Below are 144,179 nucleotides of genomic sequence, written 5' to 3'. Positions count from 1 at the left end.
GATGTTTTTCCGACAGCCACAAAATAAAATATGTCCCTTCAAATCTATTGTTTGTATCCCTCTCTATCTCTCTTATCTCACCCCAAAACCCTTGGAACCAATAGAGGTTGAATGGAGATGACCTCACATTTCCGGGACCAATAAGTCAATTGGAGACGGACCCATGGATTCAGAACATGGAAGATCACATGAAGAATAACACTATAGCCAGAAAGGATATGGCCTAGCATGCTCTTCAGTGCTTTGAAAGAGGTGCTGCTACTTGGTGGAGGATGTACCAAACCATCAATGGATGGCAAAGAGTAACCACCTGGGAAGAATTTAAGTTGACTATGCTAAAGTCTTGGCTTGTGTCCCAGAAATTGAAGCCTTATGGAAATGATATGAAGAAACCTTGTGCATGCAAGCTCTGTGGAGAAATAGGACACAACCATAAAGAACACAAGGATGAATACCCTCATTGTGAAGAAATCATCCAGCTGAAGAATGCCCAACTAGGCAGGTCACTTGTTTCTAGTGTGAAGGGACTACCCACTACCCTGCTCAGTGTCACATTTACCCCATGGTACAAAGAACCATCCAGCAGAAGAAAAAAGCAATGAAAGGAGCCCTCATGGAAATTTTAGAAGAACCAGTGATGAAGGAAGAGGTGGAGGACACACCCAAAGAAGACCCAATTAAACCTTGCACCAAGTCATGCTACTCATGTGGAGAAGAAGGACACATCTCCCAGAATTGTCTGAAGGGGGATCTAGTAGCATTTCAGATAGTGAAAGTAGAGTGTGACCCATAGGAAATAGAAGCCCTGATTGGCACGGAAAATCCAGGAAGAGAAATAGATTGGACTCCAGGAACAACCCAATTTCTACAAAGAAGGACCTGAGTCATATCACATATTTCAGGTGTAGAGATTCAGGGCACTACTTCAGCAGTTGCCCAAAAAGGAAGCCAAGGACCCAAGGAGGCTATGTAATCACAAGGAAACCTCGAGACTGGTCAGAAGTAATGTGTTTACGTTGTAATGAAGCAGGGCACCTTGCTAGAGATTGTCCCAATCAGAAGGAGACTTCTGCTGAATAGTTGAGCTGAAAAAGAAATATAGTAGTAGTAGTGGGAACATTTCTTTTATATTGAGGTGTTGAGTTGAGGCATGAAATGGAAATGTAGGAGATTTTCATAATTTCAGAATCAATAAAGCTAGCATCATTGGTACTGGTTTTGAATTTTATGAGTTGTTACTCTATGAAGAAAGATTTTAACCATTTTCGAGGATATGAGAAATATGGTCTATGGAAAAATTTGTGCATTTCAATGGTGGTAGTACCCTGTGAGGACACTTGGCCCCTGGAAAAGATAATGATATTCCACGGAATGGAATTTGGAGAAAATAAGTACGAGTTTTATCTCGATATGTGAGATACCACAAAAATATGAAGGGATGCGGTACTATTGGATATAAAGGAGGCATAATGTTGGTAATATGGAGCAATTATAACCCCAGGATGAGTTGAAGCTATAAATGTGATGAGGTGAGCCCATAACCCACAGGCCCCAAGACCTGCCAAGAAGCAACCACACTCTTGTTGAAGGAAAAACCCTGGAAGAGGATATGCCTTTATCAACAGACAATCTTATAGGAGTTACGAAAAACCTAAGAGTTGTGAAGGAACGGTAGATGTTTGTTTGGCTTGCAGAATCCATGGATTTATCTGAATTTAGTTCATCGAAAAGAGAATTCTGCAATGCTTGTGAAGATGACCGAGTGTTAGAATCCGAGATTCACTAAACCATATATAAGGTAATGATTTGGGTGCGGAATGGATTGATCACCATGCCGACTTACTCTTATTATTCGCCTCTGTTATATGGGTTGGTAAATCTGAGTGACTTACCCATAGTAGAGAGACAATAATATCAAAACCTTGTTTAAACCTTAGAATGGTATGACAATTTTCCCTTGTACACGGTAGCTGTTGCCAACCGTAGGTCATATGGTAAGGTTCAACCCAGACCCATTTCCTACAGGAGAAACAATAAATTTTTGTCCACCATGAGATACCGATTGTTGTTTAGTATTGGCGCTAGACCTATTAGCTAAGAAGACCCAGTCTCGGAAGAACCTTACCAAGATGAAAGGACACAGAAATTGAGGAAAAGGTTATGCCACTACCGGAAGAGGCCAGAGTAGGAATTCTCCCGAGGATCCGAGACGACTGACCCTGTCAACAATAAGGATGGAGTATATGAGTTTTGATGGAACCGTAACCATGTTTCTAAGGGTGGTAGCACCCCAGACCTTCGTGTCGATCGATGGATTTTGAGAAGAACCAGAACCTAAAATATTTCTTGCTAGCCTGTTCAAATCTCGAGGGCGAGATTCATTTTAAGGGTGGTAGGTTTGTAACATCCCAAAATTCTAAATTTTGTACTGTTATATTAATTAAGTAATATTGATTGCTTCTTTGATTTGTAGTGTGAAATTGAGTGGAAATTTGAAACTTTTGAAAGTTGAATGAGAGGGAATAAAATGACGTCCCCAAAACTTTCACCTTGCATTTATGATGTCCATGAATTCAACTTCATTTCATGACAAAACACTGGAGTGAATATGATATGACTTCTCCCATTTAAATAAATGAAAATGGTTTGAAAAGATTTGAATTCCATTTGGAACTATTTCAAATTCGGAAACTTTATGCAACTCAATGAGTTTCATGAGAGAAGATAAAATGACTTCTTCAAATGCCTAGAAAAGAGAGTTGGCAGTTTCAAAGAATCAAATTGAAAGTCCTTTGAAGTTATTTTGAAACTCAATTTTCAATTTGGAGATATTTGGTTCTTATTCAAATTATTTTTCTCCAAAAATAAAATATATGGAAAATAGATGATTCCCTACAGTAGAAAATTGGATAAAAATGAGTTTGAAATTATTTTGGTATTTTCAAATATTTTTATTTGCTTTTTAAATGAGCCAGCAGTATTATTTGCTTTATTTATTTTTTTGCGGAATTTATTTCCACTGAAAATATGTTCATCTTTAGGAAACAAAATTCTGATTATTTTTATGTATAATATGCCTATATAATATTTTATTTTATTTTCGTTATTCAGTTTTCCTTTCTGTTTCTATTTAAAAAAATGTATGTGTGGCTCATAATTATTTGTCGCCCACATGCGCAGCATAGTGGACAGGCCTGCCCGTATTTTTCCCTTTTCATTTTCGTTAAGGTTTACAATTTTATTTTATGTTTATTTATTTATTAGGAAATAAATTAAAATTTTAGGAAAAAATATATTAAAAAAACTGCCACGCAGTGTACGCGTACGGCCGGGCCAAACTCTTAGCCATGCACATGATCTTCAATTTCATCTGCGTATGTATATGTTTAGTCCCACATTGCCTACTCTTTGACTCCTAAGCCTCTTTTCCACCTATAAATATAGATCCATAAAACCTCCAATAATCATCCGATTCGGGTTAGATCAATATTTTGGTTTGACTAGATTCACTAAAGAAAAATATATTTCTTCCCTCCGGCGGGACTTCTCGAAGTTGTCTCCTATCTTCGAAGTCGTCTTTTCTCTACCGTATAAAGGTATCTTTCTTCGTATTTTTTATATACTCCCATAGCTTATTATTTCTAGACTAGTACGATAGAATAATTAGTTTATTAATTAGTCTCTGCATTTACACTTTAGACGTAGAAATCTTTTAGCAATAACTCTTTTTCTTCCGTAAAACAGCTTGGCCCTGATTTTTTAATTAGTCATAACTATTTACTCGTTCATCCAAATTAGATAAAACCAACGCCTACATTTTCGTCTTGATTCCACCTATCTATTGAATCTATCAAATGAACTTTTTGCAACTTTCAAGTTTCGAAATTTGTTCAGATTCATATTCAAACTTCTTTTGATCATATCTTTTTTATCCGTAGCTCCGTTTCCGATGAACCCAACTGCATCAGATTCGTATCGAAGTAATTTTTTACATTCGCACAATTAGTATTATCTTTCCAACATATAATTTTGTTCCTAGCCAGTTACTCTACTAGTCCACCAAAGAGTTGTTACACAACATTCTAAGCAGATTCAATGCTATGTTGAATTACTTGATCCGTTATTTTCAATCTAGTGATTCTTTTTCCTACATATTCATATTGACTTCCTACATCCAGTAGCATCATTAGTTTCAATTTTTGAACTTTTCAAATTTGAACGATTCAAAATTTGAACTCGAAGCTTCACTTGATCATATCTTGTAAACTGTATCATTTTTTTCAATTGATTACTTTTTTTCAAATTGAATCCCTAGGCGTAATCTAACATCTTGAGCCATCACCACACTTTTTCACCGAAATTATGATCTGATCTTGCAAAATAATTTGATTTTGTTCTTTTGGAGTTTTTTCAATGTTTCTTTGCCTTTTCTTTTGGATCTTTGAGTGATTGCTTATGTGTGGTTACAATTGTTTCCTTACGATAGATTGATTGGAGTGTGATGAGTAGAACTGTTAGGAATTATGAGTGCGAAGAATCTTCATCAACAATACAAGGCAAATTCACACTTTGATCATACTTTTCCTATACCCAGTTTAACTTGCATTAGATACACCCCTCATATATTGCATGAGTATGTTTGGGAACATGTGGTTATTGCTATGTAGATGATGAGGTAGGAACCTAGTACCTTTGATCACCCCGAGAATATACGTTATGCTCATATTGCTTAGCCATGCTCGTGGACGGGGATTGGTATGTGAGAATCATGCAAGTTGTGACAAATAATAACTAAGGAAATTTAAGGTGGGTACTTTAATACACATCTGGGTGGATTGGTTGCATGCACCTGGGGAATCCAGTGTTGTCCTAGGAGATCTTAGAGTACCTGTGTGATCATCCTATGAAATGCCACCCAGGCTCAAAGGGATCATAAGATTATTCATGCACAGAAACTTCCGTGTGCAGCCACAAGCCATTATGGGCTCTGGCATAGTTAAGTAAGTTGTGGGAAACCTTTCCATGATGGGCTACCAGATGTAGGGGAATTGTAGGTGTATGGGCCTATATATCGGTTAAGGGGACCTTTCGGAAAGACTATTTCTCGATCAGCCGGTTCTCAAACATGAGGCAGTGCGAGGAATTCAATGGAGGAGATCAAGTCTTGTGGGGAAAATTGCACAAACCTTTGCAGAGTGTACAAACTGATCATGATTAGCCGTGTCCCTGGTTATGGACAACTTTGAGTATCTGGAAATGAATTACTGTGTGATCTCATCACTCTATTTAATGATATTGTTGGGTTATTAATGATTTGGTGATTTTCGGGATTGAGTTAGGGTTACCTTCTCAATATGAGTAATTCAACTTGGTAGTAAATAAAATTTATTCCTTTGTTGTAGAATTTTTTTTTAGATTTATGCAAAATTAAACTTAGAGCCTCCAACAGTCAAATATGCATATATAGTTAGACATTTTCATTATTATTCTATGGTGTGAAATTGCAAGGGCTGCAACGTCTCATGTTGCAGGAATCATACGACGAGTAAGTGATACGTTAGGGTTACGATGTCTACACTCAACTTTGTCGTTGGTGTTATTGGGACTCCACAACTTTGTTGTCACTTCCGCTGTGTTATTTGAGGTAATAGTATTTTCATTATTTTATACATGTGATTTACCTCTGTTATAAATCCTCGAGTACTGTGTGTGTCATCATACCGATCCAGGGATGACACTTAAACACACAGACTTTGATCCATTCGGGTCGGGTCGCTACACTAATAATAGGATATTCCAATTGATACTTTCCGAACAATAATAATTTTTCTTAACTAATACACTATCCTTAAATAAATGGGATATTATCCCTTATTTGATAGGAATGGATTGTGGCGGCTTCCCCTCATCCTAATACCAAATAGAAGTGTGTGATCTGACACTTTTCCAAACATTCATGTGGCGACATGTGGTAGAAAAGGATAAATGCTCTAAGTCTAAGCTACTTATAGTTGAGTGCATATGACAATAAAAACAAATAGAAAAAACAGGAACATCCATCATTAGAACATTTTCATAGACGAGGACGAAACCATACAAATTATTGTTGTTAACAGGTCATAATATTTGAGGTTTATTTTCTGCAACCATTTTAGAGCGTGCATGTGATCCTAATGCGTCCTAGTATTGTAGATTTGGATACTTTCAAACTGTAATTTAGATTACCTCTGTTGGAAAGACATCTTGGAGCATATTTTCACGTTTAGATTGCTCCTGTGTTTTGTTCTTCTCCACTTGAATGCCTAAAGTAGATTATATCAGAACAAAAATAAGGAACAATGTGATCATTAAAATCTAAATACAAAGTACAATGACTAACCTGATTTTAGGATTTTAGTTTCTCCACTTGTTGCTACGGCTGCAACATTCCGATTTATTGACTTACTCACGGGTTTCGGAAGTTCCACCTCAATAACATGTTTTATTGTGGGGATCTCACTATACAAACCCTCTGCGTAGGCATCGGCTGCAGCCATGGAGGCTTCAGATTTTCTTTTGCTGCTTTTCTTATGCTTGTTGGCACCAATTTCTTGTTTGCTTTGCTTCGAAGTTGACAGTTTTATAATTCATTTTTGCAACTTAGACGTGATATTGTCATCTTGCTCTTCCTTATTTTCTTCTATTACGGAGTGCAATGAAATTTTTCCGTGTCAACGTGGTTGCTCGTTTAGTGAAGAATCAGAAGACCATTTCCTGAAATCCGTGAAGTGTCATATTTACCATGAGCCCAAAAAGTTATTGTGCTATTTCATGCATAAAAAATCACAACAAATCTTATGTTACATGTGGAGGATTATAGACAAAACTTCCTTGTATGGAAGAATGTGATAGTACTCTACTACAGATGTTGTTTTTGGAAATGGATCATTCACAAATAGTGGACCAGTCATACTATGAAAGAGAAAGCCAAAAAATGTCAGTATCCTTGAAAAAGGGTATCACTTTTCATTGGGATTTACCATACAATGGTCTTATTTAATAAACTGATTAGTGGTTGATCAAAAGAGATGTAACCTAAAATCATAAAACAATCTAGTAGGTAAAGTCTTAGGCTAGAGCAAATGCGGAATAAAACTAGTGTTTAATTTGTCAAGCACAAAACTAAAACAACTAGGCTCATCTATGTGCACCAACAACTTATGCTAAGAAAGATAAACAACTATGTGATAGCAAGATATAGAACATGAAACACTATGGCTATCACAAAGTAAAGTGCATGAGTAAAGGGCCCGTGTAAGAGATAACCGAGACACGCGGAGATGATGATGTATCCCGAAGTTCACATCCTTCCAGATGCTAATCTCCATTTGGATCAGTGTGGAGGCACAATGTTTCCTAAGAAGCCACGAGGGCCACCGTAATCTCCTCACAGCCTCGCACAATGCAAGATGTTGTGATTCCACAAAGGGACCCATGAGGATGCTCACCTAATCCATACAAATGGCAACCCTTGGGGTGGTCACCGGAACCCATACACTTTGGCAACCCATGGGGCGGTCATCGGAACCCATACAAATTGCTCGGGGCGATCTCCACAATCTAATTGGAGACCCCGACGCTAGCCCGAAGCTTTACACCATAAAAGATTGAGCTTCGAAAGCACCAACCATCTAGGGCACCAAAGCACCCAAGAGGAACAAGCTCTAGGGTGCCCAAACAACCAAGAGTAATAAGCTTCTAAACTTTTACTTCCACATATCACCGTGGAGAACTCAAACCGATGCATCAAATGCAATGGCAAGGGCACACAAAGTGCCCAATTCCTTCTCTCCCAAATCCCACCATAACAACTAATGCTATGGAGGAAAATGAGAGGAAGAACAAAGAAGAGAACACGTAGAACTCCAAGATCTAGATCCAAGGGGTTCCCCTCACATAGAGGAGAAATTTATTGGTGGAAACATAGATCTAGATCTCCTCTCTGTTTTCCCTCAAGAGCTAGAAAGAATCATTTGAGGGATTGAGATATGGAAAGCTCTAAGAATGTCAACAAATGGGGCAAAAAACGAGCTCAAAGGATAAAGTTCATTGGGAAGAAGGCCCCCTTTTATAGATGGGGACAAATCCAACCGTTATGCCCCCAGCCCGCATACAAGCGGTACTACCACCCAGAGGAGCGGTACTACCTCTTGGGGCAGTAGTTTGAGGTGTAGCACTAAGATACAACAAAAGTCCAGTCGTGGTGGTTCCGCCAGAGTGGTACTAACTTCCTCACAAGTGGTACTACCACTTAGTGTCTCAGGACACAGAGAACTAGCGGCAGTAGAGGGATGGTAGGATGGCAGTATCGCATGAAGCGGTACTACCACACCCTACTATTGCTCTACTACCTTGGACGTAGCGAGGGACTATATAAGCAAATCTATAGGCAGTAGTGTGATGGAAGTAGGTCGCTGAAGTACCGCGAAAGTGGTACTACCGTCCAAAATGGTACTACCATTCCCAACTGTCGTCCTACGGCCGCCGAAGCGAAAACGAGTCCAGAAGCCCAAACGCAAGAGGTAGTGCCCATGGCACTGGACCATGGAAGTACCGCGCAAGCTATGAAGCTTCAAAATAGCCCAAGCAAAACAAAAGGATAGAATAAAGCCTGAACTGCCAAAACTTCTGCAAATGAGCTCCACATTGAGTAAACTCAAGCTTGTTGGATAGATGATGACAACTACTATCCAACATCGACTTCTTGCCAAAACATTCCAAAAAAATACTTCTTTCCAAAATTGGCCACAGTTTCGACGGACGATTTGTACGTCACAAAGTGCAGCGGATGATTTGTCCACAATGAAAAGTGTGATACAACACTGTTTAACACATAAATTTTTGGAAACTTATGGCTCCCAGAAAAACATGTCCACAATATTTACCACAAAATCGTGACAGTTTTATAACATGATTTGTAAATGTAACCGTGTTTAAAATGTGGCAAGGGTAGAATACCACTGAAGAGTGTCTAGATGTCCAAGTCAGACTGAGCACTTCGTTCTGGAAGTATGCTTTCTTTGCGAAACTGAAACGAAGAGAGAATCGGGGAGTTCACATTAGATTCTCAACTAGAACAAATTAATAGGAAACATGCATCATTTTTTCCTGAAATAAGAGAAAACACATATAACATACAATTTCATCCCATATTTTATGAATTGATCACAGCAAATCATCTATCTGGTCATCAATGTTGTACTCAATGGTGCCGCTTTCAATGAAATTCAGAACACTAATTAAATAATTGGAGGACCAATGACTAATAATATGAAAAATAAACAGTCTTGGGTATGTTTATCCAACCTGGCTTTCCTGAAAAATCCATATTTTCACGTTCCAAAGCATGGTTCTTGACTAGATCAATATGCTATTCCTGATACAACAATTAGACCTTCAACTTACGGCAGAGAGAATGGATCACACGAAAATCTTGGCCTATTCACCACCTACTCATCTGAAACTTATTAATGAAAAGGCTAATTAAATACTTCTTTTGATTGATTAAGAGTGGGTGTGTCTCCTCTCTTTGTATGGGGATGATTTATTAGGGTGTGGCTCCTAATAATAGGATCTACCAATTTATACTTTCCAAACAATAATATTTTTTCTTAACTAATACACTATCCTTAACTGAATGGGATATTATCCCTTATTTGATAGGAATGGATTGTGGCCGGTTCCCCTCATCATAATACCAAACAGAAGTGCGTGATCTCACAGTTTTCCAAACATTCACGTGGCGACATGTGGTAGAAAGGAGAAATGCTCTAAGTCTATGCTACTTATAGTTGAGTGCATATGAGAGGAAAAAAAGAATAAAGAGCGGCATCCATCATTAGAACATTTTTCTAAACGAGGATGAAACCATACAAATTATTATTGTTAACATGTCATAATATTTGAGGTTTATTTTCTACAACCATTTCAGAGGGTTCATGTGATCCTAATGCATCCTATAGTATTGTAGTTTTCAATACTTTCAATCCGTAATTTAGCTTACATCTGTAGGAAAGACATCTTGGGGCATATTGTCACGTTTAGATTGCTCCAATGTTTTGTTCTTCTCCACTTGAACACCTAAAGTTGATTATATCAGAATGCAAATAAGGAACAATGTGATTAGTAAAATGTAAATACAGTTACAATGACTACCCTGATTGTAGGATTTTAGTTTCTCCAATTGCTACTACGGCTGCAACTTCTATATTTCTTGACTTACTCGAAAGTTTTGGAGGTTCCACATAACTAACATGCTTTATTGTGGGGATCTCACTATCCATACCCTCTGGACAGACATTAGCTACAGCCATGGAGGCTTCATATTTTCTTTTGTTGCTTTTCTTATGCTTGTTGGCACCAACTGCTTATTTGCTTTGCTTTGGAGTTGACACTTTTGTAATTCGCTTTCGTAGCTTAGACATGCTATTCTCATCTTGCTCTTCCACATTTTCATCTATTATGGAGTGCAATGAACCTTTTCCATGTCAACGTGGTTGCTCGCTTAGTGAAGAATCAGAAGACCATTTCCTGAAACACGCAAATTATCATATTTTCCACGAGCACAAAAAGTTATTGTCATACTTTCACGCATAAAAAATTAACAACAAATCTTATGTTACATGTGGAGGAGTATAGACAAAACTTCCTTGATTGGAGGAATGTGATAGTACACAACTACATGTGCCATTTTTGGAAATAGATCATTCACAAATAGTGGACCAGTCATACTGTGTAAGAGAAAGCTGAAAAATGTCAGTATCCTTTAAAAAGGGTATCCATTTTCATCAGGATGTACCACATAGTGGTCTTATTTAGTAAACTGATTAGTGGTTGATCAAAAGGGATGTAACCTAAAATCATAAAACTATCTAGTAGGTAAAGGCGTAGGCTAGAGAAAATGCAGAATAAAACTAGTGTTTAATTTGACAATCACAAAAGTAAAACAACTAGGCTCACCTATGTGCACCAAAAACTTATGCTAAGCAAGATAAACAACTATCTGATGGCAAGATATATGACATGAAACACTATGGCTATCACAAAGTAAAGAGCATGAGTAATGGGCCTGGGTAAGAGATAACCGAGGCACGCAGAGATGATGATGTGTCCTGAAGTTCACACTTTTGCGGATGCTAATCTCTGTTTGGAGCGGTGTATAGGCACAATGTTTCCCAAGAAGCCACTAGGGCCACCGTAATCTCCCCACGCCCTCCCACAATGGAACATGCCGTGATTCCACAAAGGGATCCATGAGGGCGGTCACCTAATCCGCACAAATGGCAACCCTTGGGGCGGTCACCAGAACCCGTACACTTTTCCAACCATTGGAGGCGGTCATCGGAACCCGTAAACATTGCTCAGGGAGATCATCAAAACCTAATTGGAGACCCCGACACTTGCCCGGAGCTTTACACCACAATGATTGAGCTCCGAATGCACCAACCGTCTAGGGCACCATAGCACCCAAGAGTAATAAGCTTCTCAACTTTTACTTCCACGCATCACCGTGGACAACTCAAACTGATGCATCAAATGCAATTGCAAGGGCGCACGAAGTGCCCAATTCCTTCTCTCCCAAATCCCACCATAAAAACTAATGCTATGGAGGAAATGAGAGGAATAACGAAGAAGATAACACAAAGAACTCCAAGATCTAGATCCAAGGGGTTCCCCTCACATGGAGAAAGTGATTGGTGGAAACGTAGATCTAGATCTCCTTTCTCTTTTCCCTTAATAGCTAGCAAGAATCATTGGAGGGATTGCGAGATGTAAAGCTCGAAGAAGGTCAACAAAGGGGAAAAACATGAGCTCAAAGTATAAAGTTCATTGGGGAAGAAGACCCCCTTTTAAAGGTGGGTACAAATCCAACGGTTAGGCCCAAAGCCCACACACAAGCGGTACTACCGCTGAGAGGAGCGGTACTACCACTTGGGGCGGTAGTTTCAGGTGTAGGACTAAGAGATAATGAAATTCCAGGCGCGGTAGTTCCACCAAAGCGGTACTAACGTACTGACAAGAGGTACTACCATTTAGTATCTCAGGACACTGAGAACCAGCGGCAGTAGAGGGACGGTAGGACGACAATACCGCACTAAGCGGTACTACCACACCCCGCTCTACTACCGTGGACGCAGTGATTGACTATAGAAGCAAAGTTATAGTCGGTAGTGTGACGTAAGTCAGTCGCAGAAGTACTGCGAGAGCGGTACTACCGCTAGGAAGGTGCAGTACTACCGTCCAAAATAGTACTACCATGCCCAACTGCCGTACTATTGCCGCCGAAGCGAAAACGAGTCCAGTAGCCCGAACACAAGAGGTAGTTCCAGCGGCACTGGACGACGGAAGCATCGCTTGCGCGGTACTATCACTACCCACAGCGGTACTTCCGCTACTGAGCTTCAAAATAGCCCAGCAAAACAGAAGGATACAATAAAGTTTGGACTGCCAAAACTGCTACAAATGAGTTCTGAATTGACCAAACTTAATCTTGTTGGATAGATGACGACAAATACTATCCAACAACGACTTCTTGCCAAAACATTAAAAAACAATCCAAAATAAACTTCTTGCCAAAATTGGTCATAATTTTGACGGACGATTTGTACGTCACAAAGTGCGGCGGACGACTTGTCCACAATGAAAAGTGTGATACACCACTATTTAAGATATAAATTTTGGAAACGTTTGGATCCCAGAAAAACAAGTCCACAATGTTGACTACAAAACTGTGACAGTTCTACAACGTGATTTGTAAATGTAACCATCACCGGTATGTGTCGGTTCTATACAAACGGGTTTTAACCCTTTCCGCGACGACATTTGGAACTGTCACCAAGTGAGTGTGGGCGATAGGAGGGTCCTTCCCACACGACCCAGAAATCGTCGGGGATAGGCCCTCCTGGGACACATGCTGGGGCCGTGTGTGATCGGGAAAGGCATCGAAACCCAATTATTTCTGTATGTATGTACATCCCACACGGTAATCCGAGAAAATATTTTCTGTAGGTATGTACATCGCACATGGTGAATCCCAAAAAAACATTTCTGTTCATAGGTATATCACACACAGTCAATCAAGGAATACATTTATGTTCACATGTACATCCCACACACTCAATCCAGGGAAACGTTTCCGTTCGTATGTACATCCCACATAGTTTTATGTGTAGGCTCGTGTGTGAAAGGTGTAACTATCACATACGGTCTGCCTTTTAACTGTTTGCTTTTATCAAATATATCACACACGATTTGATGAAGAAAACTGTGTGGCATTGGGCTATCTGTCGGGGGAAACGACACCTACAGGATCACAAGGAATCCCTTTTGCTATGGTTGGCCAGCGCGGGGTTGTGGAAAGAGCGGGATTGAGAGGTCAATGCAGGGGGATTATCCAGGTTCGGGCCGCAAGTGATACGTAATACCCTACTCCTGCTGGTTCATGTTTATCTGGTGTTCTTGGACTAGCTACAAAGCATGCAGGGTCCAAAAAATCCAAATCCTCTCTCAGTACGCCGCGGGTATCCTTTTATAGTCGAAGGGGCCGCCACAGTGGCATACAGGAGGTGGAAAGCTATACGGTGGTCGAGTCTATCTCCTAGCACCATAGGACAAACACATTTAATGCGCTATCGACATGCCCTTCTTGCTTTATCGAGGGCGGCAAGGAAGCTCGTCCCAGCTGTCGCCAGCTCGCCTAGCTTCGACGCATGTCCGAACTAACGAGGCATGTAGCGCCACGCTGGCTGGCTGGCTGCTGAGTTGTTGTGGTGGCAGAGTCTTCACGAAGATCAGCATGACACCATGCATGTGCTTGCTGAGTTGGCCTAGAGGCCGCACGTCGCCATGCAGGTGCTCGCCTAGCTGGTGGGCTGGCAGCTGCATGGGAATGGTGGTGGAGTCTTGGCAGATGTGGGCCTGGCTGCGGCCCCGCGGGTGTCTTCGAAAAGGGTCTTTCCGGGGCCTAGGAAAGGGTCTGGCCGTGGCGTCGTGGTCGTCCCCGGAAAGGGTCTTGCCGGGGGTCTCGTGGGTATCCTTGGCAAGGTTCTTGTTGAGGACCGTCGTCTTCTCGTTATCATATAGTCTTGTGTGCTTCTAGTCTCCACAAAGATCTGCATGCCACCATGGAGGTGCCTCCCGAGCCTCGGTTCCAAAGTGGTTGATGGTGTTGGAACTCTTCGGCTCAAGGGTGGCGGCTCTGCAGGTGTTGGGCAAGTTTCCCTGGCAAGGTTCTTGCAGGGGCTGTGGACGCCGCCCCGGCAAGGGCCTTGCCGGGGGAGTTCACCTCTCCCTTATGCTCTTCGTGTTTCTGGCTTGGTGTTGCTCTGGTTGTCTTGTGGCTTTGCTTCCTTCCTCTGCCCTGCTAGGTGTGGCCACAGGTGCAGCTCCAACTGCCCGCGCATAAGTAAAGGGGTACAAAATAGGACCCCGGGCCTGGGTCACACATAAGCGCGACGCGTTGTTGGGCTAGGCCCAAAATGGTGCGCGGGCATGCGGGGCCGAGTTGTACTGCTATAATTCCCTCGCCAGTTGCACTTCCCCACGAACCGAGTTGAATGCACGATGTGGGGGTTGTGCGTGACGTGGGGGTCATGCGTGGGGCGGTTGCTTCCCTGATGCGTCACATCTTGGTAAATGGTAAAGAGGCGGCCCACGCCTTCCCCATAAAAGGGAGGAAAACGCAGGGGTGCGGTTCATTTACTAGGTGGACTTGGGTCGCGGTCTTCAAGGTGCCCGCGCCCCATGGTCATGGGGTGGAGTGTGGTCACCTCAGTTATCCTCTTGATTCCGGTTTGCTTGCCACGTATCCTCCATGCCCCGAGGACGGTAGGTGGTGGATGCGGAGGGCACGGGCCATAATGTGGAGGCGGGAAACTGGCTCGTCGCTGATTGGAGCAGCGAGTCGGTCCCGATTCCCTATGCCCCTCGGCGACCAGATTGATTGAACGGGGTGGCCGAGCCTCGGCCCTGAGCCTTTATAAGAAGAAGGGGAGGGGGATGGCGTCCTTCGATCCCTCAACGCTCATCTCCTCCGCCTCGACTCCTTTCTTCCCTTCATCATGCCGAGAGGACGCGCTGGTGCTCTGATGGTGGCGACGAGGGCCTCCGCTCGATAGTGTGCCCTTCCTTCCCAAGAGCTCAAGGTGGCGGAGCCGGCCGCGATAGGAAGAGGGAGGGGCCGAGGCCGAGGCCGCCGTGGCGCTCGGGGAAGAGGAGGGCGAGGTGGCGCACCGGCTTGGCCTCTGCCAGTGGCCCCACCTCCAATGGAGGGCCATGTCGGAGACCAGCCCCGCGAGTTCTACGTCAGGCTGCGCGGGCCGGTGCGCGGCCGTCTTCGTCTCCACACTCCGTTTTCTCGGGAGATGGAGCTTGACCTGCCTTAGGCCTTGAGGCTGCATATGAGGGGCTGTGGGAATGGCAGCATGCGGGTCGACATCGACTTCTCCGCCCCTCATGTTATGTATCTCTGCCATGGATGGAAGACCTTCGCTCATGCCCATAGCCTCTTAGAGGAGCTCGTCCTCCCATTCAAATTGATGGAGAACGGCCTGCTCTCCGTCAAGGTCTTCGGGCTCTTGGGAACTCGCTTAAGGTGTTGCGTGGAGAGCTCCTCTGACGGCGAAACCTCCTCCTCGAGCGGGAGTGATGAGGAGGACAACAACAACGACGACAAGCACGTCAAGCGGGAGGACGCTGACTCCGACTGACCGCGCCGCCCCCCTCCCTCGGCTCCATGCCCTGCCGAGGGTCTTCCTCGTCAAGGTCTCCATCGGCAAGTTCCCCGCCGCTTACTTTTTGCCTTCACCTGCCGCAGCTGGGAGGAAAGGGGCAAGAACGAAGATCTCGGGGAACCTATATTTCTTTTTAAATTCTAGGCACTTGCCAAATCTTAATTTCTATATAATGTAATCTCTCGAGCCCATGCTTGTATCATGTAACCATTGTACTCACATCGGCATATTAATGAAAAAGTCTTGCCCTATCGGTAACTCGTGCACGTGTATGTTCAAGTGGAGGCGAAATGCCTCCTTGGTGTAAATAAACGAGCCCTTCCGGCAAGCCACCTTGTCGGCGCCCCTTGCGCCTACCAGAGAATCACATCTGCCGGGTTACAGTCAATGGGCCCAGCCCCCGTCCACCTCTTTTTGACATGGGGCACCACGACCACTCTGACCGAAGCAACGTTCGAGTCAGAAATGGGAGCCCCTGAGTCCTTAAAGAAGAGTGGCAAGGTTTTCTAATGCACGAGTCATAGGTTACGAATACGAATGGAAAAGAGGTAAACTTTATTTGTTTGGTTTGCCAGGGATCGCTGTGTCGGGCGGTCTTCTCAACTTCTTGCCGGAGCCGGGTCCATGGCGGGATCGCGCGTCCTTGCCGTGGCTGGAAAGAAGAGAGGGCAAAAGCACAGAACCTTGCTGGTTCACTAACATTTACTAGAATCAAAAAAGCAGTATAGTACCCTGGACAAGCATGCATATATGTATATATATAAACATGGAAATCGACAGGAAACTATACATACTAAGGGATTCCTTTTCCCTGACTGTGCATAGGGTCTGCGCCTGGCTCCGTACATAGGGTTACATGCCTTGGCGGCAAGGCTAGTACGAAACGGGGGTTGCCAGGGCTCCTAGTGAAGGGAATATGCCCTAGAGGCAATGATAAAGTTATTATTTATTTCCTTATATCATGATAAATGTTTATTATTCATGCTAGAATTGTATTAACCGGAAACATAATACATGTGTGAATACATAGACAAACAGAGTGTCACTAGTATGCCTCTACTTGACTAGCTCGTTGATCAAAGATGGTTATGTTTCCTAACCATAGACATGAGTTGTTATTTGATTAACAGGATCACATCATTAGCAGAATGATGTGATTGACTTGACCCATTCCGTTAGCTTAGCACTTGATCATTTAGTTTGTTGCTATTGCTTTCTTCATGACTTATACATGTTCCTATGACTATGAGATTATGCAACTCCCGTTTATCGAAGGAACACTTTGTGTGCCACCAAACGTCACAACATAACTGGGTGATTATAAAGGTGCTCTACAGGTGTCTCCGAAGGTACTTGTTGGGTTGGCGTATTTTGAGATTAGGATTTGTCACTCCGATTATCGGAGAGGTATCTCTGGGCCCACTCGGTAATGCACATCCCTATAAGCCTTGCAAGCATTGCAACTAATGAGTTAGTTGCGGGATGATGTGTTACGGAACGAGTAAATAGACTTTCCGGTAACGAGATTGAACTAGGTATTGAGATACCGACGATCAAATCTCGGGCAAGTAACATAACGATGACAAAGGGAACAACGTATGTTGTTATGCGGTCTGACCGATAAAGATCTTCGTAGAATATGTAGGAGCCAATATGAGCATCTAGGTTCCGCTATTGGTTATTGACCAGAGATGTGTCTCGGTCATGTCTACATAGTTCTCGAACCCGTAGGGTCCGCACGCTTAAAGTTCGGTGATGATCGTAATAAGAGTTTTTGTGTTTTGATGTACCGAAGGTTGTTCGGAGTCCCGTATGAGATCGGGGACATGAGGAGGAGTCTGGAAATGGTCGAGACGTAAAGATTCATATATTGGATGACTATGTTTGGACATCGGAAGGGTTCCGAGTGGTTCAGGCATTTTTCCGGAGTACCGGGAGGTTACCGGAACCCCCGGGGAGAAGTTATGGGCCTTATGGGCCATAAGAAGGAAGCACACAAGCCCACAAGGGGCTGGTGCGCACCCTTTGGGCAGGAGGCTGAATTGGAGAAGGTTTGAGGGGGTGCGCCCCCCCTTTCCTTCTCTCTTACTCCTCCTTCCCTTCCTCTCCTACTACAACTAGGGAAGGGAGGAATCCTACTCCCGGTGGGAGTAGGATTCCTCCAGGGCGCGCCATAGGAGCCAGCCCTCTCCCCCTCCTCCACTCCTTTATATACGGGGGTGGGGGGCACCCCATAGACACACAAGTTGATCTTCATGATCGTTCCTCAGCCGTGTGCGGTGCCCCCTTCCACTATATTCCACCTCGGTCATATCGTAGCGGTGCTTAGACGAAGCCCTGCGTCGGTAGAACATCATCACCGTCATCACGCTGTCGTGCTGACCAAACTCTCCCTCAACACTTTGCTGGATCGGAGCTCGAGGGACGTCACCGAGTTGAACGTGTGCAGAACTTGGAGGTGCCGTACGTTAGGTACTTGGATCGGTCGGATCGGGAAGACGTACGACTACTTCCTCTACGTTGTGTCAATGGTTCCGTTTTCGGTCTATGAGGGTACGTGGACAACACTCTCCCCTCTCGTTGCTATGCATCACCATGATCTTGTGTGTGCGTAGGAATTTTTTTGAAATTACTATGTTCTCCAACAGTGGCATCCGAGCCTAGGTTTTATGCGTTGATGTTATGCACGAGTAGAACACAAGTGAGTTGTGGGCGATATAAGTCATACTACTTACCAGCATGTCATACTTTGGTTCGGCGGTATTGATGGATGAAGCGGCCCGGACCGACATTACGCGTACGCTTATGCGAGACTGGTTCTACCGACGTGCTTTGCACAAAGGTGGCTGGCGGGTGTCAGTTTCTCCAACTTTAGTTGAACCAAGTGTGGCTACGCCCGGTCCTTGCGAAGGTTAAAACAACACCAACTTGACAAACTATCGTTGTGGTTTTGATGCATAGGTAAGAGCGGTTCTTGCTCAGCCCATAGCAGCCACGTAAAACTTGCAACAACAAAGTAGAGGACGTCTAACTTGTTTTTGCAGGGCATGTTGTGATGTGATATGGTCAAGACGTGATGAGATATAAGTTTTTGTATGAGATGATCATGTTTTGTTGAAGTTATCGGCAACCGGCAAAAGCCTTATGGTTATCTCTCTATTGCATAAGATGCAAGCGCCAAATAATTGCTTTACTTTATCGCTATGCGATAACAATAGTTGCAAGAGCAATTGTTGGCGAGACAACCATGTGACGACACATTGATATAGATCAAGATGATGGAGATCATGGTGTCATGCCGGTGATGATGGAGATCATGACGATGCTTTGGATATGGAGATCAAAGGCACAAGATGATGATGGTCATATCATGTCACATATTATGATTGCATGTGATGTTTATCTTTTATACATCTTATCTTGCTTTGATTGATGGTAGCATTATAAGATGATCCCTCACTAAATTATCAATGCATAAGTGTTCTCCCTGAGTATGCACCATTGCGAAAGTTCTTCGTGCTGAGACACCACGTGATGATCGGGTGTGATAGGCTCTACGTTCAAATACAACGGGTGCAAAATAGTTGCACACGTGGAATACTCAGGTTAAACTTGACGAGCCTAGCATATAACAGATATGGCCTCGGAACACGGAGACCGAAAGGTCGAGCTTGAATCATATAGTAGATATGATCAACATAGTGATGTTCACCGTTGAAACTACTCCATCTCACGTGATGATCGGACATGGTTTAGTTGATATGGATCACGTGATCACTTAGAGGATTAGAGGGATATCTATCTAAGTGGGAGTTCTTAAGTAATATGATTAATTGAACTTAAATTTATCATGAACTTAGTCCTGGTAGTATTAGCATATCTATGTTGTAGATCAATAGCTCGCGTTTAGCTCCGTTATTTTATTTTTGATATGTTCCTAGAGAAAATTTATGTTGAAAAATTTTAGTAGCAATGATGCGGATTGGATCCGTGATCTGAGGATTATCCTCATTGCTGCATAGAAGAATTATGTCCATAATGCACCGCTAGATGATAGGCCTATTGCAAGAGTAGAGGCAGACATTATGAACGTTTGGCTAGTTCAATATGATGACTACTTGATAGTTTAGTGCACTGTCGGTGTCAAAACCGGCGGATCTCGGGCAGGGGGTCCCAAACTGTGCGTCTAGGTGGATGTTAACAGGAGACAAGGGACACGATGTTTTTACCCAGGTTCGGGCCCTCTCGATGGAGGTAAAACCCTACTCCTGCTTGATTAATATTGATGATATGGGTAGTACAAGAGTAGATCTACCACGAGATCAAGGAGGCTAAACTCTAGAAGCTAGCCTATGGTATGATTGTTGTTCCTACGGACTAAAACCCTCCGGTTTATATAGACACCGGAGAGGGCTAGGGTTACACAGAGTCGGTTACAATGGTAGGAGATCTACATATCCGTACCGCCAAGCTTGCCTTCCACGCCAAGGAAAGTCCCTTTCGGACACGGGACGAAGTCTTCATTCTTGTATCTTCATAGTCCAGAAGTCCGGCCGAAGTTATAGTCCAGCTATCCGGACACCCCCTAATCCAGGACTCCCTCAGTAGCCCCCGAACCAGGCTTCAATGACGACGAGTCAGGCGCGCAAATTTTCTTCGGCATTGCAAGGCGGGTTCTCCTCCAAATTCGGTGTACCTGTTGAATAATGTCCGATTTCTTGTAAATGTAGCACTCCTTGGCTTCTACGCCCAATAATGGCCGTCTTCCACGTGTCAAACGAATAGGAAAAGTCAGGGTGTTTTTATATTTACACCCCTAGCCACGTGAATGAGCCGCCTGTTTAAGGGGACGAGGATTTAGATCCAAACCACACCTTCTCCCCTCCGCGAGTATTCATCAGAGCGTATCCGACAGAGGTCCATTCTATCATGGCCGGCTGCCGCAGCTCCTCCTCTCGCCCTTCCAGCCCTTAGCCTGGAGATTGGGAGAGATGCTCCATCCCGCACAGCGAGCTAGTGACGCTCCAGACCAAGGGATTTCTCCTCCCGGCCTATATGGTCCTGGTTCGAGCCGGACTTGCCACCTATAATGGCGGAGAGCAAGCGGAGAGCGCCCCCAATCCCTCCAAAGGAGAGCGGGTATGCCTTGTCCCTTACTTAATAAGAGGGCTCGGATTTCCAATTCATCCGTTTCTCCGGGGGCTCCTAGAGTTCTATGGCCTCCAGCTGCACAACCTCACGCCTGCCTCCATATTGCATATCGCGGGCTTCGTAGCCCTTTGTGAGCTGTTTTTGGGTTGCGAGGCTCATTTCGCGCTGTGGAAAAGGCTATTCTGCCTTGTGCCCCGTTCTCAGAAGGGGTCAATATATCAAGTGGGCGGAGCCCAAGTGTGGTGCATCGCCGAGACCGGATATCTATCCGGAACCCCAAAGAAGGCGTCCGAGGACTGGCCTTCGGAATGGTTTTATATAGAGGATGTCCCGCTGCAGGATCCTATCCGGATCGGCCTCCCTGAGTTCCACAGTGCTCCCCTAAAGAAGCGCCTAAGATGGCGTCCATGGAGCCCTCAGAGGGAAAGCGACAAGGACGTTCTTTACCTGATGGGCCGGATAAGATTGTTAGCTCATTCGGGACTGACCATGATCGGGGTCATGGCCGCATGCATCACGCGAGGGGTGCAGCCGCTCCAGTATAGAGGCCACCCCATGTGGGACTTCAACGGGGAGGACGACGCCACCCACCACGGCTGTAAGGGGCCAGATTCGGCTGCCGCTCTAATAAAGATCTTGTCCGCTTTGTACAAGGGAGAAGAGGAGGAATTTCTCCGCGTCAACCCACATGGTGGATTTTCTATGTACAATCCCCCAAGTTGGGTATGTGGACACTTTTACTTGCCCATCCGTTTTATATTCCCATCGTTAAATATTCAGTCTAACGACTTCAACGCAGGAACTACGCTAGGCTATTAAAGAAATAAATAGCCTTCCTCCACCACCCGAGGATCTGGGATGGTCCCTCGACCCGGCCTCTCAAGAGGATCCGGACTTATCTGTGGAGCTGATTGATGGGGGTGTTTCATCAATTGAGCAAGGACAACGCCTTGGTGGCCATTACGGCCGATTACCCAGGGCTACTCCCAGACTCACAGGTAACTGAGACTGAAGTCCCAGCACTTTGAAAAGGGATCTATCCTCGCATGTTTTCGATTGCCGTATGACAACCGTGTTTTGCAGGGGAGGTCCTTGAGACGGGAGGCCGAGCCTGCGGCGACTAGCCAACGAGGGGCGGCAAGGCCCCGCGGGCTGAAAAGAAGTGCGGTTCGGACTGAGACGCCGGCACAAAGGTATAGCGCGCCATCTTATTCCCATGTGTTATTCCTTCAAGGCATATTAACGCTCGTGCTCTCTTCAGGACGAAGAGACCTTGCCGGACTATATCCGGAGAGGTTGCCAATCGCGCCTCCACCAGCCAGGCTCCAAAGCCTGGTCCGAAAGCGGAGGCGAACACAAGGCGCGCACCGGACGCTCCCTCGACAGAGGATGCGGACAGGCTATCTGCCACCAATTCTGAGGTGGAGAGTGCCATGAACCACAGGCGTCGCCGGACAGTTCTTCGCGACGCTTGTTGTCGGTGTACAAAAAGAGGGGTACACTTTTTGTACACCTATAACTATGCACGGGCAGTCTGAGCCACGGGCACCACCACACTGAGCAAGGCAAGGGAGGTGAGCCAAGGTAAGGCCGAAGCTCAGGAGAAGCAGAACGACGCCAAGACCAAGACCATAAAGAGCAAAGGGGACGAAGCGGACCCCCCGGCAAGATCCTTGCCGGGAGGCGGTTTTAGCAAATCCGGCAAGACCCTTCCCGTGGCAGCTCACCCACACCTACGAAGTAACTCAGCCTTGAGTCCACTGCCCCCATGGGGCAAGGATTTAGGAGACATCCCCATGGTGGCATGCTTATCTTTGTGAAGACATTCAAGATTAGATACACCCTTTAGAAGATGATGATCCTCGGCGGGATCCCAGCCAAGGAGGACCACAAGGCCCCCTGGCAAAAGCCTTGCCAGGGATGACAGCAGGCGCCACGGCAAGACCCTTGCCGGGGCCCCGGCAAGGCCCTTGCCAAGAACACCCGTAGGGCCACCATTAGGCCCACGCTAGTCAAACCTCCACCGCCGTTCGCATGCAGCTGCCGACCCAACCAGCTGGGCAGGCGCCTGCGTGGCGGCATGCGGATCTTCATGGAGACACACCACTGCGCCACCTCAGATGCCTGCCTGCCTACATTGCACCGCGGGCGCCGTTGGCCAGGGCGCGTGTTGACATGAGAGGGAGCGGCGACGGACGAGACAGGGCTCTCCCCCGTCCCCGATAAAGCGAGGACACCTGGGCAAGACGAATTAAATGCGCCTTGTCATGTAATGCAAGGGATAACCTCACATCACTGTACCCTTTCCACCTCCTGTGTGCCACTGTGGCAACCCCTTTCCTATAAAAGGAGGCCCAAGGCGACTAGGAGGAGGATTCGGCTTTTTGGAGCTCCTCACGCCCCATAGCTAGCTCAAGAACACAGATATACAATCCACCAAAGCAAAAGTAGGGTTTTACGCATCCTCGCGGCCCGAACCTGGATAAACACACCGTGTGCTATCTGTTTGATCCGCTCTTCTCATGAGCCTGCACCCCGCAACCGTAGTAGGGATTCTTGTGATCCCATTGGTGTCGTTCCCACCGACATCTTTGGCGCGCCAGGTAGGGGGCGCAGTTGTGAGAATCGGCTCTAGCAATCAGCTCAGCATCCTTCGTCTTCGTGGCTCTTGGAGAAGGACGGAGGCCGGAAGATCAGCACTCGAGTGACTACAAACAGAAGCTAAGTTGCACTAAACCCTTATTTGTTCTATCCTTTTTATATGAGGTTATTCCCCCCGGAGATGTCACACCTTTGTATGAGAAACCTGCATGCCAGGGGGCTCTCCCACGATCGGCAACGCCCTTGCCCTGTTTCGAGTCCGCTCAACAGCTCAAGCGGCTGCGTCGAGAATGGCAGAGTAACCTTCCGCGACCAACAACGCTCTCGATTCTAACTCGAGTCAAGCTCGACAGTTCGAGCGGCCGCGTTCGGAACGGAAAGGTGGCTTGTCCGGCAACACGCGTACCCAGCAGGCCCATGGGGGTCCATCCCCAAAACGCCGCTCAGGGCTTCCGCGCCGGCGAGCCTACCCAATCAGCGTAGGGCGCGCATACAAAAAGGAATTGAACGGGAAATAACATGCATGAAATTAAAAATACTGCAAAGTTATATTACATCACATCATTGCTGCGGTTCTAACTAAAGATGAGATTTGTCTTGGTCGTTAACCCACAGCGGCGGTGAAGAACGGGATGCCTAATCCCGGCGCTGGCTTTCCACCCTCTTGATTTCGTCGATACTGCTGATGACGGGCTTGATGCGCTCCTTGAGCACCGTGAGGTCAACACCCTCCGGCAAGCTATCCATCACGGCACCGAAGTCGAGGTCGGGATTCCAGTACGCCATCTTGGTGAGGACCTGGGTCATGACCCCTCGGCAAAGTCGCCGAGCTTCCCCGGCCAACGTGGCCGCTCGGTTGGAGTGAAGATAAGCCAAGGCTCCGAGGACGCCCTCGAAGAACAGGGTCAACTTGGTGTTGACGGTCCCGCTGCGCTCAGGGGCATACCTCACGTTTGGCATTCCCATGGTGGCCAACTGCGAGGTGACCCTGCCGGCGACCTCCTCCAGACGGCTGATCCATCTGTTCTCGCCCACCACATAATCCTGGTGGGCGGTGGCCTCGTTCGCCCGCAGCTGCTTCTCCTCCTCCAGGCTCCTGGTCAAGGTCTCCTCCTGAGCCCTGCTCTCCGACATCATCTTCTCGAGATCCTCCAGCTTCAACTTGAGATCTCTGACGGAGTTTTGCACTTCGGAGAGCTCGCCAGCCCTGCTGATGACCGCTCCTTGCGCCTCCACCAAGGCACTGTTGAGCGTGCTCTTCTCGTTGGACAGCTTGAGGGCCTGCTCCTTCAGCTCGTCCTGCGCCACCTCCAACTCCCTTACCTTGCCGGCATGGGCCAGAGCCTGGGCATCGAGTGCCTCCTTGTGCCTCTGCTCCAGCTCGCGAGTCCGCCGCGCGACAAGGGCCTCGAGCTCCTCATCCTTGCCATGGAGCGTTGCAGCAAGCTTCGCCTCACGCGCGGTGAGGTCCTCTTCCTGGGAATCCAGTGCGGCTTGATGCTGGTTCAGGACGGCCTCGGCCGCGGCAGCCAAGTTCGCCGCCTGTTCCTGGGCCTTCTCGATGTCAGCCATCTTCATGATGAGCTCGACGTTGCGCTTGGCCAATTCCTCCTGAAGGGCCCTCTGCTCCTCGCGAGTCTGGTGGAACCAGGTCTGCGTCTCAGCAACGCGCGCCTTGAAATCCACCTCCGCCTTGTCCACCGTTGCCATCCTGGACATAACCTTGTCCAGACGGACACGGTAGAGCGCCTGGAGTTTTCGGAAGTTGGCCCCCATAGCGTGGAAAAGCTGCTCTTCCGGAGAACCGTCACTGCCAACGCCCGGCTCACCAACAACCTCAAGCCCGGTGGCGGCAAGCACCTCGCCGTCAAAGACTTCCCCTTCGGTGGGCGCCCGGGAACTTGACGCCCCTGGGAGGTGGACGAAAAGATCGTCGCCCACATTCAGATACCTGCCAGGGCCCGAGGTTGAGGAGGAGGGAGGATGATCATCAACCGCCTCTTCCTCGGCGGTGGCCTTGCCGGCTTCCCCGGCAGGCCCACCGTTGGCGCCCTCGGCAGAAGCCTCCCCGGTCGCCTTGGCGGCCCCCGCCGCGGTGTCCTCGGCAGCATCCTTGGCGGCCTCATCAGCAGCGACCTCGGCAGCGTCCTTGGCAGCCTCCTCATCAATGTTCCCAGCAACGGTATCCACGTCCTCCATACCTATTGCAGGAGGGTCTGGGTAGTAATGGGAGCATGGAAGCCAAGAAAAGGATAAGGCAAAAACAGAGACGGAGGACAGGCGACTCACTAGTGCTAGGCTATGAAGCAGAAGTCCCCTCCCCGCCAGCATCCGACGTCGTGGAAGAGTCACCAGCGCCCAGGTTCCCCTCTTCCTCCATGGGTGTGGGCTCCATGCTTGATGCCCTTACCAGGGATGCCCCTCGCGGCGGCGTAGTCGATGGGGGTGGTGTGTTGGGGGTAGCCCTCTGTGGCTCCTCCTTCTGCCGCTCCCCTCCTGCAAACCCGGCAAGGTCAACACCATAGCATCAGACGCCTACCACATGTCGAGTAAGAAGAGGGTGACGAACTTACGCTGGGGGCTGTGCCGGGGGCTGCGGTCCGGGCTGCTCAACACCACCAGTGGCGTCCTTGAAGCCCCAGCTGGGGGCTGACTGCTCGTCTAGGCCTTCGCCCTCTTCACCCTCTGGGCCAACGTCTCTGCATCCCTGCAAGAGCAAAAATGGATCAAGATGGGTGGCTTAATTCAGAGGAATGGAAATGACAGTAAGGAACGGAGTACTTACTCGTCATCCACCCCCTCCTCTTCCACCGCTTTCCTCTTCCTCTTCGGACTGAGAGGCCCGAGATCAAAAGTGACCCCCGCGTCAACATCTGAGTCGACATCTGCCGGAGGAGGTGAAGACGGCGGGGCTTGTACGCGCCCAGAAGACGGAGGGGCTGTTGTCTTCTTCTTTTCAGCGGCCTTCGTCAGCCTCTTGGCTGCCGTGGCCCTCGTCTGGCGCCCAGACCCCTCCAGGGTCAATTGAGGCCACGCAGCCCTGCCGGGCCGGATCGGCTCACCGGAGCCAGCCCGCCGCGGGACTCGCCCTCTTCCCCTGGTTGGTGTCGAGCCCGCCGCCACGTCCTCCTCCTCCTCCTCCGACTCGTCGGCCACGTCTTCGACGAGCGGAGATCCAGTGTCGGCGCTGCTGACCTCCCCGGAGGCCGCCGCCCACCGGGTGAGCTCCTCTTCCTCCGCCGCCGTTGCGGCCTTGTCCTCCATGCCCCCGGCGCTACCGGCCTCCATGGCAAGCTGTGCCTCCCTCGCCCTAGTGGCGATGTAGTCCAGCTCTGCCTGGGTGGTGTCCATGATAAGCCACCGCTCGGCGTCGGCATTGACGTACACCTCGATCAGGGTGTCGAAGAATTGCTGCACATCCTCTTCCTTTGGCTCCTCCTAGCTCGGGACAGGGCCGTGCGCATTACAGTTCGGCATCATGGCAATGATCTCGGACCGACGCGAATTGTTGCACAACGGGACCACCCCCGCTGGCAGCTTGAAAAATGGCCCCTTGAGGGCCTTGCCAACCTTTGCGGCAGCCCTCGCGGCCTTGCCAGTCCGCTCGACCTCGCCATCGCGACCCACATCAAGCTGGAAAAGCCGCTGGCAGAAGTGGGCATGCGCCAGCACTATGAAGTTGTAATCGAGGCCGGGGTGGAGTCGCATAATGTCAGCCGGGTTCATAAAGAGCCAAGCTGGCCTCCCCTTGCTGTGCAATGGGGCGATCCGGCGGCGAATGATGTCCGCCCCGATCATCTCAAGGGTGAGTCCGACCTGGGTGAGCCGGAGAATCCTGGTGGTGGCGACGGTGAGCCTCCCATCGGTGGCGTCGACATCGCTCCAATCGCTGCCATGGACCGGCGGCACTTGGCGGACCTTGCAGAATTCCTGTGGGTTTTCATCTTCAATCCAGCACCACCGGCCACGCCATTCCTCCCACCTCTCCTTCACGGCACCGTCCGGGTACGCCCCCTTGGATCTTGGGATCCAGGTGACGCAACCAGAGATGGCTCCTCCCGGCTAGATTCGAGGAAAGAAGTAATGGCGGAAGAGTGCCGTGTTGGGCTGCACCCCGGCAAAGCCTTTGCAAAGATGCACGAAGAAAGCCATGCACGCCACCGCATTCGGAGTAAAATCCAAGAGGCAAAAGCCGAAGGTGCACATAACGTCGCAGAAGAAATCGGAGAAAGAGGGGCATAACCCGCAAGAAAAGTAATCAACGAAGAAGGGGTACCGATTTGGGGCAGGATCAACGCAAGCGGCAGGAATGATGCGCGTCGCCGGGTGTCCCAAATCCTCTCCCCCCGTCTTCACTCCCCATAGGGGCTGGAAGAAGGCCCGGAGCTCTTGAACATCAACCGTCGAGGGGAAGAAGAAGGCGGACTTCGTCCGGTCCCCCGACAGCGCGCTCTCCGGCGGATCCACCGTCCCGGCGCCCTTAGCCACCCCCTTGCCCTTAGCGAATTTGGGAGCCATGGCGACCAAGAAGTTCAGAGGGCTGAGGAAGGGGGATGGCGAAGCAACGACGGTGGGCGACGGCGGAAGCTTAGGAAGGAAGGAAGAGAGGAAACGACGGCTCTGAGATTGGAAAATGCATGAGGAAAGAGGAGAAAGTGAGCAGCGCACCCGCGGTTATTCCTTTCTTATGGGGGAAAACAACGGGCCGCCTCCTTTCACATTAACTGTGATGTGACGCATGCCCGCGGGAAGCAACCCCACGCATGCCGCCCATGTCACACACGCCTCCCCACATCGCGCCACGCGCAGGAAGCGTGGGAAGCACAGCGCGCGAAGAAACTTACTGCGGTAAAAACCGCCCCTTCTACCCGCGCACCATTTTTGGGCCTAGCCCAACGACGCGATTGCGCTTACGTGTGGCCCAGGCCCGGGGGATCCTATCGGTGTACAAAAAGAGGGGTACACTTTTTGTACCCCTATAACTGTGCACGGGCAGTCTGAGCCACGGGCACCACCACACTGAGCAAGGCAAGGGAGGTGAGCCAAGGTAAGGCCGAAGCTCAGGAGAAGCAGAACGACGCCAAGACCAAGACCACAAAGAGCAAAGGGGACGAAGCAGACCCCCCCGGAAAGATCCTTGCCGGGAGGCGGTTTTAGCAAACCCGGCAAGACCCTTGCCGTGGCAGCTCGCCCCACACCTACGGAGTAAGTCACCCTTGAGTCCACTGCCCCCATGGGGCAAGGATTCGGGAGACATCCCCGTGGTGGCATGTGGATGTTTGTGAAGACATTCAAGATCAGATACACCCTTTAGAAGATGATGATCCTTGGCGGGATCCCAGCCAAGGAGGACCACAAGCCCCCGGCAAAAGCCTTGCCGGGGAAGACAACAGGCGCCACGGCAAGACCCTTGCCGGGGCCCCGGCAAGGCCCTTGCCAAGAACACCCGTAGGGCCACACCTCCACCGCCGTTCGCATGCAGCTGCCGACCCAACTAGCTGGGCAGGCACTTGCCTGGCGGCATGCGGATCTTCATGGAGACCCACCACTGCGCCACCTCAGCTGCCTGCCTGCCTACATGGCACCGCGAGCGCCGCTGGCCAGGACGCGTGTCGACACGAGAGGGAGCGGCGACGGACGAGACAGGGCTCTCCCTCGTCCCCGATAAAGCAAGGACACCTGGGCAAGATGCATTAAATGCGCCTTGTCATGTAATGCAAGGGATAACCTCACATCATTGTACCCTTTCCACCTCATGTGTGCCACTGTGGCAACCCCTTTCCTATAAAAGGAGGCCCAAGGCGACCATGAGGAGGATTCGGCTTTTTGGAGCTCCTCACGCCCCATAGCTAGCTCAAGAACACAGATATACAATCCACCAAAGCAGGAGTAGGGTTTTACGCATCCTCATGGCCCGAACCTGGATAAACGAACCGTGTGCTATCTGTTTGATCCGCTCTTCTCATGACCCCGCGCCCCGCAACCGTAGTAGGGATTCTTGTGATCCCATAGGTGTCGCTCCCACCGACACTTGTTTCTCCCAAGAGGCATTGGATGCCTTCAACTCGGGAGATGCGTACCTCCGTGCCGCTCAAAATGGTCTAGCCAGAGCCACGGAGCAATATGTAAAAGACATACGAGTAAGAAATTTTTGGTAATTATATATATACCAGCAGCACCCGAGACTTGAAACAGTTAGAATAACTGATTGAAGGATCATTTGCTATGCAGGTTCTTACAAAAAAGAATACCCTACTGTCCCAGGAGTTGGAAGAGTGCAAAGCCCAACTTGAGGCCGCACTAGCCGCGGCAGGGGAGCCCAAGGAGACCCCCTCTGGTAATATACACTTCGAAAGATAAGTATTTTGCGAAGTGCGGCGTGGGTGCAAATCCGACAATTCAAATTGCAGATGGCGCCGGATTAAATCCGGAACAGCAACAACTCCTACGCCAGCTGAAGGCTGGTGACAGTGTGTTGACAAAGGTGAGGCGGGACAAGAACGATCTCCAAGATGCCAACACCAAGCTGGGCGTTGAACTGAAAGATGTTCATGCCCAGCTGTTGGACTCCGTTAAGGAGAATCAGCGGCTTCGACGCGGCATATTTAGTAAGTGCTTAAACAAACTTTGAAAAAAGAGTTCGGCGAGGAAGTCGACTAACAGAGTAATGTCTGTAGGTATGCTAACAGGTCGTCCTGCAGAGGAAATGCCCGGTTCTACGGGTGACCTTCTTCCCGAGCTCTCACAACTACACGAGCGAGTTCGGCAGGTGATGCAAGGCGTCGCCCAGGCCTTGTGGCCATCCGTCTCCATGCCCGAAAGCCTTGGGGATCTTGTAGAGAAGCTGAAGGGAGCGCGCAGGCGCTTCCGATTGTGGAAGATGTCGGCCTGCCGTCAAGGCGCCAGGGAGGCCTGGGCCATGGTGAAGATGCGGTACACGAAGGCTGACCCAAACCACATGGCCGAGGTCGGACCCGTGGGGCCCGATGGGAAGGAGATCCCTGTGAGCTTAGTATACGGCCAAGTAGAATTGGCCGCAAAGTATTACCAACAGGACTGTAAGCTAGACAACCTGTTTGATGGTATTGAAGAGGAATACAGTCAGTCAGATTGACTATGTAATTTTAATTGACATGTGTAATGCCTTCTAGCCGGATTGTAGATCATTTGTCATGGCCGACCTTTTCGCTTCAACCTCAGGACCTGACGGTCCGGAGTGTGTCCGAATACCCTCGCGGTTATATAAGAACCGGGGTATGCATGGAGACCAGGCGTAGGGGTCATTAGTGCTTGAACAGACAAGTGCCCAACTAGTTATGTTATATTACATGGTTAGTAAGAAACATCTTCCAGGGAGAATAGTTCCGTTAGGGGTTCCTTTCCCTGGGAGGCATGCCCTAAAGTGCATGTCCATTCTGCGAAAAGAGATGCAGGAAAGACATCTGGGGGAGTATAGATAAATAAGTGAAAAGAATATCATCTTTAGTTCACCGACGAATATTCCCTTAAGAACGCTAGCTTTCGGCTTCACCCAGTCTGAGGTACACATCCGGCTGACCCGGCAGTAACAATCGCAGAGGTGCGCCCTTTACCACCTAGCCGAACAATCGGGAACGTAGGGGTAAGCACAGGAGCCAGGCAACCCAGCTTGGCCAAAACTTAAGTCATATCGATGCATATAATGGTGAATAAAAGGTACATGCGGAAGTGTGACACATGTGTTGGGCATGAAGCCCGTATAAATAAGCTTCTGTTTAAAGAAGCCCCCAGGTTTAATGAGCGCGGATAGGGCGCCACTTTATGAGCCTTTAAAGGCTATAAGAGAGAGAGAGAGAGATGTAAGACAGAAAGTATATAAAAAATGGACAAAACTGCCTCTGCGCCGGCCGTGCATTGTCCAAGGAATAGTACCTTCCTGCTGTTGATGGAATGCGGAACGGGCTTTTGCCACGTCACGCTCTTCCTCCAAGGCGTCCAAACTGTCCTGCCGATCGAGCTCGGCTTCTCTTTCTTCATACATGCGCACTCGAGGTGAGTCATGAATTATGTCGCAGGGCAAAACTGCCTCTGCGCCGTACACCATGAAGAATGGTGTGTATCCGGTGGTGCGATTCGGCGTGGTCTGCAGCCCCCAGAGTACGGAGTCAAGCACCTCTACCCAGTGCGTATTAGATTCCTTAAGGGACCGCACTAATCTGGGTTTGATGCCTCTCATGATAAGACCATTTGCACGTTCGACCTGGCCGTTGGTTTGTGGATGATAGACGGAAGCATAATCGAGCTTGATGCCCATGTTTTTGCACCAGAGTTTTACCTCATCAGCCATAAAGTTCTTGCCGTTATTAGTGATGATGTTGTGGGGGACGCCGTAACTGTGTACAACCCCGGATATAAAGTCTATCACCGGTCCGGATTCGGCCGTCTTAACAGGCTTGGCTTCTATCCATTTGGTGAACTTATCCACCATGACCAGTAAGTATTTTTTCTTGTGTGTTCCGCCTTTAAGGGGTCCAACCATGTCAAGCCCCCAGACCGCGAAGGGCCAAGTTATGGGGATAGTTTGGAGGGCGGTGGGTGGCATATGGCTTTGGTTTGCAAAAAGCTGGCAACCGACGCATCGTTGGACTAAGTCCTGGGCGTCTTCCCGTGCCGTCGGCCAATAAAAGCCTGTACGGAAGGCCTTGCTTACAAGGGACCGAGCTGCAGCGTGATGACCGCCGAGTCTGGCATGAATTTCAGCCAGGAGGTTCCGCCCTTCCTCTTCGGAGATGCACCTTTGAAGGACTCCGGTAGTGCTTTTCTTATAAAGTTCTCCCTCATGGACTTTATAGGCTTTAGATCGCCGCACTATGCACCGTGCCTCATTTTGGTCCTCGGGAAGTTCCTACCTAGTAAGGTAGGCGAGGAATGGTTTTGTCCACGGGGAGATGACGGCCATTATTACGTGGGCTGAAGGTGTTATTTCATTGGCACAGCCTCCAATTATGTCAGACTGTTCGGTGTCGGGCAGTGCGGTTGGGTCCGGGCTGTTATTGTCGGGTTCCTCTTCCCATACTACGAATGGCTTGAACAACCTTTCCAGGAAGATGTTGGGGGGACTACATCGCGTTTTGCGCCGATGCATGCCAGGACATCTGCCGCCTGATTATTTTCCCGGGCTATATGGTGAAATTCGAGCCCTTCCAACCGAGCTGACATTTTTAGGACGGCATTGCGATAAGCTGCCATTTTTGGATCCTTGGCATCAAAGTATCCATTTATTTGGGATATTGCGAGGTTCGAGTCCCCGTCCACCTCTAGGCGTTGAATGCCCATGGATACTGCCATCCGGAGACCATGTAAAAGGGCCTCATATTCGGCTGCATTGTTGGAGTCTGTGTACATTATATGGAGTACGTATTGAACTGTGTCTCCTCTGGGGGACGTCAAAACGACGCCAGCCCCTAGACCGGCCAACATTTTGGAGCCGTTGAAGTGCATGATCCAGTTTGAATATGTGTCGTACTCTTTAGGGAGTACGGCCTCGGTCCATTCTGCGACGAAGTCGGCAAAAACTTGCGACTTGATAGCTCGCCGTGGCTTGTAAGTTATGTCAAACGGGAGGGGCTCAATGGCCCATTTTGCAATCCGGCCCATCGTGTCGCGGTTGTTTATAATATCGTTAAGTGGCACTTCTGAGGCTACTGTTATTGAACACTCTTGAAAGTAGTGTCGCAGCTTCCGGTATGGCATAAATACCGCATACGCAATCTTTTGATAATGTGGGTACCGTGACTTATACGGAGTAAGGACAGTGGACACATAGTAGACTGGCTTTTGAAGGGGGAATTTGTGTCCGTGCGTTTCTCGTTCGACGATGAGCACTGCGCTTACGACCTGATGGGTTGCTGCAATGTATAATAGCATTGGTTCACCAATGTTTGGCGCGGCCAGGACAGGGTTTGTTGCCAAGATGGATTTTATTTCGTCGAGTCCGGCCATGGCTGCATCTGTCCACTCAAAGTGTTCGGTGCGCCGATGGAGGCGGTAAAGGGGTAGGGCCTTTTCTCCCAAGCGGGAGATAAAGCGGCTTAGAGCCGCCACGCATCCGGTTAATTTTTGTATTTCTTTGGGGTCCTTCGGGATATCCAATTGTGACAAAGCTCGGATCTTGGCTGGATTTGCTTCAATTCCTCTACCGGATACAATGAAGCCCAAGAGCTTTCTGCCTGGAATGCCAAAAACGCATTTTTCCGGGTTGAGCTTGATGTCGTATGTTCGGAGGTTATCGAATGTTAGCCTCAAGTCGTCTACTAGAGATTCGACATGTCTTGTTTTAACGACCACATCATCTACGTAAGCCTCCACTGTTTTGCCGATTTGGTTTGCTAGAAATGTCTGAATCATGCACTGATATGTTGCGCCGGCGTTTTTGAGCCCGAAGGGCATTGTGTTGAAGCAGGATGGCCCGTATGGTGTGATGAATGCCGTTGCGGCTTGGTCTGACTCTGCCATCTTTATTTGATGGTAGCCGGAGTATGCGTCGAGGAAACACAACGAATCGTGTCCTGCGGTAGCATCGATAATTTGATCGATGCGGGGAAGAGGGAAGGGATCCTTTGGGCAAGCCTTGTTAAGGTCTTTAAAATCAACGCATAGGCGCCAGGATTTGTCCTTCTTTGGTACCATCACCATGTTTGCTAGCCAGTCCGGGTGTTTTATATCTTTGATGAATCCGGCCTCCAATAGCTTGTCTAGTTCCTCTCCCATGGCCTGTCTCTTAGGTTCGGAAAAATGCCGAAGAGCCTGTTTGACTGGCTTGAATCCTTTTAGGATATTTATGCTGCGTTCGGCCAGCCTGCATGGGTTTCCTGGCATGTCTGAAGGGTGCCAGGCAAAAATGTCCCAGTTCTCTCGTAGGAATTCTCGCAGTGCGGCGTCTACATTAGGGTTTAACTGTGCCCCGATGGAAGCTGTTATATTGGGGTCTGTTGGATGGACCTGGAATTTGACTATTTCATACGCCGGTTTAAAGGAGGTGGACTTGGATCTTTTGTCGAGTATCACATCGTCCCTATTTACCATGGAGCGCAATGCAGTCAGTTCCTCAGCCGCTAGGGCTTCAGATAGCGCCTCGAGGGCCAGTGCGGCTGTCTTGTTTTCAGTGCGGAGTGCTATGTCCGGATCACTAGCGAGAGTGATGATTCCGTTAGGCCCGGGCATCTTGAGCTTCATGTACGCGTAATGGGGTATTGCTTGGAAGACTGTAAATGCTTCCCGCCCTAGCAGAGCGTGATATCCGCTACTGAACGGGGCCAGTTGGAACGTGACCTCTTCGGACCTGTAATTATCCGGCGTGCCGAACACCACATCTAGTGTGATTTTTCCTGTACAGCGCGCTTCCCGACTGGGGATTATTACTCTAAAGGTTGTGTGCTGCTTCGCTCAATGCGGTTCCAGTCTATTTCCATTTTTTGAAGGGTTTCCTCATAAATGATATTCAATCCGCTGCCGCCATCCATGAGTACCTTGGTAAGACGAAAGCCGTCCACTATTGTACTGAGGACCAATGCGGCTGGTGCTCGGGCTGTTCGGAATTTAGGTTCATCATTGGCGTTAAAAGTAATAGCCGTGTCACTCCATGGGTTTATTGTTGCTACTTGGTAGACTTCGGCAAGGTCGCGGAGTGTTCTTTTTCGCATATTATTTGATGCGAAAGTCTCGAAGACTGTTAATACCGTACTGGTGTCTCTAGGGTGGCTTTCTGTGGCTTCTGGAATTAGAAGATCTTCGCCAATTTTTGCCACCTGCCGGAGTATCCAACATGCTCTAAGGCTGTGAGTTGGTGTGGCGCCCTATGCACTGTGAATTTTAGAGGGTCCATTAAGCCATCCTTCCAGTACGGTTCCGTTCCCTGTAGAGGGCTTTTGCTTTTTGGTATTGAACCCAGGTATCTGGCGATGATGCACCCTTTTATTTCGGACTGGGTTTGTATTCACGGCCGTATTGTCCCAAAATTTTATTTTGGTTTTCTAGGCGCTTTCCATCGCATAGTACTTTCGTACTATCGACGCCTAGTCAGCGAAGCGTGTAATATTACGGCGACTTATGGCGTTAAGCATTCCCTTGTCCGTGCAATTATTGCAGAAGCATGAAATTGCGTCTTCCTCGCGGCAGTCCTTTATCCTGTTCATAACAAGGAGGAATCTGGCCCAGTAATGATGTACTGTTTCTTCGGGCTCTTGCCTAATTTGGGATAGATTGCTTATGTACGGGTGGGTGGGTGTAATCAAATCCGAAACCTCACCCAATCTGAGACCCAGGGGCCAAGGAGTTTCCGAACTCGGAAGTTTGGATTCTTGTATGCTGTCCAATGAATCTAGCCCGTCGCCTGACTTTAAGTTCAGGTCTTGAGTGATGTCCTCCCCTCCACCGGTATTCGGCTTGGAGGGATCGAGAATCTGGACATAGCTAGTCCGTAAGATAGATGAAGGGTCGCCGCACTGTCCCTCTACCACGACAACGTGATGGGTGACCCGGGGAGAGTTAATCTCTCTCCAATCGGGTTTAGGCCCAATCTGGTCGTAATCCGTAGTGACTCCCAGGGCGGCGACGCGATCCAAGAGCTCGTTTAGGGAAGAGAGCTCCATTGGATCTAGCTGCTCGGAAAATTCCGAGCTGACGTGAAGATTGCTTTCGATGACCCGAGAGGTCATCGTCGGCGTAGCAGCCAAACAGGCGATCATAAGGAAACCACCTAGCCGGAGCGTTTGGCCGACAGCCAAAGCTCCCTTAGCAACGATACCGTGTTTAAAGACGGGATGAGGCATCCTTCCTAATGGCGACGACATAGAGGAACTCTCAATGAAAGCACCAATGTCGGTGTCAAAACCGGCGGATCTCGGGTAGGGGGTGCCAAACTGTGCGTCTAGGCGGATAGTAACAGGAGACAAGGGACACGATGTTTTTACCCAGATTCGGGCCCTCTTGATGGAGGTAAAGCCCCACTCCTGCTTGATTAATATTGATGATATGGGTAGTACAAGAGTAGATCTACCACGAGATCAAGGAGGCTAAACCCTATAAGCTAGCCTATGGTATGATTGTTGTTCCTACGGACTAAAACCCTCCGGTTTATATAGACACTGGAGAGGGCTAGGGTTACACAGAGTCGGTTACAATGGTAGGAGATCTACATATCCGTACCGCCAAGCTTGCCTTCCACGCCAAGGAAAGTCCCTTCCGGACACGGGACGAAGTCTTCAATCTTGTATCTTCATAGTCCAGGAGTCCGGCCGAAGGTATAGTCCGGCTATCCGGACACCCCCTAATGCAGGACCCCCTCATGCACCATGCTTAAACGGCTTAGAATCGGGATTTCAAAGATGTTTTGAACGTCATGGACCATATGAGATGTTCCAGGAGTTGAAGTTAATATTTCAAGCAAATACCCGAGTTGAGAGATATGAAGTCTCCAACAAGTTCTATAGCTAAAAGATGGTGGAGAATAGCTCAAGCAGTGAGCATGTGCTCAGATTGTCTGGGTACTACAATCGCTTGAAACAAGTGGGATTTAATCTTCCAGATAAGATAGTGATTAACAGAATTCTCTAGTCACCATCACCAAGTTAGTAGAACTTCGTGATGAACTATGATATGCAAGGGATAACGCAAACGATTCCCAAGATCTTTGTAATGCTAAAATCAACAAAGGTAGAAATCAAGAAAAATATCAAGTGTTGGTGGTAGACAAGACCACTAGATTCAAGAAAAGGGCAAAGGGAAGAAGGGGAACTTCAAGAAGAACGGCAAGCAAGTTGCTGCTCAAGTGAAGAACCCCAACTCTGGTCCTAAGCCTGAGACTAAGTGCTTCTACTGCAAAGGGACTGGTCACTCGAAGCGGAACTGCCCCAAGTATTTGGCGGATAAGAAGGATGGCAAAGTGAACAAAAGTATATTTGATATACGAATTATTGATGTGTATTTTACTAGTGTTCGTAGCAACCCCCCGGTATTTGATACTAGTTCAGTTGCTAAGAGTAGTAACGCGAAACGGGATTTGCAGAATGAACAGAGACTAGTTAAGGGTGAAGTGACGATGTGTGTTGGAAGTGGTTCCATGATTTATATGATCATCATCACACACTCCCTATACTTTAGGGATTAGTGCTGAACCTAAATAAGTGTTATTTGGTGTTTGCATTAAGCATGAATATGATTTGATCATGTTTATTGCAATACGGTTATTCATTTAAGTAAGAGAATAAATTGTTGTTCTGTTTACATATATGGTTACACACCCAATGAAAATGGTTCGTTGGATCTCGATCATAGTGATACACATATTCATAACATTGAAACCAAAATATGCAAAGTTAATAATGATAGTGCAACTTATTTGTGGCACTGTCGTTTAAGTCATATTGGTGTAAAGCGGATGAAGAACTCTATGCTGATGGACTAATGGAATCACTTGATTATGAATCAGTTGATGCTTACGAACCATGCCTCATGGGCAAGATGACTAAGACTCCGTTCTGCGGAACAATGCAGCAAGCAACAGATTTGTTGGAAATCATGCATACTGATGTATGTGGTCCGATGAATATTGAAGCTCGCGGCAGGTATCATTATTTTCTGATCTTCATAGATGATTTGAGCAGATTTGAGTATATCTACTTGATGAAACACAAGTCTGAAACATTTGAAAAGTTCAAAGAATTTTAGAGTGAAGTGGAGAATCATCGTACCAAAATAAAAGTTTCTACGATATGATCGCAGAAGTAAAATATTTGAGTTACGAGTTTGGCCTTCAGTTAAAATAATGTGAAGTAGTTTCACTACTCACGCCACCTGGAACACCAAAGTGTAATTGTGTGTCCGAACGTCGTAACCGTGCTTTATTAGATATGGTGCGATCTATGACGTCTCTTACTGATTTACCGCTATCGTTTTGGGGTTATGCATTAGAGACAACTACATTCACGTTAAATAGGGCACCATCTAAATCCGTTGAGACGACACCGTATGAACTATGGTTTGGCAAGAAACCTAAGCTATCGTTTCTTAAAGTTTGAGGTTGCAATGCTTATGTGAAAAAGTTTCAACCTGATAAGCTCAAACCCAAATCGGAGAAGTGTGTCTTCATAGGATACCCAAAAGAAAATGTTGGGTACACCTTCTATCACAGATCCGAAGGCAAGATATTTGTTGCTGAGAATGGATCCTTTCTAGAGAAGGAGTTTCTCTCGAAAGAAGTGAGTGGGAGGAAACTAGAACTTGATGAGGTAACTGTACCTGCTCCCTTTTTGGAAAGTAGTTCATCACAGAAATATGTTCATGTGACTACTACACCAATTAGTGAGGAAGCTAATGATGATGATCATGTAACTTTAGATCAAGTTGCTACCGAACCTCGTAGGTAAACCAGAGTGAGATCTGCACCAGAGTGGTACGGTAATCCTGTTCTGGAGGCCATGTTACTTGACCATGACGAGCCTACGAACTATGAGGAAGCGATGATGAGCCCAGATTCCGCGAAATGTCTTGAGGCCATGAAATCTGAGATGAGATCCATGTATGAGAACAAAGTATGGACTTTGATTGACTTGCCCATTGATCGGTGAGCCATTGAGATTAAATGGATCTTCAAGAGGAAGACAAACGCTGATAGTAGTGTTACTATCTACAAAGCTAGAATTGTCGCAAAAAGGTTTTCGACAAGTTCAAGGTGTTGACTATGATGAGAGTTTCTCACTCGTATCTATGCTTAAGTCTGTCCAAATCATGTTAGCAATTGCCGCATTTTATGAAATCTGGCAAATGGATAAACAAAACTGCATTCCTTAATGGATTTATTAAAGAAGAGTTGTATATGATGCAACCAGAAGGTTTTGTCAATCCTAAAGCTACTAACAAAATATGCAAGCTCCAGCGATCCATCTATGGACTGGTGCAAGCATCTCGGAGTTGGAATATACGCTTTGATAAGTTGATCAAAGCATATAGTTTTATACAGACTTGCGGTGAAGCCTGTATTTACAAGAAAGTGAGTGGAAGCACCACAGCATTTCTGATAAGTATATGTGAATGACATATTGTTGATCAGAGATAATGTAGAATTATTCTGCAAAGCATAAAGGAATGTTTGAAAGGAGTTTTTCAAAGAAAGACCTCGGTGAAGCTGCTTAGATATTGAGCATCAAGATCTATAGAGATAGATCAAGACGCTTGATAAGTTTTTCAATGAGTACATACCTTGACAAGATTTTGAAGTAGTTCAAAATAGAACAGTCAAAGAAGGAGTTCTTGCTTGTGTTACAAGGTGTGAAGTTGAGTAAGACTCAAAACCTGACCACGGCAGAAGATAGAGAGAGAATGAAAGTCATTCCCTATGCCTAAGCATATGTTCTATAAAGTATGTCATGCTGTGTACCAGACCTATTGTATACCCTGCCCTGAGTTTGGCAAGGGAGTACAATAGTGATCTAGGAGTAGATCACTAGACATTGGTCAAAATTATCCTTAGTGGAATAAGGATATGTTTCTTGATTATGGAGGTGATAAAAGGTTCGTCGTAAAGGGTTATGTCAATGCAAGTTTTGACACTGATCCAGATGACTCAAAGTCTCAATCCGGATACATATTGAAAGTGGGAGCAATTAGCTAGAGTAGCTCCGTGCAGAGAATTGTTGACATAGAAATTTGCAAAATACATACAGATCTGAATGTAGCAGACCAATTGACTAAACTTCCCTCACAAGCAAAACATGATCACACCTTAGTACTCTTTGGGTATTAATCACATAGCGATGTGAACTAGATTATTGACTCTAGTAAACCCTTTGGGTGTTGATCACATGTCGATGTGAACTATGGGTGTTAATCACATGGTGATGTGAACTATTGGTATTAAATCACATGGCGATGTGAACTCGATTATTGACTCTAGTGCAAGTGGGAGACTGAAGGAAATATGCCCTAGAGGCAATAATAAAGTTATTATTTATTTCCTTATACCATGATAAATGTTTATTATTCATGCTAGAATTGTATTAACCGGAAACATAATACATGTGTGAATACATAGACAAACAGAGTGTCACTAGTATGCCTGTACTTGACTAGCTCGTAGATCATAGATGTTTATGTTTACTAACCATAGACATGAGTTGTCATTTGATTAACAGGATCACATCATTAGGAGAATGATGTGATTGACTTGACCCATTCCGTTAGCTTAGCACTTGATCGTTCAGTTTGGTGCTATTGCTTTCTTCATGACTTATACATGTTCCTATGACTATGAGATTATGCAACTCCCATTTACCAAAGGAACACTTGTGTGCTACCAAACGTCACAACGTAACTAGGTGATTATAAAGGTTCTCTACAGGTGTCTCCGAAGGTACTTGTTGTGTTGGCGTATTTCGAGATTAGGATTTGTCACTCCGATTGTCGGAGAGGTATCTCTGGGCCCTCTCGGTAATGCACATCACTTAAAGCCTTGGAAGCATTGCAACTAATGAGTTAGTTGTGGGATGATGTGTTACGGAACGAGTAAAGAGACATTCCGGTAATGAGATTGAACTAGGTATTGAGGTACCGACGATCGAATCTCGGGCAAGTAACATACCGATGACAAAGGGAACAACGTATGCTGTTATGCGGTTTGACTGATAAAGATCTTCGTAGAACATGTGGGAGCCAATATGAGCATCCAGGTTCCGCTATTGGTTATTGACCGGAGACGTGTCTCGGTCATGTCTACATTGTTCTCGAACCCGTAGGGTCCGCACGCTTAAGGTTTCGATGACAGTTATATTATGAGTTTATGAGTTTTGATGTACCGAAGGAGTTCGGAGTCCCGGCTGAGATCGGTGACATGACGAGGAGTCTCGAAATGGTCGAGACGTAAAGATCGATATATTGGACGACTATATTCGGACATCGGAAAGGTTCCGAGTGATTCGGGTATTTTTCGGAGTACCGGAGAGTTGCGGGAATTCGCCGGGGAGTATATGGGCCATATTGGGCCGTACGGGAATAGAGGAGAGAGGCCAAAAGGAAGGAGGCGCGCGCCCCCCCTCTGGTCCAAATTCGACAAGGGGTGCAGCCCCCTTTTCCTTGTTCCTCTCCCTCTCTTTCCTTCTCTCCTACTCCAACAAGGGAAAGGAGGAGTCCTACTCCCGGTGGGAGTAGGACTCCCCCCTTGGCGCGCCCTCCTCCTAGGCCGGCCGCCTCCCCCTTGCTCCTTTATATACGGGGGCAGGGGGGCACCCCATAGACACAACAATTGATCATTGATCTCTTAGCCGTGTGCGGTGCCCCCCTCCACCATAATCCTCGATAATATTGTAGCGGTGCTTAGGCGAAGCCCTGCGACGGTAGAACATCAAGATCGTCACCACGCCGTCATGCTGACGGAATTCTTCCCCAACATTCTGCTGGATCTGAGTCCGGGGATCGTCATCGAGCTGAATGTGTGCTAGAACTCGGAGGTGCCGTAGTTTCGGTGCTTGATCGGTCGGGTCGTGAAGACGTACGACTACATCAACCGCATTGTGCTAACGCTTCCGCTTTCGGTCTACGAGGGTACATAGACAACACTCTCCTCTCTCGTTGCTATGCATCACCATGATCTTGTGTGTACGTAGGAATTTTTTTGAAATTACTACGTTCCCCAACACTGGGATGTCGGATACTTGCCATGCAAGCACATCGACATTCGCCCGCAGGAAGGCGACGAGCGCGCTTTCCTATTTGCTGTCGAGGGGGAGTGGTTAAAGCCCCGCCTGTGCCGTCCTCCTTGACATACACCTTCTTGGTTTCTGGTGGTGCAGCCTTGCACTTCTTGCTCTTGCTGGTGGAGCTCTCTGGCACGTTCTCAACGGGAGCGCAGCACTCCGAAGAGGTGCGCTTGCCGGAGTGGGTGCAAGAGGTCTCGCCAAAAGAGATCTTGCCGGAAGGGATCTTGCCCACTTCTTCCTCCCTGGTGCTTCAGCGGCAGGGGCAAGTGTCTTCGCGGCAGTTGCTGCAACTGCCTCTCGGTAAAGTTGATCAGTGCAGATGAGCGCATCCTTCTTGTCGGAGGGGACGGTGATGATGGTCAGCGGACCCGGCATCTTTAACGTGTTATAGGCGTAGTGGGATGCCGCCATGAACTTGGCTAGCGCTGGGCAACCAAGGATCCCATTGTATGGCAAGGGGATCTCGGCGACATCGAAGACGATCTTCTCCGTCCTATAGTTCAGCTCGCCCCCAAATGTAACGGGCAGCGTGATTTTACCTTTAGGCTGGCTCCTTCCTGGGTTGACCCCTTGATACATGCCCATCTCTTCGAGGTCTCCATCAGGAATCTGCAGCTTCTTGATTACAGCGGGCGAGATCAAATTCAGCCGGCCCCACCGTCAACCAGCACTTTCGTCACCTTGAGGTTGCGTATTGTTGGTGAGGCCAACAATGGCAAACACCCGACCGCAGTTGTGCGATCAGGGTGATCCTCAGTGTCAAAAATGATGGGCATGCGAGACCACTTCAGGGGCTTCTGGGCATCGAACGACGGCTCTGCCGCAACGACGACACGCGCCCACTACTTCAGCTAGTGGTGTGAGGTCTGCAACGAGGCGCCACCATTGACGCACATGGCCTCTTTAGCCTTCTGGAACTCATGATCACCGGACTTGTCGTCCTCGTCGTGATCATCATCTTCCACTTTCTGGTCGCAGCCCTGAGCGGGCCTCTCTTGTTGGTTATCTTTGCCGCGGCGACCCCCTTGGCCGCCACGCTTCTTGCCGGATCCCACAGCACCATCCTGACCCTTCTCCTTGTCTCGCCTTTCATATTTAGCCTTCTGCTTTTCAGCAAGCAGCTCAACTTGTCGGCAGTTCTGGAGGTCATGGCCCTTGGTGCGGTGGATCTTGCAGTACTGCTTGTCGGAGCCTCCTGGCTTGCCGGCGGCCGCTAGGGCCAAGCAGGCGGCAGACCTGGCAACCTCCTTGTTGGTGTCTGATACGTCTCCGTCGTATCTACTTTTCCAAACACATTTGCCCTTGTTTTGGACTCTAACTTGCATGATTTGAATGGAACTAACCCGGACTAACGTTGTTTTCAGCAGAATTGCCATGGTGTTATTTTTGTGCAGAAATAAAAGTTCTCGGAATGACCTGAAAATCAATGGAGAATTATTTGGGAATATATAAAAAATACCGGAACAAAGATCCACGTCAGGGGGCCACCACCTATCCACGAGGGTGGGGCGCGCGCCCTCCTGCCTCATGGGCCTCCTGATGCTCCACTGACCTCAACCCTGACTCCATATATTCACTTTTGAGGAGAAAAAAATCAGAGAGAAGGATTCATCGCATTTTACAATACGGAGCCGCCGCCAAGACCTAAACACTCTTAGGAGGGCTGATCTGGAGTCCGTTCGTGGCTCCGGAGAGGGTAATCCGTCGCCATCGTCATCATCAACCTTCCTCCATCACCAATTTCATGATGCTCACCGTCGTGCGTGAGTAATTCCATCATAGGCTTGCTAGTCAGTGATGGGTTGGATGAGATTGATCATGTAATCGAGTTAGTTTTGTTAGGGTTTGATCCCTAGTATCCACTATGTTCTGAGATGATGTTGCTATGACTTTGCTATGCTCAATGCTTGTCACTAGGGTTCGAGTGCCATGATTTCAGAGCTGAACCTATTATGTTTTCATCAATATACGAGAGTTCTTGATCCTATCTTGCAAGTCTATGATACGTCCATTTTGCATCATGCTTTTATATCAATATTTATTGCATTATGGGTTGTTATTACACATTATGTCACAATACTTATGCCTATTCTCTCTTATTTTACAAGGTTTACATAAAGAGGGAGAATACCGGCAGCTGGGATTCTGGGCTGGAAAAGGAGCAAATATTAGAGACCTATTCTGCACAGCTCCAAAAGTCTTGAAACTTCACGGAAGATGTTTTCCACAATGGAAGAAACTCACCAGGGGGCCACACCATGCCCACGAGGGTGGGGGGCGCGCCCTACCCCCCTGGGCGCACCCCTACCTCGTGGACCCCCTGATGGCCATCTTCTGCTATATGGAGTCTTTCGATGGGAAAAAAATCATAAGCCATCTTCTCGAACGAAACTCCGCCGCCACGAGGCGAAACCTTGGCAGAATCAATCTAGGGCTCTGGCGGTGCTGTTCTGCCGGGGAAACTTCCCTCCCGGAGGGGGAAATCATCGCCATCGTCATCACCAACCCTCCTCTCATCGGGAGAGGGCAATCTCCATCAACATCTTCATCAGCACCATCTCATCTCAAAACCCTAGTTCATCTCTTGTATCCAATTCTTGTCTCCAAGTCCGAGATTGGTGCTAGTAGGTTGCTAGTAGTGTTAATTACTCCTTGTAGTTGATGCTAGTTGGTTTAATTGGTGGAAGATCATATGTTCAGATCCTATATGCATATTAATACCCCTCTGATTATGAACATGTTTATGCTTTGTGAGTAGTTACTTTTGTTCCTGAGGACATGGGAGAAGTCTTGCTATTAGTAGTCATGTGAATTTGGTATTCGTTCGATATTTTGATGAGATGTATGTTGTCTCTCCTATAGTGGTGTTATGTGAACATAGACTACATGAGACTTCACCATTATTTGGGCCTAGAGGAAGGCATTGGGAAGTAATAAGTAGATGATGGGTTGCTAGAGTGACAGAAGCTTAAACCCTAGTTTATGCGTTGCTTCGTAAGGGGCTGATTTGGATCCATATGTTTCATGCTATGATTAGGTTTACCTTAATACTTTTGTTGTATTTGCGGATGCTTGCAATAGAGGTTAATCATAAGTGGGATGTTTGTCCAAGTAAGGACAGCACCCAAGCACCGGTCCACCCGCATACCAAATTATCAAAGTACCGAACGTGAATCATATGAACGTGATGAAAACTAGCTTGACGATATTCCCATGTGTCCTCGGGAGCGCTTTATATAATATAAGAGTTTGTCCAGGCTTGTCCTTTGCTACAAAAGGATTGGGCCACCTTGCTGAACTTTATTTACTTTTGTTACTTGTTGCTCGTTACAAATTATCCTATCACAAAACTATCTGTTACCACTTATTTCAGTACTTGCAGAGAATACCTTACTGGAAACCACTTTTCATTTCCTTCTGCTCCTCGTTGGGTTCGACACTCTTACTTATAGAAAGGACTATGATAGATCCCCTATACTTGTGGGTCATCAAGACTCTTTTCTGGCGCCGTTGCCGGGGAGTGAAGCACCTTTGGTAGGTGGAATTTGGTAAGGAAAAATTTATATAGTGTGCTGAAATTTACCGTCACCTGTTACCATGGAAGGTAATCCTCTGAGGGGCTTGTTTGGGGTATCTTCACCCCGACCAGTAGAGCAAAGAGTTGCTCCTCAACCTACTGAACCTACTGAAAATGAATATGAAAATGAAAATGCTTGCTTTGAAGTTCCTTTGGGTATGATAGAAAAACTGCTAGCTAATCCTTTTCTAGGAGATGGACCAAAACATCCTGATGAACATTTGATATATGTGGATCAAGTTTGGGGATTATTTAAGCTTGCAGGTGTACCCGGAGATGTTGTTAAGAAGAAAGTCTTCCCCTTATCTTTGAGGGGAGATGCATTGACATGGTATAGGCTATGTGATGATATGAGGTCTTGGAATTACAAACGATTGAAATTGGAATTTCATCAGAAGCTTTATCCTATGCATCTTGTTCATCATGATCGCAATTATATATATAATTTTTGGCCTCGCGAAGGAGAAAGAATCGCTCAAGCTTGGGGGAGGCTTAAATCAATGTTATATTCATGCCCCAGTCTTGAGCTCTCAAGAGAAATGATTATTCAAAATTTTTATGCTCGGCTTTCTGGTAACAATCGCACCATGCTTGATACTTCTTGTGCTGGCTCTTTTATGATGAAGACTATTGAATTCAAATGGGATTTATTGGAAAGAATTAAACACAACTCTGAAGATTGGGACCTCAACAATGGTAAGGAGTCAGGTATGACACCTAGTTTTGATTGTGTTAAATCTTTTATGGATACCGATATTTTTCGTAAATTTAGCACTAAATATATGGACTGGACTCTGAGGTAGTAGCTTCTTTCTATGAATCTTTTGCTACTTATGTTGATCTCCCGAAGGAGAAGTGGTTTGAATAGCATCCTCCCATAGAAGTAAAAGTAGCTACACCTATTAAAGTTGAAGAAAAGACTATTACTTATAATGATCCTACTGTTCCTACTTCTTATGTTGAGAAACCACCTTTCCCTGTTAGGATAAAGGATCAAGCTAAAGCTTCAACTGTGGTTCGTAAAAGCAATATTAAAATATATACACCTCCTGAGCAAGTTAAAGTTGAACCTAATATTGCTATTGTTAAAGATCTCTTGTCTGATGATATTGATGGGCATGTTATTTATTTCTGTAATGAAACTGCTAGAATTGCTAAACCCCGTGAGAAAGATAAACCTAGACCTGTAGTACGCATGCCTGTTATTTATGTTAAAATAGGAGATCATTGTTATCACGGCTTATGTGATATTGGTGCCAGTGTTAGTGCAATACCTTATTGATAACCCACAAGTATAGGGGATCGCAACAGTTTTCGAGGGTAGAGTATTCAACCCAAATTTATTGATTCGACACAAGGGGAGCCAAAGAATATTATCAAGTATTAGCAGCTAAGTTTTCAATTCAACCACACCTGAAACTTAATATCTGCAGCAAAGTGCTTAGTAGCAAAGTAATATGATAGTAGTGATAATGGTAGCAAAAGGTAACGATAGTAAAAGAAATGTTTTTGGTATTTTGGAGTGATGATAGCAATAGCAACAGAAAAGTAAATAAGCGAAGAACAATATAGGAAAGCTCGTAGGCAATGGATCGGTGATGGAGAATTATGCCGGATGCGGTTCATCATGTAACAGTCATAACCTAGGGTGACATAGAACTAGCTCCAGTTCGTCAATGTAATGTAGTCATGTATTCTGAATATAGTCATACATGCTTATGGAAAAGAACTTGCATGACATCTTTTGTCCTACCCTCCCGTGGCAGCGGGGTCCTTACGGAAACTAAGGGATATTAAGGCCTCCTTTTAATAGAGAACTGGAACAAAGCATTAACACATAGTGAATACATGAACTCCTCAAACTACGGTCATCACCGGTAAGTATCCCGATTATTGTCACCTCGGGGTTAACGGATCATAACACATAATAGGTGACTATAGACTTGCAAGATAGGATCAAGAACACTCATATATTGATGAAAACATAATAGGTTCAGATATGAAATCACGGCACTCGGGCCCTAGTGAAAAGCATTAAGCATAGCAAAGTCATAGCAACATCAATCTCAGAACATAGTGGACACTAGGGATCAAACCATAACAAAACTAACTCGATTACATGATAGATCCCATCCAACCCATCACCGTCCAGCACGCCTATGATGGAATTACTCACGCACTGTGGTGAGCATCATGAAATTGGTTATGGAGGATGGTTGATGATGACGATAGCGATGGATTCCCCTATCCGGAGCCCCGAACAGACTCCAGATCAGCCCTCCCTAGAGGTCTTAGGGCTTGGCGGCGGCTCCGTATCGTAAAACGCGATGATTTCTTCTCTCCAATTTTTTTCTTATCCAAACTCAATATATGGAGGTGGAGTTGGAGTCGGAGACACAACAGGGGACCCACGAGGTAGGGGGCGCAGCCCCCACCCTCGTGGCAAGACGGTGGGCCCCCTGGCCTTCATCTTTGGCAGGTATTTTGTCTTATTTTCTTTGTGAAGTTTCAGGTCATTCCGAGAACGTTTGATCCTGCACATAAATAACACCATGGTAGTTCTGCTGAAAACACCGTCAGTCCGGGTTAGTTCCATTCAAATCATGCAAGTTAGAGTTCAAAACAAGGGCAAAAGTGTTTGGAAAAGTAGATACGTTGGAGACGCACAACTCCCCCAAGCTTAAACCTTTGCTTGTCCTCAAGAAATTCAGTTGACAAACTGAAAGTGATAAAGAAAAACATGTACAAACTCTATTTGCTCTTGTTGTTGTAAATATGTAAAGCCAACATTCAAGTTTTCAACAAATATTATAACTAACCACATTTGCAATAACGCATAGGTATCAAGTTTACTCATATCAATAGCATATCAACTAGTGAGCCATAATAATAAAACTCGGATGACAACACTTTCTCAAAACAATCATAATATGATATAACAAGATGGTATCTCGTTAGCCCTTTCTGAGACCGCAAAACATAAATGTAGAGCACCCTTAAAGACCAAGGACTGACTAGACATTGCAATTTATGGTAAATGAGACCCAGTCAAGTCATACTCAATGTAAACTAACAGTAATGAATGCAAATGACAGCGGTGCTCTCCAAGTAGTGCTTTTTGATAAGAGGATGATGACTCAGCATAAAAGTAAATAGATAGGCCCTTCACAGAGGGAAGCAGGGATTTCTAGAGGTGCCAAAGCTCGGTTTTGAAATAGAGGTGAATAATATTTTGAGCGGTATACTTTCATTGTCAACATAACAACCAAGAGATGGCGATATCTTCCATGCTACACACATTATAGGTGGTTCCCAAACAGAATGGTAAAGTTTATGCTCCCCCTTCCACCACAAGCATCAATCCATGGCTTGCTCGAAACAATGAGTGCCTCCAACTAACAAGAGTCCCATGGGGAGTTTCGTTTGCAATTATTTTGATTTAGTTTGCATAAAGCATGAGACTGGGCATCCCGGTGACCAGCCATTTATCTCGTGAGTGAGGAGCGGAGTCCACTCCTCTTGAGAATAACCCGCCTAACATGGAAGATATAGACATCCCTAGTTGATACATGAGCTATTCGAGCATAGAAAACAGGATATTAATTTGAAGGTTTAGAGTTTGGCACATACAAATTTACTTGGAATGGCAGGTATATACCGTATATAGGTAGGTATAGTGAACTCATGTGGAATAACTTTGAGGTTTAAGGAGTTTGGATGCACAAGCAGTATTGCCGCTTAGTACAAGTGAAGGCTAGCAAAAGACTGGGAAGCGACCAGCTAGAGAGCGACAACAGTCATGAACATGCATTAAAATTAATCAACACTAAATGCAAGCATGAGTAGGATATAATCCACCATGAACATAAATATTGTGAAGGCTATGTTGATTTTGTTTCAACTACATGCGTGAACATGTGCCAAGTCAAGTCACTTAAATCATTCAGAGGAGGATACCACCCTATCATACCACATCATAACCATTTTAATAGCATGTTGGCATGCAAGGTAAACCATTATAACTCATAGCTAATCAAGCATGCCACAAGAAACTATGATCTCTAGTTGTCATTGCAAACATGTTTATTCATAATAGGCTGAATCAGGAACGATGAACTAATCATATTTACAAAAACAAAAGAGGTCGAGTTCATACCAGCTTTTCTCATCTCAGCCAGTCCATCATATATCATCATAATTGCCTTTCACTTGCACGACCAAACGATGTGAATAATAATAATAGTGCACGTGCATTGGACTAAGCTGGAATCTGCAGGCATTCAATAAACATGAGAAGACAAGGTAATATGGGCTCTTTTGTCAGATAAATAATAATGCATATAAGAGCCATTTCAACAATTTAATTATGGTCTTCTCCTATCACTACTAGGAAAAGGGTTATAGATGGAAATGACACTAATGGCGCACCAGACATGTGGTGCGCCATTAGTATATATACTAATGGCGCACCATGTGTTGGTGCGCCATTAGTGTCCAAATACTAATGGCGCACCACATCCACGGTGCGCCATTAGTAACAATTTTTTTAATTTTTTCAAAACTACTAATGGCGCACCGTGGGAGTGGTGCGCCATTACTAGTTGAACTAGTAATGGCGCACCTCTCCCATGGTGCGCCATTAGTAAAAAAAATTAATTTTTTTTCACCACTCCCACGGTGCGCCATTAGTAAAAATTTAGTAAAAAAAATTTTAAATTTTTTTCAAAACTACTAATGGCACACCGTGGGGGTGGTGTGGCCCAAACATTCGCCCGAATGCACCCCCCCCCCCCCCCCCCCCCCCCGTGGACCGCCTTTTCAGTTTCAAAAAAATAAAAGAAAATGATAGAAATGTCAAAAAAATAAAAGAAAATAAGATTCCCATGTGATATGTGGCCTAGTTGTTAGCAACATTTACAAACATGAATTTTCGACTTTTTTGCAAAATCTCTCGAGAATTTGTAAAAATGGGCATAACTTTTGCGTACGAACTCGGATGAAAATGTTTTTTATATGAAAAATCATCTACTCGAAAAGTTACAAAAAAATATGGGGCTTCTAAGATCCGGAGGCAAAAATTTCAAACCTACTAGTGGCGCACCGTATGCTAGGTGCGCCGCTAGTAACAGAAAAAATTTGGTTTTGAAAAAAAATTGAATTATTTTTCAAAATATGATACGTAATATGATCGGGAAGTTTGAAATATTTTTTCAAAATTTCATCATACTCATGAACATGAACAAAGTCCTAGACATCAGCAAGGTTTAATAGGGTTGATATGATAGATATATCAACAAGTGCCTGTGAAGTGAGGTGGTGCTGGGGTTGGATAGAACTATGAAGTTAAGCGTGCTTGGGCTGGAGTAGTGTGAGGATGGGTGACCTTTCGGGAAGTTTGACAACAGAGTGTGATTTGACTTGAGATTAAGCATATTGACTCGAGATTAAGCCATAGTGACCTGAGAGTGCGCCATTACTAAGTCAGATAGTAATGGCGCACCTCTAGGCATGCTAATGGCGCACTACTGGTGCGCCATTAGTATCTGGTATACTAATGGTGCACCAGATACTAATGGCGCACCAGTGGTGCACCATTAGTAAAAAATACTAGTGGGGTGATACTAATGGCGCACCAGTAGTGCGCCATTAGTAGGCCTTTTCCTAGTAGTGTATCGACCCCCAAATGAAAGAAATAAAACTATTTACACGGGAAAGCTCCCAACAAGCAAAAGAAGAACAAGAAATCTTTTTGGGTTTTTCTTTTTAATTACTACTACAAGCATGGAAAGTAAACTAATTAAAAGCTACAACTAATTTTTTTGGTTTTTCTTAAGGTTTATTGAACACACAAGAAGAAAGCATAAAAAGGAAATTATACTAGCATGGATGACACACTGAAAAAGTATGAGCACCGACATCTAGCAATGAGTGTTTGAACATAAATGTAATGTCGGTGGGAAATACGTACTCCCCCAAGCTTAGGCTTTTGGCCTAAGTTGGTCTATGGCCATGGTTGGCCTGGCGGATATCCATAATAATAGTTGTTGGGATCGTACTGTGATGAGGAAGAAGAAGGCTCAGATTGCCACTGGCTGACAATCATCTCCGGATCCCACTGGAAATTAGACTGTCGTGAAGGATCAAATTGTGGTTCTGGCTCTGGCTCCTCGCTTGGTGCAGGGTTCCGGTAGGCGTGGATAGCCGTCAACGGAACAAGGTACGTGCCTACAATCAAATCAAACAAAGAAGGAGTGGGCAAGGTAATAGTCTCAGGATGATGTTTATTAAAGAACAATTGATATTTAAGCTCTCCTTCCCTATTCTTAACAATAAAATCATGTGCCACCATACTTTAATAATCTAGATAAACACGAGGCAGCACTTTTTCTTCCTTCTCAGCATGCCTAATAGGTATGTTAAAATGTGCAGCTAGGCGTGTAGCATAGATGCCTCCAAAGATGGGTCCCTTGGTACGGTTCAGACTTAACCGTTTGGCAATAATGCTGCCCATACTAAAAGAGTTATCACCGTATAAACCGTGGTGCAAAATAATAATATCAGGGATACTCAAGTTCCCACAGTTTCCGCGACCAATTAAGCAACGACTAGCAAATAATGCAAAATAGCGTAAAACAGGAAAATGTATGCTAGTGATTCGTGCATCGGAAACCTTTTCCTTGTTTCACCTACAGTGATAGTGTCAATAAATCCCTCCACATCATCACGATGTGGTTCTTCTGTCTTGCCCTCAAAAGGGACTAAACAGATCCGACAAAAATCATAAAGTGACATCTCCTTATGCTCATCATACAAATGAAATTCCACCGTAGGTGGTGAGTTCCTAGAAGGAAAATGAAAGTTTTGCACAAAGGTATTTGTGAGCAAGAGATACTGATCGCATTGGTCATGGAGGAAAGCGGTAAGGCCTGCAGTCTGAGCCAACTCATGAAAATCTTCATAAATCCCGCTGCTCTTAAGAAATCCTTGGAAGGCCATTCACACGCCCGAGCCTCCGTGGTGCAAGGCAGATTATACTTAGGCTTCGATGCCTTTTCCTTCGAGCTTTGGCTCGATGAGCCCCTCAAAAGTCTCCTCATCATTTTCAAGGAACAATCTCCCCAAGCAGTTTTGTGAGAAGTGCTTTGAGCAAGGAGATCGAAAATGGCAGCAAAACGAGCTTGGACTCGGGTTTGAGCCGGGTATTCGTGTTTTGGGGAGGAAGATGAAGTGTGTGGGTGCAATAATAAGTGGAGGAGGGCCACCGTGTGCCCATGAGGCAGGGGGCGCGCCCTAGAGGGGTGGGCGCGCCCTCCACCCTCATGGCAAGGTGGTTGGCCCCCTGGTGTGTTCTTTGTTCCATAAATCCTCAAATATTCTAGAAAAAATCATATTTAATTTTCAGGGCATTTGGAGAAGTTTTATTTTCGAGGTATTTTTATATTGCACGGATAATCAGATAACAGACAGAAAAATATTTATTTTTATTTTATTTAATATAAATAACAGAAAGTAAAAGTGGGGTACAGAAGGTTGTGCCTTCTAGTTTCATCCATCTCATGATCATCAAAAGGAATCCACTAACAAGGTTGATCAAGTCTTGTTAACGAACTCATTCCGAATAACATGGAACCGGAGAAATTTCGAATAACACTATGTTACCTCAACAGGGATATGCACATCCCCAATAATAAGAATATCATATTTCTTCTTGACAGTAGGAAGAGGAAATTCAAAACCTCCAAATATAATTGATGGAATTTTTCCAATGGAGTTGATACTATGAACTTGAGGTTGTTTCCTCGGATAGTGTACCGTTTGCTCATTGCCAATAACATGAAAAGTGACATTGCCTTTAGTGCAATCAATAACAGCCCCTGCAGTATTCAAAAAGGGTCTTCCAAGAATAATAGACATACTATCGTCCTCGGGAATATCAAGAATAACAAAGTTCATTAAAATAGTAACATTTGCAACTACAATAGGCACATCTTCACAAATACCGACAGGTATAGCAGTTGATTTATCAGCCATTTGCAAAGATATTTCAGTAAGTGTTAACTTATTCAAATCAAGTCTATGATATAAAGAGAGAGGCATAACACTAACACCAGCTCCAAGATCACATAAAGCAGTTTTAACATAGTTTCTTTTAATGGAGCATGGTATCGTGGGTACTCCTGGATCTCCAAGTTTCTTTGGTATTCCACCCTTAAAAGTATAATTAGCAAGCATGGTGGAAATTTCAGCTTCCGGTATCTTTCTTTTATTTGTAATAATATCTTTCATGTACTTAGCATAAGGATTAGTTTTGAGCATATCAGTTAATCACATACGCAAAAAGATAGGTCTAATCATTTCAGCAAAGCGCTCAAAATCCTCATCATCCTTTTTCTTGGATGGTTTGGCAGGAAAAGGCATGGGTTATCATAACATTGATTCTTTGATTGTGGATTATCAAGATCAACAACAGGTTCAATTTCTATATCATTATCATTACTAGGTTGAGCATCATCATGGACATTATTATTAACATTGTCACTAGTTTCAGGTTCATTACCAGATTGTGTTTCAGCATCAGAAATATCCTTTGGATTCTCAGGTGTTTCAACAATAGGATCACTAGAAGCATGCAAAGTCCTATCATTTTCCTTTTTCTTCTTTTTAGAAGAACTAGGTGCATCTAAATTATTTCTCTGAGAATCTTGCTCAATTCTCTTAGGGTGGTGTCGGTGTCAAAACCGGCGGATCTCGGGTAGGGGGTCCCGAACTGTGCGTCTAGGCCGGATGGTAATAGGAGGCAAGGGACACGAAGTTTACCTAGGTTCAGGCCCTCTTGATGGAGGTAAAACCCTACGTCCTGCTTGATTAATATTGATGATGATATGGGTAGTACAAGAGTAGATCTACCACGAGATCGGAGAGGCTAAACCTTAGAAGCTAGCCTATGGTATGATTGTTGTTCTATATGTTGTCCTACGGACTAAAACCCTCTGGTTTATATAGACACCGGAGAGGGTTAGGGTTACACAAAGTCGGTTACAATGGTAGGATATCTACATATCCGTATCGCCAAGCTTGCCTTCCATGCCAAGGAAAGTCCCTTCCGGACACGGGACGAAGTCTTCAATCTTGTATCTTCATAGTCCAGGAGTCCAGCTGAAGGTATAGTCCGGCCATCCGGACACCCCCTAATCCAGGACTCCCTCAGGTGGCCTTCAGGATACAAAGGTTCCTGAGTCATTCAACCAGTTCTAGTAGCCACTCTAACAGCATAATCATTATCTTTACTATTCAATTCATTGAGCAAATCATTTTGAGCTTTAAGTACTTGTTCTACTTGAGTGGTAACCATAGAAGCATGTTTACTAATAAGTTTAAGTTCACCTTTAACATTAGCCATATAATCACCCAAGTGTCCAAGCATATTTGAATTGTATTTCAATTGTCTACCAAAATAAGCATTAATATCTTATTTCTTAGCCATAAATTTATCAAACTCATCTAAGCATGGGCTAGCAATTTTAGTGAATGGGATTATAGCTTTATCATATCTATAGAGAGAATTTACCTTTACTACCTGTGTCGGGTTATCAAGACCATGAGTTTCTTTGATAGGTGAAGGATTAAGATTGTATGTTTCTTCAACAGGCGGTAAATTAAGACCATGTATTTCTTCAATAGGAGGTAAATTCTTAACATCTTCAGCTTTAATACCCTTTTCTTTCATAGATTTCTTTGGCTCTTGCATATCTTCAGGACTGAGAAATAGAATACCCCTCTTCTTCGGAGTTGGTTTAGGAATAGGCTCAGGAATTGGCTCCAGAGGTGTCCAATTATTTTCATTTGTCAACATATTATTCAATAGAATTTCAGCTTCATCTAGTGTTCTTTCCCTCAAAATAGAACCAGCACAACTATCCACGTAATCTCTAGAGGTATCAGTTAGTCCATTATAAAAGATATCAAGTATTTCAGTTTTCTTAAGAGGATGATCAGCAAAGCATTAAGTAATTGGAGAAGCCTCCCCAAGCTTGTGGGAGACTCTGTTCTTCAATTTGCACAAAATTATATATATATCCCTTAAAGCAGCTTGTTTCTTATGAGCAGGGAAATATTTAGCAGAGAAGTAATAAATCATATCCTGGGGAGTATGCACACAACCAGGATCAAGAGAATTAAACCATATCTTAGCATCACCATTTAATGAGAACGGAAATATTTTAAGGATATAAAAGTAACGAGTTCTCTCATCTTTAGTAAACAGGGTAGCTATATCACTCAATTTAGTAAGATGTGCCACAACAGTTTCAGATTCATAACCATGAAAAGGATCAGATTCAAACAAAGTAATTATATCAGGACCAACAGAGAATTCATAATCCTTATCAGTAACAAAGATAGGTGAAGTAGCAAAAGCAGGGTCAGGTTTCATTCTATCATTTAGGGATTTCTTACTCCATTTAGCTAATATTTTTTTATGTTCAGTTCTATTTCTGCAAGCTAAAATGGCTAAAGAAGCATCTTGATCAAATACATAACCCTTAGGAATAGCAAGTGGTTCTTCATCATCACTTTCATCAGTATCATCAGATTCAATATTTTCAATTTCTCTAGCCCTAGCAAGTTGTTCATCAAGAAAATCACTAAGTGGCATAGTAGTATCAGGCATAGAGGTAGTTTCATCATAAGTATCATGCATAGCAGAAGTGGCATCATCAATAACATGCGACATATCAGAACGAATAGTAGAAGCAGGTGTAGGTGTCGCAAGCTTACTCAAAACAGAAGGTGAATCAAGTGCAGAGCCAGATGGCAGTTCCTTACCTCCCCTCGTAGTTGAGGGATAGATCTTGGATTTTGGATCTCTCAACTTCCTCATAATGATAAGCAGATATATATCCCAAGTAACTCAAAGAATAGAGCTATGGTCCCCGGCAACGGCGCCATAAAATAGTCTTGATAACCCACAAGTATAGGGGATCGCAACAGTTTTCGAGGGTAGAATATTCAACCAAAATTTATTGATTCGACACAAGGGGAGCCAAAGAAGATTCTCAAGTATTAGCAGCTGAGTTGTCAATTCAACCACACCTGAAACTTAATATCTGCAACAAAGTGCTTAGTAGCAAAGTAATTTGATAGTAGTTATAACGGTAGCAAAAGGTAACGATAGTAAAAGCAATGTTTTTGGTATTTTGCAGTGATGATAGCAATAGCAACAGAAAAGTAAATAAGCGAAGAACAATATATGGAAAGCTTGTAGGAAATGGATCGGTGATGGAGAATTATGCCGGATGCGGTTCATCATGTAACACTCATAACCTAGGGTGACACAGAACTAGCTCCGTTCATCAATGTAATGTAGGCATGTATTTCGAATATAGTCATACGTGCTTATGGAAAAGAACTTGCATGACATCTTTTGTCCTACCCTCCCGTGGCAGCGGGGTCCTTACGGAAACTAAGGGATATTAAGGCCTCCTTTTAATAGAGAACCGGAACAAAGCATTAACACATAGTGAATACATGAACTCCTCAAACTATGGTCATCACTGGTAATTATCCCTATTATTGTCACTTCGGGGTTAACAGATCATAACACATAATAGGTGACTATTGACTTGCAAGATAGGATCAAGAACACTCATATATTGATGAAAACATAATATGTTCAGATCTGAAATCATGGCACTAGGGCCTTAGTGACAAGCATTAAGCATAGCAAAGTCATAGCAACATCAATCTCAGAACATAGTGGACACTAGGGATCAAACCCTAACAAAACTAACTGATTACATGATAGATCCCATCCAACCCATCAGCGTCCAGCAAGCCTACAATGGAATTACTCACGCACGGCGGTGAGTATCATGAAATTGGTGATGGAGGATGGTTTATGATGAAGATGGCGATGGATTCCCCTCTCCGGAGCCCCGAACGGACTCCAGATCAGCCCTCCCGAGAGGTCTTAGGGCTTGGCGGCGGCTCCGTATCGTAAAACTTGATGATTTCTTCTCTTTGATTTTTTCCTCATCGAAACTCAATATATGGAGGTGCAGTTGGAGTCGAAGACGCAACAGGGGGGCCACGAGGTAGGGGGGCACGCCCTAGGGGGGCAGGCGCCCCCCCACCCTCCTGGCAAGACGGTGGGCCCCCTGGCCTTCATCTTTGGCAGCTATTTTCCTTATTTTCTGAAAAGTATCTCCATGATGTTTCAGGTCATTCTGAGAACGTTTGATCCTGCACATAAATAACACCATGGCAGTTCTGCTGAAAACAGCGTTAGTCTGGGTTAGTTCCATTCAAATCATGCAAGTTAGAGTCCAAAAAAAGGGCAAAAGTGTTTGGAAAAGTAGATACGTTGGAGACGTATCACTTATTCCTTATACAAAGAAGTTATGCATGATATTGCACCTGCTGAGATGGACGATATTGATGTCACAATTAACTTTCCAATAGGGATACTATTTCACCAATGGGAATTGTTAGAGATGTTGAAGTCTTGTGTGGGAAAACTAAATATCCTGCTGATTTTCTTGTTCTTGCTTCCCCACAAGATAGCTTTTGTCCCATTATATTTGGTAGACCCTTCTTAAACACTGTTAACACTACCATAGATTGCAAAAGAGATGTTGTTACTATCGGTTTAGATGATATGACTCATGAATTTAATTTTTCTAAATTTAGTAGACAACACCATGAAGAAGAATTACCTAGTAAGGGTGAAATTATTGGTCTTTCTTGTATTGCCGTACCTCCTAGTGATCCTTTAGAACAATATTTGCTAGACCATGAAAACGATATGTTTGTGAATTAAATAAGGGAATTAGATGAAGTATTCTTTAAACAGGAACCTATTCTGAAAAATAATTTACCTATTGAAATCCTAGTGATCCTCCTCCACCCAAGGGTGATCCCGTGTTTGAGCTTAAACCGTTACCTGATACTCTTAAATATGCTTATCTTGATGAGAAAAAGATATATCATGTTATTATTAGTGCTAACCTTTCAGAGCATGAAGAAGAGAGATTATTGAAAACTCTGAAGAAGCACCGTGCTACTATTGGGTATACTCTTGATGATCTTAAGGGCATTAGTCCCACTCTATGTCAACATAAAATTAATTTGGAAGAAGATGCTACCAATTTGTGATCATCAACGCCTACTGAATCCTAAAATGAAAGAAGTGGTAAGAAAGGAGATACTAAAGCTCCTTGAGGCAGGTATAATTTATCCCGTTGCTGATAGTCAATGGGTAAGCCCTGTCCATTGTGTCCCTAAGAAGGGAGGTATTACTGTTGTTCCTAATGATAAAGATGAATTGATTCCTCAAAGAATTATTACAGGTTACAGGATGGTAATTGATTTTCGCAAATTAAATAAGGCTACTAAAAAGGATCATTACCCCTTACCTTTTATCGATCAAATGCTAGAAAGATTATCCAAACATACACATTTTTGCTTTCTAGATGGTTATTCTGGTTTCTCTCAAATACCTGTGTCAGCCAAAGATCAATCAAAGACTACTTTTACATGCCCTTTTGGTACTTTTACTTATAGACGTATGCCTTTTGGTTTATGTAATGCACCTGCTACCTTTCAAAGATGCATGATGGCTGTATTCTTTGACTTCTGTGAAAAGATTTGTGAGGTTTTCATGGACAACTTTTCCGTATATGGATCTTCTTTTGATGACTGCTTGAGCAACCTTGATCGAGTTTTGCAGAGATGTGAAGAAACTAATCTTGTCTTGAATTGGGAAAAGTGCCACCTTATGGTTAATGAAGGTATTGTCTTGGGGCATAAAGTTTCTGAAAGAGGTATTGAAGTTGATAAAGCCACGGTTAATGCTATTGAAAAGATGCCATGTCCCAAGGACATCAAAGGTATAAGAAGTTTCCTTTGTCATGCCAGATTTTATAGGAGGTTCATTAAGGACTTCTCAAAAATCTCTCGGCCTCTGACTAATTTATTAAAAAAAGATATACCATTTGTTTTTGATGATGATTGTGTAGAAGCATTTGAAATACTTAAGAAAGCATTGATCTCTGCACCTATTGTTCAGCCACCTGATTGGAATTTACCCTTTGAAATTATGTGTGATGCTAGTGATTATGCTGTAGGTGCTGTTCTAGGACAAAGAGTTGATAAGAAACTAAGTGTTATTCAATATGCTAGTAAAACTCTAGACAATGCTCAAAGAAATTATGCTACCACTGAAAAAGAATTCTTAGCAGTTGTATTTGCTTGTGACAAGTTTAGACCTTATATTGTTGATTCTAAAGTAACTATTCACACTGATCATGCTGCTATTAAATATCTTATGGAAAAGAAAGATGCTAAACCTAGACTTATTAGATGGGTTCTCTTGCTACAAGAATTTGATTTGAATATTGTTGATAGAAAAGGAGCTGAGAACCCCGTTGCAGACAACTTGTCTAGGTTAGAAAATGTGCTTGATGACCCACTACCTATTGATGATAGTTTCCTGATGAGCAATTAAATGTCATAAATGCTTCTCATACTGCTCCATGGTATGCTGATTATGCTAGTTACATTGTTGCTAAGTTTATACCACCTAGTTTCACATACCAGCAAAAGAAAAAGTTCTTCTATGATTTGAGGCATTACTTTTGGGATGACCCACATCTTTATAAAGAAGGACTAGATGGTGTTATTAGACGTTGTGTACCTGAGCATGAACAGGAAAAGATCCTACGCAAGTGTCACTCCGAAGCTTATGGAGGACACCATGCTGGAGATAGAACTGCACATAAGGTACTGCAATCTAGTTTTTATTGGCCTACTCTCTTCAAGGATGCCCGTAAGTTTGTCTTATCTTGTGATGAATGTCAAAGAATTGGTAATATTATTAGACGTCAAGAAATGCCTATGAATTATTGACTTGTTATTGAACCATTTGATGTTTGGGGCTTTGACTATATGGGACCTTTTCCTTCCTCTAATGGTTATACACATATTTTAGTTGTTGTTGATTACGTTAATAAGTGGGTAGAAGCTATTCCAACTAGTAGTGCTGATCATAACACCTCTATTAAAATGCTTAAAGAAGTTATTTTTCCAAGATTTGGAGTCCCTAGATATTTAATGACTGATGGTGGTTCACATTTTATTCATGGTGCTTTTCGTAAAATGCTTGCTAATTATGATGTTAATCATAGAATTGCATCTCCTTATCACCCGCAGTCTAGTGGTCAAGTAGAATTGAGTAATAGAGAGCTCAAATTAATTTTGCAAAAGACTATTAATAGGCCTAGAAAGAATTGGTCCAAGAAACTTGATGATGCATTATGGGCCTATAGAACTGCATATAAAAATCCTATGGGTATGTCTCCGTATAAAATGGTCTATGGAAAAGCATGTCACTTGCCTCTCGAACTAGAACACAAGGCTTATTGGGCTATTAAAGAACTTAATTCTGATTTTAAACTTGCCGATGAGAAGAGGTTATTTGATATTAGCTTACTTGATGAATGGAGAACCCAAGCCTACGAAAATGCCAAGTTGTTTAAACAAAATGTTAAAACATGGCATGACAAAAGGATACAAAAGCGTGAGTTTAATGTAGGTGACTATGTATTGTTATACAACTCTCATTTAAGATTTTTTGCAGGAAAACTCCTCTCTAAATGGGAAGGTCCTTACGTTATCAAGGAGGTCTACCATTCTGGTGCCATAAAAATCAACAACTTCGAAGGCACAAATTCCAAGGTGGAGAACGGTCAAAGAATCAAACACTATATCTCAGGTAATCCCATAAATGTTGAAACCTATGTTATTGAAACCGTAACCCCAGAAGAATGCATAAGGGACACTTTTCGGAACGTTTCAGACTCCAAAAAGGAATAGCTTTGTGGTATGGTAAGTAAACCTACTCCAAAACAGTTTTTAAGACAATATTTCTCCGTTTTGAAATATTTAGAAAAATAAGCAGCAGTCCGGGAAGGACACGAGGGCTCCACGAGGGTGGAGGGCGCCCCTACCCTACTAGGCGCGCCCCCTACCTCGTGGGCACCTCGTGTGCTCTCCGGACTCCGTTTTCGTACACGACACATATTTTGGTCGGTAAAAATTCATTATATAATCTCCCTGGGGTTTTGACTCCCGTATCACGCAAAAATCTCATGTCTTTGTTTCGAGTTGTTTTCTGTCAGGGTTGTCAAGGCCAGGCACTATGTCGTCTCCCTCCTCCTCCAACCATGAGGGCAATGATGCTTGGCTAATGAAGATAGAGCTGAAGAGAGAAGAACCTATGGAGATCAACAAGGATGAAGGGATCAAGAAGGCCATGGAGGACCAAGTTCCAGCAACAGAAGACATCCTTCAACTGGATCACAATCTTCTTACCCCCAACAGAAATCGAAGCTTTCAAGTGATGGAGTTGGCTCGTATACAAAATAAGTATCTCACACGCGAAAATATTTTGTTGAAGGAGCATATCATCCCACTCAAGGGCATTATCCACAAGTTAGAAGACCTCCTACGCTCGATGTGCGAATATCCATCATCAACAACCCCACCGTCTTCACCAACAAAGGAGACATAATCACATGGGTATGGGCACTCCACTTGGCAACTGCCAAGCTTGGGGGAGTGCCCCGGTATCGTATCATCATCACTCAATCTTTACCGTTTTTTCTTAGTTCAATCCTTTTGGTAATATCCTGATCTAGTAGAATAAAAGTTCTTAGTATGATCTAGTCGTGAGTTTTTCTTTATTATCCTTCTATGTAATCGAGTCCGTGAGCTATGTAATAAAGATTACTGTTGAGTCAAGGGCTTGATTATTTTGCCATGACCCTAAAGGAATAAAAGAAAAGATAAAGAAATAAAAAGAAACAAAGAGATCATATGAGTCTTATGGAGAGTAATGAGCTCACATAGAAAGAGTATGATGAATAAAAGTTATTGAGGGTTGACAAACACAGTTTTGGTTATCGTTGCAATTAATAGGAAGTAATAACGAAAGTGAGGTCTTCACATATAAATATACTATATTGGACATCTTTTATGATTGTGAGCACTCATTAAAATATGACATGCTAAAGAGTTGACATTGGACAAGGAAGACAACGTAATGGGTTATGTTTTCTTACATCTAAGATAAATTATATTGTCTTGGATCTTCCAACATGATGATATTGCCTTTCCCCCTCATGCTAGCCAAATTCATTGCACCAAGTAGAGATACTACTTGTGCTTCCAAACACCCTTAAACCAGTCTTGCCATAAGAGTCCACCATATCTACCTATGGGGTGTAAGATCCATCAAGTAAGTTGTCATCGGTGCAAGCAATAAAAATTGCTCTCTAAATATGTATGATTGATTGGTGTGGAGGACATATGCTTTATACGAGCGTGTGATATGGAAGTAATAAAACTGACAGAATGTATAATAAAGGTCCATATCACAAGTGGCAATATAAAGTGATGTTCTTTCGCATTAAGATTTTGTGCATCCAACCCATAAAAGCACATGACAACCTCTGCTTCCCTCTGCGAAGGGCCTATCTTTTACTTTTATCTCCTACATTGCATAAGAGTCATGGTGATCTTCACCCTTCATTTTTACATTTTATCCTTTAGCAAGCACAATATGTTGGAAAGATCCTGGTATATATGGCTAATTGGACGTGAGTTTTCATGAACTATTATTGTTGACATTACCCTTGAGGTAAAACATTGGGAGGCAAAACTATAAGCCCCTATCTTTCTCTGTGTCCGATTAAAACTCCATACCCATAAGTATTGCGTGAGTGTCAGCAAAGATTATATGATAGTTGAGTATGTGGGCTTGCTGAAAAGCTCTTATACATTGACTCTTTCCTATGTTATGATAAATTGCAATTGCTTCAATGACCGAGATTGTAGTTTGTTAGTTTTCAATGAAGTTTACGATTCATACTTGATATTGTGATTGAATTATTAATCTAGCATTAGATATTATATGACAAAGAATTCTGTAAGTTGCTGTTCTAAGAATGATCATGATGCCCTCATGTCGGTATTTTTTTTATCGGCACCTCTATCCCTAAACATGTGGACATATTTTTCGATTTCGGCTTTTCGCTTGAGGACAAGCGAGGTCTAAGCTTGGGGGAGTTGATATGTCCATTTTGCATCATGCTTTTATATCAATATTTATTGCATTATGGGCTGTTATTACACATTATGTCACAATACTTATGCCTATTCTCTCTTATTTTACAAGGTTTACATAAAGAGGGAGAATACCGGCAGCTGGGATTCTGGGCTGGAAAAGGAGCAAATATTAGAGACCTATTCTGCACAGCTCCAAAAGTCCTAAAACTTCACGGAAGATGTTTTCCAAATATATAAAAAATACTCAGCGGAAGAAACTCACCAGGGGGGCCACACCCTACCCACAAGGGTGGGGGCATGCCCTACCCCCTGGGCGCGCCCCCCTACCTCATGGGCCCCCTGGTGGCCCTCCGGTGGCCATCTTCTGCTATATGGAGTCTTTCGATGGAAAAAAAATCATAAGACATCTTCTTGGACGAAACTCCGCCGCCACGAGGCGGAACCTTGGCGGAACCAATCTAGGGCTCTGGCGGAGCTGTTCTGTCAGGGAAACTTCCCTCCCAGAGGGGAAAATCATCGCCATCGTCATCACCAACGCTCCTCTCATTGGGAGAGGGCAATCTCCATCAACATCTTCTTCAGCACCATCTCATCTCAAAACCCTAGTTCATCTCTTGTATCCAATTCTTGTCTCCAAGTCCGGGATTGGTGCTAGTAGGTTGCTAGTAGTGTTAATTACTCCTTGTAGTTGATGCTAGTTGGTTTAATTGGTGGAAGATCATATATTCAGATCCTATATGCATATTAATCCCCTTCTGATTATGAACATGTTTATGCTTTGTGAGTAGTTACTTTTGTTCCTGAGGACATGGGAGAAGTCTTGCTATTAGTAGTCATGTGAATTTGGTATTCGTTCGATATTTTGATGAGATGTATGTTGTCTCTCCTCTAGTAGTGTTATGTGAACGTCGACTACATGACACTTCACCATTATTTGGGCCTAGAGGAAGGCATTGGGAAGTAATAAGTAGATGATGGTTTGCTAGAGTGACAGAAGCTTATACCCTAGTTTATGCATTGCTTCATAAGGGGCTGATTTGGATCCATATGTTTCATGCTATGGTTAGGTTTACCTTAATACTTTTGTTGTATTTGCGGATGCTTGCAATAGAGGTTAATCATAAGTGGGATGTTTGTCCAAGTAAGGACAGCACCCAAGCACCGGTCCACCCACATACCAAATTATCAAACTACCGAACGCGAATCATATGAACATGATGAAAACTTGCCTGACGATATTCCCATGTGTCCTCGGGAGAGCTTTACATCATATAAGAGTTTGTCCAGGCTTTTCCTTTGCTACAAAAGGATTGGGCCACCTTGCTGCACTTTATTTACTTTTGTTACTTGTGGCTCGTTACAAATTATCCTATCACAAAACTATCTGTTACCACTTATTTTAGTACTTGAAGAGAATACCTTGTTGGAAACCGCTTATCATTTCCTTCTGCTCCTCGTTTGGTTCGACACTCTTACTTATCGAAAAGACTATGATAGATCCCCTATACTTGTGGGTCATCAGTCTATAGTCACCGAAGTGACAATAATCGAGATACTTACCGGTGATGACCGTAGTTTGAGGAGTTCATTTATTCACTATGTGTTAATGCTTAGGTCCGGTACTCTATTAAAAGGAGGCCTTAATATCCCTTAGTTTTCAATAGGACCCCGCTGCCACGGGAGCGTAGGACAAAAGATGTCATGCAAGTTCTTTTCCATAAGCACGTATGACTATATTCGGAATACATGCCTACATTACATTGATGAACTGGAGCTAGTTCTGTGTCACCCTAGGTTATGAATGTTACATGATCGATTGCATCCGGCATAATTCTCCATCGCTGATCGAATCCTATGAGCTTTTCCTATATTTTTCTTCGCTTATTTAATTTTCCGTTGCTACTGTTACAATCACTATAAAACCCAAAAATATTACATTTGCTACCGTTACTTTGGCCACCGTTACCACTACTATCATATTACTTTGCTACTAAACACTTTGCTGCAGATATTAAGTTTCCAGGTGTGGTTGAATTGACAACTCAGCTGCTAATACTTGAGAATATTCTTTGGCTTCCCTTGCGTCAAATCAATAAATTTGGGTTGAATACTCTACCACTAGTGCAGAACCGGGCAATAGCACCGGTTCGTAAGGCCCTTTAGTGCCGGTTCGGTAACCGGCACTAAATTGTAGGCACTAAAGGCCCCCCCCTTTAGTACCGGTTCAGCACGAACCGGTGCTAAAAGGCAACCACGTGGCACGAGCCAGCTCCGTGGGCGCATAGGACATTAGTACCGGTTGGTAACACCAACCGGTACTAAATGTTTTGGTTTTATTTTTATTTTTACTTTAATTTTGTGTTTTCAATTTAATTTAGTGATTGTTTTACATTATAATGAGTTGTTAAATCATTAGGTGATTAATTTGACTAGATGCGTGGATCCTAGCTAATTTCAACATGGTAATGATATTATAAGCGTTCATAACACCACAAAAGCAAATCACTCTTTGAGATTAATTTCAGGATGAAGAACACGGACATGAGAGGACAAGTACTAAGAGCATGAACTAGCTAATTAATCACTCCTGCTGCTCTCTCTCAGGTAAAATTGCATAGAACATGTATACACTGGTAGAAAAAGGGCCTGTTGTCCCGGTTCGTAAGGGCCTTTTGTCCCGGTTCCTGAACCGGGACTAAAGGGTCGGTACTAATGCCCTGTACCTTTAGTCCCGGTTCAATCCAGAACCGGGACTGATGGGCCTCCACGTGGCCTATGTGCGGAGCCCAGGCAGGAGACCCTTTGGTCCCGGTTGGTGGCACCAACCGGGACCAATAGGCATCCACGCGTCAGCATTTCTGTGGCTGGGTTTTTTGTTTTTTTAAAGGGGGGGGTTTGGGGGTTTTGGGGGCTTAATTTAGGTGATTCATATATTGTGTTAGCTAGCTATAATTAATAGAGAGAAGTGTCCTCTCTTATGTCCGTGCTTGGTCGACGTTACGTACTATACATACGTATAGAGAGGACTAGACACGCTAGCTAGCTAGTAAGCAAATGAAGGAAATAGAAGATCGTCATGAACATATATGCATACAGAGAGAAGTGATATCGACCACCTCTCCTTCTCTGAGAGATTGGTCGAACAACAAGTTCTCGTATATCTATCCGACACTACCGGCTACATATATACAATAATTATCTCTTACAAATATAATCATACGGACTCATGGTCCACATAGTATTCTCCGTCTTAAGCGATCACATGGTCAAGAAAGAATGCCGCCAATTCCTCTTGAATTGCTCGCATGCGAGCTGGTGCTAGGAGTTCATCCCGCTTCCGAAACATCTAATTTGAAGAAGGGGGTCAATACATATATATACGAATGAATGAAACTCGACACAAATGATGGTAATAAAATAAATTTGTGAATGTTGTTATTTACGTACTTCATATTGTTCGTCAGTGTAGCCCCACTCACAGGTCGTGTGGCGGATGGACTCGCAAACGTAGTATCCACAGAAATCATTCCCTTGTTCCTGCCACAACCACTTTACAAGAAATAGAGGTCAATCAAACTGATAAGCTAGAATGCCAAATCAATAGGAGATGCGCGGAACATGCTACTATAGTACTTACTTTCGGGTGTCTAAATTGCAGCTTCTTCGGGAGTCCTGGAGCTTTTTTGGAGAATTTTTTCCAAACCCTGCCAGACAAAGAAAACAATTACTTGATATATCAGGAAATGAACAAAGTTGCTGATATGGTGGATAATGATCGATTTAACTTACTTCTCGAGCATTTGAGTCATGTCCGCATAGTCGTGGGGATCTTTTCGTCTTGAGTCTAAGACGGTTACTAGTCCTTGCTCAAGCTTAATCTCTAGGAGAATATAGTGGTAACTGCACACGCATGCATAACTCAGCAATTACATTACTATAACTTGGACTAATATATAAGGGAAACCGAATACGCACAAGACAGTAACACTCACTTGAAGTTGTAAGGAAAGAGTATTATATCTTTGTTTTCATTTATTACCAATGATCATAGCAAGTTGGCCTCGTTAGCTGCGGCATTAAATTTAACCTGAGTTGCATCTATGAGATATGTGTTAATGAACCCAATATCATCGACTTGTCTTTTCTTCAATTTGGCGATCTTCAATCTGCATAATATAGGGAGGATGATTATAAATACATGCAATGAAAGAGCTGAGCTATATAGAGAGACTTAATGACAGAAGTAGTACTACTTACAGACAGTAGCAGGTGACCAATGTTTTATCGAGGGCCAATTGATTGAAAAACTGAAAGAACTCCTCAAATGGAACAGGCAACAGTTCAATTCCAACGAGGTCATGCTCCTTTTTAACTTTCACATACAAAGTACTCCTCCCCCCAGAGACTCTGCAGATTTTCAAGTACCAATCATGCAATCTTCGCATCATCGTTGATAGAGATCTTTCATCTTTGACGAGAGGCTTCCCGTACTCGTATCTTTGTATCTGCACCTCCATGGGTTCATAATGTACATCGTCGGGCAGGTAATCGCCAAGATTGCTATAACCGGGCACCATCCTCAGATCATTAGCGACGTTGTCGCTAGGCACCTTGAGCGGGGGGCACGATTGCTTCGCTTGTTCGCCGAGCTAGGCAATTTGTTTCCCAGCTCGTCGTTCTTTCAGCCTTTGATCACTGACAGTACTTCCCGACCGCTCCGCTTCGGCAAATTCCTTTCCAATAATGCGCTCATAGTTTCCTTTCGGCGGAGACTTGGGTGGTTTTGTCAGGGCAGCCAGAGTGCGCTTCGCTTTCACCGGATCTACCTTCTCCTCCGGAGGTGGATGTTTCTTTGCTTTCACCCCTTCAAAGAAGTTCCTCACTTCTTCTCGCGCGATCTCGGCGTTCTCCTCCAGGGTCCTCTCGTATGGTAACTTCTCTAGAGTCTTCAGAGAAGGACCGAATCTGTATGTCCTCCCGCCTCTGGATGTACTGCTAGACGCCGGCAGAGCAGACGGAGCGGTTGTCTTCTTTACTTGCTTACGAGGCGGAGGAGAAGGACTACGACGCGCCGGAGCAGCCGGAGCGGCGACAGGTCTCTTCCACCCTTGCTGACGAGGCGGAGAAGGAGGAGGCTGGCTGCTCGGGCATGTCGGCGCAGGTGGAGAAGGAGGCGGAGTGCCGCCACGCACCGGAGAAGGAGCCGGTCGAGTGCCCTGATCGTCACTCGCTGGAGGAGGAGGAGGTGGAAGAGGCGGAGTGTCCTGACTCGCCGGAGGAGGAGGCGGAGTGCCCTGACTTGCCGGAGGAGGAGGAGGAGGCGGAGGCGTCCAGTTCGGAAGGTTGATGAGCTCCTTCCACCATAGGCATGGAGTCTTCAGAGCAGACCCCAGCCTAGTCTCCCCTTCACCGGTAGGGTGGTCAGGCTGGAGGTCCTCAGATCCCTCCGTTATTTCATCCACCATCACCCTAGCATATCCTTTTGGAATCGGCCGGCAGTGAAAAGTTGCGCCGGGTTCAGTAGGATAAACAGAGCCAACAGCCGCCTTGACCTTCAAATTCATCCATTGCGTCATAAGGTGGCAATTTTGAGACTCCGTGATAGCATCCACGGGATAGCTGGCAGGAGCTGTCAAGGCATGCTCCGGCTGAAGCAGCTCGGTGGAAGCCACGCTGCTTCTCCACTGAGATGGCGGGGTAGCTTCGGGGGAAGCTTCGGCAGTACGTTTGCTGCGATTTGCTTCTCGTTCCTCTATTGCATTTGGGTCTGCTGCAATTTTTTCCTCATCTCCTAGGATTTGTAACCGCCTGTGTCCGGAAACCCAACCTTCCACAGAATGGAGCCTGGCGTTCCTCGTGTCTGTCCAGGGTGCTTAGGATTCCCGAGGGCCATTGTGAGCTCGTCGTTCTCTCTATCTGGAAAGAACGTCCCTTGCTGCGCTGCTTCGATATACTGCTGAAGCTTCCTGACTGGTATGTCCATTTGATTGTTCGTCCAAATGCACTTCCCTGTTATAGGGTCCAAGGTTCCGCCAGCCCCGAAGAACCAAGTCCGGCAACGGTCTGGCCAGTTAATTGTCTCTAGTTCGATCCCTTTATCAACAAGATCATTCTCAGTCTTGGCCCACTTAGGCCGGGCTACGAGGTAGCCACCTGACCCCGTGCGATGGTGATGCTTCTTCTTCGCAGCATTTTTCTTGTTTGTCACCGACATCTTCTTACTCTTTTCCGATGTCTTGTGGGCCACAAATGCGGGCCAATGATCTTTGATCTTCTCATATCTGCCCTTGAATTCTGGTGTCTCTTTATTTTCGACAAACTTATTCAGCTCTTTCTTCCACCTCCTGAATAGTTCTGCCATCCTCTTAAGGGCAAAAGACTTGATTAATTTCTCTTTAACTGGCTTCTCTGCATCATCCTCTGGCGGTAGGGTGAAATTTGACTTTAGCTCAGTCCAAAGATCATTTTTCTGCATATCATTGACATAAGACACCTCAGGGTCTTCTGTAGCCAGCTTTAACCATTGCTGGATGCTGATCGGGGTCTTGTCCCTAACCAAAACCCCGCACTGAGAAACAAATGCGCTCTTTGTCTGGAGGGGTTCAATCGGTTGGCTGTCGGGCGCGATTGCTATGATCTCAAACTTTTCATCCGAGCTCAACTTTTTCTTCGGGCCTCGTCTCTTTACCGATGTTGTGCTCGATCCGGAGGGCTAGAAAAAAGAACAAAGACTTAATTAATATGTGTACATACCAAAACAATGAATGCATCAATTAGCTAGTCAGCAGAAGCTTAACTAATATATATACCTGGCCGGACTCGGTTCGGTCACCGGAGACGTCATCACGGTCTCCTTCTTGCACCGGCATTGGGTCACCGGAGCTGTCCTCACGGTCTCCTTCTTGCACCGGCATTAGGTCACCGGAGCCATCATAATCATAGCCAGCTGCTTCCATACCATCGGTGTCGTTGAGAAACAACGAGACGACGACATCACTTCCTCGTGCGATTATGTCCCCCAACAACTCTTCTTGTACTTCGTCTCGGGCGGAGTCCATAGTTTCTACAAATAATGACATCATGGCAATTGTTATTCAAACATGACTGATGGATATATTAGTGGCAAACGTAGAACTAATATTAATTAGTGGCCTCGACGCCACTAATATATAGGAGAAGTAAAAAAAAGAGGAGAAGAAAGAATAGAGGAGAAGACTTCCTCTTCTTCCTCTCCTCTTCTTCTCCCTCTTCTTCCCCTTCTTCCTCGCCTCTCTCATGAATGTCCGACGTTCTCGACCCCCCCCCCATGTGTCGAAGAAAAAAAAGAAGAAAAAAAAGAGGAGAAGATGAAATGAATAGAGGAGAAAAGAGAAAATAGAATATATATTCTGTTTTTCTCCTCTTCTCCTCTATTCCTTTCTTCTTCTCCTCTTCTTTTTCTTCTTTTTACTTCTTCTTATTTATTTCTCCTCGTCTTCCTCTCCCCTCTCAGTGACCCTAGACCCCCTCTCGACCCTCGACCCCTAGGCGACCGTCGACCCCCTCTGGACCCTCAACCCCTCGGCGACCCTCGACGACCCTAGTTCCCGATAAAAAAAGAGGAAGAAGAAAAAAAAGAGGAGAAGAAAGAATAGAGGAATCTCCTCTATTCTTTCTTCTCCTCATTTTTTTCTTCTTCCTCTTCTTTTTTATCCTCTTCTTCCTCTCATGTTCGATGACCCTCGACCCCGATAACATTTTTTTCCTTGATAACATTTTTTTCTCCGAGAGAGTTAGTGTTCCCGAGTGAACCGGAGGGGGACATTGGTCATATCAGATTCGTCATATTTTCTACGGACGTTCTAAATACATACATCCGTCGATATCATTCCATACATACATAGACATCTACATTATATATGAACAAAAAAATATCAAAATTCATCATACATACATCTACAGTATATATGAACAAAAATTATAAACTTTCTCCCCAACTCATACATACATACATACATACATACATACATACATACATCTACATCATATCAATATTTTGCAAATTAAGGAGCAGGGAAGGAAGGAAGGGGGGAGGATGGGGCGGTAGCTACCTCTCCCGGAGGGATCGGGGAGGAGACGCGGGCGGCCGGCGTCGGGCGCGACGACGACGAGGACGGGCTCGGGGTCGGCGAGGGAGACGGCGGGGCGCGCTCGGGGGCCGCGGACGGGCTCGGGGGCGCAGGGGGTGCTCGGGGGCGGTGGACGTGCGGCCGACGACGACGGCGAGGTAGGGCACACTCGGGGGCGGGGCAGGGGCAACGGCGATGACGGCGAGGCGCAGAGGGTGCTCGGGGGCGGCGGACGGGCTCGGCGGCGCAGGGGTTGCTCGGGGGCGGCGGACGGGCGGCCGGCGACGACGGCGAGGCAGGGCGCGCTCGGGGGCGGGGCAGGGGCAACGGCGACGATGGTGAGGCGAGCAGAGGGGCAGCCTGGCGGCGTCGTCGGGGCGGGATTGAAGAACTGAACCAAAATTTTCACAAGTGCTGTATATATAGACGGAGCATTGGTCACGGTTCGTAGCACCAACCGTGACCAATGCCCCCCTTCAGTCCCGGTTGGTGCCACCAACCGGGACCAAAGGCCTTTTTTCAGCAGCCCAAAGGGCGGGAAGCAGCGGCCTTTGGTCACGGTGACCAAAGGCCGCTGCTTCCCGCCCTTTGGGCTGCTGAAAAAAGGCCTTTGGTCCCGGTTGGTGGCACCAACCGGGACTAAAGGGGGGCATTGGTCACGGTTGGTGCCACGAACCGTGACCAATGCCCACCTTTAGTCCCGGTTGGTGCCACCAACCGGGACCAAAGGCCTTGTGCGGCTGCGGTGTCGAAAGTTTAGTCCCACCACGCTAGTTGAGAGGGGTGCGCAGTGGTTTATAAGCCCCACTGCCGCACCCCTCTCGAGCTTCTCTCCATTGCAGGCTTACGGGCCTAATTGTCACTACTATGCCTGTGGGCCTACTGGGCCTCCTGCGGGCCTAAATCCTGGCCTTTGATGGGTTTCTAGTCGTATTCAGGCAGTGGGGGCCCTGTAGGTGGCATTTTTTTGTTTTTTTGTTGTTCTATTTATTTATTTTTTGCTTCATTTTTTAATTCTTTGTGCTTTTAGTTTTAGAAAAATTATAAACTTTTTGTTAATGCCATTAGTTTTCAAATTTGAAAACACTTTTTTTTGTTTTCTTTGTTGCTTTATTTATTTTATTTTGTTTCTACTTACAACAAAATACTTATTGTTTCTATTTTTTCTAGTTTTTTTGTTTTGTTTTCTGCATTATTTATTTTCTTTTGTTTTTTGCTTTATTTTTTTATTCTTTTTGCTTTTAGTTTTAGAAAAATTATAAACTTTCTGTTAGTGGAATTTTATTTTGTGATTAGCTTTACTATAAAAATAGTTTTTTTCCTGTTTTTTTTATTTGTTTTTTCCATTATTTATTTTCTTTTGTTTTTTGCTTTAATGTTTAATTCTGTTTGCTTTAGGTTAGCAAAATCATAAACTTTCTGTTAGTGCCATTAGTTTTAGAAAAATTATAAACTTTCTGTTAGTGCCATTAGTTTTCAAATATGAATAGTTAAAATTTGAATTCTTTGAAAAAAAATTTGAATCACAAGTTTGTGATTAACTTACTAAAACGATGAGAATAGATGTGCTTATAGAGAAAATTCAACCAAAATTCATAGTAAATTTCTATGAATTTCAGAGAAATTCACTATGAATTTAGGTTAAACTTTTCTCTATTAGGGAATCTATTTTCACTTTGAGAGGAGCTCAACAAGGTAGAGAGGGAAGGGCTTATAAACCGGTGTGAGCCCCCTTCGGTTGGCGAGGTGGGACTAAACTCTGCCCGCAACGAGGACCAACCCTTTAGTCCCGGTTTGTGGCACAAACCGGGACTAATGGTCATGGGCCAGGGGCGAGGAGCAAAATTATAAACTTTCTGTTAGTGCCATTAGTTTTAGAAAGTTGAAAGTTGAAAGTTGGCATGGGCCAAGGACTAATGGTCATGGTATTACGAGGGTCGAACCATAAGACATGAAAGCATTTCAAATGAACTCTGAAAAAGTTCAAAGTTGGCATGGTATCATAATTTCACCCACATAGCATGTGCATGTACAAAACGGAGAATGGTAGCATGTTCGTGTGTTGCAAAGTTGGCATGGTATCATCATACTACTTGCGGGAGAAAGTCTTCACTTTTTCTTCGCTTGTGTCATTTGCTTATTGCGCCGTAACCATGGATAATCTTCATTGTTTATCAGGATGCTTGGGTCAGCCTTGACATTGAAGGGAGGAATTTCATGAAACTTTTCATAATCTTCAGACATGTCTGTCTTGCCGTCCACTCCCAGGATGTCCCTTTTTCCTGAAAGAACTATGTGGCGCTTTGGCTCATCGTATGATGTATTCGCTTCCTTATATTTTCCTTTTCTCGGTTTGGTAGACATGTCCTTCACATAGATAACCTGTGCCACATCATTGGCTAGGACAAACGATTCGTCAGTGTACCCAAGATTTTTCAGATCCACTGTTGTCATTCCGTACTATGGGTCTACCTGTACCCCGCCGCCTGACAGATTGACCCATTTGCAGTTAAACAAAGGGACCTTAAAATCAGGTCCGTAGTCAAGTTCCCATATGTCCACTATGTGACCATAATATGTGTCCTTTCCGCTCTCGGTTGCTGCATCAAAGCGGACACCGCTGTTTTGGTTGGTGCTCTTTTGATCTTGGGCGATCGTGTAAAATGTATTCCCATTTATCTCGTATCCTTTGTAAGTCAATACAGTCAAAGATGGTCCCCTGGACAACAAGTACAACTCATCACAAACAGTGTTGTCACCTCTGAGACGTGTTTCCAACCAACTGCTGAAAGTCTTGATGTGTTAACATGTAATCCAGTCGTCGCACTTCTCCGGGTGTTTGGAGCGCAGACTGTTTTTGTGTTCATCGACATACGGGGTCACCAAGGTAGAGTTCTGTAGAACTGTGTAGTGTCCTTGAGACCAAGAATATCCATCCCTGCATATTATTGAGTCTCTTCCAAGAGTGCCTTTTCCAGTCAGTCTCCCCTCATACCGCGATTTAGGGAGACCTATCTTCTTAAGGCCAGGAATGAAGTCAACACAAAACCCGATAACATCCTCTGTTTGATGGCCCATGGAGATGCTTCCTTCTGGCCTAGCGCGGTTACGTACATATTTCTTTAGGACTCCCATGAACCTCTCAAAGGGGAACATATTGTGTAGAAATACGGGCCCCAGGATGACAATCTCGTCGACTAGATGAACTAGGACGTGCATCATGATATTGAAGAAGGATGGTGGGAACACCAGCTCGAAACTGACAAGACATTGCACCACATCACTCCTTAGCCTTGGTATGATTTCTGGATCGATCACCTTCTGAGAGATTGCATTGAGGAATGCACATAGCTTCACAATGGCTAATCGGACGTTTTCCGGTAGAAGCCCCCTCAATGCAACCGGAAGCAGTTGCGTCATAATCACGTGGCAGTCATGAGACTTTAGGTTCTGGAACTTCTTCTCTGGCATATTTATTATTCCCTTTATATTCGACGAGAAGCCAGTCGTGACCTTCATACTGAGCAGGGATTCAAAGAAGATTTCTTTCTCTTCTTTCATAAGAGCGTAGCTGGCAGGACCTTTATACTGCTTCGGAGGCATGCCATCTTTTTCATGCAAATGTTGCAAGTCCTCCCGTGCCTCAGGTGTATCTTTTGTCTTCCCATACACGCCCAAGAAGCCTAGCAGGTTCACGCAAAGGTTCTTCATCACGTGCATCACGTCGATTGAAGAGCGGACCTCTAGGTCTTTCCAGTAGGGTAGGTCCCAAAATATAGATTTCTTCTTCCACATGGGTGCATGTCCCCCAGCGTCATTCGGAACAGCTAGTCCACCGGGACCCTTTCCAAAGATTACGTAGTGTAAGTCATTGACCATAGCAAGTACGTGATCACCGGTACGCATGGCGGGCTTCTTCCGGTGATCTGCCTCGCCTTTGAAATGCTTGCCTTTCTTTCGACATTGATGGTTGGTCGGAAGAAATCGACGATGGCCCAGGTACACATTCTTCCTGCATTTGTCCAGGTATATACTTTCAGTGTCATCTAAACAGTGCGTGCATGTGTGGTATCCTTTGTTTGTCTGTCCTGAAAGGTTACTGAGAGCGGGCCAATCGTTGATGGTCACGAACAGCAACGCCTTAAGGTTAAATTCCTCCTGTCTGTGCTCACCCCACGTACGTACACCGTTTCCATTCCATAGCTGTAAAAGTTCTTCAACTAATGGCCATAGGTACACATCAATGTCGTTGTCGGGTTGCTTAGGGCCTTGGATGAGAACTGGCATCATAATGAACTTCCACATCATGCACATCCAAGGAGGAAGGTTATACATACATAGAGTCACGGGCCAGGTGCTGTGATTGCTGCTCTGCTCCCCGAAAGGATTAATGCCATCCGCGCTTAAAGCAAACCATACATTCCTTGGGTCCTTTGCAAACTCATCCCAGTACTTTCGCTTGATTTTTCTCCACTGCGACCCGTTAGCGGGTGCTCTCAACTTCCCATCTTTTTTCGGTTCTCACTGTGCCATCGCATCAACTTGGCATGCTCTTCGTTTCTGAACAGACATTTCAACCGTGGTATTATAGGAGCATACCACATCACCTTCGGAGGAACCCTCTTCCTGGGGGGCTCGCCGTCAACATCACCAGGGCCATCTCATCTGATCTTATACCGCAATGCACCGCATACTGGGCATGCGTTCAGATCCTTGTATGCATCGCGGTAGAGGATGCAGTCATTAGGGCATGCATGTATCTTCTCCAACTCCAATCCTAGAGGGCATACGACCTTCTTTGCTGCGTATGTACTGTCGGGCAATTCGTTATCCTTTGGAAGCTTCTTCTTCAATATTTTCAGTAGCTTCTCAAATCCTTTGTCAGCCACAGCATTCTCTGCCTTCCACTGCAGCAATTCCAGTACGGTACCGAGCTTTGTGTTGCCATCTTCGCAATTGGGGTATAACCCTTTTTTGTGATCCTCTAACATGCGATCGAACTTCAACTTCTCCTTTTGACTTTCGCATTGCGTCCTTGCATCGACAATGACCTGGCGGAGATCATCATCATCGGGCACATCGTCTGGTTCCTCTTGATCTTCAGCAGCTTCACCCGTTGCAGCATCATTGGGCACATTGTCTGGTTCCTCTTGATCTTCACCAGCTCCCCCCGTTGCAGTATCACCTTATTCAGGGGGCACATAGTTGTCATCGTACTCTTCTTCTTCGCCGTCTTCCATCATAACCCCTATTTCTCCGTGCCTCGTCCAAACATTATAGTATGGCATGAAACCCTTGTAAAGCAGGTGGGAGTGAAGGATTTTCCAGTTAGAGTAAGACCTCGTATTCCCACATTCAGTGCATGGACAACACATAAAACCATTCTGCTTGTTTACCTCAGCCGCATCGAGAAACTTATGCACGCCCTTAATGTACTCGCAGGTGTGTCTGTCACCGTACATCCATTGCCGGTTCATCTGCGTGCATTATATATAATTAAGTGTCCAAATTAATAGAAGTTCATCATCACATTAAAACCAAAGTGCATACATAGTTCTCATCTAACAACATATAGCTCTCCAGAGCATCTAATTAATTAAACCATACATTGAAACTATGTTAAACATTTCAATACGAAAACAAATGCGATCATAATCGCAACCAAGGTAACAATTGATCCAACGACATAATGATACCAAGCCTCGGTATGAATGGCATATTTTCTAATCTTTCTAATCTTCAAGCGCATTACATCCATCTTGATCTTGTGATCATCGACGACATCCGCAACATGCAACTCCAATATCATCTTCTCCTCCTCAATTTTTTTTATTTTTTCCTTCAACAAATTGTTTTCTTCTTCAACTAAATTTAACCTCTCGACAATAGGGCCGGTTGGCATTTCCGATTCACATACATCCTACATAAATAAAATCTATGTCACGTTGGTCGACATAATTTTCATAAACAATAAATGAACCAATAGTTATAAAGATAATATATATACCACATCCGAATCATAGACAGGACGAGGGCCGACGGGGGCGGATATCAAAACCATCGCACTATATAAGATGCAATAATAAAATTAAGAAAATAATACAAGTATCTATGTAAACATACAAGTAAGAATATTTTTCCTTTCAGAAAGAAGATAAGAACAAGAGGCTCACCACGGTGGTGCCGGCGATGAGCTCGGCGCAGGTGCTCTACGGTGGTGAAGACGGGGACGGGGCGTGACGGACCACTGAACCTAGACAAATATTATGGAAAAGGGAGCTTGGAGTTCAAGCTTGGAGAGGAGAAAGCTTAAGTAGTGTGGCTCGGGCATTCCATCGAACACCTTGTGTGCATAGGTGGTGAGCTAGAGCACCACCAAGCCCTCTCCCCCTCGGCCAGAGAAAAACAGAGCACTGGGGTGCTCTGCTCGCGAGCGAGGGGTATATATAGGCACCTCATTGGTCCGGGTTGGTGACATGAACCGGGACTAAAGGGGAGCCTTTGGTCCCGGTTCAAGCCACCAACCGGGACCAATGGTGGTGGGCCAGGAGCGAGGCCCATTGGTCCCGGTTCATCCCATCAACCGGGACCAAAAGGTCCAGATGAACTGGGACCAATGTCCCACGTGGCCCGGCCGCCCCCCTGGGCTCACAAACCGGAACCAATGCCCACATTGGTCCCAGTTCTGGACTGAACGGGGACTAATGGGCTGACCCGGCCTGGACCAAAGCCCTGTTTTCTACTAGTGATAGCTTTGCTGATTCATCATATTGGAGCATGCAGATGAACCTGTCTCCTAATCATGGGTTGCGCTTCTGATTTGTTCCCCCTAGTACTTCTCTGTGATCGTTCACAATTTTGCTCCAGTCTTTTACTATTAAGAATTCCTCGCTATTAGAAATCATGAATGCACTAAAGTGCATTGTAGGATATCTTGGCCGTAAGCTAACAATATTCATGGTACCTTTAGTCTCGATCCAATCAGGCACAACATTCATCGGGAGTCCCTATTGAAGAACATCGTATAGTAACATACTTAGCACTGAAGTTTAGTTTAAAAAAATAATGTATGCAAAAGATGCACTGAGGAGAAATAGTACAAATCTTACCATCTTTCCTAAACATATGTGACCGTAGTTCAATACGAACACTATTGGTCACACATTTTGAGTACTAACATTTCTAAGTGCAGGAAAGAAATTTGTCTTGACAGCATCAAGATCCTCAAGCCATGAAACATAATGACTTGTCTCCTCGCAGTTTAGTTCAGCCCCAGGACAGTGTACGGTCCTGTCTACCAAGCGCCGGACATGTTTGCTTGATTGGAAGTAAGATGTCAATATAAATTGAGATCTATTAATTATTCAACTGGTTCAAATAATCTCATATCGAAGACATAAATGTGGTTGAGAAACTCACATAATGGTAGAACTGGAGGCGTCTGAACATCGACCCAGATGTCTCTATTACCTTCAATATCATCTTCCGGACGAATATCAAAGGTGATAACCATATCAGGCTCAAATGCATAAGCCTTGCATAGTGCTTGCCAAGTTTTGCATTCAAAATAGGTGTATGTGTCTGCATTGTATAATTTGACGTTGAAGGTATAACCATGCTCGGTCTTCAAGTAAACTCTTTTTACCTCCATAGTTTCGTTAGGACTGAAACCTATCTTATCCAAGACAAAAATACTTGCATGGTAGGGGATACGCTAGTAGAATAGTGAAAAATTAAAATTAAAAGTTGAAGCAAATGAAGCATAAGTCATGCTTAATTACGAAAAAAGACTTGTTGTTGTGACTTACTGTATCCACTTCGAAGTTCTCATCCAGCTTGATGCTGAAGCGTCTATCATCAACTAGAAAATTTCTGCCACACAGGCCGCGCTGGTCTTCATAGTATTCGCACATAATGAAATCGTGTTCGTCTTCAGACGACATTCCTATGTTCATAGGTGAAACATTAAACACTTATTAGTTTCTATTAATTCAACTAATTCTGTTAATTCAACTAGTTCAACTAATTAATTAAACTAATTCAACTAAGCACTTACGAAGAATATACTTAATTAATTGAACTAATTCAACTAACTAGTTCAACTAATTAATTCAACTAAACTAGTTCTATTAATTTTCTTACTAAAAATATGGTAGCTAGTTCTATATAATAAAATGTTAATTAGATAATGAAATCTCATATAACTAAGTTAAATATATCTAACATATAATTTATATCTAATTCATCTAACATTTGACATTAATATCTAACAAATGTTCATATATAGGTGAAACATTAAACACTTACTAGTTCTATTAATTCAACTAAATAAACTAGTTCTATTAATTTCTTACTAAAATAAAGTAGGTAGTTCTATATAGTAATATTTTGATTAGATCATCAAATCTCATATACCTAAATTTTCTTACTAAAAATAAACTTGTTCTATTAATTTTCATACTAAAAATAAACTAGTTATATTAATTCAACTAGTTCAACTCTCATATATATATACCTAATTAATATCTAGCTATACTAATTCAACTAGTTCAACTTGTTCTAATTCATGTAACATATATTTGACATTAATATTTAACATCTTTTCCATATAATTCATCTAGCATTAACATTCTAACATTATTATCTACGTAATTTATCTAACATTAATCTAAACAATAGAAAATAAAAAATAAGTAAAGACAATGTGTGTGTGTATGTGTATGTGTGTGGTGTGTGGTGTGTGTGTGTGTGTCTGTGTGTGTGTGTATGAGCGGGGGGCGACGGCGTACGGGCGGCGGCGGGCGACGACGGGGACGGGCGCGGCGGGCGAGAGGCGGCGGTGACGGCGATGGCGGGTGGCGGGGGCGACGGCTGTGACGGCGACGACGGGTGGCGTGGGCGACGGCGGCGATGGCGACGACGGGCGGCGAGGGCGGCGCGCGATGGGCGACGGGCGCGGCGAAGAAGTTGGATCGAGAAGAAGTACTGGCGGTCGATGAAACTGATTTTTTTGTAAGTGCCATATATATAGGAGGGGTCTTTAGTACCGGTTGGAGCCACCAACCGGTACTAAAGGCCAATTTTCGCCAGGCCAAGGGGCGGGAAACGACCCTTTAGTACCGGTTTGTGCCACGAACCGGTACTAAAGACCCCCCCTTTAGTACCGGTTGGAGCCATCAACCGGTACTAATGGTTGTGCGCTTCCACCGGCGGTGCACAATGTTTAGTCCCACCTCGCTGAGCGAAGGGCAGCCGCACTGGTTTATAAACCCAGCCGCGGCTGCTCCTTCGAGCTCCTCTATATAGCAGGCTTCTGGTCCTAACTAGGGCGCGCTGCCCTGTGAGTCTGCTGGCCCTTCTGGGCCTGCATTTGCACACCCTAGGTCTGGCAGGCTCACTGGGCAGCGTGCCAACAAATTTTTTATATAGTTTTTTCTTCTATTTATTTTTGAGTAATTTTTTTGTATAGTTTTTTTCTTTTCTTCATTATTTCTTTTCTTCTATTTATTTTCTTCTATTTCCAGTTTGTACGCGAAGTGCGTCCAGTTTTTGCCGTGACCCTCTCTACTCTTTCGCACATGCTATGCGGGTGAAATGATGATACCATGCCAAGTTTCAACATTTTCAGAATTCATTTTGTAGTGATTTTCAATTTCACAGTCATTTAGCTCTCTAAAAAATTAGGTAAATGACCGAAAAACAACAAATGATGTCAGAACATGTTGGAAATTCATGACGTCGCTTTGAATGCTGCATACTGAACACAAAAGAAGTCCGGAGTTCAAATAAGTTTAAAAAACATTGAAGTTCCCGTGTAACAGATGAGTTCTCGTCCGAAACCCTGATACTCCGACAGAGTTTGTCCAGTTTGTACACGAAGTGCGTCCAGTTTTTGCCGTGACCCTCTCTACTCTTTCGCACATGCTATGCGGGTGAAATGATGACACCATGCCAAGTTTCAACATTTTCAGAATTCATTTTGTAGAGATTTTCAATTTCACGGTCATTTAGCTCTCTAAACAATTAGGTAAATGACCGAAAAACAACAAATGATGTCAGAACATGTTGGAAATTCATGACGTCGCTTTGAATGCTGCATACTGAACACAAAAGAAGTCCGGAGTTCAAATAAATTTAAAAAACATTGAAGTGCCCGTGTAACAGATGAGTTCTCTTCCGAAACCCTGATACTCCGAAAGAGTTTGTCCAGTTTGTACATGAAGTGCGTCCAGTTTTTGCCGTGACCCTCTCTACTCTTTCGCACATGCTATGTGGGTGAAATGATGATACCATGCCAAGTTTCAACATTTTCAGAATTCATTTTGTAGTGATTTTCAATTTCACGGTCATTTAGCTCTCTAAACAATTAGGTAAATGACCGAAAAACAACAAATGATGTCAGAACATGTTGGAAATTGATGATGTTGCTTTGAATGGCGCATACTGAACAGAAAAGAAGTCCGAAGTTCAAATAATTTTAAAAAACATCGAAGTGCCCGTGTAATAGATGAGTTCTCGTCCGAAACCCTGATACTCCGAAAGAGTTTGTCCAGTTTGTAGATGATGTGCATCCAGTTTTTGCCGTGACCCTCTCTACTCTTTCGCACATGCTATGCGGGTGAAATGATGATACCATGCCAAGTTTCAACATTTTCAGAATTCATTTTGTAGTGATTTTCAATTTCACGGTCATTTAGCTCTCTAAACAATTAGGTAAATGACCGAAAAACAACAAATGATGTCAGAACATGTTGGAAATTGATGACGTCGCTTTGAATGCTGCATACTGAACACAAAAGAAGTCCAGAGTTCAAATAAATTTAAAAAACATTGAAGTGCCCGTGTAACAGATGAGTTCTCTTCCGAAACCCTGATACTCCGAAAGAGTTTGTCCAGTTTGTACATAAAGTGCGTCCAGTTTTTGCCGTGACCCTCTCTACTCTTTCGCACATGCTATGTGGGTGAAATGATGATACCATGCCAAGTTTCAACATTTTCAGAATTCATTTTGTAGTGATTTTCAATTTCACGGTCATTTAGCTCTCTAAACAATTAGGTAAATGACCGAAAAACAACAAATGATGTCACAACATGTTGGAAATTGATGATGTTGCTTTGAATGCTGCATACTGAACACAAAAGAAGTCCGAAGTTCAAATAATTTTAAAAAACATCGAAGTGCCCGTGTAACAGATGAGTTCTCGTCCGAAACCCTGATACTCCCAAAGAGTTTGTCCAGTTTGTACACGATGTGCGTCCAGTTTTTGCCGTGACCCTCTCTACTCTTTCGCACATGCTATGCGGGTGAAATGATGATACCATGCCAAGTTTCAACATTTTCAGAATTCATTTTGTAGTGATTTTCAATTTCACGGTCATTTAGCTCTCTAAACAATTAGGTAAATGACCGAAAAACAACAAATGATGTCAGAACATGTTGGGAATTGATGACGTCGCTTCGAATGCTGCATACTGAACACAAAAGAAGTCCGGAGTTCAAATAAGTTTAAAAAACATTGAAGTGCCCGTGTAACAGATGAGTTCTCGTCCGAAACCCTGATACTCCGAAAGAGTTTGTCCAGTTTTACATGAAGTGCATCCAGTTTTTGACGTGACCCTCTCTACTCTTTCGCACATGCTATGCGGGTGAAATGATGACACCATGCCAAGTTTCAACATTTTCAGAATTCATTTTGTAGAGATTTTCAATTTCACGGTCATTTAGCTCTCTAAACAATTAGGTAAATGACCGAAAAACAACAAATGATGTCAGAACATGTTGGAAATTGATGACGTTGCTTTGAATGCTGCATACTGAACACAAAAGAAGTCCGGAGTTCAAATAAGTTTAAAAAACATTGAAGTTCCCGTGTAACAGATGAGTTCTCGTCCGAAACCCTGATACTCCGAAAGAGTTTGTCCAGTTTGTACACGAAGTGCGTCCAGTTTTTGCCGTGAACCTCTCTACTCTTTCGCACATGCTAGGCGGGTGAAATGATGATAGCATGCCATGTTTCAACATTTTCAGAATTCATTTTGTAGTGATTTTCAATTTCACGGTCATTTAGCTCTCTAAACAATTAGGTAAATGACCGAAAAACAACAAATGATGTCAGAACATGTTGGAAATTGATGACGTCGCTTTGAATGCTGCATACTGAACACAAAAGAAGTCCGGAGTTCAAATATATTTAAAAAACATTGAAGTGCCCGTGTAACAGATGAGTTCTCTTCCGAAACCCTGATACTCCGAAAGAGTTTGTCCAATTTGTACATGAAGTGCGTCCAGTTTTAGCCGTGACCCTCTCTACTCTTTCGCACATGCTATGTGGGTGAAATGATGATACCATGCCAAGTTTCAACATTTTCAGAATTCATTTTGTAGTGATTTTCAATTTCACGGTCATTTAGCTCTCTAAACAATTAGGTAAATGACCGAAAAACAGCAAATGATGTCAGAACATGTTGGAAATTCATGACGTCGCTTTGAATGCTGCATACTGAACACAAAAGAAGTCCGGAGTTCAAATAAGTTTAAAAAACATTGAAGTTCCCGTGTAACAGATGAGTTCTCGTCCGAAACCCTGATACTCCGAAAGAGTTTGTCCAGTTTGTACACGAAGTGCGTCCAGTTTTTGCCGTGACCCTCTCTACTCTTTCGCACATGCTATGCGGGTGAAATGATGATACCATGTCAAGTTTCAACATTTTCAGAATTCATTTTGTAGAGATTTTCAATTTCACGGTCATTTAGCTCTCTAAACAATTAGGTAAATGACCGAAAAACAACAAATGATGTCAGAACATGTTGGAAATTCATGACGTCGCTTTGAATGCTGCATACTGAACACAAAAGAAGTCCGGAGTTCAAATAAGTTTAAAAAACATCGAAGTGCCCGTGTAACAGATGAGTTCTCGTCCGAAACCCTGATACTCCGAAAGAGTTTGTCCAGTTTGTACACGAAGTACGTCCAGATTTTGCCGTGACCCTCTCTACTCTTTCACACATGCTATGCGGGTGAAATGATGATACCATGCCAAGTTTCAACATTTTTAAAATTCAATTTGTGGTGATTTTCAATTTCACGATCATTTAGCTCTCTAAACAATTAGGTAAATGACCGAAAAACAGCAAATGATGTCAGAACATGTTGGAAATTGATGACATCGCTTTGAATGTTGCATACTGAACACAAAAGAAGTCCGGAGTTCAAATAAATTTAAAAAACGTTGAAGTGCCCGTGTAACAGATGAGTTCTCTTCCGAAACCCTGATACTCCGAAAGAGTTTGTCCAATTTGTACATGAAGTGCGTCCAGTTTTTGCCGTGACCCTCTCTACTCTTTCGCACATGCTATGCGGGTGAAATGATGATACCATGCCAAGTTTCAACATTTTCAGAATTCATTTTGTAGTGATTTTCAATTTCACGGTCGTTTAGCTCTCTAAACAATTAGGTAAATGACCGAAAAACAACAAATGATGTCAGAACATGTGGGAAATTCATGACGTCGCTTTGAATGCTGCATACTGAACACAAAAGAAGTCCGAAGTTCAAATAATTTTAAAAAACATCGAAGTGCCCGTGTAACAGATGAGTTCTCGTCCGAAACCCTAATACTCCCAAAGAGTTTGTCCAGTTTGTACACGATGTGCGTCCAGTTTTTGCCGTGACCCTCTCTACTCTTTCGCACATGCTATGCGGGTGAAATGATGATACCATGCCAAGTTTCAACATTTTCAGAATTCATTTTGTAGTGATTTTCAATTTCACGGTCATTTAGCTCTCTAAACAATTAGGTAAATGACCGAAAAACAACAAATGATGTCAGAACATGTTGGGAATTGATGATGTCGCTTCGAATGCTGCATACTGAACACAAAAGAAGTCCGGAGTTCAAATAAGTTTAAAAAACATTGAAGTGCCCGTGTAACAGATGAGTTCTCGTCCGAAACCCTGATACTCCGAAAGAGTTTGTCCAATTTGTACATGAAGTGCGTCCAGTTTTTGACGTGACCCTCTCTACTCTTTCGCACATGCTATGCGGGTGAAATGATGACACCATGCCAAGTTTCAACATTTTCAGAATTCATTTTGTAGCGATTTTCAATTTCACGGTCATTCAGCTCTCTAAACAATTAGGTAAATGACCGAAAAACAACAAATGATGTCAGAACATGTTGGGAATTGATGACGTCGCTTTGAATGCTGCATAATGAACACAAAAGAAGTCCGGAGTTCAAATAAGTTTAAAAAACATTGAAGTGCCCGTGTAACAGACGAGTTCTCGCCGAAACCCTGATACTCCGAAAGAGTTTGTCCAGTTTGTACACGAAGTACGTCCAGCTTTTGCCGTGACCCTCTCTACTCTTTCACACATGCTATGCGGGTGAAATGATGATACCATGCCAAGTTTCAACATTTTCAGAATTTAATTTGTAGTGATTTTCAATTTCACGATCATTTAGCTCTCTAAACAATTAGGTAAATGACCGAAAAACAACAAATGATGTCAGAACATGTTGGAAATTGATGACGTCGCTTTGAATGCTGCATACTGAACACAAAAGAAGTCCGGAGTTCAAATAAATTTAAAAAACATTGAAGTGCCCGTGTAACAGATGAGTTCTCTTCCGAAACCCTGATACTCCGAAAGAGTTTGTCCAGTTTGTACATGAAGTGCGTCCCTTTTTTGCCGTGACCCTCTCTACTCTTTCGCACATGCTATGTGGGTGAAATGATGATACCATGCCAAGTTTCAACATTTTCAGAATTCATGTTGTAGTGATTTTCAATTTCACGGTCATTTAGCTCTCTAAACAATTAGGTAAATGACCGAAAAACAACAAATGATGTCAGAACATGTTGGAAATTGATGATGTTGCTTTGAATGCTGCATACTGAACACAAAAGAAGTCCGAAGTTCAAATAATTTTAAAAAACATCGAAGTGCCCGTGTAACAGATGAGTTCTCGTCCGAAACCCTGATACTCCGAAAGAGTTTGTCCAGTTTGTACACGAAGTACGTCCAGATTTTGCCGTGACCCTCTCTACTCTTTCACACATGCTATGCGGGTGAAATGATGATACCATGCCAAGTTTCAACATTTTTAGAATTCAATTTGTAGTGATTTTCAATTTCACGACCATTTAGCTCTCTAAACAATTAGGTAAATGACCGAAAAACAACAAATGATGTCAGAACATGTTGGAAATTGATGACGTCGCTTTGAATGCTGCATACTAAACACAAAAGAAGTCCGGAGTTCAAATAAATTTAAAAAACGTTGAAGTGCCCGTGTAACAGATGAGTTCTCTTCCGAAACCCTGATACTCCGAAAGAGTTTGTCCAATTTGTACATGAAGTGCGTCCAGTTTTTGCCGTGACCCTCTCTACTCTTTCGCACATGCTATGTGGGTGAAATGATGATACCATGCCAAGTTTCAACATTTTCAGAATTCATTTTGTAGTGATTTTCAATTTCACGGTCATTTAGCTCTCTAAACAATTAGGTAAATGACCGAAAAACAACAAGTGATGTCAGAACATGTTGGAAATTGATGATGTTGCTTTGAATGCTGCATACTGAAATCAAAAGAAGTCCGAAGTTCAAATAATTTTAAAAAACATCGAAGTGCCCATGTAACAGATGAGTTCTCGTCCGAAACCCTGATACTCCGAAAGAGTTTGTCCAGTTTGTACACGAAGTACGTCCAGATTTTGCCGTGACCCTCTCTACTCTTTCGCACATGCTATGCGGGTGAAATGATGATACCATGCGAAGTTTCAACATTTTCAGAATTCATTTTGTAGTGATTTTCAATTTCACGGTCATTTAGCTCTCTAAACAATTAGGTAAATGACCGAAAAACAACAAATGATGTCAGAACATGTTGGAAATTGATGACGTCGCTTTGAATGCTGCATACTGAACACAAAAGAAGTCCGGAGTTCAAATAAATTTAAAAAACATTGAAGCGCCCGTGTAACAGATGAGTTCTCTTCCGAAACCCTGATACTCCGAAAGAGTTTGTCCACTTTCGTACATGAAATGCGTGCAGTTTTTGCCGTGACCCTCTCTACTCTTTCGCACATGCTATGCGGGTGAAATGATGATACCATGCGAAGTTTCAACATTTTCAGAATTCATTTTGTAGTGATTTTCAATTTCACGGTCATTTAGCTCTCTAAACAATTAGGTAAATGACCGAAAAACAACAAATGATGTCGGAACATGTTGGAAATTGATGACGTCGCTTTGAATGCTGCATACTGAACACAAAAGAAGTCCGGAGTTCAAATAAATTTAAAAAACATTGAAGCGCCCGTGTAACAGATGAGTTCTCTTCCGAAACCCTGATACTCCGAAAGAGTTTGTCCACTTTTGTACATGAAATGCGTGCAGTTTTTGCCGTGACCCTCTCTACTCTTTCGCACATGCTATGCGGGTGAAATGATCATACCATGCCAAGTTTCAACATTTTCAGAATTCATTTTGTAGTGATTTTCAATTTCACGGTCATTTAGCTCTCTAAACAATTAGGTAAATGACCGAAAAACAACAAATGATGTCAGAACATGTTGGAAATTGATGACGTCGCTTTGAATGCTGCATACTGAACACAAAAGAAGTCCGAAGTTCAAATAATTTTAAAAAACATCGAAGTGCCCGTGTAACAGATGAGTTCTCGTCCGAAACCCTGATACTCCCAAAGAGTTTGTCCAGTTTGTACACGATGTGCGTCTAGTTTTTGCCGTGACCCTCTCTACTCTTTCGCACATGCTATGCGGGTGAAATGATGATACCATGCCAAGTTTCAACATTTTTAGAATTCAATTTGTAGTGATTTTCAATTTCACGACCATTTAGCTCTCTAAACAATTAGGTAAATGACCGAAAAACAGCAAATGATGTCAGAACATGTTGGAAATTGATGACGTCGCTTTGAATGCTGCATACTGAACACAAAAGAAGTCCGAAGTTCAAATAATTTTAAAAAACATCGAAGTGCCCGTGTAACAGATGAGTTCTCGTCCGAAACCCTGATACTCCCAAAGAGTTTGTCCAGTTTGTACACGATGTGCGTCTAGTTTTTGCCGTGACCCTCTCTACTCTTTCGCACATGCTATGCGGGTGAAATGATGATACCATGCCAAGTTTCAACATTTTCAGAATTCATTTTGTAGTGATTTTCAATTTCACGGTCATTCAGCTCTCTAAACAATTAGGTAAATGACCGAAAAACAACAAATGATGTCAGCACATGTTGGGAATTGATGACGTCGCTTCGAATGCTGCATACTGAACACAAAAGAAGTCCGGAGTTCATATAAGTTTAAAAAACATTGAAGTGCCCGTGTAACAGATGAGTTCTCGTCCGAAACCCTGATACTCCGAAAGAGTTTGTCCAGTTTGTACATGAAGTGCGTCCAGTTTTTGACGTGACCCTCTCTACTCTTTCGCACATGCTATGCGGGTGAAATGATGACACCATGCCAAGTTTCAACATTTTCAGAATTCATTTTTAGCGATTTTCAATTTCACGGTCATTTAGCTCTCTAAACAATTAGGTAAATGACCAAAAACCAACAAATGATGTCAGAACATGTTGGGAATTGATGATGTCGCTTTGAATGCTGCATAATGAACACAAAAGAAGTCCGGAGTTCAAATAAGTTTAAAAAACATTGAAGTGCCCGTGTAACAGATGAGTTCTCGTCCGAAACCCTGATACTCCGAAAGAGTTTGTCCAGTTTGTACATGAAGTGCGTCCAGTTTTTGACGTGACCCTCTCTACTCTTTCGCACATGCTATGCGGGTGAAATGATGACACCATGCCAAGTTTCAACATTTTCAGAATTCATTTTGTAGCGATTTTCAATTTCACGGTCATTTAGCTCTCTAAACAATTAGGTAAATGACCAAAAACCAACAAATGATGTCAGAACATGTTGGGAATTGATGATGTCGCTTTGAATGCTGCATACTGAACACAAAAGAAGTCCGGAGTTCAAATAAGTTTAAAAAACATTGAAGTGCCCGTGTAACAGACGAGTTCTCGTCCGAAACCCTGATACTCCGAAAGAGTTTGTCCACTTTTGTACATGAAATGCGTCCAGTTTTTGCCGTGACCCTCTCTACTCTTTCGCACATGCTATGCGGGTGAAATGATCATACCATGCCAAGTTTCAACATTTTCAGAATTCATTTTGTAGTGATTTTCAATTTCACGGTCATTTAGCTCTCTAAACAATTAGGTAAATGACCGAAAAACAACAAATGATGTCAGAACATGTTGGAAATTGATGACGTCGCTTTGAATGCTGCATACTGAACACAAAAGAAGTCCGAAGTTCAAATAATTTTAAAAAACATCGAAGTGCCCGTGTAACAGATGAGTTCTCGTCCGAAACCCTGATACTCCCAAAGAGTTTGTCCAGTTTGTACACGATGTGCGTCCAGTTTTTGCCGTGACCCTCTCTACTCTTTCGCACATGCTATGCGGGTGAAATGATGATACCATGCCAAGTTTCAACATTTTCAGAATTCATTTTGTAGTGATTTTCAATTTCACGGTCATTTAGCTCTCTAAACAATTTGGTAAATGACCGAAAAACAACAAATGATGTCAGCACATGTTGGGAATTGATGACGTCGCTTCGAATGCTGCATATTGAACACAAAAGAAGTCCGGAGTTCAAATAAGTTTAAAAAACATTGAAGTGCCCGTGTAACAGATGAGTTCTCGTCCGAAACCCTGATACTCCGAAACAGTTTGTCCAGTTTGTACATGAAGTGCGTCCAGTTTTTGACGTGACCCTCTCTACTCTTTCGCACATGCTATGCGGGTGAAATGATGACACCATGCCAAGTTTCAACATTTTCAGAATTCATTTTGTAGCGATTTTCAATTTCACGGTCATTTAGCTCTCTAAACAATTAGGTAAATGACCGAAAAACAACAAATGATGTCAGAACATGTTGGGAATTGATGATGTCGCTTTGAATGCTGCATACTGAACACAAAAGAAGTCCGGAGTTCAAATAAGTTTAAAAAACATTGAAGTGCCCGTGTAACAGACGAGTTCTCGTCCGAAACCCTGATACTCCGAAAGAGTTTGTCCACTTTTGTACATGAAATGCGTGCAGTTTTTGCCGTGACCCTCTCTACTCTTTCGCACATGCTATGCGGGTGAAATGATCATACCATGCCAAGTTTCAACATTTTCAGAATTCATTTTGTAGTGATTTTCAATTTCACGGTCATTTAGCTCTCTAAACAATTAGGTAAATGACCGAAAAACAACAAATGATGTCAGAACATGTTGGAAATTGATGACGTCGCTTTGAATGCTGCATACTGAACACAAAAGAAGTCCGAAGTTCAAATAATTTTAAAAAACATCGAAGTGCCCGTGTAACAGATGAGTTCTCGTCCGAAACCCTGATACTCCCAAAGAGTTTGTCCAGTTTGTACACGATGTGCGTCCAGTTTTTGCCGTGACCCTCTCTACTCTTTCGCACATGCTATGCGGGTGAAATGATGATACCATGCCAAGTTTCAACATTTTCAGAATTCATTTTGTAGTGATTTTCAATTTCACGGTCATTTAGCTCTCTAAACAATTTGGTAAATGACCGAAAAACAACAAATGATGTCAGCACATGTTGGGAATTGATGACGTCGCTTCGAATGCTGCATATTGAACACAAAAGAAGTCCGGAGTTCAAATAAGTTTAAAAAACATTGAAGTGCCCGTGTAACAGATGAGTTCTCGTCCGAAACCCTGATACTCCGAAAGAGTTTGTCCAGTTTGTACATGAAGTGCGTCCAGTTTTTGACGTGACCCTCTCTACTCTTTCGCACATGCTATGCGGGTGAAATGATGACACCATGCCAAGTTTCAACATTTTCAGAATTCATTTTGTAGCGATTTTCAATTTCACGGTCATTTAGCTCTCTAAACAATTAGGTAAATGACCAAAAACCAACAAATGATGTCAGAACATGTTGGGAATTGATGATGTCGCTTTGAATGCTGCATAATGAACACAAAAGAAGTCCGGAGTTCAAATAAGTTTAAAAAACATTGAAGTGCCCGTGTAACAGATGAGTTCTCGTCCGAAACCCTGATACTCCGAAAGAGTTTGTCCAGTTTGTACATGAAATGCGTGCAGTTTTTGCCGTGACCCTCTCTACTCTTTCGCACATGCTATGCGGGTGAAATGATCATACCATGCCAAGTTTCAACATTTTCAGAATTCAATTTGTAGTGATTTTCAATTTCACGATCATTTAGCTCTCTAAACAATTAGGTAAATGACCGAAAAACAACAAATGATGTCAGAACATGTTGGAAATTGATGACGTCGCTTTGAATGCTGCATACTGAACACAAAAGAAGTCCGGAGTTCAAATAATTTTAAAAAACATCGAAGTGCCCGTGTAACAGATGAGTTCTCGTCCGAAACCCTGATACTCCCAAAGAGTTTGTCCAGTTTGTACACGATGTGCGTCCAGTTTTTGCCGTGACCCTCTCTACTCTTTCGCACATGCTATGCGGGTGAAATGATGATACCATGCCAAGTTTCAACATTTTCAGAATTCATTTTGTAGTGATTTTCAATTTCACGGTCATTTAGCTCTCTAAACAATTTGGTAAATGACCGAAAAACAACAAATGATGTCAGCACATGTTGGGAATTGATGACGTCGCTTCGAATGCTGCATATTGAACACAAAAGAAGTCCGGAGTTCAAATAAGTTTAAAAAACATTGAAGTGCCCGTGTAACAGATGAGTTCTCGTCCGAAACCCTGATACTCCGAAAGAGTTTGTCCAGTTTGTACATGAAGTGCGTCCAGTTTTTGACGTGACCCTCTCTACTCTTTCGCACATGCTATGCGGGTGAAATGATGACACCATGCCAAGTTTCAACATTTTCAGAATTCATTTTGTAGAGATTTTCAATTTCACGGTCATTTAGCTCTCTAAACAATTAGGTAAATGACCGAAAAACAACAAATGATGTCAGAACATGTTGGGAATTGAGGACGTCGCTTTGAATGCTGCATACTGAACACAAAAGAAGTCCGGAGTTCAAATAAGTTTAAAAAACATTGAAGTGCCCGTGTAACAGATGAGTTCTCGTCCGAAACCCTGATGCTCCGAAAGAGTTTGTCCAGTTTGTACACGAAGTGCGTCCAGCTTTTGCCGTGACCCTCTGTACTCTTTCGCACATGCTATGCGGGTGAAATGATGATACCATGCGAAGTTTCAACATTTTCAGAATTCATTTTGTAGTGATTTTCAATTTCACGGTCATTTAGCTCTCTAAACAATTAGGTAAATGACCGAAAAACAACAAATGATGTCGGAACATGTTGGAAATTGATGACGTCGCTTTGAATGCTGCATACTGAACACAAATGAAGGCCGGAGTTCAAATAAATTTAAAAAACATTGAAGCGCCCGTGTAACAGATGAGTTCTCTTCCGAAACCCTGATACTCCGAAAGAGTTTGTCCAGTTTGTACACGAAGTGCGTCCAGTTTTTGCCGTGACCCTCTCTACTCTTTCGCACATGCTATGCGGGTGAAATGATCATACCATGCCAAGTTTCAACATTTTCAGAATTCATTTTGTAGTGATTTTCAATTTCACGGTCATTTGCTCTCTAAACAATTAGGTAAACGACCGAAAAACAACAAATGATGTCAGAACATGTTGGGAATTGATGACGTCGCTTCGAATGTTGCATACTGAACACAAAAGAAGTCCGGAGTTCAAATAAGTTTAAAAAACATTGAAGTGCCCGTGTAACAGATGAGTTCTCGTCCGAAACCCTCATACTCCGAAAGAGTTTGTTCAGTTTGTACACGAAGTGCGTCCAGTTTTTGACGTGACCCTCTCTACTCTTTCGCACATGCTATGCGGGTGAAATGATGACACCATGCCAAGTTTCAACATTTTCAGAATTCATTTTGTAGAGATTTTCAATTTCACGGTCATTTAGCTCTCTAAACAATTAGGTAAATGACCGAAAAACAACAAATGATGTCGGAACATGTTGGAAATTGATGACGTCGCTTTGAATGCTGCATACTGAACACAAAAGAAGTCCGGAGTTCAAATAAGTTTATAAAACATTGAAGTGCCCGTGTAACAGATGAGTTCTCGTCCGAAACCCTGATACTCCAAAAGAGTTTGTCCACTTTTGTACATGAAGTGCGTGCAGTTTTTGCCGTGACCCTCTCTACTCTTTCGCACATGCTATGCGGGTGAAATGATCATACCATGCCAAGTTTCAACATTTTCAGAATTCATTTTGTAGTGATTTTCAATTTCACGGTCATTTAGCTCTCTAAACAATTAGGTAAATGACCGAAAAACAACAAATGATGTCAGAACATGTTGGAAATTGATGATGTTGCTTTGAATGCTGCATACTGAACACAAAAGAAGTCCGAAGTTCAAATAATTTTAAAAAACATCAAAGTGCCCGTGTAACAGATGAGTTCTCGTCCGAAACCCTGATACTCCGAAAGAGTTTGTCCAGTTTGTACATGAAGTGCGTCCAGTTTTTGACGTGACCCTCTCTACTCTTTCGCACATGCTATGCGGGTGAAATGATGACACCATGCCAAGTTTCAACATTTTCAGAATTCATTTTGTAGAGATTTTCAATTTCACGGTCATTTAGCTCTCTAAACAATTAGGTAAATGACCGAAAAACAACAAATGATGTCAGAACATGTTGGGAATTGAGGATGTCGCTTTGAATGCTGCATACTGAACACAAAAGAAGTCCGGAGTTCAAATAAATTTAAAAAACATTGAAGCGCCCGTGTAACAGATGAGTTCTCTTCCGAAACCCTGATACTCCGAAAGAGTTTGTCCACTTTTGTACATGAAATGCGTGCAGTTTTTGCCGTGACCCTCTCTACTCTTTCGCACATGCTATGCGGGTGAAATGATCATACCATGCCAAGTTTCAACATTTTCAGAATTCATTTTGTAGTGATTTTCAATTTCACGGTCATTTAGCTCTCTAAACAATTAGGTAAATGACCGAAAAACAACAAATGATGTCAGAACATGTTGGAAATTGATGACGTCGCTTTGAATGCTGCATACTGAACACAAAAGAAGTCCGAAGTTCAAATAATTTTAAAAAACATCGAAGTGCCCGTGTAACAGATGAGTTCTCGTCCGAAACCCTGATACTCCCAAAGAGTTTGTCCAGTTTGTACACGATGTGCGTCCAGTTTTTGCCGTGACCCTCTCTACTCTTTCGCACATGCTATGCGGGTGAAATGATGATACCATGCCAAGTTTCAACATTTTCAGAATTCATTTTGTAGTGATTTTCAATTTCACGGTCATTTAGCTCTCTAAACAATTTGGTAAATGACCGAAAAACAACAAATGATGTCAGCACATGTTGGGAATTGATGACGTCGCTTCGAATGCTGCATATTGAACACAAAAGAAGTCCGGAGTTCAAATAAGTTTAAAAAACATTGAAGTGCCCGTGTAACAGATGAGTTCTCGTCCGAAACCCTGATACTCCGAAAGAGTTTGTCCAGTTTGTACATGAAGTGCGTCCAGTTTTTGACGTGACCCTCTCTACTCTTTCGCACATGCTATGCGGGTGAAATGATGACACCATGCCAAGTTTCAACATTTTCAGAATTCATTTTGTAGCGATTTTCAATTTCACGGTCATTTAGCTCTCTAAACAATTAGGTAAATGACCAAAAACCAACAAATGATGTCAGAACATGTTGGGAATTGATGATGTCGCTTTGAATGTTGCATAATGAACACAAAAGAAGTCCGGAGTTCAAATAAATTTAAAAAACATTGAAGCGCCCGTGTAACAGATGAGTTCTCTTCCGAAACCCTGATACTCCGAAAGAGTTTGTCCACTTTTGTACATGATGTGCATCTAGTTTTTGCTGTGACCCTCTCTACTCTTTCGCACATGCTATACGGGCGAAATGATGATACCATGCCAAGTTTCAACATTTTCAGAATTCATTTTGTAGTGATTTTCAATTTCACGGTCATTTAGCTCTCTAAACAATTAGGTAAACGACCGAAAAACAACAAATGATGTCAGAACATGTTGGGAATTGATGATGTCGCTTCGAATGTTGCATACTGAACACAAAAGAAGTCCGGAGTTCAAATAAGTTTAAAAAACATTGAAGTGCCCGTGTAACAGATGAGTTCTCGTCCGAAACCCTCATACTCCGAAAGAGTTTGTCCAGTTTGTACATGAAGTGCGTCCAGTTTTTGACGTGACCCTCTCTACTCTTTCGCACATGCTATGCGGGTGAAATGATGACACCATGCCAAGTTTCAACATTTTCAGAATTCATTTTGTAGAGATTTTCAATTTCACGGTCATTTAGCTCTCTAAACAATTAGGTAAATGACCGAAAAACAACAAATGATGTCAGAACATGTTGGGAATTGAGGACGTCGCTTTGAATGCTGCATACTGAACACAAAAGAAGTCCGGAGTTCAAATAAGTTTAAAAAACATTGAAGTGCCCGTGTAACAGATGAGTTCTCGTCCGAAACCCTGATACTCCGAAAGAGTTTGTCCAGTTTGTACACGAAGTGCGTCCAGCTTTTGCCGTGACCCTCTCTACTCTTTCGCACATGCTATGCGGGTGAAATGATGATACCATGCGAAGTTTCAACATTTTCAGAATTCATTTTGTAGTGATTTTCAATTTCACGGTCATTTAGCTCTCTAAACAATTAGGTAAATGACCGAAAAACAACAAATGATGTCAGAACATGTTGGAAATTGATGACGTCACTTTGAATGCTGCATACTGAACACAAAAGAAGTCCGGAGTTCAAATAAATTTAAAAAACATTGAAGCGCCCGTGTAACAGATGAGTTCTCTTCCGAAACCCTGATACTCCGAAAGAGTTTGTCCACTTTTGTACATGATGTGCATCTAGTTTTTGCTGTGACCCTCTCTACTCTTTCGCACATGCTATGCGGGTGAAATGATGATACCATGCCAAGTTTCAACATTTTCAGAATTCATTTTGTAGTGATTTTCAATTTCACGGTCATTTAGCTCTCTAAACAATTAGGTAAACGACCGAAAAACAACAAATGATGTCAGAACATGTTGGGAATTGATGACGTCGCTTCGAATGCTGCATACTGAACACAAAAGAAGTCCGGAGTTCAAATAAGTTTAAAAAACATTGAAGTGCCCGTGTAACAGATGAGTTCTTGTCCGAAACCCTCATACTCCGAAAGAGTTTGTCCAGTTTGTACATGAAGTGCGTCCAGTTTTTGACGTGACCCTCTCTACTCTTTCGCACATGCTATGCGGGTGAAATGATGACACCATGCCAAGTTTCAACATTTTCAGAATTCATTTTGTAGAGATTTTCAATTTCACGGTCATTTAGCTCTCTAAACAATTAGGTAAATGACCGAAAAACAACAAATGATGTCAGAACATGTTGGGAATTGAGGACGTCGCTTTGAATGCTGCATACTGAACACAAAAGAAGTCCGGAGTTCAAATAAGTTTAAAAAACATTGAAGTGCCCGTGTAACAGATGAGTTCTCGTCCGAAACCCTGATGCTCCGAAAGAGTTTGTCCAGTTTGTACACGAAGTGCGTCCAGCTTTTGCCGTGACCCTCTGTACTCTTTCGCACATGCTATGCGGGTGAAATGATGATACCATGCCAAGTTTCAACATTTTCAGAATTCATTTTGTAGTGATTTTCAATTTCATGGTCATTTAGCTCTCTAAACAATTAGGTAAATGACCGAAAAACAACAAATGATGTTAGAACATGTTGGAAATTGATGACGTCGCTTTGAATGCTGCATACTGAACACAAAAGAAGTCCGGAGTTCAAATAAGTTTAAAAAACATTGAAGTGCCCGTGTAAGAGATGAGTTCTCGTCCGAAACCCTGATACTCCGAAAGAGTTTGTCCACTTTGTACATGAAGTGCGTGCAGTTTTAGCCGTGACCCTCTCTACTCTTTCGCACATGCTATGCGGGTGAAATGATGACACCATGCCAAGTTTCAACATTTTCAGAATTCATTTTGTAGTGATTTTCAATTTCACGGTCATTTAGCTCTCTAAACAATTAGGTAAATGACCGAAAAACAACAAATGATGTCAGAACATGTTGGTTATTGATGACGTCGCTTTGAATGCTGCATACTGAACACAAAAGAAGTCCGGAGTTCAAATAAGTTTAAAAAACATTGAAGTGCCCGTGTAACAGACGAGTTCTCGTCCGAAACCCTGATACTCCGAAAGAGTTTGTCCAGTTTGTACACGAAGTGCGTCCAGCTTTTGCCGTGACCCTCTCTACTCTTTCGCACATGCTATGCGGGTGAAATGATGATACCATGCCAAGTTTCAACATTTTCAGAATTCATTTTGTAGTGATTTTCAATTTCACGGTCATTTAGCTCTCTAAACAATTAGGTAAATGACCGAAAAACAACAAATGATGTTAGAACATGTTGGAAATTGATGACGTCGCATTGAATGCTGCATACTGAACACAAAAGAAGTCCGGAGTTCAAATAAGTTTAAAAAACATTGAAGTGCCCGTGTAACAGATGAGTTCTCGTCCGAAACCCTGATACTCCGAAAGAGTTTGTCCAGTTTGTACATGAAGTGCGTCCAGTTTTTGACGTGACCCTCTCTACTCTTTCGCACATGCTATGCGGGTGAAATGATGACACCATGCCAAGTTTCAACATTTTCAGAATTCATTTTGTAGAGATTTTCAATTTCACGGTCATTTAGCTCTCTAAACAATTAGGTAAATGACCGAAAAACAACAAATGATGTCAGAACATGTTGGAAATTCATGACGTCGCTTTGAATGCTGCATACTGAACACGAAAGAAGTCCGGAGTTCAAATAAGTTTAAAAAACATTGAAGTTCCCGTGTAACAGATGAGTTCTCATCCGAAACCCTGATACTCCGAAAGAGTTTGTCCAGTTTGTACACGAAGTGCGTCCAGTTTTTGCCGTGACCCTCTCTACTCTTTCGCACATGCTATGCGGGTGAAATGATGATACCATGCGAAGTTTCAACATTTTCAGAATTCATTTTGTAGTGATTTTCAATTTCACGGTCATTTAGCTCTCTAAACAATTAGGTAAATGACCGAAAAACAACAAATGATGTCGGAACATGTTGGAAATTGATGACGTCGCTTTGAATGCTGCATACTGAACACAAAAGAAGTCCGGAGTTCAAATAAATTTAAAAAACATTGAAGCGCCCGTGTAACAGATGAGTTCTCTTCCGAAACCCTGATACTCCGAAAGAGTTTGTCCACTTTTGTACATGAAATGCGTGCAGTTTTTGCCGTGACCCTCTCTACTCTTTCGCACATGCTATGCGGGTGAAATGATCATACCATGCCAAGTTTCAACATTTTCAGAATTCATTTTGTAGTGATTTTCAATTTCACGGTCATTTAGCTCTCTAAACAATTAGGTAAATGACCGAAAAACAACAAATGATGTCAGAACATGTTGGAAATTGATGACGTCGCTTTGAATGCTGCATACTGAACACAAAAGAAGTCCGAAGTTCAAATAATTTTAAAAAACATCGAAGTGCCCGTGTAACAGATGAGTTCTCGTCCGAAACCCTGATACTCCCAAAGAGTTTGTCCAGTTTGTACACGATGTGCGTCCAGTTTTTGCCGTGACCCTCTCTACTCTTTCGCACATGCTATGCGGGTGAAATGATGATACCATGCCAAGTTTCAACATTTTCAGAATTCATTTTGTAGTGATTTTCAATTTCACGGTCATTTAGCTCTCTAAACAATTAGGTAAATGACCGAAAAACAACAAATGATGTCAGCACATGTTGGGAATTGATGACGTCGCTTCGAATGCTGCATACTGAACACAAAAGAAGTCCGGAGTTCAAATAAGTTTAAAAAACATTGAAGTGCCCGTGTAACAGATGAGTTCTCGTCCGAAACCCTGATACTCCGAAAGAGTTTGTCCAGTTTGTACATGAAGTGCGTCCAGTTTTTGACGTGACCCTCTCTACTCTTTCGCACATGCTATGCGGGTGAAATGATGACACCATGCCAAGTTTCAACATTTTCAGAATTCATTTTGTAGCGATTTTCAATTTCACGGTCATTTAGCTGTCTAAACAATTAGGTAAATGACCAAAAACCAACAAATGATGTCAGAACATGTTGGGAATTGATGATGTCGCTTTGAATGCTGCATAATGAACACAAAAGAAGTCCGGAGTTCAAATAAGTTTAAAAAACATTGAAGTGCCCGTGTAACAGATGAGTTCTCGTCCGAAACCCTGATACTCCGAAAGAGTTTGTCCAGTTTGTACACGAAGTACGTCCAGGTTTTGCCGTGACCCTCTCTACTCTTTCACACATGCTATGCGGGTGAAATGATGATACCATGCCAAGTTTCAACATTTTCAGAATTCAATTTGTAGTGATTTTCAATTTCACGATCATTTAGCTCTCTAAACAATTAGGTAAATGACCGAAAAACAACAAATGATGTCAGAACATGTTGGAAATTGATGACGTCGCTTTGAATGCTGCATACTGAACACAAAAGAAGTCCGGAGTTCAAATAAATTTAAAAAACATTGAAGTGCCCGTGTAACAGATGAGTTCTCTTCCGAAACCCTGATACTCCGAAAGAGTTTGTCCAGTTTGTACATGAAGTGCGTCCAGTTTTTGCCGTGACCCTCTCTTCTCTTTCGCACATGCTATGTGGGTGAAATGATGATACCATGCCAAGTTTCAACATTTTCAGAATTCATTTTGTAGTGATTTTCAATTTCACGGTCATTTAGCTCTCTAAACAATTAGGTAAATGACCAAAAAACAACAAATGATGTCAGAACATGTTGGAAATTGATGATGTTGCTCTGAATGCTGCATACTGAACACAAAAGAAGTCCGAAGTTCAAATAATTTTAAAAAACATCGAAGTGCCCGTGTAACAGATGAGTTCTCGTCCGAAACCCTGATACTCCGAAAGAGTTTGTCCAGTTTGTACATGATGTGCATCCAGTTTTTGCTGTGACCCTCTCTACTCTTTCGCACATGCTATGCGGGTGAAATGATGATACCATGCCAAGTTTCAACATTTTCAGAATTCATTTTGTAGAGATTTTCAATTTCACGGTCATTTAGCTCTCTAAACAATTAGGTAAATGACCGAAAAACAACAAATGATGTCAGAACATGTTGGAAATTCATGACGTCGCTTTGAATGCTGCATACTGAACACGAAAGAAGTCCGGAGTTCAAATAAGTTTAAAAAACATCGAAGTTCCCGTGTAACAGATGAGTTCTCATCCGAAACCCTGATACTCCGAAAGAGTTTGTCCAGTTTGTACACGAAGTGCGTCCAGTTTTTGCCGTGACCCTCTCTACTCTTTGGCACATGCTATGCGGGTGAAATGATGATACCATGCGAAGTTTCAACATTTTCAGAATTCATTTTGTAGTGATTTTCAATTTCACGGTCATTTAGCTCTCTAAACAATTAGGTAAATGACCGAAAAACAACAAATGATGTCGGAACATGTTGGAAATTGATGACGTCGCTTTGAATGTTGCATACTGAACACAAAAGAAGTCCGGAGTTCAAATAAATTTAAAAAACATTGAAGCGCCCGTGTAACAGATGAGTTCTCTTCCGAAACCCTGATACTCCGAAAGAGTTTGTCCAGTTTGTACACGAAGTGCGTCCAGTTTTTGCCGTGACCCTCTCTACTCTTTCGCACATGCTATGCGGGTGAAATGATCATACCATGCCAAGTTTCAACATTTTCAGAATTCATTTTGTAGTGATTTTCAATTTCACGGTCATTTAGCTCTCTAAACAATTAGGTAAATGACCGAAAAATAACAAATGATGTCAGAACATGTTGGAAATTGATGACGTCGCTTTGAATGCTGCATACTGAACACAAAAGAAGTCCGAAGTTCAAATAATTTTAAAAAACATCGAAGTGCCCGTGTAACAGATGAGTTCTCGTCCGAAACCCTGATACTCCCAAAGAGTTTGTCCAGTTTGTACACGATGTGCGTCCAGTTTTTGCTGTGACCCTCTCTACTCTTTCGCACATGCTATGCGGGTGAAATGATGATACCATGCCAAGTTTCAACATTTTCAGAATTCATTTTGTAGTGATTTTCAATTTCACGGTCATTTAGCTCTCTAAACAATTAGGTAAATGACCGAAAAACAACAAATGATGTCAGCACATGTTGGGAATTGATGACGTCGCTTCGAATGCTGCATACTGAACACAAAAGAAGTCCGGAGTTCAAATAAGTTTAAAAAACATTGAAGTGCCCGTGTAACAGATGAGTTCTCGTCCGAAACCCTGATACTCCGAAAGAGTTTGTCCAGTTTGTACATGAAGTGCGTCCAGTTTTTGACGTGACCCTCTCTACTCTTTCGCACATGCTATGCGGGTGAAATGATGACACCATGCCAAGTTTCAACATTTTCAAAATTCATTTTGTAGCGATTTTCAATTTCACGGTCATTTAGCTCTCTAAACAATTAGGTAAATGACCAAAAAACAACAAATGATGTCAGAACATGTTGGGAATTGATGATGTCGCTTTGAATGCTGCATAATGAACACAAAAGAAGTCCGGAGTTCAAATAAGTTTAAAAAACATTGAAGTGCCCGTGTAACAGATGAGTTCTCGTCCGAAACCCTGATACTCCGAAAGAGTTTGTCCAGTTTGTACACGAAGTACGTCCAGGTTTTGCCGTGACCCTCTCTACTCTTTCACACATGCTATGCGGGTGAAATGATGATACCATGCCAAGTTTCAACATTTTCAGAATTCAATTTGTAGTGATTTTCAATTTCACGATCATTTAGCTCTCTAAACAATTAGGTAAATGACCGAAAAACAACAAATGATGTCAGAACATGTTGGAAATTGATGACGTCGCTTTGAATGCTGCATACTGAACACAAAAGAAGTCCGGAGTTCAAATAAATTTAAAAAACATTGAAGTGCCCGTGTAACAGATGAGTTCTCTTCCGAAACCCTGATACTCCGAAAGAGTTTGTCCAATTTGTACATGAAGTGCGTCCAGTTTTTGCCGTGACCCTCTCTTCTCTTTTGCACATGCTATGTGGGTGAAATGATGATACCATGCCAAGTTTCAACATTTTCAGAATTCATTTTGTAGTGATTTTCAATTTCACGGTCATTTAGCTCTCTAAACAATTAGGTAAATGACCGAAAAACAACAAATGATGTCAGAACATGTTGGAAATTGATGATGTTGCTCTGAATGTTGCATACTGAACACAAAAGAAGTCCGAAGTTCAAATAATTTTAAAAAACATCGAAGTGCCCGTGTAACAGATGAGTTCTCGTCCGAAACCCTGATACTCCGAAAGAGTTTGTCTAGTTTGTACATGATGTGCATCCAGTTTTTGCTGTGACCCTCTCTACTCTTTCGCACATGCTATGCGGGTGAAATGATGATACCATGCCAAGTTTCAACATTTTCAGAATTATTTTGTAGAGATTTTCAATTTCACGGTCATTTAGCTCTCTAAACAATTAGGTAAATGACCGAAAAACAACAAATGATGTCAGAACATGTTGGAAATTCATGACGTCGCTTTGAATGCTGCATACTGAACACGAAAGAAGTCCGGAGTTCAAATAAGTTTAAAAAACATTGAAGTTCCCGTGTAACAGATGAGTTCTCATCCGAAACCCTGATACTCCGAAAGAGTTTGTCCAGTTTGTACACGAAGTGCGTCCAGTTTTTGCCGTGACCCTCTCTACTCTTTCGCACATGCTATGCGGGTGAAATGATGATACCATGCGAAGTTTCAACATTTTCAGAATTCATTTTGTAGTGATTTTCAATTTCACGGTCATTTAGCTCTCTAAACAATTAGGTAAATGACCGAAAAACAACAAATGATGTCAGAACATGTTGGAAATTGATGACGTCGCTCTGAATGCTGCATACTGAACACAAAAGAAGTCCGGAGTTCAAATAAATTTAAAAAACATTGAAGTGCCCGTGTAACAGATGAGTTCTCTTCCGAAACCCTGATACTCCGAAAGAGTTTGTCCACTTTTGTACATGATGTGCATCTAGTTTTTGCTGTGACCCTCTCTACTCTTTCGCACATGCTATACGGGTGAAATGATGATACCATGCCAAGTTTCAACATTTTCAGAATTCATTTTGTAGTGATTTTCAATTTCACGGTCATTTAGCTCTCTAAACAATTAGGTAAATGACCGAAAAACAACAAATGATGTCAGAACATGTTGGGAATTGATGACGTCGCTTCGAATGTTGCATACTGAACACAAAAGAAGTCCGGAGTTCAAATAAGTTTAAAAAACATTGAAGTGCCCGTGTAACAGATGAGTTCTCGTCCGAAACCCTGATACTCCGAAAGAGTTTGTCCAGTTTGTACATGAAGTGCGTCCAGTTTTTGACGTGACCCTCTCTACTCTTTCGCACATGCTATGCGGGTGAAATGATGACACCATGCCAAGTTTCAACATTTTCAGAATTCATTTTGTAGAGATTTTCAATTTCACGGTCATTTAGCTCTCTAAACAATTAGGTAAATGACCGAAAAACAACAAATGATGTCAGAACATGTTGGGAATTGAGGACGTCGCTTTGAATGCTGCATACTGAACACAAAAGAAGTCCGGAGTTCAAATAAGTTTAAAAAACATTGAAGTGCCCGTGTAACAGATGAGTTCTCGTCCGAAACCCTGATACTCCGAAAGAGTTTGTCCAGTTTGTACACGAAGTGCGTCCAGCTTTTGCCGTGACCCTCTCTACTCTTTCGCACATGCTATGCGGGTGAAATGATGATACCATGCCAAGTTTCAACATTTTCAGAATTCATTTTGTAGTGATTTTCAATTTCATGGTCATTTAGCTCTCTAAACAATTAGGTAAATGACCGAAAAACAACAAATGATGTTAGAACATGTTGGAAATTGATGACGTCGCTTTGAATGCTGCATACTGAACACAAAAGAAGTCCGGAGTTCAAATAAGTTTAAAAAACATTGAAGTGCCCGTGTAAGAGATGAGTTCTCGTCCGAAACCCTGATACTCCGAAAGAGTTTGTCCACTTTGTACATGAAGTGCGTCCAGTTTTAGCCGTGACCCTCTCTACTCTTTCGCACATGCTATGCGGGTGAAATGATGACACCATGCCAAGTTTCAACATTTTCAGAATTCAGTTTGTAGTGATTTTCAATTTCACGGTCATTTAGCTCTCTAAACACTTAGGTAAATGACCGAAAAACAACAAATGATGTCAGAACATGTTGGGAATTGATGATGTCGCTTTGAATGCTGCATACTGAACACAAAAGAAGTCCGGAGTTCAAATAAGTTTAAAAAACGTTGAAGTGCCCGTGTAACAGACGAGTTCTCGTCCGAAACCCTGATACTCCGAAAGAGTTTGTCCAGTTTGTACACGAAGTGCGTCCAGCTTTTGCCGTGACCCTCTCTACTCTTTCGCACATGCTATGCGGGTGAAATGATGATACCATGCCAAGTTTCAACATTTTCAGAATTCATTTTGTAGTGATTTTCAATTTCACGGTCATTTAGCTCTCTAAACAATTAGGTAAATGACCGAAAAACAACAAATGATGTCAGAACATGTTGGAAATTGATGACGTCGCATTGAATGCTGCATACTGAACACAAAAGAAGTCCGGAGGTCAAATAAGTTTAAAAAACATTGAAGTGCCCGTGTAACAGATGAGTTCTCGTCCGAAACCCTGATACTCCGAAAGAGTTTGTCCAGTTTGTACATGAAGTGCGTCCAGTTTTTGACGTGACCCTCTCTACTCTTTCGCACATGCTATGCGGGTGAAATGATGACACCATGCCAAGTTTCAACATTTTCAGAATTCATTTTGTAGAGATTTTCAATTTCACGGTCATTTAGCTCTCTAAACAATTAGGTAAATGACCGAAAAACAACAAATGATGTCAGAACATGTTGGGAATTGTGGACGTCGCTTTGAATGCTGCATACTAAACACAAAAGAAGTCCGGAGTTCAAATAAGTTTAAAAAACATTGAAGTGCCCGTGTAACAGATGAGTTCTCGTCCGAAACCCTGATACTCCGAAAGAGTTTGTCCAGTTTGTACACGAAGTGCGTCCAGCTTTTGCCGTGACCCTCTCTACTCTTTCGCACATGCTATGCGGGTGAAATGATGATACCATGCCAAGTTTCAACATTTTCGGAATTCATTTTGTAGTGATTTTCAATTTCATGGTCATTTAGCTCTCTAAACAATTAGGTAAATGACCGAAAAACAACAAATGATGTTAGAACATGTTGGAAATTGATGACGTCGCTTTGAATGCTGCATACTGAACACAAAAGAAGTCCGGAGTTCAAATAAGTTTATAAAACATTGAAGTGCCCGTGTAACAGATGAGTTCTCGTCCGAAACCCTGATACTCCAAAAGAGTTTGTCCACTTTTGTACATGAAGTGCGTGCAGTTTTTGCCGTGACCCTCTCTACTCTTTCGCACATGCTATGCGGGTGAAATGATCATACCATGCCAAGTTTCAACATTTTCAGAATTCATTTTGTAGTGATTTTCAATTTCACGGTCATTTAGCTCTCTAAACAATTAGGTAAATGACCGAAAAACAACAAATGATGTCAGAACATGTTGGAAATTGATGATGTTGCTTTGAATGCTGCATACTGAACACAAAAGAAGTCCGAAGTTCAAATAATTTTAAAAAACATCAAAGTGCCCGTGTAACAGATGAGTTCTCGTCCGAAACCCTGATACTCCGAAAGAGTTTGTCCAGTTTGTACATGAAGTGCGTCCAGTTTTTGACGTGACCCTCTCTACTCTTTCGCACATGCTATGCGGGTGAAATGATGACACCATGCCAAGTTTCAACATTTTCAGAATTCATTTTGTAGAGATTTTCAATTTCACGGTCATTTAGCTCTCTAAACAATTAGGTAAATGACCGAAAAACAACAAATGATGTCAGAACATGTTGGGAATTGAGGATGTCGCTTTGAATGCTGCATACTGAACACAAAAGAAGTCCGGAGTTCAAATAAGTTTAAAAAACATTGAAGTGCCCGTGTAACAGATGAGTTCTCGTCCGAAACCTTGATACTCCGAAAGAGTTTGTCCAGTTTGTACACGAAGTGCGTCCAGCTTTTGCCGTGACCCTCTCTACTCTTTCGCACATGCTATGCGGGTGAAATGATGATACCATGCCAAGTTTCAACATTTTCAGAATTCATTTTGTAGTGATTTTCAATTTCATGGTCATTTAGCTCTCTAAACAATTAGGTAAATGACCGAAAAACAACAAATGATGTTAGAACATGTTGGAAACTGATGACGTCGCTTTGAATGCTGCATACTGAACACAAAAGAAGTCCGGAGTTCAAATAAGTTTAAAAAACATTGAAGTGCCCGTGTAACAGATGTGTTCTCGTCCGAAACCCTGATACTCCGAAAGAGTTTGTCCACTTTTGTACATGAAGTGCGTGCAGTTTTGCCGTGACCCTCTCTACTCTTTCGCACATGCTATGCGGGTGAAATGATCATACCATGCCAAGTTTCAACATTTTCAGAATTCATTTTGTAGTGATTTTCAATTTCACGGTCATTTAGCTCTCTAAACAATTAGGTAAATGACCGAAAAACAACAAATGATGTCAGAACATGTTGGGAATTGAGGACGTCGCTTTGAATGCTGCATACTGAACACAAAAGAAGTCCGGAGTTCAAATAAGTTTAAAAAACATTGAAGTGCCCGTGTAACAGATGAGTTCTCGTCCGAAACCCTGATACTCCGAAAGAGTTTGTCCAGTTTGTACACGAAGTGCGTCCAGCTTTTGCCGTGACCCTCTCTACTCTTTCGCACATGCTATGCGGGTGAAATGATGATACCATGCCAAGTTTCAACATTTTCAGAATTCATTTTGTAGTGATTTTCAATTTCATGGTCATTTAGCTCTCTAAACAATTAGGTAAATGACCGAAAAACAACAAATGATGTCAGAACATGTTGGGAATTGAGGACGTCGCTTTGAATGCTGCATACTGAACACAAAAGAAGTCCGGAGTTCAAATAAGTTTAAAAAACATTGAAGTGCCCGTGTAACAGATGAGTTCTCGTCCGAAACCCTGATACTCCGAAAGAGTTTGTCCAGTTTGTACACGAAGTGGGTCCAGCTTTTGCCGTGACCCTCTCTACTCTTTCGCACATGCTATGCGGGTGAAATGATGATACCATGCCAAGTTTCAACATTTTCAGAATTCATTTTGTAGTGATTTTCAATTTCATGGTCATTTAGCTCTCTAAACAATTAGGTAAATGACCGAAAAACAACAAATGATGTTAGAACATGTTGGAAATTGATGACGTCGCTTTGAATGCTGCATACTGAACACAAAAGAAGTCCAGAGTTCAAATAAGTTTAAAAAACATTGAAGTGCCCGTGTAACAGATGAGTTCTCGTCCGAAACCCTGATACTCCAAAAGAGTTTGTCCACTTTTGTACATGAAGTGCGTGCAGTTTTTGCCGTGACCCTCTCTACTCTTTCGCACATGCTATGCGGGTGAAATGATCATACCATGCCAAGTTTCAACATTTTCAGAATTCATTTCGTAGTGATTTTCAATTTCACGGTCATTTAGCTCTCTAAACAATTAGGTAAATGACCGAAAAACAACAAATGATGTCAGAACATGTTGGAAATTGATGATGTTGCTTTGAATGCTGCATACTGAACACAAAAGAAGTCCGAAGTTCAAATAATTTTAAAAAACATCAAAGTGCCCGTGTAACAGATGAGTTCTCGTCCGAAACCCTGATACTCCGAAAGAGTTTGTCCAGTTTGTACATGAAGTGCGTCCAGTTTTTGACGTGACCCTCTCTACTCTTTCGCACATGCTATGCGGGTGAAATGATGACACCATGCCAAGTTTCAACATTTTCAGAATTCATTTTGTAGAGATTTTCAATTTCACGGTCATTTAGCTCTCTAAACAATTAGGTAAATGACCGAAAAACAACAAATGATGTCAGAACATGTTGGGAATTGAGGATGTCGCTTTGAATGCTGCATACTGAACACAAAAGAAGTCCGGAGTTCAAATAAGTTTAAAAAACATTGAAGTGCCCGTGTAACAGATGAGTTCTCGTCCGAAACCCTGATACTCCGAAAGAGTTTGTCCAGTTTGTACACGAAGTGCGTCCAGCTTTTGCCGTGACCCTCTCTACTCTTTCGCACATGCTATGCGGGTGAAATGATGATACCATGCCAAGTTTCAACATTTTCAGAATTCATTTTGTAGTGATTTTCAATTTCATGGTCATTTAGCTCTCTAAACAATTAGGTAAATGACCGAAAAACAACAAATGATGTTAGAACATGTTGGAAATTGATGACGTCGCTTTGAATGCTGCATACTGAACACAAAAGAAGTCCGGAGTTCAAATAAGTTTAAAAAACATTGAAGTGCCCGTGTAACAGATGAGTTCTCGTCCGAAACCCTGATACTCCGAAAGAGTTTGTCCACTTTTGTACATGAAGTGCGTGCAGTTTTTGCCGTGACCCTCTCTACTCTTTCGCACATGCTATGCGGGTGAAATGATCATACCATGCCAAGTTTCAACATTTTCAGAATTCATTTTGTAGTGATTTTCAATTTCACGGTCATTTAGCTCTCTAAACAATTAGGTAAATGACCGAAAAACAACAAATGATGTCAGAACATGTTGGGAATTGAGGACGTCGCTTTGAATGCTGCATACTGAACACAAAAGAAGTCCGGAGTTCAAATAAGTTTAAAAAACATTGAAGTGCCCGTGTAACAGATGAGTTCTCGTCCGAAACCCTGATACTCCGAAAGAGTTTGTCCAGTTTGTACACGAAGTGCGTCCAGCTTTTGCCGTGACCCTCTCTACTCTTTCGCACATGCTATGCGGGTGAAATGATGATACCATGCCAAGTTTCAACATTTTCAGAATTCATTTTGTAGTGATTTTCAATTTCATGGTCATTTAGCTCTCTAAACAATTAGGTAAATGACCGAAAAACAACAAATGATGTCAGAACATGTTGGGAATTGAGGACGTCGCTTTGAATGCTGCATACTGAACACAAAAGAAGTCCGGAGTTCAAATAAGTTTAAAAAACATTGAAGTGCCCGTGTAACAGATGAGTTCTCGTCCGAAACCCTGATACTCCGAAAGAGTTTGTCCAGTTTGTACACGAAGTGGGTCCAGCTTTTGCCGTGACCCTCTCTACTCTTTCGCACATGCTATGCGGGTGAAATGATGATACCATGCCAAGTTTCAACATTTTCAGAATTCATTTTGTAGTGATTTTCAATTTCATGGTCATTTAGCTCTCTAAACAATTAGGTAAATGACCGAAAAACAACAAATGATGTTAGAACATGTTGGAAATTGATGACGTCGCTTTGAATGCTGCATACTGAACACAAAAGAAGTCCAGAGTTAGAATAAGTTTAAAAAACATTGAAGTGCCCGTGTAACAGATGAGTTCTCGTCCGAAACCCTGATACTCCAAAAGAGTTTGTCCACTTTTGTACATGAAGTGCGTGCAGTTTTTGCCGTGACCCTCTCTACTCTTTCGCACATGCTATGCGGGTGAAATGATCATACCATGCCAAGTTTCAACATTTTCAGAATTCATTTCGTAGTGATTTTCAATTTCACGGTCATTTAGCTCTCTAAACAATTAGGTAAATGACCGAAAAACAACAAATGATGTCAGAACATGTTGGAAATTGATGATGTTGCTTTGAATGCTGCATACTGAACACAAAAGAAGTCCGAAGTTCAAATAATTTTAAAAAACATCAAAGTGCCCGTGTAACAGATGAGTTCTCGTCCGAAACCCTGATACTCCGAAAGAGTTTGTCCAGTTTGTACATGAAGTGCGTCCAGTTTTTGACGTGACCCTCTCTACTCTTTCGCACATGCTATGCGGGTGAAATGATGACACCATGCCAAGTTTCAACATTTTCAGAATTCATTTTGTAGAGATTTTCAATTTCACGGTCATTTAGCTCTCTAAACAATTAGGTAAATGACCGAAAAACAACAAATGATGTCAGAACATGTTGGGAATTGAGGATGTCGCTTTGAATGCTGCATACTGAACACAAAAGAAGTCCGGAGTTCAAATAAGTTTAAAAAACATTGAAGTGCCCGTGTAACAGATGAGTTCTCGTCCGAAACCCTGATACTCCGAAAGAGTTTGTCCAGTTTGTACACGAAGTGCGTCCAGCTTTTGCCGTGACCCTCTCTACTCTTTCGCACATGCTATGCGGGTGAAATGATGATACCATGCCAAGTTTCAACATTTTCAGAATTCATTTTGTAGTGATTTTCAATTTCATGGTCATTTAGCTCTCTAAACAATTAGGTAAATGACCGAAAAACAACAAATGATGTTAGAACATGTTGGAAATTGATGACGTCGCTTTGAATGCTGCATACTGAACACAAAAGAAGTCCGGAGTTCAAATAAGTTTAAAAAACATTGAAGTGCCCGTGTAACAGATGAGTTCTCGTCCGAAACCCTGATACTCCGAAAGAGTTTGTCCACTTTTGTACATGAAGTGCGTGCAGTTTTTGCCGTGACCCTCTCTACTCTTTCGCACATGCTATGCGGGTGAAATGATCATACCATGCCAAGTTTCAACATTTTCAGAATTCATTTTGTAGTGATTTTCAATTTCACGGTCATTTAGCTCTCTAAACAATTAGGTAAATGACCGAAAAACAACAAATGATGTCAGAACATGTTGGAAATTGATGACGTCGCTTTGAATGCTGCATACTGAACACAAAAGAAGTCCGAAGTTCAAATAATTTTAAAAAACATCAAAGTGCCCGTGTAACAGATGAGTTCTCGTCCGAAACCCTGATACTCCCAAAGAGTTTGTCCAGTTTGTACACGATGTGCGTCCAGTTTTTGCGTGACCCTCTCAACTCTTTCGCACATGCTATGCGGGTGAAATGATGATACCATGCCAAGTTTCAACATTTTCAGAATTCATTTTGTAGTGATTTTCAATTTCACGGTCATTTAGCTCTCTAAACAATTAGGTAAATGACCGAAAAACAACAAATGATGTCAGAACATGTTGGGAATTGATGACGTCGCTTCGAATGCTGCATACTGTACACAAAAGAAGTCCGGAGTTCAAATAAGTTTAAAAAACATTGAAGTGCCCGTGTAACAGATGAGTTCTCTTCCGAAACCCTGATACTCCGAAAGAGTTTGTCCAGTTTGTACATGAAGTGCGTCCAGTTTTTGACGTGACCCTCTCTACTCTTTCGCACATACTATGCGGGTGAAATGATGACACCATGCCAAGTTTCAACATTTTCAGAATTCATTTTGTAGCGATTTTCAATTTCACGGTCATTTAGCTCTCTAAACAATTAGGTAAATGACCGAAAAACAACAAATGATGTCAGAACATGTTGGGAATTGATGACGTCGCTTTGAATGCTGCATAATGAACACAAAAGAAGTCCGGAGTTCAAATAAGTTTAAAAAACATTTAAGTGCCCGTGTAACAGATGAGTTCTCGTCCGAAACCCTGATACTCCGAAAGAGTTTGTCCAGTTTGTACATGAAGTGCGTCCAATTTTTGACGTGACCCTCTCTACTCTTTCGCACATGCTATGCGGGTGAAATGATGACACCATGCCAAGTTTCAACATTTCCAGAATTCAATTTGTAGTGATTTTCAATTTCACGATCATTTAGCTCTCTAAACACTTAGGTAAATGACCGAAAAACAACAAATGATGTCAGAACATGTTGGAAATTGATGACGTCGCTTTGAATGCTGCATACTGTCGGAGTTCAAATAAATTTAAAAAACATTGAAGTGCCCGTGTAACAGATGAGTTCTCTTCCGAAACCCTGATACTCCGAAAGAGTTTGTCCAGTTTGTACATGATGTGCATCCAGTTTTTGCCGTGACCCTCTCTACTCTTTCGCACATGCTATGCGGGTGAAATGATGATACCATGCCAAGTTTCAACATTTTCAGAATTCATTTTGTAGTGATCTTCAATTTCACGGTCATTTAGCTCTCTAAACAATTAGGTAAATGACCGAAAAACAACAAATGATGTCAGAACATGTTGGGAATTGATGATGTCGCTTCGAATGCTGCATACTGAACACAAAAGAAGTCCGGAGTTCAAATAAGTTTAAAAAACATTGAAGTGCCCGTGTAACAGATGAGTTCTCGTACGAAACCCTGATACTCCGAAAGAGTTTGTCCAGTTTGTACATGAAGTGCGTCCAGTTTTTGACGTGACCCTCTCTACTCTTTCGCACATGCTATGCGGGTGAAATGATGACACCATGCCAAGTTTCAACATTTGCAGAATTCATTTTGTAGTGATTTTCAATTTCACGGTCATTTAGCTCTCTAAACAATTAGGTAAATGACCGAAAAACAACAAATGATGTCAGAACATGTTGGGAATTGATGACGTCGCTTCGAATGCTGCATACTGAACACAAAAGAAGTCCGGAGTTCAAATAAGTTTAAAAGACATTGAAGTGCCCGTGTAACAGATGAATTCTCGTCCGAAACCCTGATACTCCGAAAGAGTTTGTCCAGTTTGTACATGAAGTGCGTCCAGTTTTTGACGTGACCCTCTCTACTCTTTCGCACATGCTATGCGGGTGAAATGATGACACCATGCCAAGTTTCAACATTTTCAGAATTCATTTTGTAGCGATTTTCAATTTCACGGTCATTTAGCTCTCTAAACAATTAGGTAAATGACCGAAAAACAACAAATGATGTCAGAACATGTTGGGAATTGAGGATGTCGCTTTGAATGCTGCATACTGAACACAAAAGAAGTCCGGAGTTCAAATAAGTTTAAAAAACATTGAAGTGCCCGTGTAACAGATGAGTTCTCGTCCGAAACCCTGATACTCCGAAAGAGTTTGTCCAGTTTGTACACGAAGTGCGTCCAGCTTTTGCCGTGACCCTCTCTACTCTTTCGCACATGCTATGCGGGTGAAATGATGATACCATGCCAAGTTTCAACATTTTCAGAATTCATTTTGTAGTGATTTTCAATTTCATGGTCATTTAGCTCTCTAAACAATTAGGTAAATGACCGAAAAACAACAAATGATGTTAGAACATGTTGGAAATTGATGACGTCGCTTTGAATGCTGCATACTGAACACAAAAGAAGTCCGGAGTTCAAATAAGTTTAAAAAACATTGAAGTGCCCGTGTAACAGATGAGTTCTCGTCCGAAACCCTGATACTCCGAAAGAGTTTGTCCACTTTTGTACATGAAGTGCGTGCAGTTTTTGCCGTGACCCTCTCTACTCTTTCGCACATGCTATGCGGGTGAAATGATCATACCATGCCAAGTTTCAACATTTTCAGAATTCATTTTGTAGTGATTTTCAATTTCACGGTCATTTAGCTCTCTAAACAATTAGGTAAATGACCGAAAAACAACAAATGATGTCAGAACATGTTGGAAATTGATGACGTCGCTTTGAATGCTGCATACTGAACACAAAAGAAGTCCGAAGTTCAAATAATTTTAAAAAACATCGAAGTGCCCGTGTAACAGATGAGTTCTCGTCCGAAACCCTGATACTCCCAAAGAGTTTGTCCAGTTTGTACACGATGTGCGTCCAGTTTTTGCGTGACGCTCTCAACTCTTTCGCACATGCTATGCGGGTGAAATGATGATACCATGCCAAGTTTCAACATTTTCAGAATTCATTTTGTAGTGATTTTCAATTTCACGGTCATTTAGCTCTCTAAACAATTAGGTAAATGACCGAAAAACAACAAATGATGTCAGAACATGTTGGGAATTGATGACGTCGCTTCGAATGCTGCATACTGTACACAAAAGAAGTCCGGAGTTCAAATAAGTTTAAAAAACATTGAAGTGCCCGTGTAACAGATGAGTTCTCTTCCGAAACCCTGATACTCCGAAAGAGTTTGTCCAGTTTGTACATGAAGTGCGTCCAGTTTTTGACGTGACCCTCTCTACTCTTTCGCACATGCTATGCGGGTGAAATGATGACACCATGCCAAGTTTCAACATTTTCAGAATTCATTTTGTAGCGATTTTCAATTTCACGGTCATTTAGCTCTCTAAACAATTAGGTAAATGACCGAAAAACAACAAATGATGTCAGAACATGTTGGGAATTGATGACGTCGCTTTGAATGCTGCATAATGAACACAAAAGAAGTCCGGAGTTCAAATAAGTTTAAAAAACATTTAAGTGCCCGTGTAACAGATGAGTTCTCGTCCGAAACCCTGATACTCCGAAAGAGTTTGTCCAGTTTATACATGAAGTGCGTCCAGTTTTTGACGTGACCCTCTCTACTCTTTCGCACATGCTATGCGGGTGAAATGATGACACCATGCCAAGTTTCAACATTTCCAGAATTCAATTTGTAGTGATTTTCAATTTCACGATCATTTAGCTCTCTAAACACTTAGGTAAATGACCGAAAAACAACAAATGATGTCAGAACATGTTGGAAATTGATGACGTCGCTTTGAATGCTGCATACTGTCGGAGTTCAAATAAATTTAAAAAACATTGAAGTGCCCGTGTAACAGATGAGTTCTCTTCCGAAACCCTGATACTCCGAAAGAGTTTGTCCAGTTTGTACATGATGTGCATCCAGTTTTTGCCGTGACCCTCTCTACTCTTTCGCACATGCTATGCGGGTGAAATGATGATACCATGCCAAGTTTCAACATTTTCAGAATTCATTTTGTAGTGATTTTCAATTTCACGGTCATTTAGCTCTCTAAACAATTAGGTAAATGACCGAAAAACAACAAATGATGTCAGAACATGTTGGGAATTGATGACGTCGCTTTGAATGCTGCATACTGAACACAAAAGAAGTCCGAAGTTCAAATAAGTTTAAAAAACATTGAAGTGCCCGTGTAACAGATGAGTTCTCGTCCGAAACCCTGATACTCCCAAAGAGTTTGTCCAGTTTGTACACGATGTGCGTCCAGTTTTTGCGTGACGCTCTCAACTCTTTCGCACATGCTATGCGGGTGAAATGATGATACCATGCCAAGTTTCAACATTTTCAGAATTCATTTTGTAGTGATTTTCAATTTCACGGTCATTTAGCTCTCTAAACAATTAGGTAAATGACCGAAAAACAACAAATGATGTCAGAACATGTTGGGAATTGATGACGTCGCTTCGAATGCTGCATACTGTACACAAAAGAAGTCCGGAGTTCAAATAAGTTTAAAAAACATTGAAGTGCCCGTGTAACAGATGAGTTCTCTTCCGAAACCCTGATACTCCGAAAGAGTTTGTCCAGTTTGTACATGAAGTGCGTCCAGTTTTTGACGTGACCCTCTCTACTCTTTCGCACATGCTATGCGGGTGAAATGATGACACCATGCCAAGTTTCAACATTTTCAGAATTCATTTTGTAGCGATTTTCAATTTCACGGTCATTTAGCCCTCTAAACAATTAGGTAAATGACCGAAAAACAACAAATGATGTCAGAACATGTTGGGAATTGATGACGTCGCTTTGAATGCTGCATAATGAACACAAAAGAAGTCCGGAGTTCAAATAAGTTTAAAAAACATTTAAGTGCCCGTGTAACAGATGAGTTCTCGTCCGAAACCCTGATACTCCGAAAGAGTTTGTCCAGTTTATACATGAAGTGCGTCCAGTTTTTGACGTGACCCTCTCTACTCTTTCGCACATGCTATGCGGGTGAAATGATGACACCATGCCAAGTTTCAACATTTCCAGAATTCAATTTGTAGTGATTTTCAATTTCACGATCATTTAGCTCTCTAAACACTTAGGTAAATGACCGAAAAACAACAAATGATGTCAGAACATGTTGGAAATTGATGACGTCGCTTTGAATGCTGCATACTGTCGGAGTTCAAATAAATTTAAAAAACATTGAAGTGCCCGTGTAACAGATGAGTTCTCTTCCGAAACCCTGATACTCCGAAAGAGTTTGTCCAGTTTGTACATGATGTGCATCCAGTTTTTGCCGTGACCCTCTCTACTCTTTCGCACATGCTATGCGGGTGAAATGATGATACCATGCCAAGTTTCAACATTTTCAGAATTCATTTTGTAGTGATTTTCAATTTCACGGTCATTTAGCTCTCTAAACAATTAGGTAAATGACCGAAAAACAACAAATGATGTCAGAACATGTTGGGAATTGATGACGTCGCTTTGAATGCTGCATACTGAACACAAAAGAAGTCCGAAGTTCAAATAAGTTTAAAAAACATTGAAGTGCCCGTGTAACAGATGAGTTCTCGTCCGAAACCCTGATACTCCGAAAGAGTTTGTCCAGTTTGTACATGATGTGCATCCAGTTTTTGTCGTGACCCTCTCTACTCTTTCGCACATGCTATGCGGGTGAAATGATGATACCATGCCAAGTTTCAACATTTGCAGAATTCATTTTGTAGTGATTTTCAATTTCACGGTCATTTAGCTCTCTAAACAATTAGGTAAATGACCGAAAAACAACAAATGATGTCAGAACATGTTGGGAATTGATGACGTCGCTTCGAATGCTGCATACTGAACACAAAAGAAGTCCGGAGTTCAAATAAGTTTAAAAAACATTGAAGTGCCCGTGTAACAGATGAGTTCTCGTCCGAAACCCTGATACTCCGAAAGAGTTTGTCCAGTTTGTACATGAAGTGCGTCCAGTTTTTGACGTGACCCTCTCTACTCTTTCGCACATGCTATGCGGGTGAAATGATGACACCATGCCAAGTTTCAACATTTTCAGAATTCATTTTGTAGCGATTTTCAATTTCACGGTCATTTAGCTCTCTAAACAATTAGGTAAATGACCGAAAAACAACAAATGATGTCAGAACATGTTGGGAATTGATGACGTCGCTTTGAATGCTGCATACTGAACACAAAAGAAGTCCAGAGTTCAAATAAGTTTAAAAAACATTGAAGTGCCCGTGTAGCAGATGAGTTCTCGTCCGAAACCCTGATACTCCGAAAGAGTTTGTCCAGTTTGTACACGAAGTGCGTCCAGCTTTTGCCGTGACCCTCTCTACTCTTTCGCACATGCTATGCGGGTGAAATGATGATACCATGCCAAGTTTCAACATTTTCAGAATTCATTTTGTAGTGATTTTCAATTTCATGGTCATTTAGCTCTCTAAACAATTAGGTAAATGACCGAAAAACAACAAATGATGTTAGAACATGTTGGAAATTGATGACGTCGCTTTGAATGCTGCATGCTGAACACAAAAGAAGTCCGGAGTTCAAATAAGTTTAAAAAACATTGAAGTGCCCGTGTAACAGATGAGTTCTCTTCCGAAACCCTGATACTCCGAAAGAGTTTGTCCAGTTTGTACATGAAGTGCGTCCAGTTTTTGCCGTGACCCTCTCTACTCTTTCGCACATGCTATGTGGGTGAAATGATGATACCATGCCAAGTTTCAACATTTTCAGAATTCATTTTGTAGTGATTTTCAATTTCACGGTCATTTAGCTCTCTAAACAATTAGGTAAATGACCGAAAAACAACAAATGATGTCAGAACATGTTGGAAATTGATGATGTTGCTTTGAATGCTGCATACTGAACACAAAAGAAGTCCGAAGTTCAAATAATTTTAAAAAACATCAAAGTGCCCGTGTAACAGATGAGTTCTCGTCCGAAACCCTGATACTCCGAAAGAGTTTGTCCAGTTTGTACATGACGTGCATCCAGTTTTTGCCGTGACCCTCTCTACTCTTTCGCACATGCTATGCGGGTGAAATGATGATACCATGCCAAGTTTCAACATTTTCAGAATTCATTTTGTAGTGATTTTCAATTTCACGGTCATTTAGCTCTCTAAACAATTAGGTAAATGACCGAAAAACAACAAATGATGTCAGAACATGTTGGGAATTGATGACATCGCTCTGAATGCTGCATACTGAACACAAAAGAAGTCCGAAGTTCAAATAATTTTAAAAAACATCAAAGTGCCCGTGTAACAGATGAGTTCTCGTCCGAAACCCTGATACTCCGAAAGAGTTTGTCCAGTTTGTACATGATGTGCGTCCAGTTTTTGCCGTGACCCTCTCTACTCTTTCGCACATGCTATGCGGGTGAAATGATGATACCATGCCAAGTTTCAACATTTTCAGAATTCATTTTGTAGTGATTTTCAATTTCACGGTCATTTAGCTCTCTAAACAATTAGGTAAATGACCGAAAAACAACAAATGATGTCAGAACATGTTGGAAATTGATGATGTTGCTTTGAATGCTGCATACTGAACACAAAAGAAGTCCGAAGTTCAAATAATTTTAAAAAACATCAAAGTGCCCGTGTAACAGATGAGTTCTCGTCCGAAACCCTGATACTCCGAAAGAGTTTGTCCAGTTTGTACATGACGTGCATCCAGTTTTTGCCGTGACCCTCTCTACTCTTTCGCACATGCTATGCGGGTGAAATGATGATACCATGCCAAGTTTCAACATTTTCAGAATTCATTTTGTAGTGATTTTCAATTTCACGGTCACTTAGCTCTCTAAACAATTAGGTAAATGACCGAAAAACAACAAATGATGTCAGAACATGTTGGGAATTGATGACATCGCTCTGAATGCTGCATACTGAACACAAAAGAAGTCCGAAGTTCAAATAATTTTAAAAAACATCGAAGTGCCCGTGTAACAGATGAGTTCTCGTCCGAAACCCTGATACTCCGAAAGAGTTTGTCCACTTTGTACACGAAGTGCGTCCAGTTTTTGCCGTGACCCTCTCTACTCTTTCACACATGCTATGCGGGTGAAATGATGATACCATCCCAAGTTTCAACATTTTCAGAATTCATTTTGTAGTGATTTTCAATTTCACGGTCATTTAGCTCTCTAAACAATTAGGTAAATGACCGAAAAACAACAAATGATGTTAGAACATGTTGGAAATTGATGACGTCGCTTTGAATGCTGCATACTGAACACAAAAGAAGTCCGAAGTTCAAATAATTTTAAAAAACATCAAAGTGCCCGTGTAACAGATGAGTTCTCGTCCGAAACCCTGATACTCCGAAAGAGTTTGTCCAGTTTGTACATGATGTGCATCCAGTTTTTGCCGTGACCCTCTCTACTCTTTCGCACATGCTATGCGGGTGAAATGATGATACCATGCCAAGTTTCAACATTTTCAGAATTCATTTTGTAGTGATTTTCAATTTCACGGTCATTTAGCTCTCTAAACAATTAGGTAAATGACCGAAAAACAACAAATGATGTCAGAACATGTTGGGAATTGATGATGTCGCTTCGAATGCTGCATACTGAACACAAAAGAAGTCCGGAGTTCAAATAAGTTTAAAAAACATTGAAGTGCCCGTGTAACAGATGAGTTCTCGTCCGAAACCCTGATACTCCGAAAGAGTTTGTCCAGTTTGTACATGAAGTGCGTCCAGTTTTTGACGTGACCCTCTCTACTCTTTCGCACATGCTATGCGGGTGAAATGATGACACCATGCCAAGTTTCAACATTTTCAGAATTCATTTTGTAGTGATTTTCAATTTCACGGTCATTTTGCTCTCTAAACAATTAGGTAAATGACCGAAAAACAACAAATGATGTCAGAACATGTTGGGAATTGATGACGTCGCTTTGAATGCTGCATACTGAACACAAAAGAAGTCCGGAGTTCAAATAAGTTTAAAAAACATTGAAGTGCCCGTGTAACAGATGAGTTCTCGTCCGAAACCCTGATACTCCGAAAGAGTTTGTCCAGTTTGTACATGAAGTGCGTCCAGTTTTTGACGTGACCCTCTCTACTCTTTCGCACATGCTATGCGGGTGAAATGATGACACCATGCCAAGTTTCAACATTTTTAGAATTCATCTTGTAGCGATTTCAATTTCACGGTCATTTAGCTCTCTAAACAATTAGGTAAATGACCGAAAAACAACAAATGATGTCAGAACATGTTGGGAATTCATGACGTCGCTTTGAATGCTGCATAATGAACACAAAAGAAGTCCGGAGTTCAAATAAGTTTAAAAAACATTGAAGTGCCCGTGTAACAGATGAGTTCTCGTCCGAAACCCTGATACTCCGAAAGAGTTTGTCCAGTTTGTACACGAAATGCGTCCAGCTTTTTCCGTGACCCTCTCTACTCTTTCACACATGCTATGCGGGTGAAATGATGATACCATGCCAAGTTTCAACATTTCCAGAATTCAATTTGTAGTGATTTTCAATTTCACGATCATTTAGCTCTCTAAACAATTAGGTAAATGACCGAAAAACAACAAATGATGTCAGAACATGTTGGAAATTGATGACGTCGCTTTGAATGCTGCATACTGAACACAAAAGAAGTCCGGAGTTCAAATAAATTTAAAAAACATTGAAGTGCCCGTGTAACAGATGAGTTCTCTTCCGAAACCCTGATACTCCGAAAGAGTTTGTCCAGTTTGCACATGAAGTGCGTCCAGTTTTTGCCGTGACCCTCTCTACTCTTTCGCACATGCTATGTGGGTGAAATGATGATACCATGCCAAGTTTCAACATTTTCAGAATTCATTTTGTAGTGATTTTCAATTTCACGGTCATTTAGCTCTCTAAACAATTAGGTAAATGACCGAAAAACAACAAATGATGTCAGAACATGTTGGAAATTGATGACGTCGCTTTGAATGCTGCATACTGAACACAAAAGAAGTCCGGAGTTCAAATAAATTTAAAAAACATTGAAGTGCCCGTGTAACAGATGAGTTCTCTTCCGAAACCCTGATACTCCGAAAGAGTTTGTCCAGTTTGCACATGAAGTTCGTCCAGTTTTTGCCGTGACCCTCTCTACTCTTTCGCACATGCTATGTGGGTGAAATGATGATACCATGCCAAGTTTCAACATTTTCAGAATTCATTTTGTAGTGATTTTCAATTTCACGGTCATTTAGCTCTCTAAACAATTAGGTAAATGACCGAAAAACAACAAATGATGTCAGAACATGTTGGAAATTGATGATGTTGCTTTGAATGCTACATACTGAACACAAAAGAAGTCCGAAGTTCAAATAATTTTAAAAAACATCAAAGTGCCCGTGTAACAGATGAGTTCTCGTCCGAAACCCTGATACTCCGAAAGAGTTTGTCCAGTTTGTACATGATGTTTATCCAGTTTTTGCCGTGACCCTCTCTACTCTTTCGCACATGCTATGCGGGTGAAATGATGATACCATGCCAAGTTTCAACATTTTCAGAATTCATTTTGTAGTGATTTTCAATTTCACGGTCATTTAGCTCTCTAAACAATTAGGTAAATGACCGAAAAACAACAAATGATGTCAGAACATGTTGGGAATTGATGATGTCGCTTCGAATGTTGCATACTGAACACAGAAGAAGTCCGGAGTTCAAATAAGTTTAAAAAACATTGAAGTGCCCATGTAACAGATGAGTTCTCGTCCGAAACCCTGATACTCCGAAAGAGTTTGTCCAGTTTGTACATGAAGTGCGTCCAGTTTTTTACGTGACCCTCTCTACTCTTTCGCACATGCTATGCGGGTGAAATGATGACACCATGCCAAGTTTCAACATTTTCAGAATTCATTTTGTAGCGATTTTCAATTTCACGGTCATTTAGCTCTCTAAACAATTAGGTAAATGACCGAAAAACAAGAAATGATGTCAGAACATGTTGGGAATTGATGACGTTGCTTTGAATGCTGCATACTGAACACAAAAGAAGTCCGGAGTTCAAATAAGTTTAAAAAACATTGAAGTGCCCGTGTAACAGATGAGTTCTCGTCCGAAACCCTGATACTCCGAAAGAGTTTGTCCAGTTTGCACACGAAGTGCGTCCAGCTTTTGCCGTGACCCTCTCTACTCTTTCGCACATGCTATGCGGGTGAAATGATGATACCATGCCAAGTTTCAACATTTTCAGAATTCATTTTGTAGTGATTTTCAATTTCATGGTCATTTAGCTCTCTAAACAATTAGGTAAATGACCGAAAAACAACAAATGATGTTAGAACATGTTGGAAATTGATGACGTCGCTTTGAATGCTGCATGCTGAACACAAAAGAAGTCCGGAGTTGAAATAAGTTTAAAAAACATTGAAGTGCCCGTGTAACAGATGAGTTCTCTTCCGAAACCCTGATACTCCGAAAGAGTTTGTCCAGTTTCTACATGAAGTGCGTCCAGTTTTTGCCGTGACCCTCTCTACTCTTTCGCACATGCTATGTGGGTGAAATGATGATACCATGCCAAGTTTCAACATTTTCAGAATTCATTTTGTAGTGATTTTCAATTTCACGGTCATTTAGCTCTCTAAACAAATAGGTAAATGACCGAAAAACAACAAATGATGTCAGAACATGTTGGAAATTGATGACGTCGCTTTGAATGCTGCATACTGAACACAAAAGAAGTCCGAAGTTCAAATAAATTTAAAAAACATTGAAGTGCCCGTGTAACAGATGAGTTCTCTTCCGAAACCTTGATACTCCGAAAGAGTTTGTCCAGTTTGTACATGAAGTGCGTCCAGTTTTTGCCGTGACCCTCTCTACTCTTTCGCACATGCTATGTGGGTGAAATGATGATACCATGCCAAGTTTCAACATTTTCAGAATTCATTTTGTAGTGATTTTCAATTTCACGGTCATTTAGCTCTCTAAACAATTAGGTAAATGACCGAAAAACAACAAATGATGTCAGAACATGTTGGAAATTGATGATGTTGCTTTGAATGCTACATACTGAACACAAAAGAAGTCCGAAGTTCAAATAATTTTAAAAAACATCAAAGTGCCCGTGTAACAGATGAGTTCTCGTCCGAAACCCTGATACTCCGAAAGAGTTTGTCCAGTTTGTACATGATGTGCATCCAGTTTTTGCCGTGACCCTCTCTACTCTTTCGCACATGCTATGCGGGTGAAATGATGATACCATGCCAAGTTTCAACATTTTCAGAATTCATTTTGTAGTGATTTTCAATGTCACGGTCATTTAGCTCTCTAAACAATTAGGTAAATGACAGAAAAACAACAAATGATGTCAGAACATGTTGGGAATTGATGATGTCGCTTCGAATGTTGCATACTGAACACAAAAGAAGTCCGGAGTTCAAATAAGTTTAAAAAACATTGAAGTGCCCATGTAACAGATGAGTTCTCGTCCGAAACCCTGATACTCCGAAAGAGTTTGTCCAGTTTGTACATGAAGTGCGTCCAGTTTTTTACGTGACCCTCTCTACTCTTTCGCACATGCTATGCGGGTGAAATGATGACACCATGCCAAGTTTCAACATTTTCAGAATTCATTTTGTAGCGATTTTCAATTTCACGGTCATTTAGCTCTCTAAACAATTAGGTAAATGACCGAAAAACAAGAAATGATGTCAGAACATGTTGGGAATTGATGACGTTGCTTTGAATGCTGCATACTGAACACAAAAGAAGTCCGGAGTTCAAATAAGTTTAAAAAACATTGAAGTGCCCGTGTAACAGATGAGTTCTCGTCCGAAACCCTGATACTCCGAAAGAGTTTGTCCAGTTTGCACACGAAGTGCGTCCAGCTTTTGCCGTGACCCTCTCTACTCTTTCGCACATGCTATGCGGGTGAAATGATGATACCATGCCAAGTTTCAACATTTTCAGAATTCATTTTGTAGTGATTTTCAATTTCATGGTCATTTAGCTCTCTAAACAATTAGGTAAATGACCGAAAAACAACAAATGATGTTAGAACATGTTGGAAATTGATGACGTCGCTTTGAATGCTGCATGCTGAACACAAAAGAAGTCCGGAGTTGAAATAAGTTTAAAAAACATTGAAGTGCCCGTGTAACAGATGAGTTCTCTTCCGAAACCCTGATACTCCGAAAGAGTTTGTCCAGTTTCTACATGAAGTGCGTCCAGTTTTTGCCGTGACCCTCTCTACTCTTTCGCACATGCTATGCGGGTGAAATGATGATACCATGCCAAGTTTCAACATTTTCAGAATTCATTTTGTAGTGATTTTCAATTTCACGGTCATTTAGCTCTCTAAACAAATAGGTAAATGACCGAAAAACAACAAATGATGTCAGAACATGTTGGAAATTGATGACGTCGCTTTGAATGCTGCATACTGAACACAAAAGAAGTCCGAAGTTCAAATAAATTTAAAAAACATTGAAGTGCCCGTGTAACAGATGAGTTCTCTTCCGAAACCTTGATACTCCGAAAGAGTTTGTCCAGTTTGTACATGAAGTGCGTCCAGTTTTTGCCGTGACCCTCTCTACTCTTTCGCACATGCAATGTGGGTGAAATGATGATACCATGCCAAGTTTCAACATTTTCAGAATTCATTTTGTAGTGATTTTCAATTTCACGGTCATTTAGCTCTCTAAACAATTAGGTAAATGACCGAAAAACAACAAATGATGTCAGAACATGTTGGAAATTGATGATGTTGCTTTGAATGCTACATACTGAACACAAAAGAAGTCCGAAGTTCAAATAATTTTAAAAAACATCAAAGTGCCCGTGTAACAGATGAGTTCTCGTCCGAAACCCTGATACTCCGAAAGAGTTTGTCCAGTTTGTACATGATGTGCATCCAGTTTTTGCCGTGACCCTCTCTACTCTTTCGCACATGCTATGCGGGTGAAATGATGATACCATGCCAAGTTTCAACATTTTCAGAATTCATTTTGTAGTGATTTTCAATGTCACGGTCATTTAGCTCTCTAAACAATTAGGTAAATGACAGAAAAACAACAAATGATGTCAGAACATGTTGGGAATTGATGATGTCGCTTCGAATGTTGCATACTGAACACAAAAGAAGTCCGGAGTTCAAATAAGTTTAAAAAACATTGAAGTGCCCCTGTAACAGATGAGTTCTCGTCCGAAACCCTGATACTCCGAAAGAGTTTGTCCAGTTTGTACATGAAGTGCGTCCAGTTTTTTACGTGACCCTCTCTACTCTTTCGCACATGCTATGCGGGTGAAATGATGACACCATGCCAAGTTTCAACATTTTCAGAATTCATTTTGTAGCGATTTTCAATTTCACGGTCATTTAGCTCTCTAAACAATTAGGTAAATGACCGAAAAACAAGAAATGATGTCAGAACATGTTGGGAATTGATGACGTTGCTTTGAATGCTGCATACTGAACACAAAAGAAGTCCGGAGTTCAAATAAGTTTAAAAAACATTGAAGTGCCCGTGTAACAGATGAGTTCTCGTCCGAAACCCTGATACTCCGAAAGAGTTTGTCCAGTTTGTACACGAAGTGCGTCCAGCTTTTGCCGTGACCCTCTCTACTCTTTCGCACATGCTATGCGGGTGAAATGATGATACCATGCCAAGTTTCAACATTTTCAGAATTCATTTTGTAGTGATTTTCAATTTCATGGTCATTTAGCTCTCTAAACAATTAGGTAAATGACCGAAAAACAACAAATGATGTTAGAACATGTTGGAAATTGATGACGTCGCTTTGAATGCTGCATGCTGAACACAAAAGAAGTCCGGAGTTGAAATATGTTTAAAAAACATTGAAGTGCCCGTGTAACAGATGAGTTCTCTTCCGAAACCCTGATACTCCGAAAGAGTTTGTCCAGTTTCTACATGAAGTGCGTCCAGTTTTTGCCGTGACCCTCTCTACTCTTTCGCACATGCTATGTGGGTGAAATGACGATACCATGCCAAGTTTCAACATTTTCAGAATTCATTTTGTAGTGATTTTCAATTTCACGGTCATTTAGCTCTCTAAACAAATAGGTAAATGACCGAAAAACAACAAATGATGTCAGAACATGTTGGAAATTGATGATGTTGCTTTGAATGCTGCATACTGAACACAAAAGAAGTCCAAAGTTCAAATAATTTTAAAAAACATCGAAGTGCCCGTGTAACAGATGAGTTCTCGTCCGAAACCCTGATACTCCGAAAGAGTTTGTCCAGTTTGTACATGATGTGCATCCAGTTTTGCCGTGACCCTCTCTACTCTTTCGCACATGCTATGCGGGTGAAATGATGATACCATGCCAAGTTTCAACATTTTCAGAATTCATTTTGTAGTGATTTTCAATTTCACGGTCATTTAGCTCTCTAAACAATTAGGTAAATGACCGAAAAACAACAAATGATGTCAGAACATGTTGGGAATTGATGACATCGCTTTGAATGCTGCATACTGAACACAAAACAAGTCCGAAGTTCAAATAATTTTAAAAAACATTGAAGTGCCCATGTAACAGATGAGTTCTCGTCCGAAACCCTGATACTCCGAAAGAGTTTGTCCAGTTTGTACACGAAGTGCGTCCAGTTTTTGCCGTGACCCTCTCTACTCTTTCACACATGCTATGCGGGTGAAATGATGATACCATGCCAAGTTTCAACATTTTCAGAATTCATTTTGTAGTGATTTTCAATTTCACGGTCATTTAGCTCTCTAAACAATTAGGTAAATGACCGAAAAACAACAAATGATGTCAGAACATGTTGGAAATTGATGACGTCGCTTTGAATGCTGCATACTGAACACAAAAGAAGTCCGAAGTTCAAATAATTTTAAAAAACATCAAAGTGCCCGTGTAACAGATGAGTTCTCGTCCGAAACCCTGATACTCCGAAAGAGTTTGTCCAGTTTGTACATGATGTGCATCCAGTTTTTGCCGTGACCCTCTCTACTCTTTCGCACATGCTATGCGGGTGAAATGATGATACCATGCCAAGTTTCAACATTTTCAGAATTCATTTTGTAGTGATTTTCAATTTCACGGTCATTTAGCTCTCTAAACAATTAGGTAAATGACCGAAAAACAACAAATGATGTCAGAACATGTTGGGAATTGATGACGTCGCTTCGAATGCTGCATACTGAACACAAAAGAAGTCCGGAGTTCAAATAAGTTTAAAAAACATTGAAGTGCCCGTGTAACAGATGAGTTCTCGTCCGAAACCCTGATACTCCGAAAGAGTTTGTCCAGTTTGTACATGAAGTGCGTCCAGTTTTTGACGTGACCCTCTCTACTCTTTCGCACATGCTATGCGGGTGAAATGATGACACCATGCCAAGTTTCAACATTTTCAGAATTCATTTTGTAGCAATTTTCAATTTCACGGTCATTTAGCTCTCTAAACAATTAGGTAAATGACCGAAAAACAACAAATGATGTCAGGACATGTTGGGAATTGATGACGTCGCTTTGAATGCTGCATACTGAAGACAAAAGAAGTCCAGAGTTCAAATAAGTTTAAAAAACATTGAAGTGCCCGTGTAACAGATGAGTTCTCGTCCGAAACCCGGATACTCCGAAAGAGTTTGTCCAGTTTGTACACGAAGTGCGTCCAGCTTTTGCCGTGACCCTCTCTACTCTTTCGCACATGCTATGCGGGTTAAATGATGATGCCATGCCAAGTTTCAACATTTTCAGAAGTCATTTGTAGTGATTTTCAATTTCATGGTCATTTAGCTCTCTAAACAATTAGGTAAATGACCGAAAAACAACAAATGATGTTAGAACATGTTTGAAATTGATGACGTCGCTTTGAATGCTGCATGCTGAACACAAAAGAAGTCCGGAGTTCAAATCAGTTTAAAAAACATTGAAGTGCCCGTGTAACAGATGAGTTCTCTTCCGAAACCCTGATACTCCGAAAGAGTTTGTCCAGTTTGTACATGAAGTGCGTCCAGTTTTTGCCGTGACCCTCTCTACTCTTTCGCACATGCTATGTGGGTGAAATGATGATACCATGCCAAGTTTCAACATTTTCAGAATTCATTTTGTAGTGATTTTCAATTTCACGGTCATTTAGCTCTCTAAACAATTAGGTAAATGACCGAAAAACAACAAATGATGTCAGAACATGTTGGAAATTGATGATGTTGCTTTGAATGCTGCATACTGAACACAAAAGAAGTCCGAAGTTCAAATAATTTTAAAAAACATCGAAGTGCCCGTGTAACAGATGAGTTCTCGTCCGAAACCCTGATACTCCGAAAGAGTTTGTCCAGTTTGTACATGATGTGCATCCAGTTTTTGCCGTGACCCTCTCTACTCTTTCGCACATGCTATGCGGGTGAAATGATGATACCATGCCAAGTTTCAACATTTTCAGAATTCATTTTGTAGTGATTTTCAATTTCACGGTCATTTAGCTCTCTAAACAATTAGGTAAATGACCGAAAAACAACAAATGATGTCAGAACATGTTGGGAATTGATGACATCGCTCTGAATGCTGCATACTGAACACAAAACAAGTCCGAAGTTCAAATAATTTTAAAAAACATTGAAGTGCCCGTGTAACAGATGAGTTCTCGTCCGAAACCCTGATACTCCGAAAGAGTTTGTCCACTTTGTACACGAAGTGCGTCCAGTTTTTGCCGTGACCCTCTCTACTCTTTTACACATGCTATGCGGGTGAAATGATGATACCATGCCAAGTTTCAACATTTTCAGAATTCATTTTGTAGTGATTTTCAATTTCACGGTCATTTAGCTCTCTAAACAATTAGGTAAATGACCGAAAAACAACAAATGATGTCAGAACATGTTGGAAATTGATGACGTCGCTTTGAATGCTGCATACTGAACACAAAAGAAGTCCGAAGTTCAAATAATTTTAAAAAACATCAAAGTGCCCGTGTAACAGATGAGTTCTCGTCCGAAACCCTGATACTCCGAAAGAGTTTGTCCAGTTTGTACATGATGTGCACCCAGTTTTTGCCATGACCCTCTCTACTCTTTCGCACATGCTATGCGGGTGAAATGATGATACCATGCCAAGTTTCAACATTTTCAGAATTCATTTTGTAGTGATTTTCAATTTCACGGTCATTTAGCTCTCTAAACAATTAGGTAAATGACCGAAAAACAACAAATGATGTCAGAACATGTTGGGAATTGATGACATCGCTCTGAATGCTGCATACTGAACACAAAACAAGTCCGAAGTTCAAATAATTTTAAAAAACATTGAAGTGCCCGTGTAACAGATGAGTTCTCGTCCGAAACCCGGATACTCCGAAAGAGTTTGTCCAGTTTGTACACGAAGTGCGTCCAGCTTTTGCCGTGACCCTCTCTACTCTTTCGCACATGCTATGCGGGTTAAATGATGATGCCATGCCAAGTTTCAACATTTTCAGAAGTCATTTTGTAGTGATTTTCAATTTCATGGTCATTTAGCTCTCTAAACAATTAGGTAAATGACCGAAAAACAACAAATGATGTTAGAACATGTTTGAAATTGATGACGTCGCTTTGAATGCTGCATGCTGAACACAAAAGAAGTCCGGAGTTCAAATCAGTTTAAAAAACATTGAAGTGCCCGTGTAACAGATGAGTTCTCTTCCGAAACCCTGATACTCCGAAAGAGTTTGTCCAGTTTGTACATGAAGTGCGTCCAGTTTTTGCCGTGACCCTCTCTACTCTTTCGCACATGCTATGTGGGTGAAATGATGATACCATGCCAAGTTTCAACATTTTCAGAATTCATTTTGTAGTGATTTTCAATTTCACGGTCATTTAGCTCTCTAAACAATTAGGTAAATGACCGAAAAACAACAAATGATGTCAGAACATGTTGGAAATTGATGATGTTGCTTTGAATGCTGCATACTGAACACAAAAGAAGTCCGAAGTTCAAATAATTTTAAAAAACATCGAAGTGCCCGTGTAACAGATGAGTTCTCGTCCGAAACCCTGATACTCCGAAAGAGTTTGTCCAGTTTGTACATGATGTGCATCCAGTTTTTGCCGTGACCCTCTCTACTCTTTCGCACATGCTATGCGGGTGAAATGATGATACCATGCCAAGTTTCAACATTTTCAGAATTCATTTTGTAGTGATTTTCAATTTCACGGTCATTTAGCTCTCTAAACAATTAGGTAAATGACCGAAAAACAACAAATGATGTCAGAACATGTTGGGAATTGATGACATCGCTCTGAATGCTGCATACTGAACACAAAACAAGTCCGAAGTTCAAATAATTTTAAAAAACATTGAAGTGCCCGTGTAACAGATGAGTTCTCGTCCGAAACCCTGATACTCCGAAAGAGTTTGTCCACTTTGTACACGAAGTGCGTCCAGTTTTTGCCGTGACCCTCTCTACTCTTTCACACATGCTATGCGGGTGAAATGATGATACCATGCCAAGTTTCAACATTTTCAGAATTCATTTTGTAGTGATTTTCAATTTCACGGTCATTTAGCTCTCTAAACAATTAGGTAAATGACCGAAAAACAACAAATGATGTCAGAACATGTTGGAAATTGATGATGTTGCTTTGAATGCTGCATACTGAACACAAAAGAAGTCCGAAGTTCAAATAATTTTAAAAAACATTGAAGTGCCCGTGTAACAGATGAGTTCTCGTCCGAAACCCGGATACTCCGAAAGAGTTTGTCCAGTTTGTACACGAAGTGCGTCCAGCTTTTGCCGTGACCCTCTCTACTCTTTCGCACATGCTATGCGGGTTAAATGATGATGCCATGCCAAGTTTCAACATTTTCAGAAGTCATTTTGTAGTGATTTTCAATTTCATGGTCATTTAGCTCTCTAAACAATTAGGTAAATGACCGAAAAACAACAAATGATGTTAGAACATGTTTGAAATTGATGACGTCGCTTTGAATGCTGCATGCTGAACACAAAAGAAGTCCGGAGTTCAAATCAGTTTAAAAAACATTGAAGTGCCCGTGTAACAGATGAGTTCTCTTCCGAAACCCTGATACTCCGAAAGAGTTTGTCCAGTTTGTACATGAAGTGCGTCCAGTTTTTGCCGTGACCCTCTCTACTCTTTCGCACATGCTATGTGGGTGAAATGATGATACCATGCCAAGTTTCAACATTTTCAGAATTCATTTTGTAGTGATTTTCAATTTCACGGTCATTTAGCTCTCTAAACAATTAGGTAAATGACCGAAAAACAACAAATGATGTCAGAACATGTTGGAAATTGATGATGTTGCTTTGAATGCTGCATACTGAACACAAAAGAAGTCCGAAGTTCAAATAATTTTAAAAAACATCGAAGTGCCCGTGTAACAGATGAGTTCTCGTCCGAAACCCTGATACTCCGAAAGAGTTTGTCCAGTTTGTACATGATGTGCATCCAGTTTTTTCCGTGACCCTCTCTACTCTTTCGCACATGCTATGCGGGTGAAATGATGATACCATGCCAAGTTTCAACATTTTCAGAATTCATTTTGTAGTGATTTTCAATTTCACGGTCATTTAGCTCTCTAAACAATTAGGTAAATGACCGAAAAACAACAAATGATGTCAGAACATGTTGGGAATTGATGACATCGCTCTGAATGCTGCATACTGAACACAAAACAAGTCCGAAGTTCAAATAATTTTAAAAAACATTGAAGTGCCCGTGTAACAGATGAGTTCTCGTCCGAAACCCTGATACTCCGAAAGAGTTTGTCCACTTTGTACACGAAGTGCGTCCAGTTTTTGCCGTGACCCTCTCTACTCTTTCACACATGCTATGCGGGTGAAATGATGATACCATGCCAAGTTTCAACATTTTCAGAATTCATTTTGTAGTGATTTTCAATTTCACGGTCATTTAGCTCTCTAAACAATTAGGTAAATGACCGAAAAACAACAAATGATGTCAGAACATGTTGGAAATTGATGACGTCGCTTTGAATGCTGCATACTGAACACAAAAGAAGTCCGAAGTTCAAATAATTTTAAAAAACATCAAAGTGCCCGTGTAACAGATGAGTTCTCGTCCGAAACCCTGATACTCCGAAAGAGTTTGTCCAGTTTGTACATGATGTGCATCCAGTTTTTGCCGTGACCCTCTCTACTCTTTCGCACATGCTATGCGGGTGAAATGATGATACCATGCCAAGTTTCAACATTTTCAGAATTCATTTTGTAGTGATTTTCAATTTCACGGTCATTTAGCTCTCTAAACAATTAGGTAAATGACCGAAAAACAACAAATGATGTCAGAACATGTTGGGAATTGATGACGTCGCTTCGAATGCTGCATACTGAACACAAAAGAAGTCCGGAGTTCAAATAAGTTTAAAAAACATTGAAGTGCCCGTGTAACAGATGAGTTCTCATCCGAAACCCTGATACTCCGAAAGAGTTTGTCCAGTTTGTACATGAAGTGCGTCCAGTTTTTGAAGTGACCCTCTCTACTCTTTCGCACATGCTATGCGGGTGAAATGATGACACCATGCCAAGTTTCAACATTTTCAGAATTCATTTTGTAGCGATTTTCAATTTCACGGTCATTTAGCTCTCTAAACAATTAGGTAAATGACCGAAAAACAACAAATGATGTCAGAACATGTTGGGAATTGATGACGTCGCTTTGAATGCTGCATACTGAACACAAAAGAAGTCCAGAGTTCAAATAAGTTTAAAAAACATTGAAGTGCCCGTGTAACAGATGAGTTCTCGTCCGAAACCCTGATACTCCGAAAGAGTTTGTCCAGTTTGTACACGAAGTGCGTCCAGCTTTTGCCGTGACCCTCTCTACTCTTTCGCACATGCTATGCGGGTGAAATGATGATACCATGCCAAGTTTCAACATTTTCAGAATTCATTTTGTAGTGATTTTCAATTTCATGGTCATTTAGCTCTCTAAACAATTAGGTAAATGACCGAAAAACAACAAATGATGTTAGAACATGTTGGAAATTGATGACGTCGCTTTGAATGCTGCATGCTGAACACAAAAGAAGTCCGGAGTTCAAATAAGTTTAAAAAACATTGAAGTGCCCGTGTAACAGATGAGTTCTCTTCCGAAACCCTGATACTCCGAAAGAGTTTGTCCAGTTTGTACATGAAGTGCGTCCAGTTTTTGCCGTGACCCTCTCTACTCTTTCGCACATGCTATGTGGGTGAAATGATGATACCATGCCAAGTTTCAACATTTTCAGAATTCATTTTGTAGTGATTTTCAATTTCACGGTCATTTAGCTCTCTAAACAATTAGGTAAATGACCGAAAAACAACAAATGATGTCAGAACATGTTGGAAATTGATGATGTTGCTTTGAATGCTGCATACTGAACACAAAAGAAGTCCGAAGTTCAAATAATTTTAAAAAACATCAAAGTGCCCGTGTAACAGATGAGTTCTCGTCCGAAACCCTGATACTCCGAAAGAGTTTGTCCAGTTTGTACATGACGTGCATCCAGTTTTTGCCGTGACCCTCTCTACTCTTTCGCACATGCTATGCGGGTGAAATGATGACACCATGCCAAGTTTCAACATTTTCAGAATTCATTTTGTAGCGATTTTCAATTTCACGGTCATTTAGCTCTCTAAACAATTAGGTAAATGACCGAAAAACAACAAATGATGTCAGAACATGTTGGGAATTGATGACGTCGCTTTGAATGCTGCATACTGAACACAAAAGAAGTCCAGAGTTCAAATAAGTTTAAAAAACATTGAAGTGCCCGTGTAACAGATGAGTTCTCGTCCGAAACCCTGATACTCCGAAAGAGTTTGTCCAGTTTGTACACGAAGTGCGTCCAGCTTTTGCCGTGACCCTCTCTACTCTTTCGCACATGCTATGCGGGTGAAATGATGATACCATGCCAAGTTTCAACATTTTCAGAATTCATTTTGTAGTGATTTTCAATTTCATGGTCATTTAGCTCTCTAAACAATTAGGTAAATGACCGAAAAACAACAAATGATGTTAGAACATGTTGGAAATTGATGACGTCGCTTTGAATGCTGCATGCTGAACACAAAAGAAGTCCGGAGTTCAAATAAGTTTAAAAAACATTGAAGTGCCCGTGTAACAGATGAGTTCTCTTCCGAAACCCTGATACTCCGAAAGAGTTTGTCCAGTTTGTACATGAAGTGCGTCCAGTTTTTGCCGTGACCCTCTCTACTCTTTCGCACATGCTATGTGGGTGAAATGATGATACCATGCCAAGTTTCAACATTTTCAGAATTCATTTTGTAGTGATTTTCAATTTCACGGTCATTTAGCTCTCTAAACAATTAGGTAAATGACCGAAAAACAACAAATGATGTCAGAACATGTTGGAAATTGATGATGTTGCTTTGAATGTTGCATACTGAACACAAAAGAAGTCCGAAGTTCAAATAATTTTAAAAAACATCGAAGTGCCCGTGTAACAGATGAGTTCTCGTCCGAAACCCTGATACTCCGAAAGAGTTTGTCCAGTTTGTACATGATGTGCATCCAGTTTTTGCCGTGACCCTCTCTACTCTTTCGCACATGCTATGCGGGTGAAATGATGATACCATGCCAAGTTTCAACATTTTCAGAATTCATTTTGTAGTGATTTTCAATTTCACGGTCATTTAGCTCTCTAAACAATTAGGTAAATGACCGAAAAACCACAAATGATGTCAGAACATGTTGGGAATTGATGACATCGCTCTGAATGCTGCATACTGAACACAAAAGAAGTCCGAAGTTCAAATAATTTTAAAAAACATCGAAGTGTCCGTGTAACAGATGAGTTGTCGTCCGAAACCCTGATACTCCGAAAGAGTTTGTCCACTTTGTACACGAAGTGCGTCCAGTTTTTGCCGTGACCCTCTCTACTCTTTCACACATGCTATGCGGGTGAAATGATGATACCATGCCAAGTTTCAACATTTTCAGAATTCATTTTGTAGTGATTTTCAATTTCACGGTCATTTAGCTCTCTAAACAATTAGGTAAATGACCGAAAAACAACAAATGATGTCAGAACATGTTGGAAATTGATGACGTCGCTTTGAATGCTGCATACTGAACACAAAAGAAGTCCGAAGTTCAAATAATTTTAAAAAACATCAAAGTGCCCGTGTAACAGATGAGTTCTCGTCCGAAACCCTGATACTCCGAAAGAGTTTGTCCAGTTTGTACATGATGTGCATCCAGTTTTTGCCGTGACCCTCTCTACTCTTTCGCACATGCTATGCGGGTGAAATGATGATACCATGCCAAGTTTCAACATTTTCAGAATTCATTTTGTAGTGATTTTCAATTTCACGGTCATTTAGCTCTCTAAACAATTAGGTAAATGACCGAAAAACAACAAATGATGTCAGAACATGTTGGGAATTGATGACGTCGCTTCGAATGCTGCATACTGAACACAAGAGAAGTCTGGAGTTCAAATAAGTTTAAAAAACATTGAAGTGCCCGTGTAACAGATGAGTTCTCGTCCGAAACCCTGATACTCCGAAAGAGTTTGTCCAGTTTGTACATGAAGTGCGTCCAGTTTTTGACGTGACCCTCTCTACTCTTTCGCACATGCTATGCGGGTGAAATGATGACACCATGCCAAGTTTCAACATTTTCAGAATTCATTTTGTAGTGATTTTCAATTTCACGGTCATTTTGCTCTCTAAACAATTAGGTAAATGACCGAAAAACAACAAATGATGTCAGAACATGTTGGGAATTGATGACGTCGCTTTGAATGCTGCATACTGAACAGAAAAGAAGTCCGGAGTTCAAATAAGTTTAAAAAACATTGAAGTGCCCGTGTAACAGATGAGTTCTCGTCCGAAACCCTGATACTCCGAAAGAGTTTGACCAGTTTGTACATGAAGTGCGTTCAGTTTTTGACGTGACCCTCTCTACTCTTTCGCACATGCTATGCGGGTGAAATGATGATACCATGCCAAGTTTCAACATTTTCAGAATTCATCTTGTAGCGATTTTAATTTCACGGTCATTTAGCTCTCTAAACAATTAGGTAAATGACCGAAAAACAACAAATGATGTCAGAACATGTTGGGAATTCATGACGTCGCTTTGAATGCTGCATAATGAACACAAAAGAAGTCCGGAGTTCAAATAAGTTTAAAAAACATTGAAGTGCCCGTGTAACAGATGAGTTCTCGTCCGAGACCCTGATACTCCGAAAGAGTTTGTCCAGTTTGTACACGAAGTGCGTCCAGCTTTTGCCGTGACCCTCTCTACTCTTTCACACATGCTATGCGGGTGGAATGATGATACCATGCCAAGTTTCAACATTTCCAGAATTCAATTTGTAGTGATTTTCAATTTCACGATCATTTAGCTCTCTAAACAATTAGGTAAATGACCGAAAAACAACAAATGATGTCAGAACATGTTGGAAATTGATGACGTCGCTTTGAATGCTGCATACTGAACACAAAAGAAGTCCGGAATTCAAATAAATTTAAAAAACATTGAAGTGCCCGTGTAACAAATGAGTTCCCTTCCGAAACCCTGATACTCCGAAAGAGTTTGTCCAGTTTGTACATGAAGTGCGTCCAGTTTTTGCCGTGACCCTCTCTACTCTTTCGCACATGCTATGTGGGTGAAATGATGATACCATGCCAAGTTTCAACATTTTCAGAATTCATTTTGTAGTGATTTTCAATTTCACGGTCATTTAGCTCTCTAAACAATTAGGTAAATGACCGAAAAACAACAAATGATGTCAGAACATGTTGGGAATTGATGACGTCGCTTTGAATGCTGCATACTGAACACAAAAGAAGTCCGGAGTTCAAATAAATTTAAAAAACATCAAAGTGCCCGTGTAACAGATGAGTTCTCGTCCGAAACCCTGATACTCCGAAAGAGTTTGTCCAGTTTGTACATGAAGTGCGTCCAGTTTTTGACGTGACCCTCTCTACTCTTTCGCACATGCTATGCGGGTGAAATGATGACACCATGCCAAGTTTCAACATTTTCAGAATTCATTTTGTAGCGATTTTCAATTTCACGGTCATTTAGCTCTCTAAACAATTAGGTAAATGACCGAAAAACAACAAATGATGTCAGGACATGTTGGGAATTGATGACGTCGCTTTGAATGCTGCATACTGAACACAAAAGAAGTCCAGAGTTCAAATAAGTTTAAAAAACATTGAAGTGCCCGTGTAACAGATGAGTTCTCGTCCGAAACCCGGATACTCCGAAAGAGTTTGTCCAGTTTGTACACGAAGTGCGTCCAGCTTTTGCCGTGACCCTCTCTACTCTTTCGCACATGCTATGCGGGTTAAATGATGATGCCATGCCAAGTTTCAACATTTTCAGAATTCATTTTGTAGTGATTTTCAATTTCATGGTCATTTAGCTCTCTAAACAATTAGGTAAATGACCGAAAAACAACAAATGATGTTAGAACATGTTTGAAATTGATGACGTCGCTTTGAATGCTGCATGCTGAACACAAAAGAAGTCCGGAGTTCAAATCAGTTTAAAAAACATTGAAGTGCCCGTGTAACAGATGAGTTCTCTTCCGAAACCCTGATACTCCGAAAGAGTTTGTCCAGTTTGTACATGAAGTGCGTCCAGTTTTTGCCGTGACCCTCTCTACTCTTTCGCACATGCTATGTGGGTGAAATGATGATACCATGCCAAGTTTCAACATTTTCAGAATTAATTTTGTAGTGATTTTCAATTTCACGGTCATTTAGCTCTCTAAACAATTAGGTAAATGACCGAAAAACAACAAATGATGTCAGAACATGTTGGAAATTGATGATGTTGCTTTGAATGCTGCATACTGAACACAAAAGAAGTCCGAAGTTCAAATAATTTTAAAAAACATCGAAGTGCCCGTGTAACAGATGAGTTCTCGTCCGAAACCCTGATACTCCGAAAGAGTTTGTCCAGTTTGTACATGATGTGCATCCAGTTTTTGCCGTGACCCTCTCTACTCTTTCGCACATGCTATGCGGGTGAAATGATGATACCATGCCAAGTTTCAACATTTTCAGAATTCATTTTGTAGTGATTTTCAATTTCACGGTCATTTAGCTCTCTAAACAATTAGGTAAATGACCGAAAAACAACAACTGATGTCAGAACATGTTGGGAATTGATGACATCGCTCTGAATGCTGCATACTGAACACAAAACAAGTCCGAAGTTCAAATAATTTTAAAAAACATTGAAGTGCCCGTGTAACAGATGAGTTCTCGTCCGAAACCCTGATACTCCGAAAGAGTTTGTCCACTTTGTACACGAAGTGCGTCCAGTTTTTGCCGTGACCCTCTCTACTCTTTCACACATGCTATGCGGGTGAAATGATGATACCATGCCAAGTTTCAACATTTTCAGAATTCATTTTGTAGTGATTTTCAATTTCACGGTCATTTAGCTCTCTAAACAATTAGGTAAATGACCGAAAAACAACAAATGATGTCAGAACATGTTGGAAATTGATGACGTCGCTTTGAATGCTGCATACTGAACACAAAAGAAGTCCGAAGTTCAAATAATTTTAAAAAACATCAAAGTGCCCGTGTAACAGATGAGTTCTCGTCCGAAACCCTGATACTCCGAAAGAGTTTGTCCAGTTTGTACATGATGTGCATCCAGTTTTTGCCGTGACCCTCTCTACTCTTTCGCACATGCTATGCGGGTGAAATGATGATACCATGCCAAGTTTCAACATTTTCAGAATTCATTTTGTAGTGATTTTCAATTTCACGGTCATTTAGCTCTCTAAACAATTAGGTAAATGACCGAAAAACAACAAATGATGTCAGAACATGTTGGGAATTGATGACGTCGCTTCGAATGCTGCATACTGAACACAAAAGAAGTCCGGAGTTCAAATAAGTTTAAAAAACATTGAAGTGCCCGTGTAACAGATGAGTTCTCATCCGAAACCCTGATACTCCGAAAGAGTTTGTCCAGTTTGTACATGAAGTGCGTCCAGTTTTTGAAGTGACCCTCTCTACTCTTTCGCACATGCTATGCGGGTGAAATGATGACACCATGCCAAGTTTCAACATTTTCAGAATTCATTTTGTAGCGATTTTCAATTTCACGGTCATTTAGCTCTCTAAACAATTAGGTAAATGACCGAAAAACAACAAATGATGTCAGAACATGTTGGGAATTGATGACGTCGCTTTGAATGCTGCATACTGAACACAAAAGAAGTCCAGAGTTCAAATAAGTTTAAAAAACATTGAAGTGCCCGTGTAACAGATGAGTTCTCGTCCGAAACCCTGATACTCCGAAAGAGTTTGTCCAGTTTGTACACGAAGTGCGTCCAGCTTTTGCCGTGACCCTCTCTACTCTTTCGCACATGCTATGCGGGTGAAATGATGATACCATGCCAAGTTTCAACATTTTCAGAATTCATTTTGTAGTGATTTTCAATTTCATGGTCATTTAGCTCTCTAAACAATTAGGTAAATGACCGAAAAACAACAAATGATGTTAGAACATGTTGGAAATTGATGACGTCGCTTTGAATGCTGCATGCTGAACACAAAAGAAGTCCGGAGTTCAAATAAGTTTAAAAAACATTGAAGTGCCCGTGTAACAGATGAGTTCTCTTCCGAAACCCTGATACTCCGAAAGAGTTTGTCCAGTTTGTACATGAAGTGCGTCCAGTTTTTGCCGTGACTCTCTCTACTCTTTCGCACATGCTATGTGGGTGAAATGATGATACCATGCCAAGTTTCAACATTTTCAGAATTCATTTTGTAGTGATTTTCAATTTCACGGTCATTTAGCTCTCTAAACAATTAGGTAAATGACCGAAAAACAACAAATGATGTCAGAACATGTTGGAAATTGATGATGTTGCTTTGAATGCTGCATACTGAACACAAAAGAAGTCCGAAGTTCAAATAATTTTAAAAAACATCGAAGTGCCCGTGTAACAGATGAGTTCTCGTCCGAAACCCTGATACTCCGAAAGAGTTTGTCCAGTTTGTACATGATGTGCATCCAGTTTTTGCCGTGACCCTCTCTACTCTTTCGCACATGCTATGCGGGTGAAATGATGATACCATGCCAAGTTTCAACATTTTCAGAATTCATTTTGTAGTGATTTTCAATTTCACGGTCATTTAGCTCTCTAAACAATTAGGTAAATGACCGAAAAACCACAAATGATGTCAGAACATGTTGGGAATTGATGACATCGCTCTGAATGCTGCATACTGAACACAAAAGAAGTCCGAAGTTCAAATAATTTTAAAAAACATCGAAGTGTCCGTGTAACAGATGAGTTCTCGTCCGAAACCCTGATACTCCGAAAGAGTTTGTCCACTTTGTACACGAAGTGCGTCCAGTTTTTGCCGTGACCCTCTCTACTCTTTCACACATGCTATGCGGGTGAAATGATGATACCATGCCAAGTTTCAACATTTTCAGAATTCATTTTGTAGTGATTTTCAATTTCACGGTCATTTAGCTCTCTAAACAATTAGGTAAATGACCGAAAAACAACAAATGATGTCAGAACATGTTGGAAATTGATGACGTCGCTTTGAATGCTGCATACTGAACACAAAAGAAGTCCGAAGTTCAAATAATTTTAAAAAACATCAAAGTGCCCGTGTAACAGATGAGTTCTCGTCCGAAACCCTGATACTCCGAAAGAGTTTGTCCAGTTTGTACATGATGTGCATCCAGTTTTTGCCGTGACCCTCTCTACTCTTTCGCACATGCTATGCGGGTGAAATGATGATACCATGCCAAGTTTCAACATTTTCAGAATTCATTTTGTAGTGATTTTCAATTTCACGGTCATTTAGCTCTCTAAACAATTAGGTAAATGACCGAAAAACAACAAATGATGTCAGAACATGTTGGGAATTGATGACGTCGCTTCGAATGCTGCATACTGAACACAAAAGAAGTCCGGAGTTCAAATAAGTTTAAAAAACATTGAAGTGCCCGTGTAACAGATGAGTTCTCATCCGAAACCCTGATACTCCGAAAGAGTTTGTCCAGTTTGTACATGAAGTGCGTCCAGTTTTTGAAGTGACCCTCTCTACTCTTTCGCACATGCTATGCGGGTGAAATGATGACACCATGCCAAGTTTCAACATTTTCAGAATTCATTTTGTAGCGATTTTCAATTTCACGGTCATTTAGCTCTCTAAACAATTAGGTAAATGACCGAAAAACAACAAATGATGTCAGAACATGTTGGGAATTGATGACGTCGCTTTGAATGCTGCATACTGAACACAAAAGAAGTCCAGAGTTCAAATAAGTTTAAAAAACATTGAAGTGCCCGTGTAACAGATGAGTTCTCGTCCGAAACCCTGATACTCCGAAAGAGTTTGTCCAGTTTGTACACGAAGTGCGTCCAGCTTTTGCCGTGACCCTCTCTACTCTTTCGCACATGCTATGCGGGTGAAATGATGATACCATGCCAAGTTTCAACATTTTCAGAATTCATTTTGTAGTGATTTTCAATTTCATGGTCATTTAGCTCTCTAAACAATTAGGTAAATGACCGAAAAACAACAAATGATGTTAGAACATGTTGGAAATTGATGACGTCGCTTTGAATGCTGCATGCTGAACACAAAAGAAGTCCGGAGTTCAAATAAGTTTAAAAAACATTGAAGTGCCCGTGTAACAGATGAGTTCTCTTCCGAAACCCTGATACTCCGAAAGAGTTTGTCCAGTTTGTACATGAAGTGCGTCCAGTTTTTGCCGTGACTCTCTCTACTCTTTCGCACATTCTATGTGGGTGAAATGATGATACCATGCCAAGTTTCAACATTTTCAGAATTCATTTTGTAGTGATTTTCAATTTCACGGTCATTTAGCTCTCTAAACAATTAGGTAAATGACCGAAAAACAACAAATGATGTCAGAACATGTTGGAAATTGATGATGTTGCTTTGAATGCTGCATACTGAACACAAAAGAAGTCCGAAGTTCAAATAATTTTAAAAAACATCGTAGTGCCCGTGTAACAGATGAGTTCTCGTCCGAAACCCTGATACTCCGAAAGAGTTTGTCCAGTTTGTACATGATGTGCATCCAGTTTTTGCCGTGACCCTCTCTACTCTTTCGCACATGCTATGCGGGTGAAATGATGATACCATGCCAAGTTTCAACATTTTCAGAATTCATTTTGTAGTGATTTTCAATTTCACGGTCATTTAGCTCTCTAAACAATTAGGTAAATGACCGAAAAACCACAAATGATGTCAGAACATGTTGGGAATTGATGACATCGCTCTGAATGCTGCATACTGAACACAAAAGAAGTCCGAAGTTCAAATAATTTTAAAAAACATCGAAGTGTCCGTGTAACAGATGAGTTCTCGTCCGAAACCCTGATACTCCGAAAGAGTTTGTCCACTTTGTACACGAAGTGCGTCCAGTTTTTGCCGTGACCCTCTCTACTCTTTCACACATGCTATGCGGGTGAAATGATGATACCATGCCAAGTTTCAACATTTTCAGAATTCATTTTGTAGTGATTTTCAATTTCACGGTCATTTAGCTCTCTAAACAATTAGGTAAATGACCGAAAAACAACAAATGATGTCAGAACATGTTGGAAATTGATGACGTCGCTTTGAATGCTGCATACTGAACACAAAAGAAGTCCGAAGTTCAAATAATTTTAAAAAACATCAAAGTGCCCGTGTAACAGATGAGTTCTCGTCCGAAACCCTGATACTCCGAAAGAGTTTGTCCAGTTTGTACATGATGTGCATCCAGTTTTTGCCGTGACCCTCTCTACTCTTTCGCACATGCTATGCGGGTGAAATGATGATACCATGCCAAGTTTCAACATTTTCAGAATTCATTTTGTAGTGATTTTCAATTTCACGGTCATTTAGCTCTCTAAACAATTAGGTAAATGACCGAAAAACAACAAATGATGTCAGAACATGTTGGGAATTGATGACGTCGCTTCGAATGCTGCATACTGAACACAAGAGAAGTCCGGAGTTCAAATAAGTTTAAAAAACATTGAAGTGCCCGTGTAACAGATGAGTTCTCGTCCGAAACCCTGATACTCCGAAAGAGTTTGTCCAGTTTGTACATGAAGTGCGTCCAGTTTTTGACGTGACCCTCTCTACTCTTTCGCACATGCTATGCGGGTGAAATGATGACACCATGCCAAGTTTCAACATTTTCAGAATTCATTTTGTAGTGATTTTCAATTTCACGGTCATTTTGCTCTCTAAACAATTAGGTAAATGACCGAAAAACAACAAATGATGTCAGAACATGTTGGGAATTGA

The sequence above is a fragment of the Triticum urartu genome, chromosome 5A (genome assembly GCF_056163025.1).
Source record: "Triticum urartu cultivar PI428250 chromosome 5A, HENAU_Tu73, whole genome shotgun sequence".
Lineage (NCBI taxonomy): Eukaryota > Viridiplantae > Streptophyta > Magnoliopsida > Poales > Poaceae > Triticum > Triticum urartu.
The sequence above is the reverse complement of the archived record's forward strand: the minus strand, read 5'-3'. Positions refer to the sequence as shown.